This window comes from Ostrea edulis, chromosome 2 (genome assembly GCF_947568905.1).
Source record: "Ostrea edulis chromosome 2, xbOstEdul1.1, whole genome shotgun sequence".
NCBI lineage: Eukaryota > Metazoa > Mollusca > Bivalvia > Ostreida > Ostreidae > Ostrea > Ostrea edulis.
The window spans coordinates 79,196,497-79,331,739 of NC_079165.1; the positions used below are offsets into that span (position 1 = coordinate 79,196,497).

General features: G+C 36.5%; 9 protein-coding genes and 1 pseudogene across 28 annotated transcripts in view; 4 read left to right on the top strand and 6 right to left on the bottom strand.

The window, feature by feature from the left end:
• Positions 1-27,194: 27,194 nt before the first annotated feature.
• Positions 27,195-42,497, bottom strand: LOC130051878 (uncharacterized). Of its 11 annotated transcripts, none has more exons than XM_056154953.1 (6): positions 42,278-42,497; positions 34,023-34,129; positions 31,127-32,569; positions 28,220-28,276; positions 27,888-27,923; positions 27,195-27,743 (listed from the first exon to the last, which is right to left on the bottom strand). In XM_056154953.1, exons 2-5 carry the CDS (start codon positions 34,075-34,077, stop codon positions 27,913-27,915), a joined length of 1,566 nt encoding a protein of 521 aa, XP_056010928.1. In that variant the 5' UTR covers positions 34,078-34,129; positions 42,278-42,497; the 3' UTR covers positions 27,195-27,743; positions 27,888-27,912. The 11 variants fall into 11 exon arrangements, 10 of the variants coding, with proteins under 10 accessions (XP_056010928.1, XP_056010926.1, XP_056010927.1 ...); XM_056154951.1 differs by lacking the exon at positions 42,278-42,497 and adding an exon at positions 36,482-36,683; XM_056154952.1 differs by lacking the exon at positions 42,278-42,497 and adding an exon at positions 36,345-36,500.
• Positions 42,498-45,689: 3,192 nt separating this feature from the next.
• Positions 45,690-48,243, bottom strand: LOC130051880 (uncharacterized). Its single transcript, XM_056154955.1, has 2 exons — positions 48,085-48,243; positions 45,690-46,757 (listed from the first exon to the last, which is right to left on the bottom strand). The coding sequence occupies exons 1-2, from the start codon at positions 48,172-48,174 to the stop codon at positions 45,789-45,791; spliced, it is 1,059 nt and encodes a 352-aa protein (XP_056010930.1). The 5' UTR covers positions 48,175-48,243; the 3' UTR covers positions 45,690-45,788.
• Positions 48,244-52,981: 4,738 nt separating this feature from the next.
• Positions 52,982-54,192, top strand: LOC130051517 (GATA zinc finger domain-containing protein 15-like). Its single transcript, XM_056153486.1, has 2 exons — positions 52,982-53,798; positions 54,065-54,192. The coding sequence occupies exons 1-2, from the start codon at positions 52,982-52,984 to the stop codon at positions 54,190-54,192; spliced, it is 945 nt and encodes a 314-aa protein (XP_056009461.1).
• Positions 54,193-55,027: 835 nt separating this feature from the next.
• Positions 55,028-60,013, bottom strand: LOC130051518 (uncharacterized). Its single transcript, XM_056153487.1, has 5 exons — positions 59,995-60,013; positions 58,398-59,755; positions 58,133-58,220; positions 55,693-55,743; positions 55,028-55,184 (listed from the first exon to the last, which is right to left on the bottom strand). Exons 1-5 carry the CDS (start codon positions 60,011-60,013, stop codon positions 55,165-55,167), a joined length of 1,536 nt encoding a protein of 511 aa, XP_056009462.1. The 3' UTR covers positions 55,028-55,164.
• An 8,576-nt stretch (positions 60,014-68,589) lies between these two features.
• On the top strand, positions 68,590-72,586 carry LOC130051519 (IgGFc-binding protein-like; annotated as a pseudogene).
• Positions 72,587-74,924: 2,338 nt separating this feature from the next.
• LOC130051881 (IgGFc-binding protein-like) lies at positions 74,925-79,592 on the bottom strand. The gene is made up of 5 exons (XM_056154956.1): positions 79,499-79,592; positions 76,837-78,125; positions 76,553-76,640; positions 75,363-75,413; positions 74,925-75,077 (listed from the first exon to the last, which is right to left on the bottom strand). The coding sequence occupies exons 1-5, from the start codon at positions 79,542-79,544 to the stop codon at positions 75,058-75,060; spliced, it is 1,494 nt and encodes a 497-aa protein (XP_056010931.1). The 5' UTR covers positions 79,545-79,592; the 3' UTR covers positions 74,925-75,057.
• Positions 79,593-83,873: 4,281 nt separating this feature from the next.
• On the bottom strand, positions 83,874-89,004 carry LOC130051889 (uncharacterized). Of its 2 annotated transcripts, XM_056155042.1 has the most exons (5): positions 88,920-89,004; positions 87,537-88,834; positions 86,718-86,835; positions 86,394-86,444; positions 83,874-83,972 (listed from the first exon to the last, which is right to left on the bottom strand). In XM_056155042.1, exons 1-5 carry the CDS (start codon positions 88,966-88,968, stop codon positions 83,959-83,961), a joined length of 1,530 nt encoding a protein of 509 aa, XP_056011017.1. In that variant the 5' UTR covers positions 88,969-89,004; the 3' UTR covers positions 83,874-83,958. The 2 variants fall into 2 exon arrangements, with proteins under 2 accessions (XP_056011017.1, XP_056011016.1); XM_056155041.1 differs by having other exon boundaries at positions 83,874-86,444; positions 88,920-88,982.
• Positions 88,264-98,510, top strand: LOC130051892 (BTB/POZ domain-containing protein 6-like). The gene is made up of 3 exons (XM_056155049.1): positions 88,264-88,889; positions 89,801-96,367; positions 96,579-98,510. Exons 2-3 carry the CDS (start codon positions 96,018-96,020, stop codon positions 97,690-97,692), a joined length of 1,464 nt encoding a protein of 487 aa, XP_056011024.1. The 5' UTR covers positions 88,264-88,889; positions 89,801-96,017; the 3' UTR covers positions 97,693-98,510.
• Positions 98,511-98,725: 215 nt separating this feature from the next.
• On the top strand, positions 98,726-121,516 carry LOC130051891 (uncharacterized). Of its 6 annotated transcripts, none has more exons than XM_056155047.1 (2): positions 98,726-98,979; positions 119,936-121,516. In XM_056155047.1, exons 1-2 carry the CDS (start codon positions 98,873-98,875, stop codon positions 121,233-121,235), a joined length of 1,407 nt encoding a protein of 468 aa, XP_056011022.1. In that variant the 5' UTR covers positions 98,726-98,872; the 3' UTR covers positions 121,236-121,516. The 6 variants fall into 6 exon arrangements, with proteins under 6 accessions (XP_056011022.1, XP_056011019.1, XP_056011018.1 ...); XM_056155044.1 differs by lacking the exon at positions 98,726-98,979 and adding an exon at positions 104,772-105,901; XM_056155043.1 differs by lacking the exon at positions 98,726-98,979 and adding an exon at positions 108,786-109,710.
• A 5,144-nt stretch (positions 121,517-126,660) lies between these two features.
• The window catches only part of LOC130051888 (activin receptor type-1-like), a 26,546-nt gene continuing 17,963 nt past the window's right edge, over positions 126,661-135,243 (bottom strand). For all 4 annotated transcript variants that reach the window (XM_056155037.1, XM_056155039.1, XM_056155038.1 and 1 more), the window contains 5 exons: positions 133,328-133,542; positions 132,855-132,954; positions 130,104-130,724; positions 129,507-129,637; positions 126,661-129,332 (listed from right to left, as the gene is read on the bottom strand). In XM_056155037.1, coding sequence (XP_056011012.1) covers positions 129,186-129,332; positions 129,507-129,637; positions 130,104-130,724; positions 132,855-132,954; positions 133,328-133,542 — 1,214 coding nt within the window. In that variant the 3' untranslated portion in view covers positions 126,661-129,185. The remainder of the gene's footprint in view (positions 129,333-129,506; positions 129,638-130,103; positions 130,725-132,854; positions 132,955-133,327; positions 133,543-135,243) is intronic.

The following is a 135,243-nucleotide window of genomic DNA, read 5'->3' on the forward strand; positions in this document are numbered from 1 at the left end:
GTTGAATTGTTCGCTATATTCGCGTGGTTTAAATGTTCAATGCTTTTGATCAAGTAGAAGCGCTGAAAGTCAAAGTTAAACCATATCTGAAAGTTTTCAATACTTAAACCTTTCAATACAAATAATGGATAAATTGCTGTTGTACTGAAAACGATATAATGATATAAATGATAATGATGTAATAACAAAGTTAGCTCAGTTAGTGTAATCTTTCTCAAGACCTTCTGTAGTAATACACAATCATATAAATACAATGAAAATTAAATCAATCAAACGTACAAACCTATCAAACATACTTACGATGTACTGCACACAATGAAAATTTAACACTACAATCATGGCATGGAGACAAGAATCTTTTTCTTTTTTTTACGATAAAGCGTTTGACTTTTTAAAAAAAAAAACCAAAAAACCCACAAGATATTGATGGTAGGTTGTGTATAGAATACGGAGGTTCGTTCCACTAGAGTACTGGAAGGAATTTTTGAACAAAACTAAAAATCTTCATTTGATTGCGATCGTAAACAATAACTTTGAGATGAGTGACAAAAATAGCCAGGACTCATGCCAGCGAAAATGTTATGTAACAACATATATTTGTGAACGTGTACTTGTTAAAATACATGTATAGTCAGCCAACCAAGTTTTACAAGTGATAGTTAGGGGACATCATAGGTCGCCTCAAGTCTCATTATCACGGCTCGCTTTTGGAGTTTTATAATCCGGTTTGAATGAGAAAAAGAAGTGAAACGAAATTCGGATTCGATCTACCCATCCATATCATCATTTGTCACATCTTCATCCAAAAAATCTAATACCAATGCAGAAAGATTCTTAAACATTCATTACGTTGCCTGGTATCAGACGTACAGGTATATATAGTTCTGTTTTTGATGTTTTTGGTATTTATTTTGATTGACCTTGAAAAATAGTACATCATCGTCTAAATTATGTTAAAACATTTAATATTAGAAATAACTATAAGTACGGATTTACATAGCTCTCTGTATTTGATGGTTTGGTCTCAATATTTCGACTTCAAATTGTTTGACGTTGAAAGAAAATATAAATAAAAGAAGAAAAAAAATGTGCTGACCTTGAAAACTAGTACATCATCTTTATCTTAGACTTCTCTCCCTCTGAAATTTTAGTGCGAGGTATTCAATGGTTTGTCAATTGATTGAGTGGATTTGGTATTTTAACCTTGCTCTTACAATAATCTCATTGTCATTGACGGCAATGTAGATTCCGAATTCACATTGGTAGGAATTACCGAATTACTTTTTTCTTTACTTCCACCGTGAGGATCCGGGCTAGAATAGGTCCTCAGTACTCCTTGCTTGTCATAACAGGCGATAACATGGGGTGTTCCATCGAATGAGACCGCAAAAACCGAGGTCCCGTGTTCATAAGCTCAGTGTGTACAATAGAAATGTAACGGCATTCATAAGTTCAATGTGTACACTAGAAATATATACAGTGTAACGACATTCATAAGTTCAATGTGTACAATAGGAATGTACAATGTAATGACATTCATAAGCTCAATGTGTACAATAGATCTAGAAATGTAACGACATTCATAAGCTCAATGTGTACACTAGAAATTCATAAGCTCAGTGTGTACACTAGGAATTCATAAGCTTTTTTTTGTATTTAACTTCATGTTTATACATTTAATTATAGTTCACGAAAGAACTGTCCCCATTACGTGTTGCCTTACACTAAATTGTTTAGTTTGGTACCATTGGTGTTCTAGAAATCGCTTTAAAGGCCAATCTATAACAGAATTCCTGGTGTTGTACAGCCTGTTCGACATATCCATGAAGTATTTTTGATTTTATAGAGGTCATAACAAGTTCACGTCTTTACTATGATCCATGTAATAGAATCCTTTGACAAAAATTTCTACAAGGAAACCTATCCCAGCATTCCTGTGTGGTATAATTCAAATATTAGAGTGAGTATGAAAACACCGTTTATCAAAAGCTGGTATAAAAAAGGTGTAAAACTCATTGGCGATTTCCTAGATCTTTTATCACATAACCCTTTTCAACAAAAATTTGATATCCAAGTTTGTATATTACAATATAACAGTGTATTAAGTGCAATATCAACTCATCTGAAATTGTTTGAAAACAAAGGTTTAATCAATAGATCTTTTACACCTTATATTCCATTATATTATAAACCTTTGATTTTGCAAACTAAATGTACTAAATCTGTTTACAAACAGTTAAATGTAAACCATGACATACCTACTTCTGTTTCAAAGTGGAACTTAGAGCTGGTAGCTTATGGAATAGAAATATGTGTTAAGGATGCTTTTACTGTATGTTTTAAGACTACCAAGGGCTCTACTATACAATGGTTACAATATAGATTACTTCATAGAATTCTGCCTGTCAATTATTGTCTTAAAAAAATCAATGTTGTGTCTTTTGATTGTTGTACCTTTTGTAATGATGAAGTTGAGACAATTCAACATGTTTTCATTGGCTGTGAAAAAATATCTATATTATGGAGCAATCTGAGCATGTACATTTATCAAAGAACTTTCAAAAGAATAGCTTATAATGTACTTAATATTTTATTAGGTGAACTCCCATTGTCGAAAGGCAACAGAATTGTAAATTTCCTTATCCTATATACAAAACAATACATTTTTTCTTGTATGAAAAAAAAATTGCCAAGATTCTTGGAATTATTGTTCTATCTATACAACAAATACAAGGTTGAAAAATATATTGCGTATCAGAATATATATATACAAAAATTTGAAAATACCTGTCATGTATGGAAAACACTTTTTGACAACATAAAAAAATCATAATTTTGCTATTTTAAGCAATATTTTTTTTCTACTTTTGAAGCCACGTGTACTTTTATTTATTTACTCGAGCTCTGTATTGCTATCATTTTTCTCTTACAATTATATTAAAAATGCAAGCACTTACATGAACCAACAAAAGTATGAGTGCGAGTATAAAAGTGTGTGAAAGTGGTTTGAAAAAATGACAAATGTTCCTTTGTCTTATGTCAATATTTGTGAATTAAAAAATCAATAAAATATTTTTTTTAAAAAAAGAAGATAAAATAAAAAAATAAAAAGTTTACGTGAAGCTGCTCTTGTCGTTGACACTTTTAAAATGCATTTCCAGATTTTGATTTTTAAATGCATATTCTACAAATTCAGAATATATATATGAAAAGGTTTTCACAAATGATTGTCATTATTTTCTTCTTTCCTTTTACTGTATGAAAATTTGAAGGGGAATATTTTTGGAATACAAATGCCTGAGTGTTTAACAGACAAATGACTAATTTATATACATTGACGTAAACGGTTTGTTTCATGTGTTTTATTTATTTTGGTGAAATACACAAGGTCTTTTATATCCGCCTGATCATTACCATTCCAATGATTGCCGTCAATACAGACCAGTACACACAAAACGCTATGAGTGGTACGAAGATTTTCGAAGGCGGACGTTTATTTCGACACCAACAAAACAACCCCGGACTGTGACATTTGCCACCAGTCAACAATCTGCCTGGAATTTACCTACTACTCGCAAAATCGTGACAATATCGATTCTTTGATGTTGAACTTGTACAAATATCCTCACGCGTATAAGATTGACAAAACGCAGTTTCAAAAGTGAACGTGTTTTTTATTTGTGTTGTCGTCAGATGTGTTGTTCATACTAGTCTTATTTTTGTCATTGTGGTTTTAGACAACTACACGTGGCGTCACAACATTATTCAATGCGCGGTTGGTTGTTTCTTCTTTTTTCTTTTTTCTTTTTTTTTTTTACATTTCATTAAAATTCACGAAATCGAATATTTGAGAATAACATGTTAAGTTATAGAATTATATTTTCTCTGTTGTGTAAATAAATTATGTTAAACCAAAGCATGCATCACTTGTGTGTTCTTAGATATTGACTTTAGATTTTCTTTACGATTTGAAAAAATAGGATAAAATGAAAAAAAACAACAAAAAAACAAAAAAACTATCACTGCATCAACAACAGTCAATAGCATTGATCTGAATTCGTGGCACTACAATGGTCGACGTCTCAAATATATTCTTAAATATTCTCTGATCGCTGAGATTTTAAACAACAAACAATACAAATCTAAACCACGGGGGCTATTTTCAGCAGATTGTGTATTGTCTCGATTTGAATGTCCACATGCATGTAATTCATTGTTTTTAAATAGTATACTTTATTATACAATATTTAAAATCAAACTAAGATATGCCTGTCCTTTCGAAAACTGTCCGTATGTATAAAAAAAAAAACCACACACACCAAAAAAAAAAAAAACAACAACAAAAAACCGCGTCAAATAAATGTTATAGGCCCTATTAGCTACACGTTTTCTTATTGCTATCAGTTATTTTCTTATTCATTCACCGCATGGAATTTCGCAGTGACAGTTTATCAACCCTATACAGTTATCTCCCTTCCTCTCCGTCGATTTGTTTTAGTGATCTAATTTACAACTACAACCTGTCATTCGATCGAATGCAGTCTGACGTGTGTCATACCTTACTCCGTTTACATGCTTAAGATAGAGGGCTCACAGAGGGTGTGACTGGTCAACAGGGGACTCTTACTCTCCCTAGGCACCTGGTAACCCCCCCTCCTCAGTGTGTCCAGGGGTCCGTGTTTGTCCCACTCTTACTTTTGTGTTCTTGATACGAATGATGATATTGATTACTGGTCGTTATCTTCACTTTTTATGTATCCCCTTCCTAGAAGGAGACATATTGTTTTAGTGTGAAGAATTCTTCTTCTCATACAAAATTTGTCCGGGCCATAACTATTTTTGTCTTTTGACATAGGCCTTTGATATTTGGTATGTGGGTATACCATGATAAGACAGTGTATCATGTGCCATTTTGATGACCTTGACCTTTTCTGTAAAGGTCAAATAATAGAATTGTTTGGCAATTTTGTTGTCTGGATCATAACTTTTTTGACATAGGTCTTTCATATTTGGTATGTTGGTAAGTGTAATTTACTATCATATGGGCACAACACTGTTCCTATTTAAAAGACAATAAAAAAGTAAGGAATTTTTCATATATGTATTTTTATTTTTACTTGTATATTTCTAAACATATTTTCACTTTATCCTGTGCCTAATTATCTCTGACAAGTCTTTGTTTCCATATCTGTCATTACTGATGCTCAGGTGCGTGATGTATTCCGGAATCAGAAACGAAAATAGTCTCTCTTTAGATACCACGTGAATAAACCACGTGATGCGTTACAATCACTACCTTAACATGATCCCAAAAAGATATGGTTTTAAAAAACTATGACAAATTGAAGGGGATACATCAGCTTTAGTGTGCTAAAACAATTCTTCCTAGTCTATTCTTGATTTTGAAGGCAGCACGTTTGGGGGAGGGGATTTGACCGATAAAGAGCGTGATGGTCATAAATTGTTGGTAACATGAATTTGAAAATAAACATGCAAGAAAAAGCATATAAAATACCGGGATTCAAAATAATTAATTTACAAATCACCAACAGGAGATCTTCCCATTCGGTTTTATGATTAAATGTCAGATTAATTAATTGCTCACTGCATCCGAAGATTGATTCAAGTCAATTTTATTGCGTATACGCTTAATTTCTTTGACGAATAGTTTGAGCATTCTGACAAATTGCCGTTTTGTTTTTCTTGCGAACGTCTACATATTCATATTCTGTTCATTGATAGCTAAGATATAACGCTGTTAATTGATAGGTGTTCAGTCATTTAAGTACAATTAGAAATAAGAACACTGAAGTAGATTGATGATCAGTCAAAATAAATATCACAACATCTGTTCCCATTCTAACCTCATAATGCATTTACATAGTAATGAATGAACGGTACTAGATTACCGCATATCTTTGTAATTTTCCAAATCGAGGTAACGTCGCTGCGGTAGTTTGAACTTTGAAGCCCCACCCCATCCCCACTCCTACCCCTACCCCTCCTCTCTAAGTACCTTTTGTCTACAAAAACAGTGGACAAATAAATGTAAGGAGGGCATCAACACAGCTGATGCGTACAAAACATTTTCTTCAATATTTTATTAGTTTAACTGTATGGTCCGGTTTCAGTCGCTAATCGGTAGGTTATTAGTTTAACTGTATGGTCCGGTTTCAGTCGCTAATCGGTATGTTATTAGTTTAACTGTATAGTCCGGTTTCAGTCGCTAATCGGTAGGTCTGGGGTTCGATTATCGTTCCCAGTGCCGCGCAAACTGTCATCATTCGGACAAATCAGATTTATATGTGCAGCACTTATGTACACACGTGTCTTTTCCTCAGTTATGAAACATGTACGTGGGCCGTAGAGCCACTTTCACCGCGTCCAACGGAACATTTGGAGTGTTATAACTAAACTTACGACAAAGCAGATGTATACCTTGCAGATTTTGCAAGAAAAAAAAATCAAAAAATCATCCGAATTCCATCTATTTTGTCGTTGCTTTAAGAAACCCTTAGAATGTCACGTTAAGTTGTACAATTTACACTTTAATCTGTAAATTTTACACTTTAATATGTAACATTTACACTTTAATATGTAACATTTACACTTTAATCTGTTAATTTTACATTTTCATGATAAATAAGAGTTACATCCCTTTGCACAATTTGTAGATCCTCGACACAAATTTATCATAGCTGAATTTGAAGATATCATCAATTCTATTGTTACATCCGTTAATTGAAATATTGCTCTCAATAACTGAATTGTTGCTTGTCTCCAATGAATTCATACGCGTATGTACTTGAATTGGTGATAATTCATAATTGATTCAATTATCGAAAGCAACAATGCCTATTGCGCACATTATCTGAATTGCTCTCTTCATTAATTCAATTATCATGCGCAATAACGAATAATATTTTCGGGACAAGTCTCTGTAATAGTTTTGTTGTGCATATGTCTTCAAATGATTAAATCTTCAATTATTTAGGTCATTGTTGATTTGGCCCTCTATACACTACTTGTATCTAGACTCTAAGAAATATTGTTCTTACAGTTATATGTTAAGGTATACCTACTCTCAAAGATGACGAACAGTGATCAACCTCACAATTCCTATTAAGAATACATAGTTTTAAATGAGAGACGTAAACACCACATAAAGGTGGAATATAAGTTTGGGAAGTTGGTGTGTCCAGGGGTCCGTGTTTGCCAAACTATCTATTTTATATTGCTGATAGGAGTTATGAGATTGATCATTGTTCGTTACCTTCACCTTTCATAAGCTGAAGTCATACTTTTTGTCATAACGTCCAGGTGTTGGTTTCTGTTAATGTCTAAGTTCAGTAAAATATCCAAATATGAAACATCTTTCGCAAATTATATGGTCGTTATAACGATCTAGTTTGCCAATACAACCTATCATTGGGTCAAATGCTATCTGACGTGTTTGATACCGATTTTTAGGCCGTTCCTGACACACTGATTTTGACTATGGATAGCTCCGTTTACCTGATCACGATATACGGCTCACGGCGGATGTAACCGGTCGACAGGGGATGCTTACTCCTCCAAGGCACCTGACCCCACCTCTGGTATATCCAAGGGTCCGTGTTTGCCCAAATCTCTATTTTATATTGCTTATAGGAGTTATGAGATTATCACTGTTCGTTATCTTCGCCTTTCATCTGGAAGATTCTGTGGTGTCTTTTATTTCGAGTTCACTGGAATATATCAATAGACAAATGATTGGAAGTGAATATTGTTAATAGATAAAACTTTGTGGATATATCTGAATGTCGAATAAAAGACCATAGCAAGAGATTCTTATGTAAAAGCTTTTGAATAGATTATGCCTCATACGAATATAAAAACAGGTCAGCTGATAAAGAAGTATAATGAGTGCCCATGGGAATTCCAACAGACTGTTGGAAGATCTGATCACCAAGGACTACGTAGATGTTGTCAATAAGGAACTCCAGCATCATTTGAATATCAACATCAGATTACCTATGCGTAGAATCACAATTGTGTTTAACAAAGTAATTGTTGGGATTGATTGATTGTATATTGTTGAATTGCCCGAGAATTTTTCACTCACATGGAAACGTCGCCATTGCCGGTGAAGGGCTGCATAAATTAGGCTTATGTTCGGCGCTTACGGTCTTTGAGCAGGGAGGGGTCTTTATCGAGCCACACGGAACCTCGGATTTTGCGGTCTCATCCGACAAGCAAGTGATACCGAGGACCCATTCTAACCCGGACATCCACGGGACTAATTGTTCGATTAAAATTCTTTTGTTCATACATTTTTATGATATGGAGATGGCGACCAACACTTTAGATTATAATATTTTCATTGATGTCTGTGGTCTTCAACTCGACATTGATATGTACATACATCGATGCCGTTTTGTTACCCCACAACAATACATCTTTATCATACACATCTTACTTCTCCTGCAGCACCAGAAGAATATTACAATCTTCTATTTCAGGAAAATGAATGGATACCAAAAAGCAAAAACGTAATGGAAGTGGTGTTGTCGTGCGATAGTGATCTCTCTCACAGGCAAGGCGCGACAACCGATCTGTACAGCCAAGGTAATGGTCTCTCCTTCTGGCAACTTGCTACAGATATGTGAATTGTTATTAAAGGTGAATAAATTGTAACTATGAATACATGAATTGTTACTATGGTTACATGAACTGTTACTACGGATATACAAATAATGATATGCAAAATATACAAATGGAGGAAATACGAAACTAAGTTCAGTGGTGAAGACATTCAGATTAAAATCTACATTAGGCCATATTTAAAAGAATAGTTGTTTCCCCTCCCCCGGGTCTGACTTTTGAAACAAACCAGGCAGGCAGGTGTGCTCTTTTTTGAAAATTTGCATTGGAAACACCTATGAAAAAGCAGCTGAGAGCACCGATAGTCATTTTCAATACTGTAGATCAGAAGAAGAGTATGTATTGGTCGAACTTGTTTCTATGTTGGTCACTGGATTGACATGTCTGCTGGCATTTATAATTCATATTCTTGGATATGTTAGTGTGAATGCACTCGGTGGATGCAATATTTTGGTTTACTTTATGAATACCTACATAGAAACATTACATCTTTTCAAAGAAAACATTGAAAACAAAAACATTTATTCTTGACTTAAGTAGAAACAGATGTACTTGATAACATATCAGAAATGTACTTATCAAAAAATAACTTATTTGTTCATGAAAACCTGGCTCGAAAGTCACTCCGTTTGTTAGCTTGTCTGACACAGTGACAGAGACCTCGTCTAACTTATCTATGTTGTGATCATCATCTGCAGTTCAATCATTCAGCACGTCGTACCAGGTACAACTTTTAGAGTAACTATAAAGTCAATTTACCACAATCGGAACCACTTTTGATGTTTGTTTGTATTCTATTCTTACAGTAAATGACAAAGCGATCTTCGTGTCGCCCATCTTTGAAATCTTCCGACAACATTGAAACTTCGAGAGATAAATCCCGGCGACTTCCAAAAATAGCGAAAGTAAAATTTGGAACGGACACGATTTTTGTTCCAGAAATAAAAAAAAAAAACCGCGATTTTTTGGTAACAATTTTTTTTACCCGGCCGGGGGAGGGGAAACAAACATATTTTTATTTTTAGCTTTATCGAGTGAAAGCTCTGTTGCTGAGTGGAATAAATGGTAAATGCATCATATATATACAAAACATGTACTATGCTATGAAAACAAAGATATGCGTTAATGGCATATCGTTCAACTTTTTAAAACTGCAATAAGGAGAAAACCTTTCTCATCTTAAAATGGGGTTTTTTTAAAAAAGGTTTTTTGAAAGACAATAATTTTATTGATTTTATTACAATTACTGAAGGCATTGAAGAATTGTTTTTGTACATGGAGATGCTTACCTCGCTCTATACAGATAACACACATATTTTATTGATTTTATTACAATTACTGAAGGCATTGAAGAATTGTTTTTGTGCATGGGGATGCTGACCTCGCTCTATACAGATAACACACATGCTTACCTCGCTCTATACAGATAACACACATGCTTACCTCGCTCTATACAGATAACACACATGCTTACCTCGCTCTATACAGATAACACACATGCTTACCTCGCTCTATACAGATAACACACATGCTTACCTCGCTCTATACAGATAACACACATGCTTACCTCGCTCTATACAGATAACACACATACTGACCTCGCTCTATACAGATAACACACATGCTTACCTCGCTCTATACAGATAACACACATACTGACCTCGCTCTATACAGATAACACACATGCTAACCTCGCTCTATACAGATAACACAGCTTACCTCGCTCTATACAGATAACACACATGCTGACATCGCTCTATACAGATAACACACATGCTGACCTCGCTCTATACAGATAACACATATGCTGACCTCGCTCTATACAGATAACACACATGCTTACCTCGCTCTATACAGATAACACACATATTTTAGCAGAGTCTGCAAATGATTTACAATTTGCGTTGAATGAATTTTTAGAAATTAGCCACTATGAGTTATGGATACTTCACTAAATATTAATAAAACCAAAAGTGTAATGTTTTCGAAAGGTCGACAATCAAAATTTGTTTTTACTAACAATGGCGTGTCTGTTGAAACAGTTAATGAGTCTTCTTTTTTCAGAATCTTGCTCTCTTTTTTTAAAATTAAAAATAAAGAAACGCCTGTGTGAGCTAGCACAGAAAGCTATGTTTGGAGTTAAAAGAAATTAAGATCATTTGGTTTACCATTTAATTGTCAGTTAAATTTATTCGATAAAGTAGTGGTGTCCGTTTTACTGTATGCACGTGAAATTTGTTGTTAAGAAAACATTGATATTGTTGAACGTGCTCCATTACGTTACTTTTCAAAAAAATCATATATACTTTTAAAACTAATACGCCAAGCTATTATAATGCGGTTTACGGTACCTACAAATTTCAGTACAACGATCTTATCTATCAACAGCAATGTTAAAAACTTGAATAAGATCATTCATGTGTATGTTTCTGACAAAGGAAATGGTAACGAACTGACGGCTCTCTTTTTTGAAAAGTATTTTAGACAGGCGAGGTCTTTCAAACATATGGTTTAAACATGGATCATGGAACTATAATGCCATGTGGATTAGGCTGACTGTTAATCAATTCAAGATATGTTAATGACCACTATATCAAACGATACAGGAATCGCTGTATCGGTTGTTGTATCGCTCAAAAATACCGATTTATATCGATAATTGATACAGCCCTATAATCAAAGGCTACGGGATCAATTTTAACAAAGCTGACACGACGATACTCCAGGGTTTTAAAAGGGAGTGATCTATATAATTTTCAAAATAATGAATACATGTATTAGAAATATCTAACATTTGTTACCAATATAGTCACGAAAATTGTTTATAAAAATTCAAAACAATAAAGCATTACATTCATGTTGAAGTACGCAGATGGAGTATGTTCAAAGAAATGAATGCCATTGTAGTCTATGCACTTGTAATCAAATTGGAGATGAATTTCAGTATATTCTTAAATGTGAAGCATTGTACAAATGACGCATAGTTTGTTTTTTTAAAATATAGAATACTGTTCTCCCCCCAAACTTTTGTGAACTTATATCTTCTAGAGATCCTGTATAAGAAAGCTATGTATGTTTATCTTAAACATCAATCATATAGTCTGTTTCCTGATTGGCTATATGATACTGTCTGTTCCCTGATTGGCTATCTGATATTGTCTGTTTCCTGATTGGCTATATGGTATTGTCTGTTTCCTGAATGGCTATACGATACTGTCTGTTTCCTGATTGGATATATGATATTGTCTGTTCCCTGATTGGCTATATGATATTGTCTGTTCCCTGATTGGCTATATGATATCGTCTGATCGTCTGTTCCCTGATTGGCTATATATTGTCTGTTCCCTGATTGGTTATATGTTACTGTCTGTTCCCTGATTGGCTATATGATATTGTCTGTTCCCTGATTGGTTGTATGATATTGTCTGTTCCCTGATTGGCTATATGATATTGTCTGTTCCCTGATTGGTTGTATGATATTGTCTGTTCCCTGATTGGCTATATGATATTGTCTGTTCCCTGATTGGCTATGTTTGACCAATACTGTACATCATGTACCATTCCATTGTTTGAGAAATAACGCCGCGGTGGCCGAGAGGTTAGAGCGTTCGCCCCGCATGCGGAAGGCCGGGGTTCGAATCCCGGCCGCGACAGACTTTTAAAAGTCGTTAAAACAGGTACTGACAGTTCCATCGCCAAACGCTCGGCATCAGGTGTGGATGTGGTCACGGGTCCTCGGAGATAACCTTAAAAACGGACGACCCGTGTCACAGTAGGTGTGACACGATAAAGAACTCTCACTGCTCAATGGCCGTAAGCGCCGAGCATAGGTCTACATTTGAAGCCCTTCACCGGTCTTGGTGACGTCTCCATATGAGTGAAAAATTCTCGAGCGAGACGTTAAGCGAGATACAATCAATCAATTCATGGTTTGAATGAAATATACTGAACTGTCCAGTGATAATTGTGTTGATAACAATGAACTCATTCCGTGCAAGAGCCATTAGACTTTTACATTCACAATCAAAATGGCACCCCGACGTCTGATGCAAGGAAATAAGAGACGGGAAGATTGCGAAATGTCAGCTGTATTCTTTGGAGAACTTCCGTACGAGCTTCCATGACTCAGGGATAGTGGGAAACAGACTATGAAGCCGTAATTCTGTATTTGTTGAGGACCAAATTATTCTTTTGAAGCCCTACATGTATAAAGATGTCGAAAATCAATTATGATATGTGCCATTTTGGCGTTGCGTTGCAAAAACTGAAAAAATTGAATTCTTTAATATATTCTTGATTGCATGACATTGTCCTTTTTGTTAGCATATAATTACTTGTCATACTGATATTTTACAGTTAACTCATACAGCTAAAATTTTGAAGCAGTAATTATTTATTCAAAATAATTTTTAACGATTAATATCGTTCGAAAGGACTTACAACTACAAAGTTACGCCCTTCAGTTCAAACACACACATAATACAATCCCCCCCCCCCACACATAGGACACACGTTATAATGCTTACGAAACTGTGGTCTTTACTGGGTCAATTTAAATGCTTGGTATGATTACTAGTACAGTATAAACCGGAAGTTCATTTATACGTGTAAAACTCATTTCAAGGAGGTCCTCAAAAAGGGTTAACAAGACATTTCATTGAGACGAAGGATAAAATATGTCCCTATACACAATAAACATGTTGACGAGACACATATAGTGTTAATGAACCAAGAAAAACTAATTCTGGAAAAATCAAAAGAAAAATGGATTGTTTCTCCACACTTTGGTTGTGAAAATCCGCTTTTGATTTGTAGAATTTGACGATTTCTTACAAGGAAATAAAACAATTGTCATAGACATTTCAGTGTTTAACTACAGGATGTCGTATGTTTGAAATAATGTTTTCTTATCAAATTCACGACGATTCATCTCTGACGGAGACATGTATGGATGGTTGTGGTTTATATTTCACCATTGTTACCTTCAATCAAAATTTTTAATCAAGAGATGTGACAAAGAGATTTTTTTTTTTTTTTGTAATTTAATTAGTTTTCAGTTAGCTACATATCTTTCCATATGTATTCAGATGACAAGTTAATTTGAGTGAAATTACTTTGAAAAAAGTCTACATTTTCAATATCCATCCCTCCAGAGACTTGAGGAAGAAGGAACTTGTATCACAGAATTAAAAAGGACGTAACTATTTAATTAAAACTACTTTTAATGAGATATTTACGTGTTCTCTTCATAACCTATAGAAGATCAGACTTATACGTGGCTTCTCCATTTTTACTGATGGCTAGTTAATTCCATTTCTCCTCCTCCCTCCCTGATCTCGCCCGTCCGTTTCGTTTCTGCAATGATGACCCTCTCCAAATCTCTTTGAATCTCCCCTAGTTGCCATATGGTGTCCTCTTTAAGGGGGCATGGGCACGATTTGAGCTGAATATTCTCAAATTCTATTTTTCCATTTTAAATGTTACTATGCTTAACTAAGACATTTCTTATGGTCAGCAAAAATTTGAAGTCCAGTGGCGTAGCTTCCATTGAGGCAACCGAGGCAGCTGCCTCGGTAAAAAAAAAAAAAAAAAAAACACCTTTTACGTTGTTAAAATGTCGATAGCTTCTGGGGGGCGCAGCCCCCCAGACCCCCTGCCTCGGTAATATTTGAACCCAAGCTACGCCTATGAAGTCAATTGTCGAATTACAAGAGATATAAAGAACTCAGAATTTTTAGAACTAACAAATTTTTGTTACGTTGTGCCATGTTTTTGTTTACAAAGGTTATATATACTGGTAAAAGCTTGGTTTAAAGCAGATTTTTTTCAATTTACAAGTTAATTCTGAACACAAACAGTTTCTAGTGTTTGTCACATATCATTTTGTTTTAAACATGATATTTTCTAATAAGCATAATATATGTAAACAAAAACTTGGCACCAGCCTTGTTTACATAACAGAGCATTGTGAGTGCTGTATCTTATTTGTAACTCAAGAACTGATTTTAAAAAATTTCGCTGACCATTAGAAATACATGTACCTTAGTTAAACATTGTAAACATTAAAAATGGGAAATAAAATTTTTAAATTTTCAGTTCAAATCATGTACATACCCCTTTAAAGCCACTTTGTCTTTTCTGCTGACACACCTAACCATGTCAGCATTATTGTTTAACTAAAAGAAATGACGTCTTTCAGCTGGTATTAAACAGGTTAGTTTTCGATACAGTGGGTTTGATTGATTGTTGGTTTGTTTCACGTCCCGTCGAGAATTTTTCACTCATACGGAGACCGCACCACCTGAAGGTTAAACACCACAAATTTAGACCTTTGCTTAGCTCTGGGCCGTAGCAGTGATGGATCGTGCCAATGCCTGCCGTGACGCTGAACCTCCGTTTTTAAGATCATATCCGAAAGACTCGTGATTCTCACTTCTAAGTACTGAAGGTTTGACGAAGGAGCAATCACCATCTATTTTGACACGGCCATGGCACGAGCGGGTCTCCAACTCACGGCCTCCCGGTTACGAAGCGAATGCTCTATCACCGAGCTACCGCGACCAATCGATATATTGGGACAGTGTGATGCCAGAAAATGTTGCAGATCTTCTTTACGGATAATGGACGCTGGAAAACATGTAGCTATTTTTAAGTTTGGTATTTTCTTTTAAATTGTTGGATGTCTCTTGGGGATCCGGGTTAGAATGGGTCCCTAGTACCCCTTGCTTGTTGTAAGAGGCGACTAAATGGGGTGGTCCTTCGGATAAACCCGCAAAAATCGAGGCCCCGTGTCACAGCAGGTGTGGCACGATAAAGATCCGTCCCTGCTCAAAGGTCGCAAGCGCCAAGCATAAGCCTAAATTTTGCAGCCCTTCACCGGCAATGGTGACGTCTCCATATGAGTGGAATATTCTCGAGAGGGACGTTACACAATATACAATTAATCAATCAGCCATACTTTGTTGAGCTGAGAGAAGCTGCTTTTTACAATCTGTACTATACATAAATTTTAAACACAACGTAGTCATGAGCTAATTGTTGGCAGTGGCGGATTTAAGGGGGGAGCGCAGCCGCCGCCCCCCCCCCCCCCCTAAAATTTTCAAATTTAAGGTTAAGAGTGGTATCTTGTTTAGTAAAATGTACTAAACGATAAAAGAAGCAATTAACAATTTCTACCACTCCCGGAGAAATAAATGACAAAATATTTTGATTTCTTGAATTACTTTAATTGGAGAACTTAAAATTTGCGTCATTTTACAAATTTCACCTTCTTAAAATTGATAGAAAATAGTACAAATGACTTAAATAGGGGACATATTTCAAGCCCTACAAAATCTTTAAAATCCTGGAGCTTCCAGGGGCTTCGCCCCTGCCCCCTCCCCCACCAGGGATTCGCCCTGGACCCACTGGGGGCCTCAAGGCGGCCCCCAGACCCCTAATCCGAGATTCCTCTGACTCTTACCCCCGCTTTTATATTTGACATGTGCGGGGGAGAGTCAGAGCGGACTCCATATTGAAAAGTGGGAATTCAGCGACACCAGCTGGTGTCGCTGCTTTACCTACCTCTTACAACTTTATTTCGCGGACCCATCTTCCAAGACGCGATTATTCATTTATCGGAAGATTATTCTACAAATACATCATGATTAATACGATGCTATCGCCGTTTAAACGGCCCTAACACCGACAAATGGAGCATCACTTGAATTAGGTCGCCGCCTCGCCATTTGATTTCTTTGCGCATGACGTCAGCACATATAAACACAAAATTCCATCGTTTAAACGGCGATAGCATCGTATTAATCATGATGTATTTGTAGAATAATCTTCCGATAAATGAATAATCGCGTCTTGGAAGATGGGTCCGCGAAATAAAGTTGTAAGAGGTAGGTAAAGCAGCGACACCAGCTGGTGTCGCTGAATTCCCACTTTTCAATATGGAGTCCGCTCTGACTCTCCCCCGCACATGTCAAATATAAAAGCGGGGGTAAGAGTCAGAGGAATCTCGGATTACCAGACCCCCTGCTTCATAAAGTGGCGCCCCCCGTAACCGCAATTCCTGGATCCGCCCCAGGTTGGTACACTTTACAAACATTTTACATGTAATTTCCCCACAAATATTAGATAATATAAACTAGATTACAAGAGTCAAGGTAATTGTAGAATTTACAATGTGAAATTTTTTGTATTGCATTACATTTGTATGTTGATTCGGTATGTTCCAGTGGACTCGGGGTTCTCCAGGTTTGCTTTGTGCTTGGGTATTTTATAGTGAACAGATATTGGCGGCAAACTGACGGCTCTGCTTTGTTATAGGCGGGGGAGTGGTTGGGGCGGGGTGGTTCCGCCTTCTTTGTATGTCATCAGCTTCTGTGTTTGTGTGGCGGTGTTCCGCTGTCGTCTGCGTCTAGTGTTTGTGTCTCTCGGCTGGTTCGGTACGCGGGGGCTTGTTCTGCGTGTGGACGGTTTTTTAGGCAGGCTGCTGACAAACTAGCTGATGTTAAAAGGGTTTTAACAGTCTCGTTTAAAATCAGCATTTTGATCATTCTATGGTCGTTATATCGATCTAGTTTACCAATACAACCCGTCATTTGGCCAAATGCTGTCTGACGCGTTTCATAATAATTGTTAGACCGTTCATCCATATGAGTGAAACATTCTCATAAACCGTAAACAATTGTAACGTGTCGGACCTTAGCGGTCAGTAGGTCCGTGCTCAGATTACTGAGTTTACTGAAGGTTTGATTAAGCAAAATATACAGATAGTGCGACACCTGCCTGGTGTCTTTGAATCAAGTGACCTATGTGTTTTAATGATGGCACCTGCCTGGTGCCTTATTGCAATTACCCAGTGACAACTGTCTATATACAGTCAGCCGACGCCTGCCTGGCATCTGTTGACAATAAGCATTCAATAATATGCGACACTTGCCTGGTGTCTTACTGTTAGCCAGTTGCCTTTCAACCAGTTGCCTATGCGACACCTGCCTGGTGTCCTAGTGTTAACCAGTTGCCTTTCAACCAGTTGCCTATCCCTTGCAACTGTACCTTTACCAAGTGGCTACACTACCACAGTATATTACCTAGATATACTTACACAGTCTATTCCTAGAAACTAACGTGACGATTCTATTAGACTTTAACAGGGTGCACTGAATATTCATTCAAAGACTGGCACATAACAAATCTCCCAACACATTTGTTGTAATGTCTCATATACTCCACTTTCTTCAATATAGTAAAGTTTCCAACTAATGTATGATAGAATTACGACAAAATGGCCCTCTGTAGACAAGAAAATCTTATCATCTAACTTGATATCATTTATTAATGTTACTTGCTAATTTCTATTGACAATTGACCGATTAATTACAATATTTACAATTATTAAGTATTAATACATAAACAAGTAACGGGAGGTAACTCCTCTAACCATTTCACAATCAATCAATAGACCTTTCTTGGCACGCTGGTTCTGACTATAGATTACTCCGTTTATCTGATCAATATATAGGGCTCACGACGGGTATTAAATGACTGATCGACATGGGATGCTTACTCCTTTGGTATATCCAGGGTTCCGTGTTTGTCCAACTCTCTATTTTGTATTCATTATAGGAAGTATGAGCTTGATCATTGTTCGTTACAGTGTGTATCTTAACCTTTTCATTTGCCTTGTATCTTCTAGAAGGTTTACATAGGCTTGGTCCGCCGACCGATCCAAATCATAGAGTACTTTCATAACGAAAACGACATGTAAAGAAATGCATGTTATAATTAAAATCTTAACGGTTATAATACACTGCTTATAAATGTCTATTCATTCTGTTTTAAAGCGAGATTTGTATCAACCTTTAGGCTTGTTTCCCAACCTCTTATTATAAATATGAAAGGGGAAGATAACGAACAGTGATCAATCGCATAACTTCTATAAGCAGTACAAAATAAAGAGTTGGGCAAACATGGACCCCTGGATACACCAGAAGTGGGATCGGGTGCCTAGGAGGAGTAAGCATCCCCTGGCGACCATTCACCCGCCGTGAGCCCTATATCTTGATCAGGTAAACGGAGGTATCCGTAGTCAAAATCAGTGCATCAAGAGCGGCTTAACAATCGACACGAAACACATCAGACAACATTTGACCCAATGATAGGTTGTATTGGCAAATTAAATCTTGATAACAACCATAGAATTTGCGAAATGCTGACTTTAAACGTGACGGTTGAAACGCCTTCACCATCAACTGGTTTATCAGTAGAGTAGCCTGTCTGCGTTATATACAGATGCATATTGTAAAATTATTATACCCCCCGCAACAAGTTGTGGGGGGTATACTGGAATCGGGTTGTCCGTCTGTCCGTCCGTCCGTCCGTCTGTAGACGCAATGGTTTCCGGGTTCTAAAGCATTATCCTTTCCACCTACCGTCACCATATCATATATATGGACTACCCATGGGATGAAGATGTTCCCTATCGATTTTGGGGTCAAAATGTCAAAGGTCAAGCGCACTGGACATCGAAGTAGCAATATGGTTTCCGAGCTCTAAAGCGTTATCCTTTCCACCTACAGTCACCATATCGTATACATGTATATGGACTACCCATGGGATGAAGATGTTCCCTATCAATTTTGGGGTCAAAAGGTCCAAGGTCAAGCGCATTGGACATCGAAGTAGCAATTAACAACATCCTTTTGGGAGATTGGGATAAGCGGGGGAGTATTCTTAGTGAGCATTGCTCACAGTACCTCTTGTTACTACAAGGTATATAATTATACCCGCACTTCTAAAGAAAGTTCGGGTATACATGTATCGTTGTTATCCTGATCCGTCCGTCTGTCGCACATTCTTCTTCCTCAAGCCTCTCTTTCATTTTGAGCAGTAACCAATTAATCTTTTGGAATATGGTAGGTGGTGTATCGGAATTTTCATTTTCTCCTTAGGTGCAAATGAATGTCAAATTCTCGCGAGGGACATTGAGGAAGATACAATCAATCAATCAATCAAAATGGATATGAAAAAAAAGCATCTTTTGGAAGATAATTGGTGGTGTCCTGTAGATGTGCAACAAGGTTTCTGAATATTCATTTCCACCCTTATACGTCTTATATTTTAAGCAGTAACCAAATAAACCTTTGAAAGAGTATTGTTTGTTGCCCTGTAGATGTGCAATAAGTTATCGGAATTTTCATTTTCATTCGGGAGGGGGGGGGGGGTTGAAATGAAGTTTTAAAAAACTTTTTTCTCGACAAAAAAAACCCTGATTCCCAGAACTCCTCTTGCATTTTACACCGTAGCCAAATTATGTTTTGGAAGGTAACTGATGGTAATTGTTGAACGAGAATCTTTTTAAACTCCAGTGGGTGAACTATTGATGTGCAGTGAGGTTTGGGAATTTTCATTTTCACCCTAGTGGCCAATTGGGGGTTGAAAAACATTTTTCAATAAAAAAAACCTTGTTCCAAGAATTTCTCTTACAGTTCACACAGTAGCCAGAATTTCTCTTACAGTTCACACAGTAGCCAGAATTTCTCTTACAGTTCACACAGTAGCCAGCATTTCTCTTACAGTTCACACAGTAGCCAGAATTTCTCTTACAGTTCACACAGTAGCCAAATCAACTTTTACAAGGTGACTGGTGGTGTGTAGATGTGCAATGAGGTTTCAGAATTTTCATTTTCACCCAGGGCACCAAATGGTGATCGAAAACGTCGTGTTTCTACAAAAACCTGGTTCCCAGAACTCCTCTTACATTTTACGCAGTAATTGAAATATCGTTTGGAAGATGGTTGTTGGTGTCATGTAGATGTGCAAGAAGTTTCTGGAATTTTCATTTTCATCCTGAGGGCCAAATGGGGGTTAAAACATTTTTACAACAAAAACCCACTACTTCTTAGAACTCCTCTTACATATTACGCAACAGCCAAATCTTCTTTTGAAAGGTAATTGGTGGCGTCCTATAGATGTGGAATAAGATTTACAATTTTCATTTTCACCCCGGGGGTCAATTGAGGGTTGAAAAACGAGTTTTCTATAATAAGAAGAAAAAAAACCTGATTCTCGGAATTCCTCTCAGACTTTATGCAGTAGTCAAATCATTTAGTGTGTACATAGAATGGGACGCTTTACCGCCGTATTCTCATTTCGAGATAAAAAGTCTGGCCGACAGAAAATTGTAATTGACGTGCGCAGAACTTAAGAAGGTATGCTACACCAGAGAAATTTGATATGGATGAAAAGTGGAGGATATCTACAACAATAATTTGAAATTCAAAACTTTTAAATTTACTTTATTGAGTCAAAAAATGCAGTTTTAGTTGAAAGCAATCTGAGAAAAATTTAAAACCCCTGCTGGACTCGAACACGCGATCTACAATTCAGCAGTTGACGTGCTAACCTACTAAGCTACTCAACTAGGCGAATAATTATTAATTGAATAGACAAATATTGCTGATATTCATATTTGCATCCATGTTTTAAAAGGAAGTCAGTCATTATGACGATGTAGAGTAACTCCTTAAATGCGTTACACACAATGAGAAAAGAGTGTCACACGAATTATAACTGCGTCATAAATACTTCAACGGTGTACGCTTTCACGGACAGGCGAATTATTCTCGTCACCTCTTGCAGACGAACTCCTGCACGTGACGATCCCCCGCGAAGCTTTTCGTGCAACATCACAAATGCACACAACACCAAATCTTTGCAGTATGCTACTAAGCTACGAAACTTCATATGGTAGAGTGGCATTTGTTTAATCTAAATTGTACATCGTTGTAACATTGTTGTCTACTCACTCTCCATAATGCCATTTTTGTTTGTTTGTATAAATGTATTTATGTATATGATATCCAATGAGCCTGGGGCTCACGGAAATAAAAATCAGAATCAGAAACCAATTTAAACAAAACAGCTGATGCAGCAAAAAGTATAATATTTATCGTAAAAAGTATATAGATAAAATAAGTTTATTCGAATTTTGGTTTGGGCCCACATATCCAATGTATTTTTTATGGTATATGTTTTGCAGTTACTGTCTCTAAAATAAATGACATTGAAGATTAATTGCTAACCTGACCTATCGCAAAACAGATGTACATTTCATTTTTTTATTAGTATCGATTCCTTTCATCGGCAATTAACACCATGATTTATTTTCACTCATTTTAATCATATGATTAGAAATGACACATTATGGTGATTGATTAAGGATTCTACCAATAATTAGTGTCTGTGGGCTGCTGTTAAAGACGAGTCCCATTGTTGTAGGTACACGAGCTGCGAATTAAACGGTACACCTGTTTGAAGAAAATTCAAATTAGCGATACTATTAAGAACTAAAGAAATGAAACATTTTCCTGATGTTTACATCAATTACAAAAAATTAAGTGTATTACAATACACTTCAGTGAGTTGCTAAGACTTGAAAATTTAGATGGATATGTGAATGAGTGGTTCTATCTTCACCTTTCCTTAATTAATATACTGTTATATAGAATAAAGGCGTCTTCATTGAACGATGGACTCGTGACAGATGATGAAATGTGTGACAAAATGATTACACGGTCTGGTGATCTTTATAGTTATGAAGTTACGCTTGATGAATATTAACTCCAGTTTAACAATTAAAATTCAATATTCCATCTTTCATCATGATGTATAAGCCGGAACCTTTAATAAAAGAGAAGAAAGCCGGTCGTATCTCCACCTCCATGTAATCATATATACGTACATCATTTCCTACGTGTGTTACAACAGTAAAGAGACGTCATTTTACAAGTTGAAAAAATCTATATTTTTTCATAATAATCAACATTTATATATCATCTGTATTAATCTGTACTTATTGCATAATCATTTGAGCACCAGGATTTGGTCGTCATTTTTCCCACCACACTTGCACCTAAAGGTGAAAAACACAACCCCAAAAACTTATTGCAGATTGAAAGGACACGACCAATAATCTCCCAAAAGATGATTTGGCTACTGCACAAAATGCATAAAGTTTTTATATAGCAAAACGTCTTATTCAACCCTCAATTAAATCCCAAGGTGAAATTAAAATTCTGAAACCTTATTGCAAATCTATAAGACACCACAAATTATCTTCCAAAATAAGATTTGGATACTGCCTAAAATGTAAGACGAATTCTGTTAATCAGGCTTTATTAAAGGGAAAAAAGTCTTTTTCCAACCCCAATTTGGGCCACAGGGTGAAAAATGAAAATACCTTATTGCACCTCTATAAGTGAACACCAAATACCTTTCAAACGACGGTTTGGCTACAGCGATTTTTTTCCTTTTAAGATAAAACGACGTTTTTCGACCTCCATTTTGGCCATAGGGTAAAAATGAAAATCCCGAAACCTGATTGCACATCTACAGGACACCACCTATGATATTCCAAAAGATTAGTTGGTTACTGTTCAAAATAAAAGAAGTTTGGGGAGGAAAAAGAAAGTGTGACAGACGGACGGACAAGGGTAACAACAATACACCCGAACTTTCTTTAGAAATTGTGGTTATAAAAAGAGTACATGAGCTACATATATATATACATGTACATAGATATGACAGAATTGTCATATACACGTTTCCTCTTCTTTGCTTTTTGTGATACATGACAGACTAACAATATTCCTTTGCATGAAAACATCCTCTAGATTGTTACTGTGTAAAGAAAATTGATATAAAAAACAAATAAAAAGGCTGATAAAAGTTTCCCTTGGTGGACGTCAGTGTAATAGTTTTAAAAAGAAAACTGAAGACGTGTTATTCATATCGATTGTGGCTTTAATTCTTTTACATATAGTCTGTATCTCGTACATGTAGTATAGCATTTATCATTTACTTTTAAAGAGTTTATACCAAGTACTCGTTTGATACCATCTGTTGTCATATCCCCAAATCTATATAAAAACACTGATACGACAATCTTGTCAAATCCAGCTAACAGTCGGAAGATAAATTAAATTATCTGATTTTCTAACTGTAAATTTGTAGTACCTACATATATAGTCTCATTAGCGAAATGTAAAAAGGAAAAATTTGTAAAAGAAAAAAAGTCATTTTTGTACTGCTCGTTACACCCCCCCCCCCCCCCCCCCCCCCCCCCCACACACACACACTTTGTTTCTGTCACAAAGTCTTCTATATCGTTGATTTAGAGAAAGAATAAAAAATTTGATTGGTCTCATTTTACGTCACCTCAACATTTTATTGTGAAAAGTCAGTTAACAGCAGTCATCAATATTATTGATATCACATATTAATAATTTTAATATGATATTAATGATTTTGATATGATAAACGTAGAGCATTGGTCATACCATAGTCCCTTTAAAAAAGTTTACATCTAAAAATGTCTCTCCAAATTGTAAAAAACCAATAACAGAATATCGTTATTAATGGGGAAAACTTGCTGATTATGAGTCATTTCACTTCTTAGAAGAGGGCCCGACCTTTCGTACGCTATACAACTCCCATTGAATTTTCATAACCTGTGCAACGATAACAAATTTGAAAAAAACAAGGTGTTATGCTGTTTAACAAAGTCAGCAACATGACTTTAACATATAAGGTGAAATCCATATGCCTTGGAAAATTTGACTTAGAAAAAAAAAGCGGCTCGCAAGATTTTCATGCGTATTCCTATTTGTCAAAGATCATCAAGTATCGTGCAATAATCATATGAAATAAAATAAAAGCAGCTCATATGTTTCTCGTATGAATTACATGAGAGTATGCTTATACCCTTCAGTATTTTCAAAACTGAAATATATGAGAAACATACTAGCCATTTCCTATATATAGATCTATAAGGCTCACGGCGGGTGTGACCGGTCGACAGGGGATGCTTAATCCTCCTTAGTAGGCACCTGATCCCACCCCTGGTGTGTCCAGGGGGTCCGTGTATGCCCAGCTATCTATTTTGTTACACTGTTCGTTATCTTCACCTTTCATAGATACTTTTATCTGTAGATATTATATTAAACATGATATCTTATCCCGAGAATGTAATATTGAAGTACTTTTAAAAAAAAACCAATTCATTTTATCTCGTTTTGAAAGACATTTCAAATTTAATCCTATAAAAATTGATGAACATATTGTCTTATTGTGTGAATATTCACAATAATACAATATAATTTTTTTCCAAGTTTATTCTGAAACAGACTATGATATTTCACCTATAACGAAGTTGTATACAGGTGTGTTTCACAAGTAAGAAGAGTAATGGAATTCTGAGAAAGATAGACCCCGGAGCAAGACGGATTTGTCTGCAGATAAACCCGGATTTATATACAGATGTATGTGCGGATCCATGATTTTATTTCTTCATGGGTTTCTGAGTGTCATCTGAATGCATATGACCGTATCACCGTATTTTTCCTTGAAAAGACTCTTTTCTATATCGTCTATAAAGCAATCCAAACGCGTCTAACAATGAAATCTGCTCCCTCTTTGATGTAGAAGATAATATGATCAAGTATGTTTCATGAACATAACAGATCTAGAATAAAAATGACGAAATGACAGCTATAATTTATCATTATCGTGAATATGAATATTTCTCATGCCTGTCCTAGGTATGAAATATAATGAAAATACAACCTTACATGACAACAAAACACACACACGTGTAAGTGCGCGAGAACACATAAACGTAAAGTAGTTCCTGCAAGTGACACAAAATAACCTATTCTAATCCAACAGAGAATGAATATGCAACATTTAGCTGGGAACATGTTGCTAAAATCTGCTTACTAAGATATTCTGCTTAATTTCTAATGATATCCATAGCTTAATTGTCATTTGCAACTTTCAATCTAGTTAGATCCGGACTTTAGCGCCATCTGTCCACGTGTAAATATATACATTCCACGTGACCTACTTCGTGGCATTGTTGAAATTATTTTGGAAATGTGTTTTCTGTTTATCTCATTACCTTTTATTTGAATAAATATACTTACTTATATCAAGTGATGGTTTATTTTATGAGTTTAGAGTTTGTCCTTTTTGGACTATTTCCCTTTACCATCGTTCAAATATGGAAATCGTTATCAAATATGGAAACAAGTCAACGTCAGGTCATTTTCAGCTGACTTAAAGGTGATTTTCAGCTGACTTACAGGTCAATGATATATATATTTTACGTTCTTGAAAGTATTTTTATCAAAAAGATATAGAAAAATATAAATATTAGAATGCCTTTCTTTGGTTTGTTAAACGGGAAATAAAGGTCGCTGGTAATGCATTTCTCTCTCAAATGTTTGCGACCCTCATTCCAAGCAGGGGCGGATCCAGGAATTGCAGTTAGGGGGGGGGGGCACTTTATGAGGCAGTGGGTCTAGAACGAAGCCCTCGTGGGGATCCAGGGGCGAAGCCCCCGGAAGCTCCTGGATTTTACAGATTTTATGAGGCTTGAAATATTTCTCCTATTTAGTCATTTGAACTATTTTCTATCATTGTAATAAGGTGAAATTAATAAAATGACCCAAATTTTAAGGGTTTTTGGAAAAAATTAAGTTCTCCCAATAAAGTAATCCAAGGAATCAAAATATTTTGTCATTTATTTCTCCGGGAGTGAAAGAAATTATTGCTTTTTTTTTTTTATCGTTTAGTACATTTTCCTAAACAAGATACCGCGATTTACCTTAAATTTGAAAATTTATGGGGGGGGGGGGGGGGGCTGCGCCCCCTCTAAATCCACCACTGCCAAGTTTAACAAACCAAAGACGCGGGTTATGCATTTTTTTCTCAAATGTTAGCGACCTTTATTCCAACAAACCAAAGAAAATATTTTATCATTTAGATGTACCACATGCCATTGCCATTCTATTCCATTTTTCAGTATTAAGCATGATTAAGGTTTACTTAGAAATTGATTGAAACTTTCGATACAGACGTGTTCATTTAGTAATAAAATCTTATTTCTTTTATCAATGCCGTGCGAACGGACTAAACATGACTCATGAATATGTTATCCTTTAAGTTATTAGCATACATTAAAATTGACTTTTCAACAATGATGGGGAAATCCCCTTCTATATGAAAATAATTAATGTAGAGGACATTAAGAATATCTATGTGGTTTTTCTATTAATACTTGCGAATGCTGTTTATTGAATTCGTTATGCAATGACACTGATATATAGGGTGCACGTATTTTCACTTCTAGATTTCCTGAAATGAGAAAACATCTACAGTGTCGTATTCCACATCGACAGTTTTCATTTAATTAAAGTTATTGATTGACATTTAATTAAAGCTAATTGATTGACAGTACTACAGTTTAGAAGAAATTTATTTAAGTTCTCCATGATAGGTAATTCGGGGATTTCTTTTCTGTGGCCCAATGGCGAATAACTTGGACAAACTAGGACAAACTCGCCGACATCCATCCTACAGTGCTCATTTTCGGAACTCTTCTCGTCAAAGTTCGGCAACTTATGTTTAGCGGGTTTTTCCATCCGACATTTTTCATCTTGTAGCAGGGTTTAGGAGCTCAATACTGAACAGTGAGATAGAAATTATAAACTCTTGGATAAGACATGGTGGGTTTATTTGAAAACATTTAATCTATACAAAATATATGTACAACTCAGAAAAAACACAACATGGTAATAAATAATTGAGTGTATAAAGGCTGAATGTTTTGCTCTCCGTTTTCAGGACTGCAACGTCCAATCAGGCCTATAAGAATTAATATACAGAAAAAAAATGTACACCCTGATTAACAGTAAGACTCAATTAGTGTTTTATTTAAAACTGGTATGTATTTGTCTTGATTCCGTGTTACTTTATGTAATTAGATATTGAAATGTACTCAGAGAGTCGTACACAAACATAGCTGACGAGTGTTTTTGTGTCTCCGGCCACTAATACAGCTGGTCAATTGTCCGATATGTCAGCTCCGGTATCTATATCACATTGAGATGAGTTCCAATCACATTATATTAATAAATGGATTAACTCCATTCGATATGCCAGTCACTATATCAAAATCAAAAATATCTTCATACGAATAAGGAACGTTTTTTTATTATAAGACCGTGTCTTTTAAATGGAAACAACTCTACGAAATCTGTCACCACCTAGAATAAGAACAAAAAGACACGTTTGAAATAACGCAAGCATTGATTGGTAACTCGCTAAGACAAATGTTTTAATCAGCATTGATGATTTATGTTAACAACAACTCATGCATTGTAGCGTTTTTCCTCATTATGACGACTTACCAATTACATAATATGCCCCTGGGCTCTACCGAACACCTGCAAATCGTAATGAAACAACAACCATGAGACTTAGATGAATTTATAAGACGTTATCGTAGGCTTCGTCCTAATATACACAATTTACATATTAGAATAGAACAAATGTATCAACAGAATATTGAATAAAGATATTTTCGATAACAAGTTATGCATACATACATGTATAATCGACAGGAATATAAAACGAAATTTCAATATTTCAATAGTTTGAGTTAACGATTATATTTTTATGATTTGATAAATATATGTATAAAAGTCTTAACACAGTTGAGAGGACTAGCTTCTGACGTTACCGTTGAATGCTGGTGGGTTTTTAAGGAAAGACTCAAAGAGACTCTTCAGATCAGTTCCTGATAATATAAAGAAACTGAACAATTAATTCCCTGAAATGTGCACCGTGACCCTAACATTTTTCAGGGTCAATGATTATGTTTTTGTTTACTATTATCTACTTGTTCTAGATCTACACGTGATTATACTGATGGTAAACACCCGACCTTAAAGTCAATCTACATTTCCAATCGTACACCTTTCACCTGGGTTTACACACGAATGATTCTAGTAAAAAGCGGAATCATTTACTATCAGGATTGAAAGCTTTTGAATTAAGTAAAACAATTCACAACGAAAAAGAGAAAAAACTCGAAAGTCACTTGTGCATCACATTAATTTTCAAGGAATCCCAATCCGGCATAAAAAGCTTTCAATACGCGCCTCCGCTTCCTCGGGAGGCTTGAAAATAGCAACGAGGGGCTAAACTATTAATACATATGTTGCCAGCATTGCTTAACAATAGTTATCAATTTGTCGTGGTGCTTTTTATTGATAATCATGAAATGCTTATTCTGGAAACATAAAAACATCAGTGATTTAACACCCACAGAAAGAGTGAATAAATCAACGTTTGGTCTGATGGGCGTCCCATCGCACACGACCAAGACCGCAGTCAGGCACGTTCAAAGTCAGGGACTAAACCCGAGAGAGAGTTTCGCACCTCGTCCAGGAAAATAACAACAATTTTATGATATGTCTACGTAATATATCTACATCTCTTTCTACACGTGTCGATACTACTATTCGTTTCATCATCCCTCTAAACGTTTCTTGAAATAAACGTTTTTATATTCAACATTAAATTGACTTTGGGACGCATGCTCATGCAAACTTACGTGGTGACAATTCTCGCCATTGTGGAAGTGTATTCCGAAAAAATCCTGATTTCAAGAAAAAAATTCTGAATCTATATACATGTATTAATAACGAAAGATTCCTCAATAAAATTGGTAGAAAAACAGACTTAGTAATCATCAATTTTCAAACTATAAAAATACATTGTATTTCGTAATCTCAAAAAGTAACCTACACTCATTCATTAAATGATAAAATTGAATTGTATAATTTTGTTTCCCCCGTACTAATCCATTTCACGTTATTCTTTACTCTTCTTTTTTTTCTTTCTTTTTTCTTTTTTGGTTTGTTTTCAAATTGACATGCACTGAGCATCAATCATGAATATTAGCAACCGCCTGTAAATCATTTGGACAAAAAACGTCGGTATAAACCCTACCAGAGACATCAAAATGCCTTCAGAATACCAGGAAATACGGCAGAGATACATATATTTTGTTCTTTGGATTAATTGTCTTGATAGTTTGTTTGATATTAGACGTTATACAGCATTGCATTTCCATAAATGATCTATGATTATGCATATGAAATACATGCATTTACGATAATGTATACCTGTAACTAATGCCATCAATACATATTTAACTCGTGAAAATACTTGGAAGAAATCGACAGCCCGGTATGTTTGTCATTTTCAATTATCGCACGAAATCAAGCGAATATTCAATGAATTAAATCCACTGTACGCCAACTCATCTCAAAACAATCTGATAATTGATTAATAATTAGTGTCTCTTGTACATATGACGACATCTTTCAATTTTATTGTTTTATAAGATGTTAAGCATTCCAGCGATGTTTGGATTTAAAAAAAACAACAACAGTTGTAACGATGTAAATTAGGTTACAGTGCACGTGTTTCTGTGTTTTTCCCCTTGTAATAGCATTGAGAAAAGAGGGGGGAAATACAAATGAATGAACATCAAATAAAAGCACTACATAACACGTCAACAACAATGCTTTGGACAATCTACAAACTACAAAAGTATCATAACAAATCATGCATAGTAAATTGTAAGTCCAAACCAAAGAAATAGTTAAGAATTATTCAACCAACATTCTAGTCAAATCTAAAGCATATACATATCTAAAAAGCAACGAAAAGAAGAATACAGATTTTGTTCAGCATGAAACCTACGTATCTCCTACCAACTAGAAAACAGTGACAACCAAGAAAACGAGACAAACACGACTATATAGTGAAACACGATTACAGCGAACATGCTTACAATGAATTCACGCTTACAGTGAAGCTATTTTCATCCCCTGTAGCTTTAAAACATAATAACTTATTGGATATAACGAATTCCGTTTGTAACAAATCAAAATTCATTGTCCTTAGCACTTCGTTGTAAAAGTATTTTGCAGCAATATTTCCTTACACTTATAATAACTGTATTTAACATTCATGCAAAATCCGTTTTATTGAATTATCAGTGTTTTTTAGATAAAAAATTATAGCAAATTTGCAAATAGTACATTTTCAAATCAGGCAGGTTAATTGCCATGTACTCGTTAAAAAGCATCTGTACTACATTCCTCTCCACAATACAAACATTGGTTGTGAAAGATGTGTTTCTTAACACGAAATCGTGTTTAAACAGGAATGTTTCTTTGAAATCTCTGATTTTCATAAATTAGAAACACTCATACTTGAAAATTCAACTTAATTACTGTAACTCAGGAAATTAATGTGTGTCTGTAGATTTACTTTTTGGAAGCATGTAAGATATATTTTTTTTAAAAGATCATATGTGAAAAAAAATAATTGAGTAGACTAGGAAAAATAATTTAAAATATCTACAACTTTCCAGATTTACTGAATGAATTACGTCACAGAAGTTAAACGAATCAGAGGATAAAGCAATTCAATAACTACAGATATAGGAATGTATATTTCACAAGTACCATGCAGCAAGCAACGTAAATATACAATAAAGAAGCAAAAAGCGGAGTCATCACAGACTACAATAACATGGTTAACAATATGTTCATCTCGTTGCATTACTAACCGGAAGAAGAGGACGTTCCGGTCATAGTGCCTGTCTGTCCTTGTCCAACTGCCGAGGGAATAGCAGACTGTGATGGGATACCCGTGTTCCCAGACGGAGCGGCGGCAGGTGACGCCCCGCCACCCTGCTGCACAGTGTTTGTGTAATTAGAAGACACTTCAGATATATATTTTTCAATTATTGCGTCGTTTGCGCCTTCTTCGAACAATTTTTCTGCGATAACGTTTCCATTTTCGTCTTTTATTGTGATAAGCGTGTGACTTATTTCGGCGCCAGGTGGTATAGATTCTCCATTAGCTAAAGTACCAGTTTCTCCCGCTGTTGAAGTGCCAAATCTGTCTAAAGCTTGTTGATTTGTAAGATGTCCATCAAAACTATGTTCGGAGCCTGATGAGCTAACACTGTTGGGCTGAATCGTCTGCGGTAATGATGAAGCAGGCTCGGAATTTGAATCGGTCAATCCTGGAGCTGGCGGAAGTGCACGTATGATGTTTGCGGACGACATTGGCAGAGAGTTGTCTGGAAGTTGCCATGAGTTAGAACCTGGATGTGCCCGAAGTGGATCGATCGGTTGCGTTGCTTGTTGTGTTGCACTCTGTTGCACTTGTGGCAAAAATCCCGCCATTTGTTCTGATTGTTGTTGTTGCTGTTGTTGCTGCCCTTGCAGTGCCATATTTAATGCTTGTTGTCTTCTCATAAGAGACTGCTGTAATTGCATTCGTTGACGCTGTAAATCTGAAAACTGTTGCTGCTGCTGCTGTTGTTGCTGCTGTTGTTGCTGCTGCTGTTGTTGTTGCTGCTGTTGTTGTTGTTGTTGTTGCTGCTGTTGCTGGAGTGATGCAGAGTTATCTGTTGAACCAGTAAGAGGGGGGTTTGGCACGGCTTGTGTAAATGGTGATAAGTTGGGGTCAAACTGCGGTGATCCAGGCACACGGCGCTGCGAATTTCTGCGAGCAAATAGATCTACAGGAAACTGGGGAATATTTCGCATTTGCTGAAATGTGGAGAACTCGTTTCGCAATGCATTTACATCGTTTCTGTTTGCTGACGAGGTAGCAGGTCTGAGAAATCTATTTCGATTTTGTTGTGCAAACGTGTTTGGGAAACGATTGCTTCGAGAGTTGGAATCTGGTGCTTGTTGGAACGCACCAAATGGAGGTCTGACGAAATTCTCAGATGGCCTATTATTGGTGGGACTTCTTGGTCTGTTATTAGTATTACTGTTTATTCTATCTGAAGTTCGGCGTCCAGGGATGGCCATATCGTTTCTGTCATTATTCCAAAATGGTGGGCGCTGGTTGATTACATTCCCTAATGTACCAGAGCCAGGGGGAAAGGGGAATCTTCGAAAACCTCTCGGTAGGGGTGGGGGTGGAGGAAATCTTGGGAATGGGGGTCTATTCCTAAACATAAATCTTCTATCTCTAAATCTTGCGACCTGGGCTGCAAAGAAAAAAAATTGACATTAGAAAATGTCTGCTCTGAGATTGAATGTGGAGGTGACTTGGTTTTTAGCATGGAATTCTAAGAGAGATATATTCATAAATGTTCTTTGAGATGTTAAACAAAACATTTCCTCGTCTGGGACATTGTTTCGTGATTCACACAGCAACTGATCAATGTTCTGAGTCCTGTTTTACAGCTTGAGTTATGTCTAGCACGGATAAAACACATTAACAAAATGAAAAGAGTCACTGATTTTAAAATAAGAATTCATATTGATTATGGATAGCTTTGATAATTTTTGGTAAAATTCCATAAAAACTACATTATTATTTGTCACCCGTATATACACTGTGTGTGTGCATATATATATATATATATATATATATATATATATATATATATATATATATATAAATTGTATATGAAGTTTAAGTATATGAAGTTTAATAGTGAGATCTCATCTATGTTTCGTCAAAACGTGAAATTACGAAACGATTACACATCGTCATAATGGCGGACTTCCTTAAAGAAACGAGAGAATAGATATGGGTAATATATCCCTTGTTCTTTTAAATTTTATTTCATTGACAGCTAGCTTAGTGAGTTAATTTGGGAGACTGCAGATTTGGTGATTTTGAGTTCCAGTCTTGTAGGAATTTTATTTTTTCTCCAAGTGACTTTCTACTAATTCTCTTTTTTCAGCAATTCAAATAGATTTTATTTAAAGCTTTCAATTTAGAAATTTTATTCTCCACTTTTCATCCATAATTGTTTTCTCTATAGTGTCTTATCCATCCTTAAAAAAGATGTTTGAGGTGGTTCATGCCGAGATTGACATTTGTAAATGTCATACTGGATTTACGGAAAGGAAAAGTTCATCACTATGAAATAAAACTGTCAGTACTATTTTGAGCCAAATCCTGGTAAATTTATATTTCTCCATATGGGACCCAATTTGACTTGGAACCAAAAATACTTTTAGCCATTTATATAAATGTTTTTCTTTCTTAAAATGCAGATTTATGGCAAATTTACAGAAATGACAATAGATGTATACGTCCTTATTTTCGAAAAGTTTCAACATAAATGTAAACATTTTTTGACCAATTAGAAAGTGGTTTTTTTGAACCAAGATCTTAAGAGCTTTTAGAGAGAAATGGCTCCTGGTCTCAGATCTATTTCATCTTATCACGGGTCACTTGGAAATTTGGATAGCCTAAATACGACATACACAATAAAAAGACTGGGATATTCATATTACTGTGTAACAAAATATCAAACGTAATAATGAGAAAGCAAATCAGTGGATATGACCAATCAAATAGTGATCACCTCGCTATAACTACAGGTGTGTCATTAATGGCTTCTTCCAGGGTTTATATCTTATCTGGATCTATATTTTAAAAAGTCTTACTAGGAAAACAAACAGTAGCGTGGGTATTGTACTCACCATTTGTATAAATAATCCCCTCCAATAAGAACAAACAGAGCGGCAACAGATACATTGTCTTTGATTATGAAGTGAAATAAATTAGCAGCTATCCTTCTAAACGTAGCCTGCAAGTAGAAAACACAGACGGAAATTACAAACTGTCGATTGAAGCAACATATGCTATATCACTGTGATTAAAATTCCATTCTATGTCATCAGGAATGAAATCAAGCATGGAGGGGAACTGACGGAAGTTACCTTTGTAGCAAGGAAACCCAACTCTGTCAGCAGTTTTCAAATAAACAAGCTAAAATTTAGAATCCCATATTCCTGTACTTTATGATTTAACAGAAAGTTTCGTTGTTTTTTAGATGTTAACAAACACGAAGTTGTATAAATTCTGTGCAATATTTCATCTCCAATTACGTTTTATGTAAATGGATTTCTAATGCAAAACAGACCTAAGAAAAATACCTTAATTATCAAGCCTGATTATGTGCCAGTGATTGTGGTTTTATTAAATGCTATATATAGTCATAATTAATGACCATAATGCAATTGCCAACACACTTCAACATTGTTATTATCATGTGTGTAGAACATTTAAGAAAAAAGTAAAGTTTATATCTTATTTGACTCAGGGGTCAATGCTGTGTTTCGACGACAAATCAAGTAACTAAGGATTTAGAATTACTGTTCAAAAGTGTTAGTTTGGTTCTTTATCACAAAGATTCATCTATATACAATACCGATATCTACTAATATCACAAAAATTCATCTACACACAATACCGATATCTACTAATATTACAAAGATTCATCTACACACAATACCGATATCTACTAATATTACAAAGATTCATCTACACACAATACCGATATCTACTAATATCACAAAGATTCATCTACACACAATACCGATATCTACTAATATCACAAAGATTCATCTACACACAATACCGATATCTACTAATATCACAAAGATTTATCTACACACAATACCGATATCTACTAATATCACAAAGATTCATCTACACACAATACCGATATCTACTAATATTACAAAGATTCATCTACACACAATACCGATACACATACCCACATTTACTACAGAAACGATTCTTCCCATTAGTACATGTATGACGTTACGGTGAGGCCGCTCGCACCTTCATGTTTAGAGTGAAGATGTGAAAGCACGAGGATGACAAAGTTAAAAGTGCTCAATTACGAGGGCGATGGAAAGAAACGTGAAGGCGAAGGAGCGAATTTCTCCATCTTTGCCTTTTCACAATCAGAAGTTGTTGGTAAACAAGCGTGAAACCATAAAAATGGCGTTTATCTTATTTCCAGCCCTTAAAAGATTGTAAATACTTTTAAGTGTATCCACACACGGATATGCAAATCTCAATTTCTTGCTACATTATTTTCTTGCTGAAATTCACTTGATAACAATAAAGCTGTCGTGTTTACAGGGTTAGTTCATTACCGTATATAAACATGTACACATACATATCGCCAAGACATCAACTTGATTTATATGAACATGAACGCATTTTCTTCCTGCAAAAATTGTGCTTTATTTCAAAACTGTTTATATATATAGCAGTTATCTTATTTCGGTATTAGTGTAATCAATCAAGTTATCTCTGACATGTGTATATCAAAAGTTCCTCAGACGAGAACGCGAAGGACGAATCAGCGAAAGTATGAAGTTGCGAAGACGAAAGTACGAAGTTGCGAAAGAGCAAAGTTGCGAAAGTGGAGGAGCTATGTCAGTTTCGCACTTCACTGTACTAGAAGGAGTGAGTGACCGGATCTGAACACTATACATCCATTGGAGGAACAATATAAATGTCATAAATACCAGAGATTCTTCCGCCAATAACATGATGATATCGATAGTATAACCCTACATCCGGATGAAATTCGGATACATCTTCTATTTAACTGTTCCGTGGGGGTCTAAAGGCGAGGGGGCATACAGAGAATCGACAGTCCCCATCTAACTCTTTACTTTTCTATCCTAAGAGATGGATGATCAAACATGTACACGTTGTGAGACCGATATCAAATTCTAGTGACCTCCTGTATTCATCTCGCCCTGAATTTTTCTCTCAATCTCTTCCAATTTTCTCTATCTCTCCCTCTATCTTTCTGTCCATCTATCTATCTTTTTCTCCATCTCCCTCTTTCTTTCTATCCCTTTATCGCTATTGATTTTAAGAAAGCAAAGCTCAAAAGGGAACAGATTTATATAATGAATATGATTGTATATTAGAGAAATCCATTATAATTGATTGGTATAACAACATCAAAGTAAATAAAAAAATCTCATCTATACCAGTTTTTGGAAAGATTGAGCAGTTTGAAATCCACGATGTAAGAAAACAATCCAAAGTGTGTACCAAACATTCACAGTGTATACCAAACAATTCACAGTGTATACCAAACATTCACAGTGTATACCAAACAACTCACGCTGTAACAATCCGACGAGAGTTGTTGACCTTCCACCTTCCGGTGCAACGCAAATAAACAATTCCAACAAAAATCAACTGAACCGATTAACAGAACACATCCTCTTTGATATCACATCACTTAACACTTTAAGAAGAAGGTACTTTTGAATCTGAATGTCTTAATTCAAGGATTTAGAACGGAACGTGTTACAGCGTTTTCTATTGGTCAATGTAGGCGTCAAGGTAAGGGCAGGGTCCAGGTTTAATCGGGCAGATATAAAGACTTCCTACAGACATCCATTATTAGTGCCCTATTCATTCAGTCGTTAAACAAACATCCGTCTATGCTCTGTACCTACCTACAAGTAAAAAACTATGTTGTGTGTACTATTCTCAATGTGTACTAATATACCCTTCTATAAGTCAAAAACTACAAGATATGGAAAAGATTTCCCAGAAAAACTCAATTTATCCAGTATGGATTTAATTCCTGGAAAGAGGTATGATCGGAATGATCAAATCTGGAGAGACATATTTATATGTATTAATTCGCAGAAAAAGGTATTATAGACAAAGACTTGGACAAGAGTTCACCGAAAGTTCGTATGGTTAAAGAAATTTAATGTATCATGACAGCTAAAACTAAGGTGTCTATTTAGTAAGGTGATTTCACGGAGCCACAGCTATCCTACCTGGTACACAATGAATGTCAATAGGTTAGAAAGAACAAATCGATTATTTAATGCCAAGATCCCCAATCAGTATGCAATCGACATTTTTTTGGTAAAAAGAGACAATGCCTTTATGTGATGTAATGACATCAACGATAAGGGCTGGGATAGAAACCTCCCCGCAATATTGTCGTCACATGGACCATGTTGTCGTCCCACGCCCTCGTATTTATCATAAACATACGCATTTTCACATCGAGAAAGAATACCTTTGTAACAAACAAATATATAAAACAATGCGGTGAAAGTAGGCAACTATTGAAGGTCTGGTAATATGTATTCTATAATTAGTCGGATCTAGTAATGTCTGTAATATATTCTATTTAAAGGGAGGGTAAATGAGATACTTCACGGAGAGATTTGATTGTCCTCTTGGACAAACTAGTGATTTACATTTTGATACACATATTGCTCCACTATAATCTTAAACTCATTTTGATACATATTTTGGAAGTATTCTTGTTAAATACGACAATTCGTTGTTTGATTTAATTTCTATTATATCGTTATTTTATGTTGGCATTGTAACAACTTGAAAACAAGGGTTTCTGGAAATAGTTGCCGTACGCGCTCTTTGTACGCCATATAGAATTCCTGCATCATCATTGATTTCATTTCATTTAAATCTATTGTGACACGAATGTCCACAAACGTTTGTCATAGCAATACATCGTCTTAAAAAACTATGATGAACGCCAACAGCATGAAGTTTTGTTGATATACGCCGCAGTTGTTCAAACTTCTCAACCCATTTACATAGATAGGAACTCAACTTTATGACTTAATCTTCTCCACTCAACTGATTAGATACGCGAGATCATGTTCTGCATATAATCAATTTTTAAATCTAGGTAGGCCACTCACAAACAAGTTGATGATACAGAGGGTTTAACGGTCTCGTTTAAAGTCAGCATTACGCAAATTCTATTCTTTATTTTCAAATACAACTCGTCGCTAGATCGAATGTTGTCTGACGTCTTTCATAACAATTGTTAGGATGTTCTGTACATGCAACTTTGACTATGATTTACACCGTTGACGGTTGCCTGATCACAATATAGGGTTCATGACGGGCGTGATCGGTCAAAAGGGGATACATACTCCTAAGCACCCGATTGCAAAGGACTCCGCGTTTACCCTACTCTAAATTCTGGATTCTTCATAGGGTGTATGTGATTGATCGCTGTTCGTTATCTTCTCTTTTTCTTTATCAATATTAGTGAACAAAATATTTCTATCATGCACGCTTATTTTAGATAAATTACTTATTGCACATAGACAATAAGATTAATTTATAATTTACACTACATGGAAATAACAAAGTAGAATCTACTAAGTCAAAGCAAGGTTACACCTTGGGCGCTAAGTAATGATCATCTGGATTGTCAGACGTTCGTCAGACAATGTACAAATGTCAAATCTCCAACTCTGCAAGTATAGCTTCAGTCACAGTGGATGAGACAACGCTTAGTTTGATTGATAGCCAAAAAATGATCGGAGTACTAATCAATTATAAAGTCAATCAATCAAATATGCATTAGCATTTGGGAGCGAGGTATTCTGTAGTTGTATAATTTTTGGAATATGCATTGTTTTACACTTGGTGTTGTCTTGCAAGGTTAGTAACATAACAAAGGTACGACTGAAAGTACACATACACTATCATCATGATTTTAACATAATGTCGACAGGCGTTAGAACTTTATTGGCGGTACTCCGAATTCATGTAGCCCAGTATGGAGCAAGCAACAGAGAAATAAATGTTTCTTTGTATTTTTCAAAGAAAAATGAAACATGCTTGTTCTGATAAATTTCTTTGACCTTTTTAGGTATAATTTGACCTTGCTGATTCAATATTATACACGTACACTGTAGTTCCTGTCTACATATCGTAATAGATTTTAAGAGGTAAACAAGCACCCACTTGTAGAAAACCCCTTTCGATATAACGTGCAGGTTGTTATTTGACCAAAAGGGTTATAATGCACAAACTAAAGTTTCAAGTGACCCCAATATATACACGACTATTTCACAGATAAGAACAGGAGTGGAAGAGGGTTTCTCGATGTTATGTTAGGTTTTACGTAATGAAAGCAACTTTGATTTTTTTTCCTGTTTTTGTTTGATATGTTTGAAATTCATACGTACAGTTACACAAAAGTCACACTCATGGTAAACGTTCAGGGCAATTGACCAGTAAGGGATAATTTGATGCACCAAAGCATAGACCTAATTTTTTAAAAGTTTCGTCCAAAGATGCCCGACTTTCTCTTCCAATGCCGAGACATAGGAACTTTGTTAAGGTGGCTCACTACACCCAGAAATAGTTTCTCAAATCAGTACGAATTGATTTAATTATACCCAAGAGATATGATGATATACAAGAAGTATATATGCCAAAAAGGCAAAAAAATATACAAATTTGGATAAAAACATGATTTTCATAAAAATTATTTCATTACATATGAACAAAAGACTGGGGAATTTGAACTCGAGATCTGCGGTTCATCAGCCCAAATGCTTTAACCACTGAGCTACGATGATAGGCAAACAAATCGATCGATACATATAATTTCACAAAACATTTAAATCGCCATCTTATGACGTGGTCTCATACAGAGTATAAGTTTTAGTGTAGTGAGCTACCTTAACGCCGCAAGTCCCGCGCGGTTGGGTTTCAATTTCCGATTACCCGGACAAGAAGCGAGCGCTCTACCAATTGAGCTACCGCGTTCAGATCATTAGAATGTATTTCACAAGTTGAAATCCGTACTAGTTTCAAACAGTAGATTTGAAGTGCCTTGTGAAACCATATGAACTCGTAAACCGACCCGTATCGTCATGGTTCATGTACAGACCTGTGTGGATCTGGGTTAGAATAGGTCCTCAGTACCCCTACTTGTCGTAAGAGGCAACTAAATGGGATGGTCCTTCGGATGAGACCGCAAAAATCGAGGTGTGGCACGATATTTTAAAGATCCCTCCCTGTTCCAAGGTCGTAAGCACCGAGCTTAGGCCTAAATCTAGCAGCCCTTCGCCGACATTGATGACGTCTCTGTACAAGTAAACTTTCTTGAGAGGGACGCTAAACAGTATAAAACCAAACCTGAGAAATGAATAACGTTTCATCACCCCGTTCAAATAAGAGCTCTAGATAGAAAATAGTGTAAAATTACAAGAATGCACCCATGAATAGAGGGCATACATGTACTTTAATTAATGGCACCGCCAAAAATTCAACTGCAAAGCACAGGTGGATCCTAATGCTGATCCGGAAAATAGACAATGATACGGTCGGAATGATGCATTGTTTCAATGTAACTCTGTGGCGGATCTAGAGAGAGTACTGTGGTTGCACCCATCCCCCCACGTTAGCGGAACAACCTTCAATATAAAAAGTCATTTTGTTGCGATTTTAGGGTTTTATAGTCTCCTTTATGTGGCGGAAAGGTAGCAACCACCCTTTGAAAATAAATTTTCTCGATCCGCCCGGACCCTTCTACTCATAAGAAAATATCAGTTATATCTGTGAAAACCATGTAACTGCAATTGAAATCATTTGAAGGATTTGGCATTGTAATTTATATTATTATATAGCTAATAAATAGTCTAATATAAAATCTGCGTAAAATCTAGAGAATGTTAGCGTTCAATATCCTGAGAATTTATTGACGTTACCGTAACGACGTAAACAAGCAAAAATGGCAGACGACGGTCCTCCGAATTTGACAGAGCCGGTATTTGATATTTACTTAAGCATTATGTTTTACTGTACATAAATTATGATGTCCCCATTTACAAAATCAGTTTGCTTCATGTATTAATGACGGGTTAAATATTGAACAGTTAAGAAATGCATGCTGTTATTGCACACTGGCAATATTGATGAATTCTCGTCTATTTTGGAGTAGTTTGAGTGAAAATGGATATAACTTAACAACCAAATACTTTAGCTATATAATAAAAGGGTTATTGAACTTATATAGGTGAATATTGGCACTCGTTGGCTGTCAAAATGCACTCGCAAGCTCGTGCATTTTCACAGCCAACTCGTGCCAATATTCACCGATATAAGTTCAATAACCCTATATTATTCGGTTACTTTAAAAAGTGATTACACACCTCGATAAAGGTCAATATCTTCCTCACTGTAAATTTAACTGCACCCCTCGATAAAGGTCAATATCTTCCTCACTGTAAATTTAACTGCACCCCTCGATAAAGGTCAATATCTTCCTCACTGTAAATTTAACTGCACCCCTCGATAAAGGTCAATATCTTCCTCACTGTAAATTTAACTGCACCCCTCGATAAAGGTCAGTATCTTCCTCACTGTAAATTCAACTGCACCCCTCGATAAAGGTCAATATCTTCCTCACTGTAAATTTAACTGTACCCCTCGATAAAGGTCAATATCTTCCTCACTGTAAATTCAACTGCACCCCTCGATAAAGGTCAATATCTTCCTCACTGTAAATTTAACTGCACCCCTCAATAAAGGTCAATATCTTCCTCACTGTAAATTCAACTGCACCCCTCGATAAAGGTCAATATCTTCCTCACTGTAAATTTAACTGCACCCCTCAATAAAGGTCAATATCTTCCTCACTGTAAATTCAACTGCACCCCTCGATAAAGGTCAATATCTTCCTCACTGTAAATTTAACTGCACCCCTCGATAAAGGTCAGTATCTTCCTCACTGTAAATTTGAATCTACATGTATGTTTTACTTGCAGAAATCTATAAAAGAAATTTTCATTTCGGCAAGCAACGATTTCTCTTGTCCTTTTGACCTGCCTTTCATTTGAAATTATATAAAAGTCAGAGAAATATATCATCTTCATGAAAAGGATTTAGATGAATTTGGATAAATTCTGTAATGCTATTTTCAGTATCCTTTAGACGCAATATTTTTCCTATTGTGTATAGTTCTTCTATTCAAAATTATGATGCCCTTTAAAAAGAAACTGGAACAGTTACATATCTAATTAGAAAATTCATTTATTATAAATTACAAAATAACTGATAATAGAAACGAATATAGAATAATACATGATCATGAAAATAATATTATATCTCTAACCTGTGAACCTGTTTAATTAATTCCGCTGCAAAAGATATCCCCGTTGTTTAGTTGTTCACAAGTAAACCACATTTTTGCATCATACAATTAGTTCCAATTACCGAGGAAAATTTTGGCAATTAATCGCAAGTCGAAGCATGAAAACAGCCTCGGAATAGATCATCTATTGACTGCACTGCAGAAAGGTGTGATTATAGGTTGATAGAGCGCACAGGACAATGGGTCATGTTTGGTTCTTCCTTCAGGCGACAGGCCTTGTCTATAGAGCCCGTGTCGTAGTAACCATCACAAATATGGAGAAACCAGGACCAGTAACATAGACAGTAAACTTATCGATATGATTGATTGAATGATAGTATGCTTGTAAAATATGTCCCACTACAGAACCCTCCTTTTCATTATTTGTTTTACGTGTAGGTTATTTGTCGTCATATGAAGCAGGTCAATTATTTCAATATCGTTCCTCTCACCCGTTGCCAACATTATATTGGAGTCGTAAAATTATTTAATATCTTATAATTTGAGTACACACATTTTTCTCTTTCGCATAAAATACCTGCTGAAATAAAGTAGCTTCTAAAGGCAAAGAAATGTAACTCTAAAAGTCGTTTTCATGTCTAAGTGATTTACTAGTCATATTTCCAAAACATTGTCCTTTTCTTCGTTTATTATAATTTTTTCAATATATTTCTATCGATAACAGGTTTTTTTTAAATGCAATGTTAAATATCAGCAAATTCTGAGATTGTTCATGACAATTAGTCTCTTTTGAATGTGAAAGGTCTATTGGACATGTGGTTGCTTCCGTGTGAAAGGTTTGTTGGGCGTGTGGTTGCTTCAATGTCAATGGTTTGTTGGGTGTGTGGCTGCTTCAATATGAAAAGTTTGTTGGGCGTGTGGTTGCTTCAATATGAAAGGTTTGTTAGGCGTGTGGTTGCTTCAATGTGAAAAGTTTGTTGGGCGTGTGGTGGCTTTAATATGAAAGGTCTGTTAGGCGTGTGGTTGCTTCAATGTGAAAGGTTTGCTGGGCGTGTGGTTGCTTCAATATGAAAGGTTTGTTAGGCGTGTGGTTGCTTCAATATGAAATATTTGTTGGGCGTGTGGTTGCTTCAATATGAAAGGTTTGTTAGACGTGTGATTGCTTCAATATGAAAGATTTGTTGGGCGTGTGGTTGCTTCAATATGAAAGGTTTGTTAGGCGTGCGGTTGCTTCAATGTGAAAGATTTGTTGGGCGTGTGGTTGCTTCAATATGAAAGGTTTGTTGGGCGTGTGGTTGCTTCAATGGCAATGGTTTGTTGGGCGTGTGGTTGCTTCAATATGAAAGGTTTGTTGGGCGTGTGGTCGTTTCAATGTCAATGGTTTGTTGGGCGTGTGGTTGCTTCAATATTAAAGGTTTGTTGGGCGTGTGGTCGTTTCAATGTCAATGGTTTGTTGGGTGTGTGGTTGCCTTTAATCTTTGTTCAGCTTTTACCTCAGTTTGCATTGAGAGCACTTCAAACTTTACTTTGGTTACAAATGTTAAATTTACATGCAGATGTTGTGCCAGGTTGTTTCTTCTTTTCCTTTGTTTTGGTTTTTTGGGGGTTGTTTTGGTTTTTGGGGGGTTGTTTTGGTTTTTGGGGGGTTGTCATGGTTTTTTGGGGGTTGTTTTGGTGTTTTGGGGGTTGTTTTGGTTTTTTTGGGGTTGTTTTGGTTTCCTTTTTAATTATTGTTTTGGTATTGTTGTTCTGCAGCCTATTAAAGAATTTTCACTAATAGAGACTTCATCAACTGTGGATGAAGTGCCATAAAATTTGACCTGGTACTCAAGGTCATAGCAGCGAGGTTCTCTATCGTGCCAAGGCCTATTTAAGTATGACCTTGAGTTTCATAACCAACCCTAGATTTATGAAATTTCCCCTTCAGCTGAAGTCTCAATATGAATGAAATATTCTCGAAGGAACGTTTGGATTTGAACAGTTTGTTATCATGTAAACATAATAAGAGTTAGACAACAGCGGAGCTTAAATAAGCTTCTCCTTTAAGGTGGTGTGCCTGTTTGTTGGTTAAAAAATACGTTCCGTCGAGATTTTCTCACTCATATTAAGACGTCATCAGCTGCAGGTGAAGTACCAAGAAATTAAACCTATAATTAGCGGCACGGGACCTCCGTTTTTAAAGTCATATCCAAAAGTCCCTTGATTTTCACTATCATATGACGAGCGTTTGGCAAAAGAGCACTCACTACCTATATTTACGTCTTATGCTTGACGTCCGGGACCATGGCACGAGCGGCGCTCGAACTCACGACCGCCCGGTACCGTCACGGAGTACAACGTACCATCCACATAATGATGTAAGTAAGAAATTACAATGTATAAGATGACAAAGGTTTTATCCAGGAGAACTCGTACCCAGACTCTGTAAGGGTTTTTGTAGAGGTTTGGCATCCATTGTAGGTACTGTAACTCGCATGTATTCGTCCCATTCTCTGGTATATCAAACGTGTTTAAAACTGAAGCATAATTTTAAAGAATTTCGTCTTTTGAAAGAGAACATGGAAATTATGTAGAATTACTATGAAAGGTGCAGATAACGAACAGCGATCAATCTCATAAATCCCATAAACTATACAAAATAGATAGTTGGGCAAACATGGACCCTGGATTCACCAGAGGTGGGATCAGGTGCCTACAAGTAGTAACCATCCCCTGTCGATCGATCACACACGCCGTAAGCCCTATATCTTGATCAGGTAAACGAATTTATCCGTAGTCAAAATCAGTGTGCCACGAACGGTCTAACAATCGGTATGAAACACGTCAGACAGCACTTGACCCAATGATAGTTTGTATTGGCAAACTAGATCGTTATAACAACCATAGAATTTGCGAAATGCTGACTTTAAACGATAATGTTGAAACCCTATTACCATCAATTTGTTTGTCAGTAGCTTGTCTCGATTTAAAAACTGACCATACGCAGAACAAGCTCTTGCGTATCGAATCAGTTGAGAGATATATGGAATAAAAGCCAAGTTCGTTTAAAGAGTTACTCTTCATCGTCATAATGGCTGCCTTCCTTTTAAAACATGTATGAAAATCTAAATACATATCAGCAATATTTGTCAATTTGAAATGTATCGCCTAGCTGAGTAGCTCAGAAGGTTAGCACGTCTGTTACGTAGCCGGTGATGATTTGGGATCACATTTCACCTCAAATCGTCGCCCTCCTGAATTGTCGCCCGCCAATATTTCATTAACTTTTTTTTAAGGATAGATTACTCAGAAGTTATTTTATTGTATCCCCTCTTACATGGGGGTACAGAGGTTTCACTTGCTCTGTTTGTCTGCACTCATACATGTATATATTACATTCCATTATGAAATATACTTGTAGTCATTTATCATAAAATATAAAACCAGACAGCACTTTTCAAGACAAAAATCTGAAACATATTTTTATTTATCATACGTATGATTAATACATGCGATATGAAGTATTTCGTAATATACCCTCACTTTTTCCTGCTCATATAAATTCGATCACGTTTGTTCTGTTAACAATTTCCCGGCACAGATACCCCAGGTAAAACCATGGATTTCCGTTTCCTTTCGGGGTATATAACTGAAGTTCAGTCTGTGGTTTAAGTGCTTTTCGACCCCGATTTGAATACATTGCAAAAAGCACCTGCTGATCAGAATTCATCAGGTGCTGATCTAGGAAATATAACAATGCTTTACGATACAATTCTTCGAATTTGATGAAAATATTTTTTGTACCTATAAACATCCCACCGCCTACCCACACCTTGTTATGTCGAAATATCTCATATGGATTAATTTCCATATGTCGACGAAACATTAGATTAACTGATATCCGTCCTGGATCTTGATCATTCGGAATTTTTAATTCGAAAAATTGTTCGCTTCCGACTAAATCTCTAAAATATCCCACGTCCAACCACGCGTAGTACGGTGTGTTGTATATATTCTTCCGCGCTGCATCCGCTACGACTGTAAATTTTGTATGCTGTGCTGCAGCATACAATGCATTGACAGTGTTGGGATGGTATGCTGGATATCCAGGCTGTTTATATACTCTCTGTATCCTGTCCACCAGCCCGAAGGACCAAATCGACTTCCTTTCCTCATAGAAAATTTCTGTTTGGTAATTCAATTTTCCTTCAGATCTCAGTTTCTTCATCAAATCTACGAATTCTTTACTGTCTGTGTAAACTACAAGGGGATTCATTAAATACTGGAAACTTTTCATCCAGGAGAAATATGTATTTTTGGTGAATAGAGCACTTGACCCTTTTTTAAAGGTTCCGATGTTCCAATAAGCTGTCACAATCGTTAGGTTTGATGACGATATTTTTCCGTAAATCCAATCGCCGCTAATTCTAGAAAATATCCACGAAAGAAAATTTTGCAGACTTATATTATTCGGATGGGTTGATGTTATACGCAGATAAATCGATTTTGGTATGTCCCATGCCTGAAAGAAAAACATAAGAGATTATAAGATTTATAGACATTTAACTTGTTTCAAATGAAAAACGTGATTGGTGTAGTATAACCGATCGAGATCGAGAGAGAGATGATCTTGTAATAATCGAGTGTCATTATAACCACGTCCATCGGTATCTGAACATAATCAACAATATTATATGGGGTAAGTGACTTGTACCATAGTTTACTATTATTCATTATATTTTATCATAGCTTTCGGAAGCGGGGTCGCCTGTTTACAATATGATGTCAATAGTTATGTCTTTACATTACACTTTGTACACCATATATTTCTATCATAATGACTGTCTATCACCGAAAAATGTACATGTTTATTTATTGTTTTTAAAGTGCATATAAATGTTTGGACTGTTGGTTTTGATATTTTTATTTAACATTTACACATTCTCCGACTTTTAGTACCGGTAATGGCTTTTAAGAATTGAAATTAAAAAATTCATATAAAATTCTAAGAACACATATTCGTGCATTTTTCTGTTTAAGAATTTAGCAATATATTCAACTGACGATGGTGGTTACTCTTTTGAAAATCCTATTTGATATCCTGCATTCTAATACATATTTTGACTAAATTGGCTGGAAAAACATTTACATGTATATACAATTTTTTTTTTTTAAATGTTGAAACATACATGTAAGAGAGAATTTTTTTTTAAGAATTGTAAGACGCGAAACCATAAAAGAAACACAAGTCTGATTCACTCTGTCCGCTAAACAAGTTTATCTCTCAAACGCGTTCTTATCACGTGACTGGGACTTTTATAAAACTCTTTATAAATGATACCGTATATTTCTACGTACACGTGTTTCTCGACTTGAGGAGAATATGGAAACAGAAAGTCTTTGGGACGAGACAATTGACGATATCATCTTGTATCAAAGTTTAAGTGAGATTGAGTGCGAATATCTATAATGCATTTGGAGAACTTAGTCTGAGTGAGTTATCCGTGTTTGATATGTGCAATTTTGATCTGGAGGAACTTCATACAGTGGACAGTGATGTTTTTTTTTCTTTCGAGAATGTGGGCTGGATTTGAAGAAAAGTGTGGGTTATGTACAGATAACCCACACTTTTAACAAAAGAAAGCACGCCAAACTATGGTACAATAAAGACATTTGAAAGAATAATACTGACACATGTACAAAACAACAACAAAACAAATAAATAAGTGGATAATGAATATGAAAATGTCCACTTCTTAATTAATATTTCAATTTGATCGTAGGTTTTCTCTCAATACACGAAAAATGCCGACATATTTTATTACTATATCTACAAAATCAGTACTTACTGACAAGTTAGTCCAGATAGATATCATCAAAAGAAATACCATGAAAACAAAGAAGAATAAAAGAACACCCCAATGTCTAAACCTCGGCATGATAATAACGTGAGCATGTGCGCCTTTTTAAAGGTAGAACACGTACATCACCCCTACTAACGTTATTGTTATTTAAATTTACACCACGTGGGTTTTTTTACCCATTAAAAGGCATTATCCTGTTATTCACTTCGCGAATCAAATCAGTTTGACGTTGTTGACGTTGACGTCAATTTCATCCCTGTGCATGTTTATCCCAATCCTAAACATTTTATAGGGATTTTGGCCCTCTTTTACTTCTGATATACTTAATGTTATACTTAATGTACCTCACTTGTTATATTACTTTTACATTTTATATCCATCTTAAGTACTTGCCTTTATTCCGTAAATATATATACATCATATGGGAAAACAGCAATGTTATTCGTACATGTATGTAATTTGTAAAGCTGGGTTTTGGGTAAACCCATTATTGACCACTGATTTCTGGTCGCTATTTTTCACAGTAATGTTATTTAAACTTTTGGTTCTGTATTAATGTTTTGTATCCGTTGAATACTTCTCACGAAGGAATAGACTTGAGAATAGTGACTACTGTTGCCTTGGACGAAAACCTGACTTGATGCGCTAATTAAGGCCAATTTCATTTTGTATTAAATCCGCATAATTCCTCGATACGGAATAACGTAACATATTTACATAATAGCACTGATAAAAGTTTTTCAATTCTATAAAACATGGATGTACTTAATTCTTACGTAGAAGTAAAACACGCACTTGTTGCGCGGATCAAAGCCAATTTTATTTTGTATTAAATTCGCCTAAATGCTTGATATGAACATACGGAATAATGTAATATTTACTGATATCAACGATTTATTCCGTTAAAGTTATTCAATACAATTAAACATGGATGTACTTAATTTCATGTAGAAGTAAAACACGCATTTGTTGCGCGGATCAAAACCAGTTTTATTTTATATTAAATTCGTCTACATCCTTGATATGAATATACGGAATAAAGTAACATTTACATAGTACAGATTTATTCCGTAAAAGTTATTCAATATGATAAAACACGGATGTACTTAATTCTTCTGTAGAAGTAAAACACACACTTTACTATGAATAGTGCTTGTGTGTATACGGAATAAATGTAAGTTAATATTATAAAACTCTTTCATTTGTATTTTTCTTCATCTTTCTTGCGCTCTCCCTTTAAAATTAGAGTTGTGAAGGAAATAAATTCCGAGGTTTTGAGTACATTTAAAGAGCTTGCGTCGCTATTTACTCCTGTTATTTGCTTCGCTTTGCACAAAAACGTGCTATTTTCTTGATTTGGTGCCAAGACAACACTAGACTAGCCACACAAACACCGCTTGGTAATCAATACAAATAAAGCATCAATCTAATTAAAATAAAATATTAATTGGATCCAAAGTCTCAAATTTTAATTACATTTTTGGGGCTTTGAATATCTGAGAGAGAGAGAGAGAGGGTGAGGGGAAAAAATGCAATGCATATTTTAAGGGAGGTAATATAATACAAAAAAGTAGATAACAAGTAAAACGCAGTTTTGGGGTATACGCCACCCTTGTCGTATATGTGTGGCCTTACTCTACAGCGTATATTAAATTTTGATTTAACATGCAACTAGAGAGTAATTTTGATGATACTGACATTCAAATGTACCATAATAAAAGGAATTTTTAAGTTGTAAGCGAAGAAACCAGCACTTGACGAAGGAATTAAAAACAAACACCGTAGTTTAATTACTGGTATTTGTTGGGTATAGGTAATTGTAAGCTGATAAGCAGATTGCATGCCCTGGAGTAGATACATTACAATTTTGACATCCTGTATTCGAAGCGTTGAACATATACACACAGGGTCTTCTCCCCTGTGTGTTGTTTTAAGAACACGTGCAGCAGAGACCAACAGGTGTACATGTACATATAAACGATGTTCGATTGAAATGAGAAAACAAAAATCTTTCTTTTAATATAATATAAAATTTACATTTTTTTAATTCTTAAAACATACAAAATAATATTTTGTTATTAATAATTTTTTTTAACCAATTCTCGAAGTCTACACAAACGCCATTAATACAGACAGAACATATTAATCTTGCACTCGTATACGGTTATTTGTGGATCTATTTGTATTATTTTTTCACTGTAAAAAACTATTAGGACACAGCTCCTAATCCTTATCATTAAATGTAGCATAAAATACTATTAAAAAACCAAATTAAATGCTGGGGGGTTTTTTTTGTTGGTTTTTTTTTATTTTTATTTTTTTTGATTTTTTTGGGGGGGGGGGGGGTTGGTTGGGGTTGGGGGGGTTAGAATAAAAAAAAAATTGGAGGTGTATTAAATATGCTAAATCCTAAGTATATCTGGTTTTAGTAGGTCCCTGATTTTATTTTTCATTTTTTCTAAAATGATTTTTTTAATATACCGGTATGTAATGCGAGATAGCTGTCCATAAGCAAGCCGTACTCATTTTCTGCCGACGAATAAAATAGCTATCGTACAGTTAGTTTGTCCTAACAGGTAAATAACGGTACTTCACACCGCGGCGTTGTAAATCTGCCCCGCGATGAAATCCCGCGGAGGGATAGCGCGGGAAGGATTAACATACCGCGGGGGGAGCGCGGTCTAATATGGGATTCGCGATGGCCGAACTGTATGTCTCTGGTGTTCGTCGACCTATTGGGCTAAAAGTTTGTATGTAGATTACAAGTGACCCTCTGGCGGATCCAGGAATTTCATAACGGGGGGGGGGGGGGCAGTAGAAGGTTGGGGTTGCCTTGAAGCTTTGCACTGATGGGGGTGCAGGAAGCTAACGAAATTGTGCCAATAAGAGAGTGGGTTCTTTTTCATTTAGATAATGAACATATAACGTCTACATACGTATAGTTTGCTCTTTTGTGGGCGTTTGTAATAACGAATCAGAGGGGGGGGGGGGGGGTCCGGCGCGCCGGCGCTGGATCCGCCTTTGCATGCCTCCCAAAAATGAGAATTCTGCAATGAAAGCTTAAAGCACCGCGAGCTGTGCACAATTTTCAGCAACTCTGCAATATCTCAGGTGTTTATGAACCGATTTGTGTGTTACGTGTGTCCCTGGCATGTGCTTCCCGTAACATGAAAGATCTTGATCGCGAGCTCAAAGCGCCAAGAGCTGTGATCATAGCGAACTATTTCCGACTGTCACTCAGATGTTTGTGAACCGATTGAGCTGAAATTATGCATGTAGGTTATATGGGACTAAGCGCATAGGTTTCATTTATTTGTTTGTTTGTGCATTTACTTTTTTTACAGAGAGAGAGAGAGAGAGAGAGAGAGAGAGAGAGAGATTAGTTTCACGCAAAGCTAGTGCAATTAAACAGTACGGTAAAAAATTTCGCATTAAAAGCAGTAACAAAAACAATGATTTGAGCTACTCATGTTTTAAGCAGACGAACATTTTTAAAGGTAAAAAGAAATTGTCAAGTCAAAAACGTAATAAAAAGTAATACATTTTGTATTACCAGACATATTGTCTGGTAATACTTTACCATAGCCAGAACGAGCCTTTTCTCTTGGGTGTTGTCACACAAACCCTATTAATTTGCATAATATCCGACGTAATTTCTCAAACTCATATCAACCAAGAGAGCAATGAATGTTCTTTACCAATATGTAACGTTCTTTGAAAACTGTTGATCCAAACGGGAGTTCTTGTTTGTTTTTTGTTTTGTTTTTTGTTTTTGGGGTTTTTTTTTTGGTTGTTGTTTGGTTTGGTTTTTTTTAAAATAAATCATATCCCCGGCCAATATCTGCCCGTCAAAACCACAAATTTCGCCTTTGTCTCAGTCGGTTAGTCGATGGGTCGGGTATGTTGTTCACGATATCTCAAGATCGACTTGAGTGAAATCAACCAAATATGGTAGGGAGGTAATAATTAACCCAAAGTTACATCCCGTTAAATCAAATTTCAAGTTGGCTAACTGGCGCATGCGCAATGAAAAAATATATCACGAACGATTGAAATGAAACCAACCATTTGATAGGATGATGCATGTGACATACAATCTGATTAGAATAAGATCTTTGATCCGCTATGTTATTGTTATGTCGCTATGTAGCGACATAACAATAACGGAACTAATCAAAGATCTTATCTTAATCAGATTGATGTGACATATAACTTGAAGTTACATCCCACCCAGTCAAACTTCAATTCGGCCGTCTGGCGCATGTGCAATAAAGACATGGTGATATCTTATGCACAAATTAAAAGGAACCAACCACGTTTGAATTTTGCAGTAGCCATTGATTAATTATTTTGTCTGGCAATAGATTTGAATGACTTATTGTCTTGTTGTTTGTTTGTGAATGCGTGAGAGCGCACTGAGCTGTCATCCTGGTGAGAAGTGTGATGCGATAAATGCAATGTATCATCAACAACACCACCACTACCACCACCACAATTGCCACCATTATTATTTATCGTTGTCGTCGTCGTCATCTTCATCATCAACAACAACAAAAAACACAAGCAGTCAGGGGTTTTTTTATTAGTCATTATCCATAGCGATTTGAACAGTTTTCAATATGATAGATAGATAGATAAGATAGATAGAGAAAAAGAGAGCGCGCGCAACGAGATAGATATATATAAAGAGCGCGCGAAACGAGGTAAACAAAAAATATTGAAAAATAAAGAGGAAGGGTGGGTGTTTCTCAATGTTTTTACGAGTGTCCAAACGGCGACTAACAGACGTAATTTAATATAATATGGGGTCACTAACAAATCTGCGGTGTACAAAACCTATTAACCCCATGATCAGCAGAATGACCCTACAACAAAAGGCAAAATGATTCATAGTCGGACATATCCTCTCTATCTCTCAATAGTAACAACACCACTACCAAACCAAAACAACAACAAATACGACTCTCTCAATAGTAACAACACCACTACCAACCAAAATAACAACAAATACGACTCTCTCAATAGTAACAACACCACTACCAACCAAAACAACAACAAATACGACTCTCTCAATAGTAACAACACCACTACCAACCAAAACAACAACAAATACGACTCTCTCAATAGTAACAACACCACTACCAACCAAAACAACAACAAATACGACTCTCTCAATAGTAGCAACACCACTACCAACCAAAACAACAACAAATACGACTCTCTCAATAGTAACAACACCACTACCAACCAAAACAACAACAACAAACACGACTCTCTCAATAGTAACAACACCACTACCAACCAAAACTACAACAAATACGACTCTCTCAATAGTAACAACACCACTACAAACCAAAACAACAACAAATACGACTCTCTCAATAGTAACAACACCACTACCAACCAAAACTACAACAAATACGACTCTCTCAATAGTAACAACACCACTACCAACCAAAACAACAACAAATACGACTCTCTCAATAGTAACAACACCACTACCAACCAAAACTACAACAAATACGACTCTCTCAATAGTAACAACATCACTACCAACCAAAACAACAACAACAACAACAAATACGACTCTCTCAATAGTAACAACACCACTACCAACCAAAACAACAACAAATACGACTCTCTCAATAGTAACAACACCACTACCAACCAAAACAACAACAAATACGACTCTCTCAATAGTAACAACACCACTTCCAACCAAAACAACAACAAATATGACTCTTTCAATAATAACAACACCACTACCAACTAAAACAACAACAAATACAACTCTCTCAATAGTAACAACACCACTACCAACCAAACCAACAACAAATACGACTCTTTCAATAGTAACAACACCACTACCAACCAAAACAACAACAAATACGACTCTCTCAATAGTAACAACACCACTACCAACCAAAACAACAACAAATACTGTGATGATAATCAATCTTTTTAGAAAATATATACAATAGAACAAGTAAAAGCCGAAGTAAATGTCTTGTTCATAGGTCCAGAGAACCTTTTGCGGTCATACTGGTAGTTGGATCACAGAAGAAGAAGAAAGAGGAGAGGAAAAGGAATTAACAAAGAAGTTTCCAAATAGTTGCAGCAAGGGGGACGAAAATTCCAGGTGTGGGTCAATGACCAAATCGGCGCCGGCGATTTGGAACAGGCGACTATTTGAGGTGTTACATAAGAAACCCCAAATCGGTGCCCATCCCAAATTGTCGCCGGTGTAACACACGTCGAGTGCTGAACTGTAGATCGCGGGGTCGAGTCCAGAAGGGGTTTTAATTTTTTCAGGTTGCTTTCTACTAAAACTGCATTTCATGACTAAATAAAGTAAATTTGAAAATATCTAATTTCAAAATATTATTGTACATATCCTCCACTTTTCATCCATATCAAATTTCTCTTGTGTAGCATATTTGCTTAAATACAGTTGATATAACGAGCCTTACACACAAAGGCAATGTTCTTACGAACTTTCTTAGTTAGACCCAATCCGTATTGGATTCATCATGTAATCTCTCATCCCTCTTGATTTACTAAACACAGAGTTTTATTGCCAGTTGAACAATCGCGGCTCGTTGACTTTCGGACCATTTGAAATAAGTAAGTGATCAAGTAATCATTTTCAACTATATTGAGATACATGTAACCAGTAATGACATGTTCAGCTGGACCACAGTTCATGTTCTCTAACTTCGCCAGAAGCCGTATTTGTTAAATGGAACCACACTTTACTTCGTTAGAAGTCAGTGGACCGGGGCGCGGAATTACACACTCAGTTGTCGCAACTTAAACCCCTCGATGATTCGGAAAATATTTTTCAAAAACATCTTTTTTCATTGAGGGCTTTCCTCTGACAATTTCCACTTAAAGGTACATGTTTCTTAAGACTAGATATAGACCAGTCTGATGAGGATTTATTTTCACACTGTCAAATACAATGCAGTTCATACTTTCATGAACTTCGCAAACATAATTCAATTATCGTCATTTTTTCATTGCATCAAATGCACTGATATATTTCACTTGTTTAAGATGTCCTCTTCATCCAATTACACTACTAGCTGAAAATAAATCAATGGCAGATCGAGTCTTTACGTCATGTATAAGCAGCGAAGTGAATTAAGAATAGATAAAGATTTTTTTTTAAAGAAACTGAATCGCAGATATAATTGTAATATCTGACTAAAGACAATTAGATTAGTCTATAAAATTGGTTTTACAGTAAGAAAGGTGAAAATAACAAACTGTGATCAATCTCATTCCTATAAGCAACACAAAATGGAATGTTGGACAAACACAGACCCCTGGATATACCAGAGGTGGGATCAAGTGTCTAGGAGGAATAAGCATCCCCTGTCGACCGGTCACACCCGCCGTGAGCACATATTTTGATCAGGTAGTCGGAGTTATCCGTAATCAAAATAAGAGTGTCATGGACGTTCTAACAATCGGTATGACAGAAGTCTTGAATTGTAGTATGCCAAACTCTTCCTTACTAATTTCTTCGCTTGGGCAATATAATTCTCTTTTCAATAAGAAGTCTGAAATTCTAGTATGACAAACGCTTACTAATTTCTTCGCCCATGCAGTCTTCATCTATCCTCCCGTCGCCGTCGTTATCTGAAACAGACATGTTTATTGGTTAATCAGAATATTAACATTCTTCTCCATTGCTACATTCGAGGAAATCCTCGATAAGATTATAAAGATAATGCAATTAAACCTACAACAGAACTATCTATTGCTTAAGGTAGTGATTGCATGGGTTATTGAATTTAAATCTTCTTTCTTTTTTTTTTTCTTTTTCTTTTTTCTTTTTTTTTTGATTTTTGATTTTTACGTATTTTGTAGTTGATAATATCTGTAACTCATTATGAAAGTATCATATATGGTTTTCACGAAAATTTTGACGCCATGGTTGTCATAGTAACCCCTCTTGTCGACTTTCCGTAATAAATGGTACGGGTATTTCAGATGGTGTTTAAAAATGATACAAAAGGGGTAAGTGATACAAATTTTATATCAAATTTAAGTTAAAGCCTTAAAAGATATATAATTTGTATTAATATGTCCCTTTATTTTCCTATGAAGTAGAAGCAGGGCTGCTTATGAGCAATTTCGCAATTTTTAGAAGGCAATTATTCACCAAATCAGAATTATTTGCACCCCCTGAGAAATTAATGACCAATGAATTTTTTTTCTAATATGTTTTAACATATGTTAGTAGGAATTTTTCCTGAAAGTATCAATGTTAGTTTTCAAGTTTACTATGGCGCTATAATCACTATTGTTACCCCTCCTTACATAAATGCTGTGGTGATAATTTCAATAAATATGTATCTTACATTAACGGCAAACTGACAACTCAACTGTATGACAAACGGAATGATTTCAGCTTCTCCATCGTCAACTTCCCATATTTATGTAGCAATATTCCATTATCACCTGCATATGGTGTTTATATATCTCAACTGATTCGATATGCAAGATCTTGTTCTGTGTATAGTAAGTTTTTAAATCGAGGTAAGCTACTGACAAACAAGTTGATGGTACCGGGATTTCAACAGTCTCGATTGAAGTCAGCATTTCGCAAATTCTATGGTCGTTATAACGATCTACTTCGTCAGTACAATCTCGCATTGGGTCAAATGCTGTCTGACGTGTTTCATAACGATCGTTAAGCCGTTCTTGGCACACTGCTTTTGACTGCGGATAACTCCGTTTACCTGATCAAGATATAGGGCTCACGGCGGGTGTGACCGGTCGACAGGGAATGCTTACTCCTCCTAGGCACCTGATCCCACCTCTGGTGTGTCCAGGGGTCCGTATTTGCCCAACTATCTATTTTGTATTGCTTATAGGAGTTATGAAATTGATCACTATTCGTTATCTTCACCTTACATGCATTTATTTTAACTCGTATTAAAACTATAAAAATGTTTTGATGTTATTATTGAATTTATTCCATATAGAATGATAGTACTTTTGCTTTGGAGATATTTTTATTACTTTCTGTTTAAAATTACTGTATATTCATGCTCTGGAAGTGTATGTTACAAACGCGGGAAGTATATCTCATCCGATGTAAACTGTGTATTGTGACGTCATGGAGATAATTAAAACATAAGGGATTTTTCATTTGTATTGTATTTTCTTTGTATATTTCTAAATATATTTTCACTTTATCCTGTGTCTGGTTATAGCTAACAAGTCTTTGTTTCCATCGTCTGTCATTATTACTGATGCTTAAGCGCTTCACGTATTCCGGAATCGAAAACGAAAATAGTTTCTTTTTAGATACTACATGAATACACCACGTGATGCCTTGCAATCACAACCTTAATCAATCTACTACCGTATAGCGGGTTTATTCTGCGGGTCTAAAATTTGGCTGAAAGGTATGCTAATAATTTTAGCGGAATAAATTTTGGCGTAGAGGGAAGAGTTGTCTCTCTTTCAAATTCTGAAGTCGCAATTGGGTGCATATTTGGCGAGTGAAATTTTGGCGCAAAGCTACATGTATCTAACAGCTAAAATAAGACAAAATCATAACCCCACGGAAAACCGCAAAACGGTATATAAATTGACATTACATATTTTTTCTGTTTTCAACTTTAATCAGCAGAGAAAGGTACACAAAATGAGCAGGGGTGAAACAGTTCATCTCGTGACGTACTAATTACCCAATCAAGCGACGAACTGTTTCCCGGTCACGTGAGAAACTATTGCCCGATTTTTCATGTCTACTCGGGAAACAATCAAAACTATTGTACCGAGGTACGAGTCATTACCATGGGACAATAGTTTTAACTGTTTCCCGAGTAGGCACGAAATAATTGTATTCTACATAGATTTCATTTCCTTATCTGTCGAGTTCGAAAAAAACCACCAATCTTTGAAACCCCACATGAATTGCTTCAAATTACAATGCACACCAGAAATCATAATCCGTTACCTTTTCCGACAGATGACAAATCTTGGTGGCTCTACTTATGTCACAGTATATTACCTTTCCCGTCGCAGTGCTCTTCATCTACCTCTCCATCACAATCATTGTCGATTCCATCCCCTCTTATCATCGATGAGGCGTCATATCCCTTCATTATAAAGATCAGAGATAATAATCATGATTAAAACGTTAAATTTTGATGATAAGACATTGCTGGTGCAGTGTAGTGGTTGGTTTGCTTCTAAACGCCATTATCATTGAAGTGATTAATTCTTCCACCTGATTGATAACACCAGGTGTGAAATAGTAATGTAGAAAGCCTCACAGAATTCAAAGGTGCCACCAATAATCCGATGGGAAATCCATAAGATTCCTTACTGGCTCTGCCGAATAGGATTCCCCCTATGGCGATGTTAGGGTTGGTATGGGTGACGGTGTGAGTCCCTACGGTAATATTGATGTACCCTCCCACAAGATGGATTCCAGGAATGTGTACGTATTTCTGGTTGTGGGGTAATCGATGTCCGTCAAGTAGTAGACCACCTTTGTGTTTGGCGTCAGTGACAAACATGAAATAGTTTTGATACTGTCCTAGGGAATATTTGGGAGTAGTGAAGGTATAATCTCTCGCGTATTGCTCAATGGGTGGAACAGTGATCAGGGAAGGGTCGGAGTTTTCGTGGCTGGTCTCCGTCACTGAGAACTCGTACAAGGCGATTGGTTTACTGGCGACCACGTGAGAATACAGAAACGAACTGTACATCTTCTGTACGTGACTTCCAGCATGGGGGATTATAAAGTGATCAGAGAAAATGGTGCCGTTAATTTTACCAGTGATATTGACTTCAGTGTTGTCTTGACTGGCTACGAAACGGAAAAGATCTCCCACGTTTCTTTCAGGAATTGGTACAGTGACAAAGTTTTTGCCCCACGCTCTAACGGGCAGTAACATCTCAGCCAAGTGATCACGCGTAGTTCCAGTATTGCCAACAATTGTTTTTTTATTCCCGCTGATGACACCTACGGGATAATCAGAAATGACGTGACTTCCGGTGAGATCTCCAACAGAACTAATCTGAAAGGTATCATATCTATTCATGGTGACATTAATCCACTGGTTTCTGTGATAAGTGTGATGTCTGTAAGAAACACTGACATTTCTGTGACTTGGAAGTTTAATGGCGACATGAGTGTTGTTTTCTGTAGCAATAACGGCAAAGACACAATAATGATATGATGGCGCGTAAGATATGGTGTAATATTCTGACCCTAGGACGTCAGTAGGCAGAGCAAGGTATCCATCGTCCGAATGAACTTCTCTGTTAACCCCGTACACAACTATTTCCTCATCTGCCGTTATCTCTATAGCCTTGTGAGACATCTCAGTGTGATCTAACCGGAAGTCAGGGCTGACCGCTAGTTGATGTACCACTCCACGGATAACTACAAACCTTTGGTTGACGTAGGGTTTTAAAGTACCAGGTGAAGTCACGTGAACATGAACCGGTGTGTTGCTGGCTGTGGTGATGAATATCACAGGACCAATATCTTGATGCTTACTTGCCACGTTGTCTAGAAAGGCAATGAGGAAGTGTGTCCCTCTGCTATCTAGGGCACCTGAATAAAATCCGACGGGATATGTATTGATGGTCGTTTTATCGTACGAAATTATATGATTTATATCTAAATTTGATATAAAATGAACGTTACTTGATTATACTTTAATGGTTGATCCACCGATTGCAGTTCGGTAATATCTATGCAAGGCAGATTACCCTACGATTTTAAAGAACTTCTTGGGGTTTTTATTAACACCCTCAATGGATCAGGACCCCATTGCTCAGACGTTAGATATAACTAATAGTCTCATAGCGTTAGCTTTTGTGCGACTAGATTCGTCATATGCTCAACTCTGTGCTAACCAAAGATACGATTCGGCATGCAGCCTACGGTGCACACGAGAACTGGATAATCTTAGGTATGCCTGATGATTTTACTAATTTTTTCGCAAAATTCTCGACGATTAGATATATGACCAGGACTGGGTTGCTCACAACCTTGGTGAAATTTGATGACTGGCCAAGCTAATCACTGATTACATTTACTATCCAAGATAGTGTAATATGGAAAGTGGTAAATATTTTAAATGTCTACAAAATACAATTTTCATGGGTACATTTCATTCATGGCTACGATATTATACTTCATGTATTCCCAAAACAACATGTACCTATCACCATGTTCAGTACTGAATAAACAGTGATAAACGGTTCATTTTCTAGATATTATCATCCATAGGCCCTATCTTTATGTGATATACATGTATACAAATATTGAGTTAATTCCTAAATATAATTTTCGACATAAAAATCAGTCCACATTTCCTTGTCTTCTTGCGATATATTTAATGTATGGAAACTCACTAATGTATGTAATCAATAAAAAGAAAGGGAAGTGTCTAGTATACCGGTCCCCAAAAGCACGCGACTGTGCATGAACAGTTATTTCCCTTGCCGTTGCTTAACGGAATGTAAACACGCCGCCATTTGCATTAATTTCGCCTCGGATGCCGAGCAATGAAAATCGTGCGATAAAAATAAAAGCCCAACAGCGTTTGAGTATACTAAGCGGGGGCTTTGGGGCGGCAGCCCCCAACAAACCAAATATACAGTAGTTTAAAATTGCCTACCTTACAACATAAAATCATCTAAGCTGTTGTTTGCAATAATCAGATCGAGATGTTGAAGAACTCTCATCGGTCGTTGTTTGGCAATCAAGAGTTCCTTTCGCTTTAATGAAGGTTGGGTACGAATATCGAGTGGTCATATACAGATTTAACGAGTTCTAGAAATTTAAGGAATTGATCTTGGCAGTCTGTAAGATATTTTTTTCGGATGCAGTTCTGACTAAAATAAGTATCGTACAGAGATTTAGTTAACTGTGCCGCTGACTGGTAATGACTTTTTTAATGCACGCCAAGTAGATTCTATAGTATTGGTGTGTGTGTCCCTGTATTGGGATCTACAAAGTTTACAGAATGATTTACTTTTGAATTTTCGAACCCTTCTTTATCAAGAATAACATAAGCTTTCCAGCAATCGCTGATTATAGTTGTACCGGGCTGCATGTTGGCTTTTATTATTTCAAGCAGAGTTTCTCGTGTTCTATCTACCACTGTTGTAAAAAAAAAAAAAAATTTTTTAAAAAAAAGCGTCTTTTCATCTCCCTTTCAATGCCACCAAAAAACCCAGACACCGTCAACTTTCCGTCCCTTATGAAATTTACTTTTACCAAATTTACTTTCACCAATTTCAACAAATTTTCCCACTTCTCCTATTTTTTTTTCTGAATTCTTCTCTAAAATGCAGGTACACACTTCTCTGGAATAATTATACCAATCAACAACAGTTTGACTTGCAATTTCAAGTTCGTTTCTCACGAAAGTTTTACCCAGAAATATGTTATTAACAGAACCTTTTCCAGCGTTAATTTGTACTTTTTAAACCAACTACCAGTCCCGATGGAAAAAGTTTTGTTGCAGATTTTGTTAGAACATCTGCATACAAATCCGTCGCTTGAATATGACGAATCCTTTCTTAATCCAAATTTCCCGTTGTCACAGCTGCCACAGATTTTGCCGTCCAAATTTATCAAAATAGATAAAGGTAATCCTATTAATTAGTGAATCAACTTTCTTACATCAACACAAATGGAAAAAAATCTTTCAGTTTTAGGGGCATTTCATAGCAAATCAGCTGTTCAGTTTGTTTACATCAACACCTGCGAGTGACGTCGTATCATACGAATATTCATGAGAATTACGTATACAAAGCGCACGTGACCATTTTGCTGAACAGATTCCATTTATTTTGGAACAAAAAATGTACGTCTTCTTGCATTATTTTTCATTTCAGATTTTAAAAACTGATTTAAAAAACAGATTTTAAATTTAATTTTTAAGAAGGAATTAGAATGTGGGCTTATTTTTGTGATTTAGCGATTTTACTGATCGCTTACGCGATCGTATATATATATATATATATATATATATGTATGTATGTATGTATGTATACATGTATACATGTATATATATATATATATATTTATAGGTTATAGACTTTGTATGGGAAAGTATGAGGACCGAGTTTTTTGGCGCGTAGACGGAACGAGCTTGCGAGGTCCGTTCGCGACAAAAAACGAGGTCGTCATATTTCCCATACAAAGTGTATAACCTTTTTATTATATACTTTCAATTTCATTTAGAAACTAACAATAATTTTATTTTTAACAATAACTTTATCGGTTTAACTGAGTAAAAGATGAAAAACACGAAAAATTTGAAAATTAACGGCGTAGAAATTTGATTGTGACGTAATGTTTGCGGGCCGGAATGTTTCCGGGCATATATCGTGTGATATATGCCCGCAAACTTTTAAAGAAAAAAGAAGAGATGAAATTGAAAGTATATAATAAATATATATATTTATTTATTTAAACTAAACCTCCTTCGGCGGCACACATTTTAGCGCCATATTTTGGGGACCAGTATACTAGAAGTGTTCCTAAAGAAAGTACATCGGTTACTTTTTGAGTATACATGCAAACATGGAGGAAACCCTGATAAATAATGGCTTGACTATTGGGAATCGAATATATTACAAACAATGCACCAATTTTTTTAAAAATTATTTGTATTAATGAATTATATTCTACAACTGTAAAATAGATAAATACATTGTCCTATCAACATCAAGAATAAAAATGCATCATACATTATGGATAGAATGTAGAGGATAATGACAAAGAATCTTTCACGGAGCAAAGTTTTCAAAAGATTAGAAGACAGAGTCCCTAGAATAATAAAATGATAGTCATAGATTATTTACAAGCCATGGGCTTGAAATGGTGCCTTACATGACTTCTATCGCTGTTGTTTACAAATATTAGTTACTAGAAGTAAAACTTAAACATTGACGAAGTTGTGCGGAATCGAGTGAACTGTAAGAGACGTTCATTCAACCTTTGTTTACTATCGGCACTTTCCCCCACCTATAAATGTCTATTTGTAATAAATAAGCTCAAATACAAGGGGGAAACACGAACTGGTAAAATGACTAAAACAGTACAAGAAGCCATTAAAAACTCTGCAAAGAATAAAAGTGATTGTTATACCCCTATAAAACAGTTCCTATGTAACGCCTTACCAAAAAAAGTCCAACATTTCGACTGTTCTGGCGACTGTTGGACCGGGAACTGTTAAAATCGACTGTTAAAAAAGACTGTTGACCGATGACGTCATATGGCGCTAACTCGAGTTATCTTTTCGTGCCGTTTGGATAAAAAGAAATGGCGAATGCACATTTTGCGACAGCAACGGAAGATGAAATTCATTTAATTCTTCAAGGTAGGGACAACAAGAACATAGAAAAATTATTTGTTCATTTTCTAGAATCAATTGTATAAGATGAAGTTTACTTATTTTTATTTTATTCGTGTTAAAGCTATAGGCAAGTCACATGATTCTTGGGTCTGCTGATTTGTTTACGTAGGCTAATGGCGAGGTTCACTGATTTGACTGGTGATGAAATACAGAATTTAGTTGATGAAAAGCAGAGCAGATGCATGAAAAATATAATTATCAATTAAGATGTTAGGTATATTTTCTTTTAAACTAGTGGAATCGGTGATAATTGTACGCAATCACACTGTCCCGTTGTAAGTCAACAAACCAGATCGTGCACCTAGTAAAACAACCTTAAAAATGAGGGTGTATAACAAAACAGTTATTAACTGGGTCCTCGGACAACAGCTGTTTTGTTTGACCCTCGAACGGATTGTCCTCGAACCCAGTCAATAACTGTACACTATGACACAACAGTTTGTTGGTTGATTGCGAGACGCTCGGGAAATTTTCACTCATATGTAGACATCACCATTGCTGGCGAAGAGCTGCAAGGCCTATGCTCGGCGCTTACGGCCTTAAAACAAGGGGTGATCGTTATCGTGCCACATCTGCTGTGACACGTGGCCTCAGTTTTTGCGGTCTTATCCGAAAGACTGCAAAATTTAGTCGCCTCTTACGACCCGCAAGGGGTACTGAGAACCAATTCTAACCCAGATCCCCACGAGGCAATTATAAGTAAATTTCGATATATTGATTTGGTTGCAGAAGAGGCGATGTTTTATCCAACATGTAGAAAAAGATTCACCGAGTTTGATCATTAAAACGAGTCAGAAACTAAAAATGATATAATTCTTGAGCATCAAGGACACGCATTTGACTTTATCCGAATATATGGAGATGGATATTGTGTAGAATAACATGGTTGAGAGTATGACAGTACTCAAATATCCCAAATAACATTGATTACAGAAAATGAAACCTGAAATCAAACAAAAAGAAAATTTGGTAGCTAAATTGTATTTTTGAAAACTCCCAAAGGGCGGACTTATATATTCTGCATTTGTTGTTACTCATCAAGCAATTTAGTCTACATTTGCGTTAGCGCTTTCAAGTCAAAAAATCTGCTATGGTAATCAAAAGGTTGATTTTTGACTGCCAAAAAAATGGACATGCAATAACCTATCATGACCCCTCTCCATAATCTCTGAATACATGCGTATAGCATATCTCATTTCATTTCTCTCTCATATCGTATCAGACAACCAATCTTTTTATCAAGGGCAAACACCTCACGTTTGAGCTGACAATGCACCATCTGACAAGAAGTACTGTGTTAATTACACTATTAAATATGTTAGATCACAGTAGAAGTTACTCAAAGACGCTAGAGCTTGACACTGCTATTTGCAATCTATGTTAATGCTGCCTGCAAAGATGTTTTTTTTTTTTACAAATAACTCAGTAATTCATATATACACCTTGCCTTAATGTCAAACAACTTGATATATAAACAAGGGGTTACGTTTTCTTTAAAGCAAAATGCATGTTTACAAATGTACATATTGTGTTTGTAAAATTCTCCATTTTTTAACAATACTTAAATAACAAATTTCACGTTTTGTCCTAAAATTTGAAAAGGTCTCTGCATCAATGTCAAATAATATGATTCACGGTTAAAGGATTGCATACTTTAGAAATAATTATTTTCAAAGGTCCATGATATCTATATAGGATCTGATGAAATTTTCCATTAAAAAATAAATTTAGCCTCAAACCCTGTAAATGTCCCCATATATATATATGTCAAACAACTTTATATATAATCAAAGGGTTACACAAGTTGTTTGCAAATACCAATGACATCTACATCGGATCTGAAGAGTTTTTCCAGTTTTCGGCTATCATTTTTACAATTTTCATTTTTTTTTTTTTTTTGCCCTAAAACTCGTAAACGCCCATGGTCTGTAATATTTCAAATATCAGAAAATAGACTCATCTTACAGTGTGCCAGGGGAAGAAGAATGAACATCCGCCAGAGGAAATTCATGACTGGAATAGATCTATCGGGTTTATACGCAATTAGATAAGATAAGATGTGTGACACTACCAGGACAATTGGAATGCACACTTGTTGAAAGAATTTGAGGTTTATATACTACAAAATGTTTATGATTAATTTCCTACATCTTATTCCTGCTAGAAATCCGTAGTAGCAAGATATAAGAAAGGTGAATCTGATAACCTGTCTTTTAATTTGCAATTGCATAATAATGAAATAATGATTTTAGCGTATTTTCCTTTCATAAAGACATTAGCTCATTAATAGATTAGAGCATTTTGAAACTTGATGTAATCATTTTGTAAGAATGATATATGCTTAGTCACTAGTAGCAGACATAAATTTTCATAGCAAGGCTAACACGAAAATTTCTAGAATATAAATACCGTAAACAGTGTTTCTCTATCTTGCTTTTAACGTGAAAGGTGACTATAACGAACAGTGATCAATCTCATAATTCCCATAAGCAATACAAAATAAATAGTTGGGCAAACACGAACCCCTGGACACACCAGAGGTGGGATCAGGTGCCTAGGAGGAGTAAGCGTCCCCGGTCGACCGGCCATACCCTCCTCAAGCGCCACATCCTCACCAGGCAAACGTAGGTTTTTATGGAATAACAAATCATCTTAGTTCCACCCAACAGCAAACCGTATTGGACAAAGTAGTCCAGGAAAGGAGAATGTTATTAGATTAAGAAAGGAAGATCCCTGGTATACAACATTAATCCTATTTCAATTATAAATGTGTTGAAAGACATTTTCGGAAATAACAGTCATTTGCTTTTGATTATTCTGTTAAAATTCGTACAATCCACAATTTGTACCTGCTTTATTGGGTGTCACTTACAGAATTTGGGATTTTATATGTGAATTGATTAGTTTGATGTTCATTTATATGTGAAACCATCTCCGTTGAATAATGATGTATTATACTTAACATCACTAAGAGACAGTGGAACGAACAGCACTATTAGTCAACATGATCATCACAATAAGGCGTGTCTTATTGAGATGTTAGATTTGTCTGTGAAGCAATTGCCCGTATATTCATAAGTTAAATTCTTGCGAGGCAGAATTTATTCCAAAGCTGCTACTTTACATGAATTTCCTCACTCCACCTAAGTGTAAAAGGGGTACCTGACTATAGACAGTGAAAGATATTGTTAGAATGTTAGTACTCTAGTGCTTGTAATGGCAGCTTGCACTGTATGCTTCCTAGGAGGCTGAGAAAGTTTTAGATTGATATAAGGTCTGCCGTGGTAATGATGTACATTGATTATTGTAAAGCGCTTTGAGCAGCATACGCTGGATAGGGCGCTATATAAAACCAATCATTATTAAACCAATCACTATTATTATTATTACATAAGGATAAATAAAAATCGCATACCGTGGCCTTCACCTCGACAATTAGATATATCGAGGATGTTTTATTTATTAACAATTATCATTTATATGTCGATTTCATAGATCGTAGTGTATTCAAATTAAAATACACCAGAATCGTCCGTATCTGCTTCCTTCTTATGTCTATTATTGAACATAGATGTTAATGGCAAACTAAGATGTGAACTTTATAACAATCGGAATAATTACAGCTTCTTTATTTTCTCTCAACTGATTCGATACGCAAGAGCTTGTTCTGCTTATGATCAGTTTAAATCGAGACAGGCTACTGACAAACAAGTAGATGTTTCAAGGGTTTCAGCAGTCTCGTCTAACGTTAGTATTTTGCAAATTTTATGGTCGTTATAATGATGATAATCTAATTTACCTAATTTAATTGACAGTAAAGTGCTGTCTGAGATGATTCATATCAATTGAGATTCTTTGCACATTGTTTTTTACTATGGATTACTCCGTGTTTTAACGAACCATTAAATAAAATCTTAGTGCAATGAGCTACCTTAAAAATTAATTAGACTTATGCTTATTTTGTATTGAATGCAAAGCGATGTTAACGTTCCTGTGGCTAGTCGTATCAGTTTCACGGATAAAGCGTGGGGTGTTGAAGCGGACATGAAGTGTTATGTAACAGATATACATATACTCATTACCGTTTTTTCACAATGAGTAACATGTACTCTAAATTACTAAAATTTGCTCTGGTATTCAGCATTTCTTTTTTAGGAAACATGTCGTCTTAGCAACAGCGTAAAATGGGGTTCGATTTCTTGAAATGAACACCCCCCTATATGCATTCGAACTCAGCTTTCACAAGAATTCTCCTGAATCAAGGTTCAGCACTAACATAATATCTTAAAATCCGGAACATTCCTAATTCCATTCCGTTGTTTTCCTTAATGGACGATTCACAAATTCCAAGGCATTTTTTTACACAACAATTGTGCATGGCACTTACATTCTACAACTACTAGGGGCATATTTTTCGTATTTGTGCAGTTACAACTGCCGCTGCAGCTGGCTACTCGGAACTCCAAATTCACAATATGGGTCGTTGGCACTCCAACGCTTTTCACAAAAGTATATCCGAATTCCGGACTTAAACTGTGATTTGTGGTTTGCCTTGTTATGATTCTTCATCAATTAGAGTCTGTGGCTCTAATTATTGTTATCAGTCGTGTTTTGTCTGAGATAATGCAGGAAGACAGGGGCTTCCAACTTTAACATTAGTGTCTGTCATATGTTTCCCTGAGTGCGTCACTTTATGTACATTCTTCATCATGTGCTATGCTACAACAATGTCGTCGGACCGGGGCTTATGAATCCTACATGTTCATCTCTGCGATATCACGTTGTTTTGCATATAGCACACCGATAACTTTGCTACTCGTTTACTATGCATACTGTATCAATGTTTTAGTACAAGACCTGTAAATATACATTATTGGTATATTAGATTGTTTTTGGGTTTGTTTGATGGGGCGGTAGCAAGCCATCCAGTGCGAATTTGTACCATTTGTCTGTCTGCCATGTTACGATAGAGAATCACCCCCATATGGATGTACTTTTGTTTTGGGAAGTATGTGGTAGTCTAATTTGTAGTAGTATGTAGTAGTCTATTTTGTAGTATGCTTAAGGCAATGACATCATGATTGTAGCTGGTTTCCTGTACGTTTTACATGTGTATTATTGTCAATGCTACATGTAATTGAAATCCGTTACTTTATGACTTTTGTACTCTTGACCTTCCATAAGTTACAGGTGTAACTGTCTCAAATTCCATCTAGTCAAAAGTCTTGTCACTTTGTACTTACAAGTTTTACCCTTGATGTGATTTACCATAAAAGGTGAAGATAACGAACAGTGATCAATTTTATAAATCGCATAAGCAATACAAAATAGAGAGTTGGGCAAACACGGACCCCTGGACACACCAGAGATGGGATCAGGTGACTAGGAGTAAGCATCTCCTGTCGACCGGTCACACCCGTCGTGAAACCTATATCAGGTTAATGGAGTTATCCGTAGTCAAAATTGTGTGCCAAGAACGGCCTAACAATCGATATCAAACACGTCAGACAGAATTTGACCCAATCATAGGTTGTATTGGTAAACTAGATCGTTATAACGACCATAGAATTTGCGAAATACTGACTTTTGGAACCCAATAGCCAATATTGTCGCCTTCACTATTTTGATGATTCTGTGTGTATATACGTTTACATTTTGTTATTTATTGAATTAATAAATGACAATTTTGTTCATATTCATCATGTGTTCACTTGTGGTTAGCTAGGAGGCACAAACGCCTGAAAAACATAAAACGGTTTGTTTTTTTCAAAAGAAAGATCAAATTAGAAATATTGTCGGCGTCTTTATCTTAGCAATGATGGTATTTTACATCTTTTCGTGTTAGCCTTGTTATGCAAATTCATGTTTACTACCAATGACTATGCATTATTCTTACAAAATGATTACATCAGGTTTCAAAATGCTTTCATTTGATAGTGCGGCAATTAAAAAACAAGGGAGATATCCGTATTCTTTACATCTTCTTACTACGGATTTATGTTTAAAAGAATCATTTTATACTACGTGAACTACGAATCCCTGCAAAGTCAGTGCACTCCTACATAGTGGTGACCCTTCTAATAGTGTCATCTTATCTTGCAACAATATAATTGTGAATACATGCGATATATTTATTCCAGTCATGAATTCGCCGTGAAGGGTGCTCATCCTACTTCCCCTGGCACACTGTAAGATGTGTTTTTCTGATATTTGAAATATTACGTAAATTCTGAAGCACAGGCACTATTACAGTGGTAGAGTGTCAATAGAAAATTGTACAGTTACATCTTTTGAACCTCAATCCAACGTTATTGTCTTTTTCTACAATGATTTTATACACATTTTTCATTATGCATCATCATATATCCACTGATTGTATTGGACCGAATTTTACAGAAAAGTTTTAAAATCTTTGGGCATCCCTAGAAAAGTTATGGTTATCCTGTGCACCGTAGGATACTAGTAGTACGACGCATCCTTAGTTAACGTAGAGTTCAAAGTATGATAAATCAAATCTCAAAAACGTTATTAGTAATATTTTATATTGAACAAACGTCTCTCATCTAGGTACTGATGCATTGTAGATATTGTGTGAAAGGTGAAGATCAATCTCAAAAATCCTATCTGGAATACAAAGCAAAGTTTTGGGCAAACACGAACGCGGGATATACAAGAGATAGGATCAGGTGTCTAGAAAGAGTAAGTATCCCCTGCCTGTCCACCAGTCACGTGCACCATGAGCCTTGATCAGGTAAATTGAATAATCCATAGTCAAAATCAATGTACCAAGAACAGCTTAACAATCTGTATGAAAAAAAGTCACACAGCATTTAACTCAAAAATATATTTTATCGGCAAACTAGATCATTATAATGACCATAGAATTTGAGACATGCTGACTTCAAACTAGACTGTTGAAACCCATGTAACATCAACTTGTTTGTCAGTAGCCTGTCGTGATTTAAAAACATATACGCAGAACAAGCTCTTGCTTATCGAATCAGAAATAAACACCATATGCAGATGATAATGGAATATTGTGACAAAGATATAGATTTGGGAAGATGACGATGGATAAGCTAAAAATTATTGTTAATAGAGTTGCCTGATCGAGATGTGGGGCTCACGGTGGATGTGACCGGTCGACAAGGGGTGCTTACTCCTCCTTGGCACCTGGTCCCACTTCTGGTGTATTCAGGAGTCCGTGTTTGCACAGCTATTTATTTGTATTGTTTATAAGAGTTATGAGATTGATCACTGTTCGTTATCTTCACCTTTCATAAAACGTCGTCGATATATCTAAATTTGAAGTTGAAGACCACAGCAATTTTTTCTTCTCATAGAAGCTTTGAAATAAACTCTTATAAGAATATAACTACAGGTCACCTAACAAAGGAGCACAATTCGTGCCCATCAGAATTCCGGAAGACTGTTGGAAGACCTGAAGACTACGAAAATATTGTTATTAAGGAATACCAACATATTTTTTATTTCAACTTCAGAGTACGTGTGCCTGGAATTAGAGTGGTGTTTAACGAAGTAATTCTGTGTGTTGTTAAAACAACAAAGCGTCATTCTAAACTCGTAGTGTAATCTACCATATATAAATATTACCTTACTTCAATCGGTGGAAAAACGACTGAAGTGATATCAAGCAACGTTCACTTGACATTGAATAGAAATCAGATAATATCGTACGATAAAACAACCATCAATATATATCCTGTCGGATTTTATTCAGGTACCCTAGATAGCAGAGGGACACACTTCCTCATTGCCTTCCTAGATAACAAGGCTACTGTGATTCAAGATATTGGTCCTGAGATATTCATCACCACGGCCAGCAACACAACGGTTCATGTCCACGTGACTTCACCCGCTACTTTAAAACCCTACGTCAACCAAAGGTTTGTAGTTATCCGTGGAGTGGTACATCAACTAACGGTCAGCCCTGACTTCCGGTTAGATCACACTAAGATGTCTCACAAGGCTATAGAGACAACAGCAAATGAGGACATAGTTGTGTACGGGTTAACAGAGAAGTTAATTCGAATGGTGGATACCTTGCTCTGCCTACTGACGTCCTAGGGTCAGAATATTACACCATATCTTATGCTCATCATATTACTATTGTCTTTACTGTTATAGCTACCAAAACAACACTCATGTCGTCATTAAATTTCCAAATCACAAGAATGTCAGTGTTACTTACAGAACTTATCGCAGAAACCAGTGGATTAAAGTCACCATGAATAGATATGACACCTTTCAGATTAGTTCTGTTGGTGATCTCACCGGAAGTTACGTCATTTCTGATAATTCCATAAATGTCATCAGCGGAAACAAAAAAGCAATCGCTGGGATTTCGCGTGATCACTTGAATGAGATGTTACTACCCGTTAGAGCGTGGGGCAAAAACTTTGTCACTGTACCAATTCCTTAGAGATCCGAGGGAGATCTTTTCCGTTTCGTTGTTAGTCAAGATAACACTGAAGTCAATATCACTGGTAAAATTGACGGCACCATTTTCTCTGATCACTTTATAATCCGTCATACTGGAAGTCACGCACAGAAGATGTACAGTTCGTTTATGTATTTTCAGGTGGTTGCCAGTAAACCAATCGCCTTGTACGAGTTTTCAGTGACCCAGAGCAAACACGAAAACTCCGACCCTTCCCTGATAACCCATTTAGCAATACGCGACAGACTATACCTTAACTACTTCCAAATATTCCTTAGGACAGTATCAAAACTACATGTTTGTTATGAACCCTAGCATCACCATAGATGGAATCCTATTCGGCAAAGCTAATCGGGAATCTTATGGATTTCCCATCGGATTATTAGTGGCACCTATTAATTCTATGAGGTTTTCCAAGTTACTTTTTCACACTTGGTCATATCAATCAGGTGACAAATATATATCACTCCAACTCTCATCACCTTTAGAAGTGAAGTATCCACTGCTTTGGATAAAATCCACGATCATTATAACCATTCTGCATTTCTGTCACTTTAATCATGATTATCCTCTCTGATCTTTATATTGAAGGGATGGCAAACCCAACCTATGACGAGATGGGATAGAATTGATATGATTGTGATGGAGAAGTAGATGTAAAACTTATACGGTAGCAATTTTGATGCACCAGACAAATAATGTCTCTTCAGTGATGCTCAACCAAAATGTTTGAAATCCGAAATAACAATGAAGTTTTAGAGCTAAATATAGCCAAAAACAGCGTGCCAAAAAAGTGGAGTCAAATTCGTCTAAGGATAAGAGCTATGCATGATGGAGATAATCCTTAATTTTAAAATAATTTTCTCAATTTTATAACAGCAATTAAATATACATCCGTATTTTCAAGCTAGTAACGAAGTACTTAGCTACTGGGCTGTAGAGACCCTCGGGGACTAACAGCCCACCAACAGAGGCCTCGATCCAGGGGTCATAATGATGAAGAGGACTGTGACGGAAAGGGTAATATACTGTGACCTAAGTAGAGCCACCAAGATTGTGTCCTCTGTCGGAATCTTCTTTCTTTTTTTTTTTTTGATCACGCAAAAGCAAAGGCGAGTGTGTTCAAACCGCTGCACGTTACAAAATCGTGACAGGGTAGTGGCTGATGTTTGGTGGGAGGCCTGATTCTGATAGAATATCGCTGGGACTTTGTGTCCATGTACGGACGGGGTTTCGTCCTGGGACGACGGCGGTTGTCGTCGTGAACGGCGGATGCCTTTGCCGAATAGGTGCCAAACAATCAGAGAAGATCCATGCTAAGCTTCGGAACGAAGCTTAACTGAGCGTAGGAAGTGTAGCGAACAGTATGTAGGGAATTTCTACTGCTTCGCTAGCGAGCTACATGTACACTGATTTTGACTATGGACAACTCCCGTTTACCTGATCATGATATAGGGCTCACGGCGGGTGTGACCGGTCGACAGGGGATGCTTACTCCTCCTAGGCACCTGGTCCCACCTCTGGTGTGTCCAAGGGTTCTTGTTTGCCCAACTATCTATTTTGTATTGCTTGTAGGAGTTATGAGATTGATCACTGTTCATTATCTTCACCTTTCCTAAAAACCGTTTTATATTTTTAAACCTCGTATCACACAGCAAGAACGCTTAATTTGTGTATAGGAAAGACGTACGTGCCCAGAAGGGAAATAACAAGATAGGAGAAGAGCCATTCCTGGCCCACTCTTCAAAAATACTAATATTACATATAGTTATAGGGTATACCTAATCCTAACAGGAAATTTTTAAAAAAAAATTCTTGTTATCCCCGTAATTTGTTTGTCTAGCAACACATCAAACATTGCAACCATAATTTGAATTTGAGGTCTATTTCAACAACATTTATTCATTAAAATAATAAAAAGGTTCCATATTTTTAGCTACCACACAATAAAAATTAATTCGCTGAAAACTTCAAAAACGTTAACCTTTCTTATAACTTCCGAAGAAAAAAGGTTTGAGACTTTATTTTGATTTTTGCACATTATTTACCCAGAGTAAAATCAAAGAGTATTACAATTATGGAAACGATTCATTTTTTATCTATACAAGTTTCTCTTTCTGACACCAGCTAAGACAATGATCTTGATTTTCTAAATAATGACAACTGTGGAAACTTATTTTATAAAATGTGATAAAGCAAATCTAGGACTGCGCGTATTCTTGCTCTAATAGTCATAAAATATCATTACAGACTTGTTATTTGTTTTCCTTTTTAAATAGGGATAAAACATCTTGTATTATTGATGTAAGGTATAGTATAACCTTTTCATTTTGTTATTTAAACTTTAAAGCTTTTAGAAATGAACACTTCATATCATAGGGCTGTGTGATTTTACCCCTATGTATTTGCCTAACAAGAATATTCCTACCAAAACCAGTTGTTGTTTTTTTTGTTTTTTTTTTGCATCAAAAAATGACACAGGGTCATTATTCTCCACCATCCACAGGGAGAAAAATGACCCCAAGGCCATAATTTCTACAAAAACGTGGGACATTTTTCTACGTAGAATATTGAACAGGGGGTCAAATTTCTAAGTAGAAAAATGACCCCGGTCAATACACCGGCGCATACGGCCTTTGCTCAGGGAGAACTCTTGATCGTGCCACACCTGCTGTGACACGGGACCTCGGGTTTTACGATCTCATCCGAAGGACCGATCCATTTAGTCGCCTCTTGTGACAAGCAAGGGGTACTGAGGACCTACTATAACCGGATCCCCACGGGCCCCTGTTTGGACAAGCATCATACATCCCATTGTCGGAAATTGCGAAGGAATCATTTCTCGATGATTTGGAAAATATTTTTTCCCAGAAAAGCTTCATTAAGGGTTTTCCTTTGAAAATTTCCACTAAAAGGTACTTATTTCCCAAGAAAGTATATGTACATATAGATCAATCCGATAATGATTTATTTTCATATTCTCAAATATAATACGGGTCATACGTTCATGACATTTCTAAACAAAATATTACAATTATTGTCAATTTTAACTGTATTATATAGCAGCTGTATAAAATTTCCTCTTCATCCAACCAGACTACTAGCTGAAAATAGATTAATGCAATGTGTAGTTGGAGTTTTTCGTTTTTGCATTAAACCTTCAGATTCTGTATTCGCGCCATGTATAAATAGCAAAGTGAATTACGAACAGATACAGTTTTTTGAAAGAAACTGAATCGCTAATATCATTGTAATATCTGCCTCAGACTGAAGACAAGTTGATGAATATTTTAAGATTGAGCAATACAAGTTGATGAATATTTTAAGATTGAGCAATATAATTCTCTTTCCAACAAGAAGTCTGAAATTCTAGTATGACAAACGCTTACTAATTTCTTCGCCCATGCAGTCTTCATCTATCCTCCCGTCGCCGTCGCTATCTGAAACAGACATGTTTATTGGTGAGTCTTCTATTTCAAAAATGCGATCAGAACACCAAAATTGTTCTCCATTGCTGCAATTAGGAAATTTTCGATAAGATTGTAAAGACAATGCAATTAAACCTACAACAGAAATATCTATTACCTAATCTACTATATAAATTGATACTACATATCTTTTCTCTTTTCCAACTTTAATCAACAGAGAAGGGTACGCAAAATGAGCAGGGGTGAAACAGTTCATCACGTGACCGACTATTACCCGATCACGTGACGAACTGTTTCCCGGTCACATGATGAACTGTTTCCTGGTCTTGTGATCAAATGCTTCCCGGTCACGTGAGAAACTATTGCCCGATTGGTAGATTATGTAATAAAACAGTTATTTCATACCTACTCGAGAAACAGTCAAAACTATGTTCCGAGGTACGAGCACTACCTCGGGACCAGAAAAATATTTAGAAAAATTGTCAAAAAAATTCAGAACTATATTTTTTAAATTTCGCACCACAAATCACCGCCTTCCAGCAGAGACTGGCAGATGGATTGGTATTCCATATAATGAAAGATTTTGTGTTTTGTGTAATGAATCGAAAATTGCAGACGAAATCCATTATACATCAGAATGCAGTGCTTTGTCAAATATTAGAAAAGAAGACCTACACAGTAGGTACTAGACAAGACCTAATGTTATTAAATTTCATGAAATTATGTCAACCAGTAAGGTTAAAACACTTTTAAAACTCTGTATGTTTATCTAAAAAATCTATGAGTTAGTTTATCCTCCTTAATATATTTTGTAAATACGTTTTCAATACATGTATATTGTATATTTGTACATACTCTGACCATATTCTTACTCAAATGTGGTTTAAGTGAATAAATGAACTTGAACTTGACAATAGTTTTCACTGTGTCCCGAGTAGGCATGAAATAGGTGTATACTACATAGATTTCATTTCCTTACCTGTTCAATAGAACACGTAACACCCCCATTACTTTGTTCGAATGAAAACAATCTTTGAAATAATCCCAAATGGATTGCTTGTAATTAAATTATTCAACAGAAATCATAATCCGTTACCTTTTCCAACAGAGGACACAATCTTGGTGGCTCTACTTATGTCACAGTATATTACCTTTCCCGTCGCAGTGCTCTTCATCTACCTCTCCATCACAGTCATTGTCAATTTCATCCCCTATCGTCATCGCATGGGTTCGACATCCCTTCATTATGAAGACCAGAAAGAATAATTAAAACAACAAAAACACTGGTTAGTTATAATTTGATTAGATATTGCTGGTGGGTAATTTTTCGGTACAGTTATTGCTTTGCTTCTAAAGGTCATGAGAGTTGGAGTGATATATTTTTGTCACTTGATTGATATGACCAAGTGTGAAAAAGTAATCTAGAAAACCTCACAGAATTAATAGGTGCCATTAATAATCCGATGGGAAATCCATAAGATTCCCGATTGGCTTTGCCGAATAGGATTGCCCCTATCGTGGTACTAGGGTTACTGTGGCTAACGGTATGAGTCCCTTCAGCAATACTGATGTACCCTCCCACCAGATGGGTTCCAGGAATGTGTACGTATTTCTGTTCGTGGGGTAATCGATGTCCGTCAAGTAGTAGACCACCTTTGTGTTTGGCGTCAGTGACAAACATGAAGTAGTTTTGATACTGTCCTAAGGAATATTTGGGAGTAGTGAAGGTATAGTCTGTCGCGTATTGTTCAATGGGTGGGACAGTGATCAGGGAAGGGTCGGAGTTTTCGTGTCTGTTCTGGGTCACTGAAAACTCGTACAAGGCAATTGGTTTACTGGCGACCACGTGGGAATACAGAAACGAACTGTACATCTTCTGTGCGTGACTTCCAGCATGGCGGATAATAAAATGTTCAGAGAAAAGGGTGCCGTTGATTTTACCAGTGATATTGACTTCAGTGTTGTCTTGACTGGCTACGAACCGGAAAATATCTCCCACGTTTCTTTCAGGAATTGGTACAGTGACAAAGTTTTTGCCCCAAGCTCGAATGGGTAGTAACATCTCAGTCAAGTGGTCACGCGAATTTCCAGTATTGCCAACAATTGTTTTTTTATTCCCGCTGATGACACCTACGGGATAATCAGAAATGACGTGACTTCCGGTGAGATCTCCAACAGAACTAATCTGAAAGGTATCATATCTATTCATGGTGACATTAATCCACTGGTTTCTGTGATAAGTGTGATGTCTGTAAGAAACACTGACATTTCTGTGACTTGGAAGTTTTATTGCGACATGAGTGTTGTTTTCTGTAGCAATAACGGCAAAGACACAATAATGATATGATGGAGCATAAGATATGGTGTAATATTCTGACCCTAGGACGTCAGTAGGCAGAGCAAGATATCCATCATCCGAATGAACTTCTCTGTTAACCCCGTACACAACTATGTCCTTATTGGCTGTTATCTCTATAGCCTTGTGAGACATCTCAGTGTGATTTAACCGGAAGTCAGGGCTGACCGTTAGTTGATGTACTATTCCACGGCTAACCACAAAACTTTGATTGACATGAGGATTAGAAGTACCGGGTGAGGTCACGTGGACATGAACCGGTGTGTTGCTAGCCGTGGTGATGAAGATCTCAGGACTGATATCTTGACGCTTAGTGAAGTTATCTAGGAAGGCAATGAGGAAGTGTGTCCCTCTGCTATCTAGGGCACCTGAATAAAATCCGACAGCATATGTATTGATTGTCGTTTTATCGTACGATATTATATGATTTTTATTCAATATAGAATGAACGTTGCTTGATTATACTTCAGTCACTTATCCACCGATGGCGGTAACATCAACATAAGGCAAATTACAATTTAATAGAAATCCTTTGGGTTTTTTTAACTACACACGAAACATCCATGATGCATCAGGACGCAGATGCACAAACGTTTGTTAGATATAACTGTTTGTTTCATGGCGTTCGACTTGATCTCTGTGTTAATTAAAAATGCGTAGTATTATTTGCCATGTCGTTTACGGTGCACAGATATATGCCCAACGATTTTACAATTTTTCTGTGAAATTCGGCCCGATATAATTGGCTGCAATAATGTAGCCCTATCCGATTTTTTTTTTATTCTGCCGTTTTCGGGATAGGGCTATATTTCCATAGGATCTCCGTAATGGTGCAAAATAATGTTATGAATAACCGATAATAAGCTCCATGTATTAGTCCCAAATGTTGTTTACACCAATAGGAGTACCAACTTTGTGCTTGGGTGTGTCTAAATAAGGCGTTTTTGATTAAATATAATGTATAGCATGCAAAATTCTTTGTCTGCTCTGACATGCTTGTTATAGCGAGATCTCGTAGGAGGATATACTAAAAAAAAACATAAACATTGACAATCTGCGCGAAAATGTAGTTATTCCAACCATTCCGACAAAGAAAGAAAAATCATATGGTTGCAGAAATAATTTACACTCTGCTGTTCGTTTTTTAACTTGAAATTAAATCTAAACCTTTTTAATACCGACGAAATAACTTTCGCCTCCGTACTTGTCCATTGATGTAAATACTACCTTATATGGCATATGCAAATAACTTGTCAATCGGAAGTTGAAACTTCAGTACATCAAACATGTCGCACAAATATGAATCGAGAAATTGGAATATATCGAAATTGATGAAAATGGTAGAATAGAGCCTCATAAATCTTAAGTTACGGGTTGTAAAATATATTGACTAAGAAACATAGAATAGCATTTTATTTACATAAAGAAAGTCAGCAAATGTTTAAAATGATCAAAAATGTCCTGGGAGTGAATCACTCCCGCATTTGCACCATTACAGATATCTTAAGAAATTGTTGCCCTCTCCCAAAACAAAAATCGGAGAGGGCTACATTATTGCAGCTAGATATAATCAGTGGATAAATGACGATGTGTATGAAATCATTGTAGAAAAATACAATAAAGGTGAACTGAGGTTTAAAAGATGTAACTGTACAATTTTTTATTGACACTCTACCACCGTAATGGTGCCTGTGCTTCAGAATTTACGTAATATTTCAAATATCAGAAAAACTCATCTTACAGTTTGCCAGGGGAAGTAGGATGAGCACCCTCCACAGCGAATTCATGACTGGAATAAATATATCGCGTGAATTCAAAATTATATTGTTGCAAGATAAGATGGCAGTATCAGAAGGGTCACCACTGTGTAGGAGTGCACTGACTTTGCAGGGATTCGTAGTTCACGTAGTACAAAATGATTCTTTTAAAAGTAAATCCGTAGTAAGAAGATGTAAAGAATACGAATATTATTCATGAAAGGTGGAGATAACGAACAATGATCAATCTCATAATTCATATAAGCAATACTAAATAGTGAGTTGGACAAACACGGACCCCTGGATATACCAGAGTTGGGATCAGGTGCCTAGGAGGAGTAAGCATCCCCATGTGTTTTGATTGCCGCAATGGGGTTTTAAGGTATTTTCCCTTTCATAAAGACAATTATATTACCAAATGAAAGCATTTTAAAACCTGATGTATTCATCTTGTAAGAATACATGCATAGTTATTAGTAGTAAAGATAAATAAGTTCTAGAATATAATTACCGCTAAAATAAAGAAGATGACAGTGTTTTTTCTCTCTTTGTTTTTTGAAAACGATCTTGATGGAATAGCAAATCAATTAAGTTCAATCCCCATAGCAACAAGTATTGGACAAAGTGGTTGGAAAACAGATCTAGGAAAGAGACTGCTGTACCTCTAGTATACATCACAAATCCTAATCCATTATAAACGTGTAAAAAGGCACTTTCGAAAATGTGGTTTGCTTTTGATAAGTCTATGGCAAAATGTGTACAATCAACAATTTGTACATGCTGTATCGGGTGTCCATCCACTAGCAATTTAAGGAATTGTTTTTCATGTATCGTAATAGATTATTTTGTATATGGGGCTATCCAGCTGATTGATGATGCTTCATACTTAATATTCCTAGGAGGGAGTTGAACCAACAACATTATAAGTAAAAAAAAAAAAGAAAGATGACAATAAAGAATATGTTTGTTTATGTCTAAAAATTGTTTCTTGAGCATCTGCCCAAGACCAAAATAAAGTCACTGCTGCTGCAGTAATCACAAACGACGTTTTCTCTGCACAACTTTCAAATGAAGCAACAATTTATACCGCCGAAGCAAAGGCTATTCAGCTTGCGTTTGAATACGTAAAAACTTCTAATGACAAACATTTTACTATATTATCAGACTCCCTAAGTATCATGTCTTCAGTCAATAAACAACATGAATATTGATCATCCATATATTTTAGATATCTTACACCGGTACTATCTTTTAACTAAACAAGGTAAAATGATTTAGTTCTGCTGGATCCCAAGTCACATTGGTATCCATGGCAACACCAAAGCAGACAAAGCGGCCAAAAATGCACTTCAAAGTGACATTGTACGCTTCAAAATTCCATACACTGATTTTAAATATTTCATAAAACTAAATGTTAATTCTCTTTGGCAAATCTATTGGGATTTCTGTGACACAAGTGAACTTTATTCTATTTAAAACAAAGTAAACAAATCGTGTAACATCGTAATGAAACGTCAAGACGAAGTGATTATTTTAAGAATACGCATCGGACATTCCAAATTGACCCATTCGTACCTACTAAACAGAGAACCTCAGCCTGAATGCATATCTTGTGACTATCCATTAACTATACATCACATTCTTTTAGAATGAAGTGATTTTACGCCCATACAAAATAATCTTTTTAATAGTGTACAAACAATGAAAGAACTATTTACAAATATTGACAATCATTATATTATACAATATTTACAAGAATGCGACGTTTACAGAAAACTTTGAAAACTTTTATAATACAGCTGTTTATATACACAAATTGATTTTACTTTCCTAACCTCTTTATATATTTTTAACTTTTATGTCCGTCAGATGGGAAGTACAAAATATACCATATATATTCTTGCTACATATGACAATAGGCATTGATCGATGAGCAATTGCCCTAGTCATCCCAACCTACATCATTTATTTGATTGTCCAAATATCTTTGAAATGGTTGAGATTCCAACCCCGTAAAGGAAATATATTCTTGTTGAATGCACTGACCACAAGGTTTTGTTCATCGTTTCCCTACCCCATTTGCACCTCAAGGTGAAAAAGAAAATTCCGAACACTTATTGCACATATAAAGAACAACACCAATCATCTTCCAAATGATTATTTGGCTACTACATAAAATGTAAGAGTTCTTGGAACCAAGTTTTTCTATAGACAAAATGTTTTTCAACCTACAATTAATACTCAGGTGAAAATGAAGATTCCGAAATTTATTGCACATCTATAGGATACCATTAATTACATTTGTACCCTCCAAAGATGATTTGTCTACTGTGTAAAATGTACGAGAAGTTATAGGAACCAAGGCTTTTTTGTCATAGAAACATCGCTTCTTTTTTTTTTTTTTACCCCATTTAGCCCCTAGGATGAAAATTCTGAAAACGTATTGCATATCTACAGGACACCATCAGTCGTCTTCCAAAAGATTAGCTGGCTACTACGTAAAATGTAAGAGGAGTTCTGGGAACCAGGTCTCCATAGAAAATCGTCGTTTTTCTACTTCCATTTAGACCCCATGGAAAATAGAAATTCCGAAACCTTATTGCACATCTACAGGACACCACCAATTATCTTCCAAAAGATGATTTGGCTATTACGTAAAATATATGTGGAGTTCTGTGAACCAGGTTTTTCTAAAAAAGGAAAAACTTTTTGATCATTCTCACCCATATTGAGACATCATCTGCTGTATGTGAAGTAACACACATTTAGACCTATGCTTAACGCCGAGGGACGTAGTAGTGATGGTTTTTTAACATGTCAACGTCTGGTGCGACACGGGACCTCTGTTTTAAAGTCATATCCGAAAGTCCCGTAACTATCAATTCTAAATGACGAGCATTTGTCGAAGGAGCAATGAAAGGTGAAGATAACGAACAGTGATCAATTTCATAACTCCTACAAGCAATACAAAATAGAGAGTTGGGCAAACACGGACCCTGGGACACACCAGAGGTAGGACCAGGAGCCTAGGAGAGTAAACATCCCCTATCGACCGGTCACACCCGCCATGAGCCCTATATCCTGATCAGGTAAACGGGAGTTATCCGTAGTCAAACTCAGTGTGCCAACAATGGCCTAACAATCGGTATGAAACACGTCAGACAGCATTTGACCCAATGATAGGCTGTATTGACAAACTAGATCGTTATAACGACCATAGAATTTGCGAGATGCTGATTCCAATCGAGACTGTTGAAACCCCTATACCATCAACTTGTTTGTCAGTAGCTTACCTCGATTTAAAAACTTACTATACTTAGAACAAGCTCTTGCATATCGAATCAGTTGAGATATATAAACACCATAATGAGGTGATAATTGATTATTGCTACATATATATGAGAAGTTGACGATGGAGAAGCTGAAATCATCCCGTTTGTTATACAGTTGAGTTTTCAGTTTGCCGTTAATGTCTACTTTCAATCAAATATCTAAGCAATATGTTTACGTCTTAGGTTTGACGCGGTCATGACACGAGCTGTGATCCAACTTCCGACCTCTCGGTTACGAAGCAAACGCTCTACCACTGAGTTTTTAATGGTAGGTACAGTTTTATAGGGCATTTCAAAAAGAATTCCTTGGTAGTGCCTCTCAGTTGACAGACGAAGTTTGCAACCTTGTTGTTATATATAGAGTGGGTTACGAATTTTTATAAAACGTTTATTTTAGGTAATTTTTCGGATCGATGGTATAGGTTAGATTACAAATATGTTATAAAAAGATGATTTATGGGGGGGGGAAGTCGAAAAGGCTCGGGGGTCTATATCGGGGGGGGGGGGGGGTTCTTGTCCTCAAGCACCTTTGATTATACTCACCAAATGTTTCATTCACACACTTTAGTGAATTCAATAAATTATTAATAAAAACATAATACAAAAAACCAGACAGTACACTTCCTTGCCGTACACCTTGCTTGGTTTCGAACGAATGGGACATGTGATCACTTACAGCTACTATACTTTCATTGTCACAAAGACAGTCTTCTGTGATTTTCTATATTTTACTCTTTAGATCCATTTTATGAAGTTTTACCGTATGACCTTTCTCCAAACTGTGTCGTGTGAAATTGTAGTCTAAAATGTTATATTTACAGGAATGCCATGATCATTGTAATGCCAATTACAATTTACATAACTGAGATTAAATCTTGCAGTAATGTAATTCAGATCCTTCTAAATGTTTACCTGTTGGGGGAGGTTAGTTTTGTTAGTTATGATATTTGATGCCCTATCCTATAGTGTTTATTCACGCAGTTTCAGAAAGTACAACAAAAGGTGTTTCAAAATAACAATAATCTAATCATGTTTCTTAGAACTTTATTTTTATAGTAGAAACAGCCATACACACACAGCCAAGGTATTTTATAGTGTTCATCCTTCACTTTCTAGCCAATGATTGCTGAAAAAGAGAAAAATAGTTAATACATTTCCAATGTCCTTACACTTATAATAACGATTCTTGGCTTTTATGACCAGATAATACCCATCCAGAAATGTTTCTGTGACATCAGTGTTAGCATTACATTTCATTATCAAACACTTGCCAATTTTTATTCGCGATCGAGAAATGTTTACGAAGTTTGCCTCACAATGGCGAATATTTCTTGCCGCGAACCAGTCCTATTTAAAATTTCTCTTATTTGTTTAATGTAATGCCGGTCGCGAAAATTAGTCACCGATAACCAATTTATCATACGTAAACTGCGAAATAAAGTCTTCGCGAACTTAAGTTAGATTACAATATGATTAATTGTCATAGGTTTGGACAGTTTCAGGATTGAACATTTTAGTTTGCTAATATAATGAACATTTAAGCTTGCACATCGTAGTCACTTGGGAATAGTGCAGTTTCCCTGTATTTTAATAATCTGTTATCCACAACACTAAAAGTCTCATTTACCCCCCATTGTAATTTATCCTGATGATTACGTAAATACTGAATGGCATGTCATTAATTTATAATTATTGTTTTACCTGGATGGAAGTTAGAATGAAATAGGTGGGAAAAGATGTACAACAGGCAATACAGTATCTTCGCAAACCAAGCTTGGATTTTTCGAAAAGAACTTTTAAGTCTGGGATTTTGCTCAAATTTTGACTGCTCAAATAAAACAAAACTCAAACTTGAGATTAAGATTATTGTTTCGATAGATCCAACCCTGGTGTCCAATTCAAGGAGTGAATAAAATCAATCTAATCGGGCACTTGGCTTGCAAACATGGTGTCACTGTACCATGTATCCGTAAACATACATTCATGTTTTGTTCAAAGCAAATGTCTCCCCAGTTCCCAAAATTGAAATTGCACCAAATTACACCCCCTCTCCTTAATGTATTATATATTATGGAGGAGAGAGCATGAGCAGGAACATAAACATTATGAACTGCACTTTGTGAATGGATGAAAAAGATGCAGAAAAGATTCAACTTCGATACGACCAATAGCATTGCTGTATATGATACAAAATTAATGACTGTTATGCTGAAGTACCAGTTGGAAAGGGAATACACCCTTGAACATGAAAAACGCTATAAAACACTCCTCTTTGATCCACTGTAAAGTGTAGGAAAATATCAGATCCCTGGGTCAGAACAATGTGAACATCAATAAATGATAATGAAGTATTGTGTAAAATGTTAAGGATATCAGATAAGCCATATAGGAGAAGTGTTCACAAGCTATTTTACATCCTCTCCCCCTCTGAGATTCACTATGACTTTTTTGTCCTCCTGTCCTGACAATATCCACATCTACAATGCAGGATTGTGCAAAGTTTCAAGTATCTCCGATAAGCCATACAGCAGGATAAGTCTTCACAAAATTGTGTGGCAGACAGACAGACAGACAGAAAGTACAAATACAATATGTCTCTCCCCAGAAGAGGGGAATATACAAATGTAATTAATCGTTGTAAAGAGGATACCAATATAGATTCCATAAACAATGCATACAAGTGACTTAAATATATGAATAATAATAGAAAATAGTAATGATGTATGGAGTACAAATATACACATAGAACTTGTAATTTCCATACCACGACTGGCTTGTATGGTTTAACAGAAGCTGGGGGGACCATGATATGTAGGCATTCTTACCAATTTTTGACAATGAAATTACAACATGAATATTTCCTCGCCATAAAGAAGTAGAAGGGCCGCTATAATGATAGTATCCTCATTACATAGCCAATCTGCCCCCCCCCCCTTTTTTGAGCTGGCAAAATGAATAAAATCCATGTAAGGGGAAGCCTCACTATGAAACTCTGAAGGGGAAGAGCCACTTTAATTGTCAACAGAGTAAGAATAACTATACAGTCATTCCTCAGGGGAAGTCTTATGATGGGGCAGGGGGTCGACTCGGTATATAGCACCAGTAATTTTTTCACAACACATTACATGTATGCCAATTAAATAAATCTGAAAATGGAGAAAGGTAGATAAAATTGTCAAGACTACCTTATGTAGCGTGTAAAATTAAAGATTTGTCACGTAATGCGGAGTCGGCTTGTCACGTGATGTACGATTTTTCTAAGTGTGTAAGATTAGATGGTTGGCTAGTTGTATATTGTTTAACGCCCCACTTTCACTCATATGCCGGTAAAGGGTTGCAGGCCTGTGCTCGGCGTTTGTGGCATTTCTTTATCGTTGCACCCCTGCTGTGACACGGGAGCTCGTTTTTATGGTCTCAAAGGAAGGACCGCCCCATTTAGTGGTCTCTTACAACAAGCAAGGGGTACTGAGGACCTATTCTAACCCTGATCCCCACAGGATATGATTTATTTGGACCTAGAAGAAGAATGCTTTGATAGTATACTCACGAAACTCTTGACCACTACAGTCTTCATCTATCCTCCCATCTCCATCGTTATCTGTAAACCAGAAATCGTAGTGGTTTCAAATACAATGTACAATTATACCATGAATTTGTTTATTTAGCGGGTGTAAAATCCATGAGAACATTGGTGTGATACTTGTTGTTGCGGAATGCTGACAGCATTGCCCAGGCAAACACAAAATGTAAATGCTCGCCAAATATGCAAAATTGTTTGTAGATGATAAGTTTTTCAATACTAACTTGGCATAACCTGAGAGATATTTCATACCATCATTAAAGCTAAAAAGATATATTTTTCGGTTTTTACCTTTTCCGTCGCAGTCTTCCTCGTCAGTACTTCCATCACAATCATTGTCCACCTCATCTCCTTTCCTCATTTGCGGGGCATCACAAGTTGGGGTCGGGCTTGTAGTAGCAGGAAGATGCTAAAACAAATGTCACTGCCGTCAAATACCATCACAGTTGTCGTAAAATAACCACACTGTCGTAAATACAATTACAAATGTCGTGAAACAAAATCACACGTGCCGTCAAACACAAACACTTGTTCTTTAGGTAAAACCATACTACCCGCCAATACAAATCACTATGACTGTAGAGTACATATGTTGAATGATTGAACCGGTTTAGGTATGATTTTGATTACGACGTACATAGAATGGATAATCTTACCGTTTACCCTAATAATAACTACGATGCGCATGTGGTGGATAATTTTACCGGTTGTTGGTAAGGGTAGGAAGATAATGCATGCTAATAAGGTTCGATTTTGAGCAAACATTGACACACATTCTCGTGATAGGAATTAACGCTCCAGATAAAGTTCAATAAATGATATGCATTGTCATGAGAAGATAAAAAAAAAAAAAACGATTTGTGATTAATCTCACAATTCGTTGTTAAGAATTCAAAATTGAATTAGGCCAAACACGGACTCCTGGAAACACCAGATGTGGGACCTAGTGCCCAAGAGAAGCAATCATCCCCTGTCGACTGGTCACACCCGCCGTGAGCACTATCTCTTGATAAGGCGAACGGATTAATCCGCTGTCAAAACCAGTGTAAAAAGAACTGGCACAAAACACGCAGACAGCATTATACAAAACAAAGCATACAAAACACCTACATTTACAGGATTAATTGGCTTGACAAGAAAGCCAATCGGAAATCCATACGATTCCACATGAGCTCTACCGAATAGGATCCCTCCAATGGTGATATTGGGGTTGGTGTGGGTGACAGTGTGGGTTCCGACGGTAATATTGACGTACCCCCCTACCATATGGGTTCCCGGGATATGCACGTACTTCTGATTGTGGGGCAGTGGGTGTCCGTCAAGAAGTAGACCTCCTTTTTGATGGCTTTTTATGACAAACATGAACTGATTTAAGTACTGTCCATTTGAGTACTCCGGCGTGGTAAATGTGTAGTCATTGCCGTACTGCTCAATGGGAGGAACAGTGATCATTGAGGGGTCGATGTTTTCCTTGCTGAAGGCTTGGGTCTTGGAGAACTGATACACGGCAATTGGTTCGTTGGCCTTGACATGAGAATACAGGGAGGAACTGTATGATTTTTGTACGTAGTCTCCAGCGTGGGGAATGGTGAAGTTATCATGGAAGATCGTACCATTCAGTCTACCTGTGACGTTTATCTGTGTGTTGTCTTTGCTGGCCACAAATCGGAACTCATCACCCACTGTTCTCTCTGGAATTGGTACTGTTGCGAAATTTTTCCCCCATGCTTGTACCGGCATCAACATCTCCGTCAGATGATCACGTGATCCGCCAGTATGACCCACTATTGTTTTTTTATTTCCACTTATGACTCCCACAGGATGACTTGAAATCACATGACTTCCTGTTAGATCACCCACTGAACTGATTTGAAATGTTTGGAATTTGTCCATTGTGACGTTTATCCAGTCATTTTTGTTATAAACGTGGTTATTGTACGTGACCTTTACCCAGTCGTGATTTGGGAGCTGAATTGACACTTGGGTACCGTTCGCTATGGAGATAACGGCGAACACACAATAATAATAGGCTGGGGTGTGGGAGATTGTGTAATACTCTGTACCCAGGACGTCTGTAGGCAGGGCCAGGTAGACATCGTCAGAAGCCGTCTCTCTGTTTACACCGTAAACGGTGATCTCAGCATCTGCAGTTATTCTGATGGCTTTATGGACCAACTCTGTGTGGTTCAACCGGAAGTGGGGATCAACTGCCACTTTATGGACAACTCCACGGGTCACCACGAAGGACTGTCGTATGCTGGGGTTTTTGGAGCCCGGTGAAGTGACGTGCACGTGCACAGGGGCATGGCTGGCGGTGGTGACAAATAGTTCTGGACTAATGTCATTCCTATGAGCGAGATTATCTAAAAATGCCACAACAAACTTTGTTCCCCTGTTATCCAGCGCACCTGCAAGTTAAAGTGGGAAAATTTCAGGATAAAAGCAACATCGTGTCAATATAAGGTGAGACTAAGAAGCGTGTGTATTTCTTACAGTACGCCAGAGACAAGAGAGATAGACCAAACCACAGAGAGCCCTTCATTGTATGGAAAACTGCGATAAGAACACGTGAACACGTACAAGGATTTATACTACTTTAGAGATCAGTTAGGTTCACAACGCTCGCCAGGATTTTATCGTGATTTCATCAAAGATTACGATGGAATAAGCATAATGAAATGTCCACCGTTTTTATTTTCAGAATCAAAACTTTTACACAGTTTACATGAACATAGTTTTCATTAAGAAAAAAAAATCAAACAAGATATAAACAGTAGATATATTGTTATATTGCTCCTTCGATCTGTTCTAAATTACATGTATATTATATTATATACATGTAGGAGCGGATCCAGAAACATGTTCAAAGGGGGAATTGCGACTCAATATTGCAGTACCCCCACCCCCAATTGCGGAGGGTAGGGTTTGAAGACTCCAAAACGGTAAAAAATAAAATGGCTTGTTTTGTTATACATTGTTCAACCAAAGTAAGGGTTGGTGTTGCAACTCCATACCCCCTATAGATCCGCCACTATTATGAAGGCATGGATTGGTCAATTGTATTTGATGATAGGTATACGCTATGGTCATTATGCTATACATCTATCTACACTTATTTTATCATGAACTTAATACATGTATCTAATATTTCTAGTGTAACTTTTGAATTTAGCCGGAGCATTTTCATTCAACAAAATATTCAATGCAGACTATCTGTTTACTTGATATACGATTCCAAAAGCCTATGGCTTCGGGCAACAGATCCGTTTGCGGGTCAAATAAAACAGCTGTATTCCTCGGACCCATTCAGTACATGGATGCTAGTTCATGTATAGTAATGCACGATAATATTTTCTGGATTAATTTCTTTTTAGATTACTATCACAATAAAAGTAAGAAATGCTGAAATCAAACGGATCCCAACAGACAGATCGCTGGACGGACTGACACAGAGGCTGTCTATCAAACGGATGCTGACACACAGACTGTCCATCAAACGGATGGCAACAACAGACAGATGGACGGACTGACACACACACTGTCTATCAAACGGATGACAACTGCCACCTGGACGGACTGACACACAAACTGTCTATCAAAGTCCGGTACATTTACGTAGGTTTGAGAATTCTGTGGATGGTATGTACTATAACGGTAGCCTTATCAAGTGAATCAATCCCTCTGTCTACCTTGACATCTATTTATAGCGAGTTCAATCGACACACTTACAACACCAGTGAAAGCGATTTGAAACTTTTACAAATTTTTAATTCTACATAATTAGTCACAAATATATAAACATACAATGATACAGAAGTACACAACACAGATCTAAAGTTCTACTCAACTTGTTTATAATGATCAGCGTCTCTGTGAATCAGTTCAGGAATCCTCGCACACACGTTAAACATACAGACTGCAGATCAGATGCGCGATCCTAGCTAGATGATCGGGCCAGGCACTTCCACGGACCAGCGGATTACGAAGTGTTTCCATTTTAGCGAGACTACTGCCATCTTCTTCTCCAGACACAACACTACTTCTGCAGACGATCACGCGCTCTACCCGCCACGCCATCCGATCACACACAAAGCTTTCCAAGTGACGTCACAGATACACCAGATTATCGTAACACCTCATCCCTTAAAGAAACGTTTGCGTGTATATGAAAACTTTTACACAATAACAAATGCACATAGCATTAATTCCCATAACATTCAACAAAATCACATCAAAAATCATAACATATCACTCTACAGGTACTCTCGACAATGCATCTGCAATGATATTTTCTCTACCTTTGATATGCCTAATGACAATGTTATGTTCTTGCAACTCTAAACTCCACCTCATTAATCTCTGATTCTTGTTTCTCATTTTGTGTACAAAGGTAAGAGGATTATGGTCAGTAAATAAAACAACTGGAAGTACAGATGAATATAAATAGACGTCAAAATGTTGCAGTGCCAATAAAATAGACAAACACTCTTTTTCTATGGTAGAGTAGTTTCTTTGACATTTTGAGAACTTTTTAGAAAAATAAGCAACAGGATGGCAAACAAAATTTTCATCTTCCTGTAATAACATAACACCACATCCTACATCACTAGCATCAATTTGCATCACAAATTCTTTATCAAAATTGGGAGATGAAAGAACTGGAGAGACCATGAGAATGGCTTTTATTTGTTCAAAGGCCTGTTGGCATATTTCATTCCATTTAAACTGACTATTCTTTTTTAAAAGACATGTCAATGGATTTGCAATGATTAAGAAGTTTGGACAGAACTTCCTATAGTATCCAGCCATTCTCAGGAACCTCATGAGTTCTCTCTTACATTGTGGTTCAGGGAAATGTGTAATCGCATCAACCTTAGCAAGGACAGGCTTCACATGGTCATTACCAACAATATGGCCCAAATACTCGACAACTGCATGACAAATTTCACTTTTAACGAAACTAATAGTCAAGTTTGCATCTGATAATTTCACAAACAAGGCCCTAATATGTGACAAATGTTCTTCAGAAGTATTGCTATGCACTATCACATCATCAATATAAGCCTCACAATGATCTAAGTTACCAAACAAATGATTGATCATCCTTTGAAAGGTTGCAGGTGCATTCTTCATCACAAATGGCATCACCTTATATATTAGTAAAAACCATCTGAAGTGGCAGAAGCAGAAATTTCTTTCGTTCTCTCTGTTAGGGGAACCTGCCAATGCTCTTTGAGAAGGTCAAACTTACTCACATACTTTGCACATCCTATCTTATCGATGCAGTCTTCAATCCTTGGAATGGAATACGAGTCTGTTTTAGTAAGTGTATTGACCCTACGAAAGTCTGTAAAAATCCGACATAAACCATCTGGTTTTGGAACAAGACAAGGAGAGCTCCAAGGGCTATTACTATGCTCAATGATATCATGTTCCATCATATATGCCAGTTCTGCACGACAGTGTTCTTGTTTCAAGGGGTTCATTCTGTAGGGATGTTGTTTTATGGGAGATACATCTCCAACATCTACATCATGGTATACAAGAGTCGTTTTAGTAGGAACATCTGTGAATAAATATGAAAATTCCTGTATAAGAGACATGAGCTCTTCTTTCTCTTTATCGTCCAAATGACCAAGTTTACACTCTATGTCAGACAAAACGTCTGAGTTTTTCAATCTCGGAGTAGACATATGTTGGTCTTGATTTGGTGTAGTGACCTCCGTTCCAGTAGTGGCGACTGATTCTGCTTTGGGATGATTTGCTTCATTTCTGTCATATCGTTTATCATGTTAATGTCGCAGAGCTGTTTACTCTTGCGCAGACCAGGGGTTTTGATAATGTAATTCAATTCATTGACCTTTTGGTCAACTTCAAATGGACCAAAGTATTTGGCGCGCAATGGCTGACCTGGAATAGGTAGCAAAACAAGGACCTTGTCTCCTGGATTAAATGTTCTGGTCTTGGTACGTTTGTCATACCACGTTTTCATTTTTTCTTGACTAGCCTTAAGGTTTTCTCTTGCTAGTTCCCAGGTTTTGGGATATTCTTGGATATCTTTGAATTTTGCGACATAGTCTACTATATTGGGCTGACTTTCTTCACCTAACCATTTAACTTTTAGCAACTTCAATGGTCCTCGCACAGTGTGACCATAAACAAGTTCAAAAGGACTAAAACCAAGCAATTCCTGCTTTGCATCTCTTACAGCAAATAAAAGAAAGGGGATTCCATGATCCCTTTTTCATTTCACAAACAATAGGGTCGCATCATATTTTTCAAAATTTTATGAAACCTCTCCAGGGCCCCCTGTGACTCTGGATGATAAGCACTAGATGTATGATGCCTAACCACTAACTCCTGCATGACTTGTTTAAAGACCTTTGAAGTAAAGTTGGAACCTTGATCAGATTGTACTGATTCGGGTAAACCAAAATTTGTGAAGAACTTAGTCAAGGCATTGACAATTGTTTTTGCTTTAATATTGGGAAGCGTGTTGATGCACACATAATTGTGAACAGGTACTGATTACCTGTCTTGGTTTTTGGGTAAAGGACCTACACATTCTATAACGACCTTGGGAAATGGCTCATCAAAAGCATGGATAGGCTTCAAAGGAGCGTGAGGGATTTCTTGATTAGGTTTCCCTATGACTTGGCACACGTGGCAAGACTTAGAGTAGTCCACTATATCCCTTCTTATATTTGGCCAGAAGAAGTGAGCCAAAACTTTATGGTAGGTTTTCTTGACACCCAAGTGACCCGACATTGGTGTGTCATGGGCGAGACCTATGACTGTTTTACGGTATGCCCTAGGTACTACAATCTGATGGTGAATCTGCCACTCATCTTCTACTAAAGCGTCTGGGGGACGCCATTTTCTCATGAGAACACCCTGGTTTTTATAATAACAAACAGGGACCTTATCTGTTTCCTCTGGAGACAAAACCTTTTCATTAAGTCCTTGCAATTCAACATCCGACTCTTGTTCGGATATCAACTTATCTCTAGTAAGAGGAGTGTTGTCTAACATTTCCCGTAAACCAAACACGTCGTTTTCAGACTGAGACTGTTGGTTCTCAGAAGAATAACTTTCTGCCTTTAACAGATCTGACAAAAATGTCTCATTGAGACCTAAAGAAAAGTCATCTCCTATATCTAACTTCTGACTTACCGTCTGTTCAGCATACCCAAGTTTCTTAGCCATAGCCCTTATCAATGCACAAGAAGGAAACAATTCTTTAATCTCTTCATCCAAAATAAGACTAACTTTTCACAAATAATCGGGTCAGGTACAAACTTACCTCCCGCTAAATCAGTTCCTAACAAAAGAGAAACCCCCTTAACTGGTAAAGTAGGTCTGACCCCTACCACTACATGCCCAGAGACTAAATCTGACTTCAAGTGTACCTCATGAAGAGGAACTTTAACAAGTCCTAACTCTACACCCTGAATCAACGCCTCAGAACCAGTATGTGTCTTCTCAGACAGTGACAGCACGCCCTCTAATAACAAAGATTGAGAAGCACCTGTATCCCTCAATACTCTAATAGGGTGAAAGTCACTACCATTTACAGACACTAAACCTTTAAATACAAAAGGTCTAAATTCCTCTCCAAGAACATCATGCTCTGGCTTTGGCTTAGCATTGTCAAACCTACTACAGGCAAACTTACCTGTCACAGATGTAAGGGCACTAGGACTAGGCTGGGTGACAGTATTAACAGGCCTTTTCTTCTGTAATGCCCAACATTCTGACTTAATGTGACCCTTCTTTTTACAATAATTACATGTTGGAATATGCTTGAATGTTTCAGTATTCTTGAAGTCATTACCTTTCATCTCCGGGTAACCTAAATTAGAACGAATTCCTTGTGTACTATCTGGCCCTCCTCGAGAACCATCAGAGTTGATCATTTTCTGTTGATTATTGGGTTTTACAAAAGACACCCTATGAGTAAGTGCATAGTCATCTGCTGCAGTCGCAGCTTGTTCTAGATTTTCAACTTTCTGTTCATCTAAGTATGTTCTAATTTCAGGATGAAGGCAGTTTTTGAATTCATCAACCAAAATAATTTGTTTCAACCTTTCAAAGTCTGAACCAACATTTCTAGAAGTGCACCATCTATCAAACGTATTTTGCTTTTCCCTTGCAAATTCAACATGAGTTTGTTCATTTGGTTTTTTGAAATTCCTAAATTTCTGTCTATAGGCTTCAGGTACAAGTTCATACGCCTTAAAGACATTTTTCTTAATCACATCATAATTTGTACTTTGATAAAGTGACAATGCTCCATAGACTTCTCTAGCTTTGCCGACAAATGCACTCTGTAATAAAAGTTGCCAGAATTCTGTTGGCCATTTTAAATTCTCTGCAATTTCCTCAAAATGTATGAAATACTTATCCACATCCTTCTCCTGAAAATTAGGAACACGTTCTTTGTCACATCAAAGTCAGATTTTGATCTAGCCCTAATTTCAGCCTCTACATCATATTTCAACTTTTGAGTGTCAAATTCCAATTGTTTAAGTTGTAACTCATGTTCTCGATCATGTGCATTTTTCTCTCTTTCAAATTCACGTCTTTCTCTCTCCTGTTCAATTTCTAATTTCTTTAATTCTAATTCATACTCAAAATTTCTTTTTTTTCTATTTCAACATGTTGAAAATCTACAACCAGTGACATTGCTCTTTCATCCAAAATTTCCTGTTCAACCAAATATTGTACAACAGCATTTCTGATTTCTATTTTCCGTGCACTACGATTCACATTTAACACTCAAACAGTTAATCTTTTTTCAAAGTTTCAAGTACCCGCGCTTGCGGCGTTTCCAGAAAAGTATCCAAGTTAAAAACCATCTTAACTGGTGTGTTCAGAATTAAATCAACTTCCCAAGTATATTTTTCTTGTGATCAAAATATACGAGATATCGCTTTTGAAAATTACCCATCAAGTGCTAAAAGTTAGATTATCCCGGACGAGCCCCCAATTTGTAACGTGCGCCAAATACACAAATCTATTTATAGCCAGTTCAATTGACACACTTACAACAACACCAGTGAAAACGATTTGAAACTTTTACAAATTTTAATTCTTTGAACATCGGGAGGCCTCGGGTGCCAGGATAGGAGTGCAGTTAGGGCAGGAGTTGTCTTTCTTTGGATTCATGCTAAGCGTTTGGTAAAAGAATGTGTGTTGCTAGAATATCCATTGTAACACTGAAATAGAGGAAAACGTTTTATCTAAGCACAATTATAACGCTCAAAAGATGAAAAATAAAACAAGAAAAACATTTGTGGTGGCTAGATTAGCATGTTGGAATTGAAATATTGAGTCTATACTAGAATTTGCCCAAATGAAAATTGAGAGCTTTTTAAAATACAATATGGACAGTGATACTAGTAAAAGTTGTCCCTCATATTGAGAGGAAAGTCATGGATCGCTACAGCTGACAAAATCTTAGGTAAATTATTGTCATTAATAAATGTATCTAGAATGAAACACATCTGGAGAATCCAATAGACTAGGTAAAGTTTATATAATTTCAATGAATTTTTTTTTTAATTCGGGACTGTATCGTGACACGTAGATATGCGTGTCTTAATTTGTCTAACACCAAGGTATAACAGAATTTTCTCAAGACTTATTTTTTTAAAGTCAGATTTAAATAGTTTTATGGCGGATGACGGAACTTCTTCCGATAAGGACTGGCAGTCCTTCCGATCTGTAACCGACTGCAACAAATACATGCTGACCAATGAAATTAATTGTGATGTCACGTTCTTGGTTGGGAGAAATCGACAACGCATGTCCGCCCACAAGTATGTACTGGCGAGTCGCAGCTGTGTGTTCTTTGCCATGTTCTATGGGCCTGTAGCTGAAACGGAAAATGAAATCGAAATTCCTGACATAGAACCAGATAGTTTTTCTTCTTTACTACGGTAAGTCAAAACTGACGTTATATCTAGCTGCAGTTTGTAGTAATGAAATCTAACATCATTCAAAATAGTTTCCTCGCAATTCTCGTCAACCGAAAGGAAACTTTTTCTTACAAAAGTTATAATACATGCATTTTCGGCATACTTAGTAATGGATTTTCAATGACAGTAAACATTATCAACCCGAGCCTTGATTTTACTTATCCTTTTGTAGTTTTCTATATCATGAGGACCTCGCTATTCAAACAAGCAGCGCTCCAAATTTACTGTATACAGCAAACAAATACGGTATCATGAAAATTGTGAAAAAATGCAAGAAGTGTCTGGAAGAGAGCATGTCCGTAGCCAACATATGTACAATCATGGAAAGTGCTCACACATTTAACGACTCCGAACTTCTACGGAAGTGTCGAGAGTTCTTCTACAACGAACCCGTAAAATGCATCCAATCAGAATCATTCTTGGACTTGTGTTCGGAGTGTGTAGATCACGTCATATCCTCTGATGAGCTTGCGGTAGAAGAACGCTTGATATTTGAGCGAGTTCTTGAATGGGCTGATGCTGAATGCGTTCGGAAAGACTTGGAGGTAAATGATTCGAACAGACGCCATGTTATGGGTAAAGTCCTCAATCACATCAGGTTCCCTATCATGGATTCACAATACTTTGCAGAAAAGGTCGCCTGTCGAGAAATATTGTCCAAATCTGAACGTCTTGCAATATTTACAATCATTTGCAGCGGTCATAGATCTTTAAGCGAATCGAATTTCAAATCAATTAAGAGAAAGGGGAGATATGTTAGATCTGCCTCTACCAAGCCAAATCCCCGGATGTTACAAAGCACCAGACACAGAGTCACCTTGCGATTTGTGCGTGAAGGACACGTCAGTCTAAAAAACGAAAATCTGTGGTATGTCGGACAGAAAGCGGACAAAATAGATTTCTTTTCCTCCAAAACAATCTATGTCCATGGAATAGTGATGTACGGCTGTGGAATAGAGGGAACGGAGTACAGTGCGAGTGCGTCCATACTAAGAACAGGTTTACCGTTCCTGTCCAACGAACTCTCGCATGTGAGTATCATAATCCCCGTCACGATCCCGTATAAAACGTTCAACGTCTACTTCCCAGAGCCCGTCCACATCGTGCCTAATGTGAAGTACACGATTGCAGTGACGCTGCAGGGTCCACGGAGCTACTGGGGAGAGGGTGGGGAAGAATCGGTCACCTGTGACGGTGTCCAGATCAACTTTCACAAATCCTCAGGGGAAACAAATGGAACGGATGTTGATCATGGTCAAATCCCCGGCTTCATCTTCAGTAAATGATTCTTGATCCAAGAATGACGTTTTCTACGAGAGCAATTTTCCCCATCTATGAGCACCTTTCAAACATAGACATATATGCAAGGCATACGACGTACACTGCGTGCATTATAGTATGGCTGGTTGGTTGTATATTGTTTAACGTCCAGATCAAAAAATAATTCATTCATATGGAGACGTCACCATTCCCGATGAAGGGCTACAAAATTTAGACCTGTGCTCGGCGCTTGCGGTCTTTTAGCAGGGGGATCTCTATCGTGCCACACCTGCTGTGACACGGGCCTAGGTTCTTCGGGTCTCATCCGAAGGGCCATCGCATGTAGTCGTCTCTTACGACAAGCAAGGGGTTATGAGGACCTTATTTTAACCCGGATCCCCTCGGTATTTTATACGATGGTATATTATACTATAGTCTATTATATGACAGCTTTACTCTATGTCAACTTTGCTTTATTTCACAACTTTCTCTGTGAAATTTTCCTGATCATATCGATATGTACAGAATTCCTCTTGTTATAATCCAATAACCAAACGTGCATTGTTAATTACGATAAATTTTATCATTCTATAAAATAAGAATCGGCATTATGTGCACGCTGAGCCTCATTTTGTAAAATCAAATCTGTTAGACAGGGCACCCAGTTTGCAATCGGAGATTTATGATTTTATCAATATCTATTATTTAGCATATTGATACTCATTCCTGTCGTAAACTGTAGACGTAATTTGTCAGTTCTTGAAAGTTGTTTGCAGTGTTTAAAGGGACATGTGTGTGACATTGTTATTATAAATCTGAATAAAATTACCGATATTTTCTTTCATTTATTTTAAGACATTTTAAAATACAAATTATGTTACTCGATTCCGTGTTCCGCCAGCATTCATTGTAATTTTCAAAATTTACAACCATTTCTTGAAATTTGATCGAGCCATTTGGTACTGAACATTTAAAACAGTCGGGGTCGCTGTATACGTGAAATATTAATTACGGGTGATCAGTAATAGATAAGCCGTACTATTTCTTACTTTGACGGTCACTCCGGAAGAGTAATTTTCTGAGCAATCATTAACTATAAAAGTGGAGTACACCGTGGTATGTTAAGGTGGTCCGTTTCCATTCAACCCGAATCAAAAGGACGACGTTTTACTCAAATCTCTATTGTGATTTGCATGCTTTCTGTTTATGGTTCGGTTTTATACTGTCGATCTGGGCCCTCTTCACAATCTGTTAAACTGCGAAATTTTGGAATACATGTTTTACCAACATGGACATTCTGATCAGAGCAACAGGTAAGGTGAAAAGAGTCAGTATAATTGACTTAATATTATTTACAAGTACGAAATTGTCCAGGCAATTATTGTGATAGAGGAGGGGGGTTAAGAAAAATAGTCGCATGGCATCTATTTCACCCTCCTCTCGGTATGACAGTGGTGCCTTTCACAAACATGATAAGGAGACTTTCCACACTTCACACATTGAAGAGTTCTAATGCGTAGTGTATATGTATTCATTATAAGCTTTATGGTTCGCCGACAGATTTACTTCATGTTTACACATAAAGTGGAACATTTCTTCTTGTCAAACTGAGGCGCAGACTGGAATATGTTTTTTGTACTTTTCTGTGCTTAGAATAATCTCTACTTAGATGAGTTTTAATCAGGGTCATTTGTTTCGGTTTCTTTGATTGCTAAAAAGTGTTATTAAATAAGATTTTCTATTATAGCTCCATTCATTGTCGATAAGAATGGTAGCAATGGCCTTGGTATGGTATTGGAGGTTTACAATGACCTCGATATGGATAGTTACAATGACCTCGGTATGAATAGTTACAATGACCTCGGTAGGAATAGTTACAATGACCTCGGTATGGATAGTTACAATGACCTCGGTATGAATAGTTACAATGACCTTGGTATGAATAGTTACAATGACCCCGGTATGAATAGTTACAATGACCCCGGTATGGATAGTTACAATGACCCCGGTATGAATAGTTACAATGACCTCGGTATGGATAATTACAATGACCTCGGTATGAATAGTTACAATGACCTCGATATGAATAATTACAATGACCTCGGTATGAAGAGTTACAATGACCCCGGTATGGATAGTTACGATGACCCCGGTATGAATAGTTACAATGACCCCGGTATGGATAGTTACAATGACCTCGGTATGAATAGTTACAATGACCTCGGTATGAATAATTACAATGACCCCGGTATGGATAGTTACAATGACCTCGGTATGAATAGTTACAATGACCCCGGTATGGATAGTTACAATGACCTCGGTATAGATAGTTACAATGACCTCGGTATGAATAATTACAATGACCTCGGTATGAATAGTTACAATGACCCCGGTATGAATAGTTACAATAACCCCGGTATGAATAGTTACAATGACCCCAGTATGGATAGTTACAATGACCTCGGTATGAATAATTACAATGACCTCGGTATGAATAGTCACAATGAACCCGGTATAGATAGTTACAATGACCTCGGTATGAATAGTTACAATGACCCCGGTATGGATAGTTACAATGACTTCGGTATGAATAATTACAATGACCTCGGTATGAATAGTTACAATGACCTCGGTATGGATAGTTACAATGACCTCGGTATTGATAGTTACAATGACCTCGGTATAAATAGTTACAATGACCTCGGTATGAATAGTTACAATGACCTCGGTATGAATAGTTACAATGACCTCGGTATGAATAGTTACAATGACCCCGGTATGGATAATTACAATGACCTCGGTATGAATAGTTACAATGACCCCGGTATGAATATATATATAGTTACAATGACCTCGGTATGAATAGTTACAATGACCTCGGTATGAATAGTTACAATGACCTCGGTATGAATAGTTACAATGACCCCGGTATGGATAGTTACAATGACCTCGGTATAGATAGTTACAATGACCTCGGTATGAATAATTACAATGACCTCGGTATGAATAGTTACAATGACCCCGGTATGAATAGTTACAATGACCCCGGTATGAATAGTTACAATGACCCCAGTATGGATAGTTACAATGACCTCGGTATGAATAATTACAATGACCTCGGTATGAATAGTCACAATGAACCCGGTATAGATAGTTACAATGACCTCGGTATGAATAGTTACAATGACCCCGGTATGGATAGTTACAATGACTTCGGTATGAATAATTACAATGACCTCGGTATGAATAGTTACAATGACCTCGGTATGGATAGTTACAATGACCTCGGTATTGATAGTTACAATGACCTCGGTATAAATAGTTACAATGACCTCGGTATGAATAGTTACAATGACCTCGGTATGAATAGTTACAATGACCTCGGTATGAATAGTTACAATGACCCCGGTATGGATAATTACAATGACCTCGGTATGAATAGTTACAATGACCCTGGTATGAATATATATATAGTTACAATGACCTCGGTATGAATAGTTACAATGACCTCGGTATGAATAGTTACAATGACCTCGGTATGAATAGTTACAATGACCTCGGTAGGAATAGTTACAATAACATCGGTATGAATAGTTACAATGACCTTGGTATGGATAGTTACAATGACCTCGGTATGAGTGGTTACAATGACCCCGGTATGGATAATTACAATGACCTCGATATGAATAGTTACAATGACCCCGGTATGGATAGTTACAATGACCTCGGTATGGATAGTTACAATGACCCCGGTATGGATAGTTACAATGACCTCGGTGTGGATAGTTACAATGACCCCAGTATGGATAGTTACAGTGAACTCGGTATGGATAGTTACAATGACCTCGGTATGAATAGTTACAATGACCCCGGTATGGATAGTTACAATGACCTCGGTATGAATAGTTACAATGACCCCGGTATGGATAGTTACAATGACCCCGGTATGGATAGTTATAGTGATCCCGGTATGGATAGTTACAATGACCCCGGTATGGATAGTTACAGTGATCCCGGTATGGAGGGTTAATTGCTAAATTTATAATTATAGGGGAATTCGTTTCTAGTCCTGAAGAGCCCTAATTCATGGCTACTCAATCGAACCCCTTTGTTTGGTCTCAAATTCTAAGCATTTCGACATATTGCGTCGCCGTGTCTAGTATATGAGTGCAATATAATACACAACAATTTACATGTACATATCGTACGTAATACGTCAGCATGGACGGGGAAATTTTATCACGTGAGCAAGAATTTGATAAAGAAGTACTGAAAAATCGCGTGTTTTGATTTTTCTGTATGGCGGTTTATTTCTTAATTTATTCAAATGTAAAATATTGTTGTGCGAAGCACAAAGAGCTATTCAAATAATGCGTACCGAGTATCAATTAATATTTCACATGAACATGTAATGAACTTAGCATTAAACTGTCAATTAAAAATGGTAATAAACTTAGATACTATAATAGGGTTCATAAGTTCATTGAAACGTGTCTATTTCATATAGATCAAAGTCTAGTCTATTTTTCTTTATTGTTCTATTTTCAAAGGGGGGGGGTGTTGTTTTTATTCTTTTTTTTTTTTTAAGGTATACTACTAGAACCAAAGTATATTTTATCCTGAATTAGCAGATCATTAAAATCTTGGTATGGTTTTTTTTTAATCTGAAGGAATTATTTTAGCGATAATCTTTTAATTAGATATGGTTCATTAAAGCTTGCATGAATGCCAGTGAAATAATTAATTCTTCAAAATTGAAAATGTAAAAAATAAATGGCACGGAACCAAATCACGACATACAGAGGAAAGCTGCTACTAAAGATTTCACTGAAGTACAGGCCAACAGATCGGTTTGTAAATGTTTCCTCTTCTCATTTCTCAAACAACCTTATAAAAGTTCAAGGTCACTCAATAACCCTTCTTTACTAAATATATGGATCTGTAAAATTTGACCTTGGTGTCAGGAAAGTTGTGGTGCATTTGTTGTAATTCGAATACCTTATCTAAGAATGATTTTAATCACAATGTTTTATAATTGTTTAGGTAATGTTGATATCATTTTGTTCACCACTACCACACCGCTTTGATGCCATTTGACATTTCCCTGATTTTGTTGAAATCGATGTTTTCTCTGATTTATACAAAAGATGTGGTATTTCCACTCCTCACTTCATCAATTATGTAGATAAGATACAAACTATTCCACGTTAACAACCCGAATAAAATATTAGCAGTGAATAATTGTTATTCTAATCGACGTTCAGAGCTACTATCATTCCAGACACATTGTGTTTGTTTGTGTGGAGAACCGTGTGAAAATAACACTCATGAATTACCAAATCACTCACGGATTGGCTGCCTGATCTCAGTAAAAGTCAGTTCTGACGACCATGCAATGTCATTCTTCTAGTGTGAATGGTCACTAAGAACAGAATGTAAAACTTGTTTCATTGAAATTTATGAGATGTCTCGCCCAAAAAACAAGCGAAATGACACACTGTGATTGGAACGATTGTATGTATATGTCTGCTTTTTTTTTTTTTTTTTTTTTTTTTTTTACCATTTTACCTTCTTAAAATCCCCTGAGGGGTGGTGTCGGGCTTCTGACCCCTTTCCTCGAATTTGACGTACACCTTTAGCAGGTGACATGTCGTGTTACAAGAATACGGTTTAGTCTCGAGCCTTTTCGTCATTTTCAGTGTATCCATCCTGTCATTGATTCGGTAGATATCGTTCTTATCATATAATCTGTCGAAATTCAGAGAGAGAGTCCCCATCCCATGGAGTATCACGTCCCTATGAATGATTAGACGCCTGATTATTGGTGCTCAATAAATCAAAAATCCTTTCTTAATCGCAGTATCCCCGGGTATTTTAAAGAGATTGGTTGCTCTGATCCTTTAAAAAATGACTTTTTAAACAGAATACTTATAGTGAATATTTATTTTCTTTGCTTCGAAAACAAAACTGATATATTTATACTTTGTTTGATGTTAGTTTTACTTTCGTTACGTGAGCAAAACATTAATTGTAGTTTGTTTTGAAAGGGGAAGATAATGGTAAATTTTGTTTGAGACAGGGATTTGCTGAAGTACTCTGTTGAGGCCAGCATGACCTGCATGCCAGTTATCAGTATACTGTTTGATAACCCATCAGTGTAAAAGGTTTGAATGAAACTTCCGATCATCGAAAGTCTGTAGTCAGTCAAACTTGGCAGATAGCATCAATTCTTCACAATTGCAAATACATTCAGAATATATTTAATCAATTAATCGACTACTGTTTTTTATAAACAGACTGGTTAAATTTTGAAAGTGCTCCGTTTGTATGCATGGTAATTTTGTCAATAATGGTCGATATAATGTATTATGCATTATGATTGATATGATGCAAAGAACATTGGAAAAACTCGATGTTTTCCATAAATTACCATTTAATGCCGGGGCGCTGATTGCCTTTGATATTAAGTTACAAACACTTGTATACTTAATTCCTTTCCAAATAAAGTTGTTGACCAAATTTGCCTAGTGTTTAGGACGAGCTTGTACTAATATTTGTTTTTATTTCAGTAGTACAAAATATTCACACTCTATGATCACATCTCCATGTACAACACCCGCTTTTAGAAAAAAAGGTAGCGTTCCATTGCGATGCATTTTCTAAGAAAAGTTCTATATAAATTACTGTCATTTTGTATTTACTAACACCCAGTAAAATCAAACTTTCTTTTGCGAGGAGAATTTTGTGCGAAAGTCAACGATAAGGGAGACGAAGAAATCGGGAACGGTGTCAGAATTGAAACAAATGCCGACTTAATCCCATTTCAGAGTTATATTTTCAAATTCGTCCTTGAAAACAATATTTCAGATTAAAGCCTTTTGCTTTAAGAGTGAAGAGGAGTGCTTCCCTGGGAGGCACGATATCATTCTACGTTCTTCCTATTTTCACTGAAGGACTGGGAAAATTGCACTTCAAACGACAAAAATAGAACTGCAATAAAACAAAACCTTCATTTAAGATTGTACCTGAGTTAGTTTTTGTTTTGTCATTCCCCTCGACAGATTTTGAGATCTTTATTCTAAATTGTTCTTTTTTTTTTTTTTTTTTTTTTTTTTTTTTTAAGATCTCTTTCAGATTTGGGATAAATGAAGTTCCCCAGATAATGCCCTTCGTCTTCTAAAAACATTGCGTACCGCGAAGAGTACGTCTTCAATATTTTATGACAAGAAAGCCTTTTTTCAATTTTCCAAACCACCCTTTCAGTACCGTATGAATGACAAGTTTAGATATACATAATGCTTATATCAATTTCATTACAGATGGCCAACTCTCCTCTGTAATTCATACCAATATTTACATAACTCTTATGTAAGTCCAAGATTAAAAAAAAGATTGTTAAAAGGGAGGCGTTCTTTGCGAGGACTAGATATAGACTTGCTAATTAGACTGTAAATTTCTTTAGAGGCGCACTCGATGACATATACCTTTATACATTGTAACAATTTATCGCTGGGACTTTTTTTTGTCTGTACTTACTTTTGGTTGTTAATTATGAGATTGGCAAAGGGTAGGGCATTTTCGATTATTTTTCAGCTAGGCAGCACTGACAAAACTCTTTTATCTTGATAGTGCTTGTACACTAGCTAGCAACCCGTTCCCCACTGCGAGGCCTACCCCGCTCTCGATGTGGCGGTGATAGTGCCAAGTGAGAAATCGTAGGCTAATTTATGTTGCATTGATTTGGCAGAAGTAAAAGTATCTTTCCTGTAGTACACAAAGATTGTCACAAACAGAGAAATTTATTTGCAGAGAATCGACATTACAAAGAGACTTATCAAAGAGTGCAGAAAAGGTTTAAAAATCTGTCTGTGTCAATTCAAGCCTGCTTTTTAACTAGGATTACTCTATTGCACGAGAGAGGATTCAGGTTTTAATATGTGGGCTTAAAACGAATTCTAAACGGATTTTTTCTAATCATTTATGAAAAGATAAGACAATCAATGACAGACTCTCCGCTCATCGACTTGTTCAGCGGGACGGGGTCTGGTCATTGCCAGCGCGTCAGTGTGTGAGACGACAATGAGCGCATCGCACGCAGTTATAATGAGCTGTATCATAGTAATTGTTCGTTAATAATCAGTACATTGATAGTATGAAGGAACGGAACTTACTCATGTGCTCCTTTCAAGAACTGTCACTTCCGGATATCACTCCTACCAGAGGACCGGAAGCGAGGTAACATCACAACAGTGGCTAACTCACATTCTTTGGTTGCCACGTTACGGTTTTGTATTATTCTCACAGTATTTGATTTAGAAGTGCTACCTCTTTGTATAATATGTTAAAAAATTAATATTGATAGCTTTTTAAAAGAAAGTTATTGTTCATAAATTCCAAAGTTTACGAGAAGTATTCGAATTTAGAAAACGTAATGTATTCGATGTGCGTAGATCTATAATGTATACCGCCAATGCTGACCATGAAACAGAGAGAAATTAACATTGAATATCATTTTTATCAAAAAGAGACCCGCTTCTAAATTCTATTTTAATATTACCCATATAGCATGTAAATGGCAGCTGGGCTCATTCAAACTATTTTAGTAAACCCGTTCTCGTAAAAATGTATTCTATATATATTCATTTTAAAAATTACTTTGATGTGTTTTTCTTTGCGACACTTAACTCAATTGATTCTTCTTAATGCAAGTAGAAAATGTGCATTAAATGTACTGACTTTGTATTGATTTTCAAAATATGGATTAAAATGGTATTGAGATTTAGAATTGATTGGACTCGCAGGATTCGAAAATTGATGTGAATTTGTTCACTATGTGAATTCACTCCACAAACATTTATAGGCTTATGTCTGCAATCCTCGTTTAACATGTAATTAATTGATAATGTCGCGATTGACGAAATCCATTTACGTGAATGATAATGTGTTTGTATTATTACACCTGTCGTAAAACACGGGACGGGTTTTTGTCTGGGTATTTTACTATTTAAAGTTGTCAGAATGCAGCGCACGAGATATTTTAAAAGCACGTTTTACATGACCTTTATCTTTTGTCAATACTAAATACATGATTCAAAATGGCAAAATATATTTTATCTTTATTAATTATCGTGAAAGTGCCAACTTTTTCTCAGAAAGCCTGTTGGTTTCCCTGTGACATGTTAGTTTTTCTTTCATTACACCAACACTGGAATTCCTTTATGATGTCGTTGGCATTCCATTGTCAACTTAAAACTTCAAAAACTGAAAAAACAAATTCTGTGTCCTCTTTTACGGATTTTCACAACAGTTTTGTAACCTATCGTTTGACCTAGCAGTAATTGGAATTTCCGTCATTTTGTTAACGATTTGCAGCGCTAAACATTTCAGATCATGCTACCTCCCAGTAGCGTGTATGAAATTGGTCATATTTGTAAACAAATTAATTGGTATAAACCTAATGTAAAGTCATGTTGCTTAGTTTAGACTGGCCACTTTATAGAGCAATGTTTCCCTCAACTCTTATTCCGCGGAGTATTTTGTCATAAGCTGGCGGGTTTACACGAATACATTTCCTTTTTGCAACATCCATTCTACCACTTATTCTGTACAGTTAGCGAGGCCATCAAAATGTCATTGACATTATTTTCCACGGGTTCAATCTTGGTCCAAAGAATGTACATGCATTGCACGCATTGGTTTCAAATTTACCTGTTTATCAAGGTGTGATATTGGCTTGTAGAAAACCTTCCGCGTCCCCACACTGTGAACGGCCGTTTGGAAGTCGTCGGTAAAAGGTAAAATATCCGTGGGTGAAGGTTGCAGAAGGGTAGGGGATATTTAGACTGGAACACCTAGAGAGTCTATAGGTACAAGGTTCTTACATTGTTATGTCCCTTGTAGTCGGAGATTCAGCTCCACGAGCATACAGTTTTTGGTCTCGTCGTTTGTCTGTCTGTTTGTCCACAAAAACGGTAACCTTGGACATAATTTTTTAATTGATGGTGATAAGGCTTTAACAAGACCTTTTATTTTGGTACCATAACTACTTTGCTGTCAGCGGGGGCATCAGTGTTTCACAAACACATCTTGTTTCTATACGTTTTTGGACGCGTTTATAGAAATTCAATATGTCTTTACTTCATAATATAACCAAGTAGATTTTGGGTATTTTTGTATTTTTTTGGTATTTTTGCATTTTAAATATATTTTGTATTTCGATATTTTGCTGGAAGGTTAATTGAACTACCCTTTCTGGTACTTCTTCGTGTTTTGAGGTTTAATGTAGCAATATTGAATAGAGATCATTTCCTAACAGTTCCTTTTCATTTCGAGTGCCCCGTTATAAACATGTAGATCACAAACAGCAATCTCTGTTAACACTACATACAATTCTGTCATCTGCATGCTAGAGCATTCACTGGTAACAAAGGAGTTTGAAAGCTTTCTCAGTAATATCGTCAATTGTTTATAGCATGAGCTGCTTTACAAAACATTTTCTATCAATTCCTATGTTACAGGGTTGAACACAGGAAGTGCAAGCTCTTGAAGCAAATTGTCCCTGCTGATTTAATTTTGTGTGCACTTATCTAATGTATTGTGTCACTATTGATATTTCTTGCCGTTGCTATTGTTCTATAAAAAGGGGCCCCCCGCATGTAAAATTATGCCATGTAAATATTAATATGGAAATTAGTTTCCAATACAAAATGCCAGTCATTTTTTAAACTATAAACAGATTTATAATTTCTTTTCTCTTCTTTTTAACGTGTATTGATCAACTCCTTCGGGATTTAAAGTAATGCATGCAGGAAAGTTGTTTAATCCGCTAGTTTGACCGAATTCTTTAGTTATGTTTGAAAAGATGGTTATTTTCCCATGCCGTTGGTATTTTTATGAAGTTCAGTCAATTTAGGTCTTATATTTGCTTGTGATGTGAATCCGAAAATGAATATCTTTATATTAAAATATTTTATACCGTGTTATATTAAAATCAGGACAAAACTTGTTTTACTTTCCTCTGATTCAACAGTATGTAAAACTGGATAGATTTTGATAAGCCCATTCAGAACATTTTTTTGATATGAAATGAACCGAAGACAAATTCTTTAATAAGCAGACAGTGGAAGGTAATTAATGGCTATATCCGTTAATACCTGAGAGCGATGAGGAGACTATATAGAATGTCAGACCGGGACGTCTAGTATTGTCTGCCGTCGGAGCCAGTCAAAAGGGGAACTCAGGCAGGGAGCGTTTGATTACCAGTGCGGCGTGCCGGATGTGGAACCACTGAATAGACCGTAATCCAACGCATCCCAATTTACTCCATTTCAATATTGGACATTATTTACGCTGTGACTAAGTGTGCTACACTTATAAGTCGTTATTACATCCTTTGGACCTACTTTATACGTTCTCTTTGTGTTTCAGCGTCTTCGACTTTCACATTTAATCCATAATCATATTTGAATAGTCGTAGACTTTCGCAATTTCTATTGTATTGAGGATTCGTGTTTGACAGTTACGTGAGAAGACATGATAAAAAGAAAGGAAAACATTTCAGGAGTAGTGGTTGTGGACAATGAACGGACGGGAATTACCGATTACTAAAGAATTTACCTGCCACATGTGTGTTAATAATTTACTCACAAGAAGTTTAAACACAGCAACACTGCTACTGAAGTGTACGGACAAGCCATTGTTTGAAGAAAGCTCAGAACGTTGTGACATTTTGTTTTAAAGAAAACTGTCTTGTTTAGCATGTTCTAGCTTATTTTGCACGAATGGTTGTTGCAAGACTTGTATAAGGATTCGGCTGAGAAGAGAATGTACTTGTCCAGTTGCAGTCACCAGACTCGTCAAGTGGACGTTTACGACAACAGGAACCTGAAAATGGTCAGTGGATACGACCTGTTGGACAAATTGTCTCGCCGGAGAATGTACGCCCGCTCTAATGTCCGGGAGAAATCGTCCCTCTCCGATCACTATGACCAGCAGGACCTCGTTATCAGCCTGGATGACGTAGGCATCGAAGTGGAAGGACTTGGGTAGGTCGGAGTTCCAGATTTATATTTCATTCCATGCTCTATGACGTTATGACCTCTAACTATCTATCTTAATTTTCTACTCGCAAGACATCAATGTCCCGCATTTTTTTTTTATTTAGATGCAATTAGCAATTAATGAACATCATTTGTTGAAGAATCACAAGCATTAATGGAAATAAAATATATACAGTAAAGTTTAACATTAGGTAGAGTTTGCTAGTAATTGGAAAGTATAACCATTTACTCTTTGGGAACGGTTTCTGTTTGATAGAAGAGTGATTTTTCAAAATGGCTTTTGTTACAGACGAAAAATGGCGTCTAGAGAAATTGGCAATGGAATATTTTAGATTGATGTTTATATATATATATATGGTCTCTCATTCCTTGTTTGGTGCCAATGGTCTTTCATTCCTTGTCTGGTGCTAATGATCTCTCATTCCTTGTCTGGTGCTAATGGTCTCTCATTCCTTGTTTGGTGCTAATAGTCTCTCACTCCTTGTCTGGTGTTAATGGTCTCTCACTCCTTGTCTGGTGTTAATGGTCTCTCATTCCTTGTCTGGTGCTAATGGTCTCTCATTCCTTGTCTGGTGCTAATGGTCTTTCATTCCTTGTCTGGTGTTAATGGTCTCTTATTCCTTGTATGGTGCTAATGGTCTCTGATTCCTTGTCTGGTGCTAATGGTCTCTGATTCCTTGTATGGTGTTAATGGTCTCTCATTCCTTGTCTGGTGCTAATGGTCTCTCATTCCTTGTCTGGTTCCAAGGACCTGTCATTCCAGACCCTTGTTAGATTTTACGAGCGGGTCAATCCTTGCTTGCTTCATTAGGGCTACTGACCAATCATTCCTTGTGTGGTTTTACTGCCCTGTTATTTTTGTCTGGTTCTACTGATCAATCATTCCTTGTCTGGTTCTACTGATCAATCATTCCTTGTCTGGTTCTACTGCCCTGTTATCCTTGACTGGTTTTACTGACCAATCATTCCTTGTCTGGTTCCACTGACCTATCATTCCTTGTTGGGTTCTATGGAGAAATACAACCTTCTCTGGTTTCAATGGCAAGGGAAACCGTGTCTGGCTTCATGGACTTGTCAATCGATGTATGGTTCCAAGAAAAGTTCATCCTTGTCAGGTTCCATGGGCTTGTGAATCATTGTCTGGTTCCATGGGCCTGTCAATTTTTGTCTGGTTCCACGGATCTGTCATTTTTTGGTCTGGTTCCACAGATCAGTCAATTTTTGTCTGGTTCCACGGATCTGTCATTTTTTTTGTCTGGTTCCACGGGTCAGTCATTTTTTGTCTGGTTCCACGGATCAGTCATTTTTTGTCTGGTTCCACGGATCTGTCACTTTTTGTCTGGTTCCACGGATCTGTCAATTTTTGTCTGGTTCTACGGATCAGTCATTTTTTGTCTGGTTCCACGGACCTTTCAATTTTGTCTGATTCTATGGACCTGTCGGGGTCCGGGTTAGACTAGGTCCTCAGTATCCCTTGCTTGTCGTAAGAGGCGACTAAATGGGGCGGTCCTTTGGATGAGACCTTAAAAACCGAGGTCCCGTGTCACAGCAGGTGTGGCATGATAAAGACCCCTCCCTGCTCAATGGCCATAAGCGCCGAGCATAGACCTAAATTTTGCAACCCTTCACCGGCAATGATGATGTCTCCATATGAGTGAAATATTCTCTAGAGGGACTTTAAACAATATCCAATCATTACAATCCATGGACCTGTCAATTTTGTCTAGTTCTACGGGCCGGTCAAATTTCCTCTGGTTTCAATGATCTTTGAAATTTTATGTTTCCGCTAACCTCAACCACTGTCTGGTTTCATGAACCGATCGATCATTGGCTGTCTCCACGGGCCTGCCAATCCTGCCCTGGTTCCATGAGCCAGTCAGTCATTGTCTGGGACCACGGACAAGACCTGTAATATGTTTTGTTTCAGGAACACCGAAACGATTTGCCTTTCCTGTATACTGGGTCTAGCAGTTAGAGCGTCCGCCCCGCATGCGGGAGGCCGAAGTTCAAATCCCGGCCGCGACAGACCTAAGTCGTTAAAACAGGTAGTGACAGTTCCATCGTCATACACTCGGCATCAGGTGTGAATGTCACGGGTCCTCGGAGATCACCTTAAAAACGGATGTCACGTGTCACGGTAGGTGTGGCACGCCAAAGAACCCTGACTGCTCAATGGCCGTAAGCTCCGAGCAAAGGCCTAAATTTGAAGCCCTTCATCAGTCTTGGTGACGTCTCTATGAGTGAAAAATTCTCGAGTGAGACGTTAACGAAGATACAATCTGTATACTGTGCCCATAATGCTTTTTTTTTTTCATTTTCGTAATTTCCTGCAATGTACAGAATGTTGTAGACAGCATGTCAACAGAAATATGTGTCTCTTGTTTCCTCTCGCGCTGTATGTTGATTGATTGTTTAACGTCCCTCTCGAGGATATTTCACTCATATGGAGACGTCACCACTGCCGGTGAAGGGCTGCAAAATTTAGGTCTATGCTCGGCGCTTATGGCCATTGAGCAGGGAGGGATCTTTATCGTGCCACATATGTTGTGACACAGGACCTCGGTTTTTGCGGTCTCATCCGAAAGACCGCCCCATTTAGTCGCCTCTTACGACAAGCAAGGGGTACTGAGGATCTATTCTAACCCGGATCCCCACGTGAGGCGCGCTGTATGTAATCGATTATGATCAAAATGTTTAATGCACGATGTAACTAGTTAATAATATCATTAATTCGTCTGAATTATCCTGGAATATATTGTAAAGAGATTTCAAGATCCCTACTTTTATCTCGCGACAATGATGCATCAAACAATTTGAAAATGAGGATTATGTTAAGTTGAAAATGAGGATTGTCTTAAGTTGAAAATGAGGGTTGTCTTAAGTTGAAATGAGCGTTGACTTAAGTTGAAGAAACGAAAGATGCAAAATAATGGCTTTTTTTTTGGTCTCAGTTATCAATATGAATAATTCGTCGTCAGAGACTGGTGCATATCTTCTCTACAAACTTGTTAAAACACGGAATGAATGTTTGTTTTTCTGGTGACGTACAAATTCTTCTAGAGACAGTGTGTTGTCAGTCATCCAGGTTGTAAGTAATATCTGTTTGATATAAGGTCGCGGAACTTGTTTGGTAGTCTTACTGATTCTTATCGACTCAATCATTGCAGGTCATTGTCAACTGTCATAAAACTCACGTGTCTTGTCCAACCGAGAACAATTAGTCCAACGTTTCTGGTTTGCGTTTTCCCAGTCTTACTTTGTCCACGGGGTTTTTAATTTCGTATCAATTTTTCAAATATACGCCAGCGATAAGATTTCTCAAGGATTAAGGTAGAATGTTTGTGGATGAAAGATAAAGGCAGAAATTTTTAATTTTTTCATAAACAAGGCAATATGCGGGGAAAAAATAAGCTTTGGTGTAATCAGACAAGTTTGATATATCTATGTTCTATCTACATGTATAATTGTTTTGCGTTAAATTTGGGATAAATATAACGATGATGAAGCTGGTTACTGATAACATAAGTCGGGGACGCCTAACTATAATCAATACTTCCGAAGACTTCTGTCAAAGAAATGTGTCAGACTTAGGTACTTTTGATCGGAGAAGGCATTATTTAAAAACAAATAAATCAAATACCTTCCCTAACAATGAATATCGAAGTCTTAAGTTTTTTTACAAGCGATATTTCAAATTCAAAACTGATTAGTAATATATTGCAATGCAAATCCCTCGAGTTCGGAAATCAGTTGGATCCTAGATGTATCTGTAGCAACGCGAAATGTACGAAGGGCTCAAAATGTGATAAAACCAATTCGATATACATAACCTGTAATTTTATTTCGCGTAAATATTAACGCGAAATGTGATTAAACGAATTCCTTACATTATCCATTATTTCATTTCGCCTCGTTATCAACGCGAACTGTACATCGTAATAAAATGTAAGAACAGAAGTTTTACAGAAAGGTATATGATATTATTTCTTATACTAGTCTATTGCCAATCTGTAGTTGAAGTAAAAGGACTTGTAGTTCCGTTAAAAATCACTATCATTGATTTTTACCTTCAAATTGATGAAAGATATCTGATAACAATCAATGCTTCCTAAATCAAATATACCTGCCTGATCATAAATATTCGTTTCAAAAATATCTATTAAGCATTTTGAGATCTTCTCAAACTGTCACAATGCACAAAGTGGGTTTTTTTTCCCAACAATTTATGAAAGATTCGGAAGTCTTTTATCGCACATAATTCAGCAGCTCATATTAAGAATCTGAAGCGATTTTTGACTGAACTGCTGCTCATACCTTATAAATATGTTGACTATAGAATAGATCGATCCCATATTAATTGATACGCAATCATTATGCCTCATATAAAGTATAAGATTCTATCAAGAAATTTTGTGATCATTTTACTTGACAAATAACTGCTCTGGGAGGTAGATATGACATTTCCCTGGAATAAGTCTCATATCCCATCTCTTCGGAACCCCTCTAGTATTCCCCTTTCTGATTAGATCTATCGTTGACAAGCATCATGACGTCACGATCAAACCTTGGTGTATTTGGTATGATTATGTTGGCGGCATGTGAAACAATGACTCGGCTGTTGACCGTTGGTCAGGGCTCTTCTTGGGTGATTAGAGAATTATTTTATGTATATATAGTATCGGCAGTTGCGTTTTTACTTTTACGTGATTACATGTACATTTCGCGTTATATTTTGCATCATCATATTTCGCGCTATTACATTTCGCTTTGAAATGGGTCAACGCTTAGTGCTATAATTCAGTTTCTTACATTTTACATTGTTATATTACCGAAACTGAATGTACTTAGATTTAAATGTGACGTATGTGTCATTTCTATACCTTATCAACGCTTTATTCAAAAATGCCGTTCTGAATTTTTTAAATTTTTTTGTCCTGTAATTTACAAATTTCCCATAACATGTAATTTTGATGATTATGTGTCTTTCACGAATTATTCTGAATGTTCTGTGACGAGTATAAAAACACACACAAAAAAAGGACCGAACATCCATTAAACTGTTAAATGACACATTACTAGGAACTCTCAATTACCAAACATTAGCGCCTTTGACTATGAAGTTCCGCAAAAGTTGAATTTGATGTGTAATAAAATGCATGAGGAAATTTATCTCGTTTTTGTTGGAGTGATAAGTGAAAAATATGGCATCTTTGGAGATCTCGGTAAATACCAGAAGTTAATTTGTGTAACATTATAGAATTCTCCCATTGGAACATTTATCGCCGATCGATAAGTCGTGTTTGAACTTTAATTTGAATGTTTGTTATTGAGATGCTATCGTTTAGAATTTGAAGAGGTTTGTAATCTTTGTGTATTATTTACTTTTCACAAGTCGATTTCTAGAGATAACTCTGTGGGTTCTTGTCTTGGTCAATTAGCGGCCCCATGCCGGGGAAACATCTTCAGTGCATGTCACAGGGAGATCAGAGTGATTTTAGAGGTGTAGAGAGTTGTCAGTCCGATTTGACGGAGTGATTTGTTACTGAGGACATCTGTCGTCTAAGATAGATCTAGATATCACCGAGGTAAGATGTGAATTATCGTCTGTAGCTGTTATATTTATAATCTGGATGATGGCAGTTGTTCAGCTGACCACAGCTTTAAAGTTTGCTCACTCATGTACATCCTCTCTGTAAATACAGATAAAATAGAGGACTAAAGATCATTTATTCCATAACTCAAAAATGCTTATTCAAAATTTCAACGCATCACTAATAATATGAACATGTACTCTTAGAGTCAATGGTTAGATTTTTTTAAAATTATTATTGATGTGTACTTTTGAAGGCGGATTCATAGAGTTCAGTCACTTATTCTTTGTAAATATATACTAGTACACGCTTACAAATGATATAACAACTTTCTGAATCATTGTCTATGTTGTTATTAGTAATGAGCAAAATCATATTCATTATGGTGTTTTAACTGATAATCAAAGATGAAAACTGATTTCTATTTTATCTTATTGTTTTAAATATATATCTTTAATCTGTAAAAATTTTGCGTTTTCGACTTAAAGACTCCGGCTATTTTAAACCAAACTGGACTCAAAGCATATTCAAAGTAGAGCTGAAGCACAATTTGTTTAAGTGAATCTAATCTATCCCCTTTCTAAGGGAGATAATTAGAAAATAGTGAAAACAGCGACACCACTAAAAATTCTTTTTCATTAGAATCGCCATGCTTCGTTTCAAAACATTGCATCTGTTGATTCAATTTCAGCAATATAATTTCCAAATCATTCATGACTCAAAAGTTCCAGAGGGAGGGGTTAGGGTTACAGTATAGTTCAGCTTATAGAAAACATTTCCACAATCTTCCACACACTATTAGAGGAGAGTATAGTATATATGTCATATTTGTAAAGCATGGTAGGTACACACATGTACCAGTGTTTTCAAATTGTAGATATCATGAATTGGTTTGGTTTGGTTTGTTTTTGTTTTTAAATTTTACGTTTGCACGTTTACATGTAGAATTAGTTCAGCAGATTTCTCTACTTGCTCGTGATGTATTGAATGTGTTCAATAGATAACGCATGTCAAATCTGAAAGTTTTTGTCTTGGTTTAAAATTCGAAACATATGTACTAGTTGTATGTCTAGAAGGAGACTTTTATTCTTTGTTTCGCTTTACCTATTTAAAATTCATTTAAAAAATAACATGATTCCATTCCAAAAGTCAATATATCCATTCATATGTTACGTAATATTTGATATCATTCTGTCCTATCAAGTTTCCAACGTTTCATTTGGCACCCAATCTTTTTTTAACACCGAGCATTTAGAGTTAAACCAGGGGGACTACATTGTCGAGTGCGAATTACAACATAAGGATTACTAGCCACGCCTTTTGAAACTCTCTTTCCCTCTTTTCTCTTCATTTGATGTTACTTGGATTCCAATTTCAGGATTCAGTCAGCCCACATTACCCCCGGTGGAGGTCCTTTATCGTTGGGTCTAAGGACCGAAATTTCAGGTTACATAACGGTATCCGTGTAAGAAGTTCTGAACAAGAAATAAGATTTAACCCGATCATGTCAACTTGTCAGATATAGTCGGCACCCAATAAAAATCCCTCCACACAATTTCTTTTAATTTTACTGAATGTTCCTTAATTTATGATATATAGATAGTTTGTAATTGTGGGATAATATCATTTTCATGGATTCCAGCTGATCCCTTGTTTACACTAGGGACTCTGGCGGAGCTTAGGGTCCATTGAAGCCCCGATTCTTCTCCAAAGATCGAGCTTCCTCTGACACAAAGATCTAAGCGAGATATCAGTAGTTTAAATAACACCCAAAATATTTATCAAATATACAAAGTCCTTTAAATTTTTCCTCTTTACACATCCGAGTTGTTTTGACATATGATTTAATACCTTTGTGAAAGCTGTCCCCTCCAGAGTGGGGCACGCCGTATAATTGCTGCCGCTTTGTGAAGATTTCAGTCTCTCAATTAAGTCTATTTACCCGAACCTCTCTACACAACTCGAGACTTGCAGGTCTCCATCTGTTGTATATCTCCCCATGTCCTGTGGAGGGTCCTTCTGAAGAGGAATTAAAACATGTCGGCGGAGCGTAAGATGTTAGATCTCTTCCCCGTGTCCCTGTCTATGGAGGATAAACTGCTGTTGATGCGGTAGGTACTGACTCACAGCTGATTAGAACGATAATGTCAACATGGTCTCCATTCCTGGGAGTGGGGATAATGATTTTTTTTTTTCTGACAAGTATCATTTTTCTATGATATTTTTATTTATTGATAAAACTCTGCATTGTGATTTCTTTAAATTACACATAATGTCATAATGACAATTTATGTTGAGGAATAAAAACATATGTCCGAGGGGGAATGCATTCGGGTTTCGAGTCTCGAGAATAAAAATTAAGTGAATGACTTTGAGAACTTCATTCATATTTGAGAACAGATAGAAAAGGGGGGGGGGCTTTTTTCTGTTTGTTGGTAAGTTTATCTTTTCAGAATTTTTTAATGTAACACTTTTATAAAACTGAACAAACACCAGCATTGACTCTCCCTCGCACTTGTCTCTTCGTAATTGTTTACAGTACATGTAAATGGATCGCACTTAATTACCGGTCATTTCTGTATTTTTCAAAATGTTGTTGACGAGAATATTGTAAGGATTCCTGTTTGCCAGGAAGACGTTAAATGGATCAACACAAAATTAAATAAAAACCAAAACCTTCTTTTCTTTTCAAAAATCCATGATAAACTGGACCCACTTCCGGTTTGCCGCGCGCAGTTAGAGTAGGAGCAATTTTATTTTGCGCGACGCCAGGGGCTTTCAGATAAGGGGTAGTACATCCTGTGTCGATTATAAATTGTCTGCAAAAGAGAAGTGGAATTTTGTAATTGAAATTTTGTTTCATAATTATTTTGTTTTGTGGTAACATTGCTGGTGTTTTGATTTTCTGAGTCCATTTATCGGACGTTAGGCTGTCGTCCAATTTCCTTTGTTAGCAAACTTCCGGTGCAGAATCGTTAGACTCCTGGCCTCCGTCAAAGGGACACGTAACGATCAACAGAAATTAATTCATTCTCGGTCAGCACCGTGTTAAAAAGGCTATCAGAGACTGCAACACTAAAAAAAACACACAACATGGCATAAATGATAAAATCTTTGTGTGTTTAGAACATCGATTTTTCTTTTATTGAGTTCATTAAATTCGTCGGGCTAGATTGCTACATTGCAATCACTAATGGCGCAAAACGTAAACACAGTTAAGTTGTAAATCACTTTTCAGAACTTGTCACTAAAATCACATGAAAGGTGAAAATGAGTGGATTAGGAAATTAACTCCTCCAATCACTCTACTGTTAAGTCTATAGAATTCTTATTTTGAAGTTGTATCGACAGTCAATGTGCTGTAAGCGTTTCTATAACTTCAATACTCCTGGACTGTTCAGGTTGAAGAAACCAAATGTATCCCATTCTTTTCTCCATCCTTACACTCCAAATGTTTTAATTTTCAGAGGCGTCAGTGTTGCTTTACGCCTTGCATTTGTCCCTTAGAAACCGTGAAGATTTTCGTATTCCGTATATATCTCGCCACAAAAGTTGCATTAGAACGGATCATCGAATCTAAAAACACGTCGCAACGATCGGTTGAATCTATATTTGTAATATATTTTGATGAGAGTTAGGTACCAAATGATGGCGATGTTTCAGCGCACCTGTCGTTTAACTTTATGTGAGTATACAGTGCACTTGATGGCCGCCCATTTCCCGTCTAGGAAACCCCTGCTGAGCATTTATTATTAAGTGGCAATATGAAATAAAATTTTGGTGTGTACTACGTGAAAATCTTTTGACCTTTCATACAAAATAAACATTAAATACTTTATATATTCAATATCTGTTATCGATCTACATATATATGAATATTTTGCATTTGTTTTCTGATCATTTAAACACAGAAGTGTTCCCGGAGTAGCTACTCCCCGAAGATTTATGGGCCGTCCTGCGAGCTCTGGATTAATTTGTTTGTCGTCAGTGAATTGAGAGTTTACTTTCAATGTTTGACCATACGTTTGGTGACAGAAGTACTTTGATTTCCGAATATTTTCTATTACATTTTGGAGTTATATACACCAAAAAAGATGAGACATAAAGAGTGTTTTAGGTTGTCTTCTGAATCGGATTTCAAACTGCCTAGGTTAGTTTGTGTATAAATGTGATAAATAGTTTGCAGTAAAAGTTTGCCAGACAAATTGTTATTCTTCTCCCGAATCAACAGTAAAATTGTTTTAAGCACGATCGATTCCGGTATTGATTTCTCTGTTTAAACTCTTTTGTTTGTCAAATGTGTTTTGGGCGTGTGGGGAAATAAATTTTTGGGTAGGTCAACTAGCTCTTACGATACTCTATAAATGGATGTGTATTTCTATGTATGGATACGTTAAATAAGTGCACAGGCAGACTTATTTCTGAAATTCATTTTAAATATAAGAAAATAAAGATGTTTATCAGCTGTTAAATGGAATCTTCAAAGGTGGCTTTTATTCTTTCCCATTTTACGGTTGGTGAACATCGGATGATTAGGTACACCTGCTGAACTAAGTAAGTTCAGTCCTCTCGTCAAGTGAAATTTTCGGGCAATGTTTAGCATTTGTTTATCGTTGTAGACTGATGGAGCGGCCCAGCATTGACCATCGACGATCGCGGACAGTACCCTGGTTTGAGGACAACAGATCCTCATACCAACACCACGCCGAGTACCTCAAAAAGCTCTCCACTCTCCGAGAGGAGCTCATTCTCCAAGAACAGACACACCTTGCTAACGCACTCGACAGACTACGCATGCGTCAGTACAATAAAGACAACGCTCTAGCGAGAAGCAAATCTAAGGATTTTTTGCCAGACTCACGGCGTTCTCTAATGACCACTATAGAACATTTCCAGAGAATGAGACCAAAGAAATCCCCTCCTCATATATCGCCGTTAGAGGGTAAGCAGATTCTGGAGCCGCAGACTTACAAACCAGTGAAAAGTCCTCAGTTATCAGAAAAAGGACTAATGTCACAAAGGTCCTTGGACGACAGTATCCGGACGAACCTTCAAAGAATCCCACAGACCACGGTCCAGCCGACTTCCAGCATTCCGAACATCGGACGCAAATCCATCACGAAGAGCAAGGAACTGGTGCTAGACGGCTCTCCTATACACAAACGCCGTCTGATGCCTTCACGAGAGGAAAAAGACGCACAGGACTTCAATCCGTTCAAGGCTGTTTACAAGGGTAATAAAGGAACCCGCCTACGCCGTCTCGTGAGACCGGATGAGGACGAACTGGACTTGAGAGCTCAAGCAATTAATTTTGAATCTTTAAGTGATAAAGACAAGATAAATCTGGACAAGTTGAAGGAGTTCTACTGTATTTACTATCTTCCTACGAACACACCAACGAACGCTTCAGACGACGAAGAGTCCATGGAATTTCCAGAAGATAACTTTGTGCAGGAACCTGTCGATTTTCATCATGACAAAAAGAAACGTTTGACTCTATTGGAAAGTAGACCTAAAGTTTTCCAGGAAGACGGACTGGAGATTTCTCCGAGGAAACCTCAAGGTGAACAAAGTAATGGAATTCCCGGTGGTTTGATTCTGAACGGCCAGGGTATTCGGGACCAGGAAGTGACGCAACAGGCTGAAAGTGAATCCTTTACTATATACGGTGACAAGAAATGTTCAGTTCCGCCCCGGAAACAGATCATTGTGGACATGCCCTCTATTGTGTTTAACAATGCTACTCCGGAAAATGAAAATGTCTCGGTTTCGGAACGGAAGCGCCGCTCGATGTTACAGAAGACGTTCAAACAGAACGAGATTCGACAACGGGAACTTCGAAATCTCTTTGACGACGTACGAGAATTGAACAAACGTAGTGATGAACTGACCGAGTCAATTAAGTCGAGCTCGGATTAAATCAGAGCGTTCGCCAAATTTTCATTTCTGCAGTTTTTATTCATGCCAGAGGTATCCCCATAATTCACTTCTGATTGTCAGGTCCTTAGTTCTCGGTAGTCATGACACGTCTAGTCATTCTTGAAACACGTTACTTCAAAGGTTTTATTTATGATTACTTTCTCTATATACTGTTAAATGAAAGTTGCCTAGGGTTTAAAAACCTCATGTGATTGAATTATATTGCAGTACATCTATAAAAATTGTCAAGAAACTCAATGAAATAAATGAAATGAAATGAACACTTAAAACTTCAAATCACTTGGATGGCGGACTTTGTAGAGACGGGCAGCAGCAGAGAAGTACAGGATGTTTAAATGTATACTTGATTTCCGTGGGGGGGGGGGGGGGGGGGGGGCTAAGCTGGTTTAGTCCGCGGGGGCTAAGCTGGTTTAGTCGCCGAATTTTATAATTATTGTGTGTCCATAATTACTTTTGGCAACAAAACAGACTTGGGCTCCTGCGACTGGCAGATTCTTATGATTTACTAACCTGTAGGTATAGGATTCTCACGATAGTCCACAAATTATACAATAATGAAAAGTTCACGGAACTCAGGAAAACTATGATGATACTTATCGTCAACAAAGGAATCCAAGGTCACGGGGCGGGGGGTCCACAACCCAGTCCGGGGTACTCGTACGGGGCGGGGGTTCAACAACCCAGTCAGGGGTACTCGCACGGGGCGGGGGGTCCACAACCCAGTCCGCGGTACTCGTATCTGAATTGAACCCTAGGGAGACGGGACTGGCTAGCAATCTCTTCATTCGACAATCCCCTAGTTTATGTAGCAACGCGAAATTGAATAGACATTACGGAAGTTCCGAGTTCCCCATCAGTTATTTCCCTTTATCGAACTCTTCCGTAAATTATGACGTAAAATATGATGACAATGGGTACATTTGCTAATTACTATCGTTGTATTATTTCTTAAAAGATGATATCCAGAGTTTCTGAGACCATCCTATCTCAGGGGAAAGGCAACTTTAGTGAGTTTATGAATATTGGATAACAAAATGGTTCAAACAAATATTGTTAATTGCCATCTTTCTTTGATAAAAGGGTCACTCGTGTAGAAGAGGAAACGAATAATGATTTGATAGCCAATTTGATGATCTTATTCAAACAAATTATGCTTGATATGGCCATAATATGCATACCAGTGATTGATATAAACAAAAGTTACGCTTTTATTACATTAATCGTACGTAATCGTTATGTGCAGTGCCAGTCTATGATATAATGTATACAGTGTGTACCCACCATACGTCATAAAATGCGAAAGAGTTCGACAAAGGGAAATAACTTTTGGGGAACTCGGAACTTCCGTATTGTAATGAAACTTAATTTAACATTTTGGGTTATATTATTTTGCGTCGATACTAACGAGAAATGCGATACATGTAAAACTTATACGGTACCAATTTTGATGCACCAGATGCGCATTTCGACAAATAATGTCTCTTCAGTGATGCTCAACCGAAATGTTTGAAATCCGAAATAACTATGAAGTTTTAGAGCTAAATATAGCCAAAAACAGCGTGCCAAAAAAGTGGAGCCAAATTCGTCCAAGGATAAGAGCTATGCATGAGGGAGATAATCCTTAATTTTGAAATGAATTTCTAAATTTTGTAACAGCAATTAGATATACATCCTGTGTATCCTTTTTAAAATCTATTTGGAAACCAATTATTGAATTTTATCAAATATGCTTTACTGTTAAACATTTTTTAAAATAAACATTGTATTTTCTACTACAAATATTTTTTGTTTTTAATTTTTTAAATTGTAACATCTCCCTTCTACATAAAACAACAGATGTTTACCTTTTGAAATCTTTCAACACTTTTACAGGAAGAATTGTTTTCAATAGATTATCGCATTTTATGAGTACAGTATTGAATTTCATGTTGATTTCAATGCGAAATGTATTATTACTAGACCTCGAAGGTGTTATGGCAACAGCTATATGGAAATAACGGCCGCTATTGCTACAGTTGCAAATGTTCTTGTAATTGTAATAGAGGTTTTTTCTTTTTGATCGCCATCATGATGATGGTCGTTAGTGTAATAGGGTGAATATGAGTTTTATTGTTTACAAGATTCTCATTTAATCAGCATTCTAAAGAACAAGTGTGTGGAACGTATTCACAATGTTCATTTCGACATGCATTGTGCACATTCTATGCAACAACGTGTATATTTTTACAGGTGAGATATGAACACAATTATATAGTTATTTACAATGACTTACAGTACCAAGTACTTGGAGTGGACTCTTACAAAAATGTGGACTTCCCCCGGATTATTGAATAACTTGCTCCTGATGAGTCTACATTTGACGAGATACCACGACTCATTTTTTTTAACTGCCCCCACCTTATCCGTTCCTGTACCTCAAAAGATATTTCTTATTAGAAGTGGTGGGGTTTTTTTTAATTTCATTTCAAACACCCACGTTTCACGCCAATTAAAATTCCGAGAGTGGTCGGGGTCACCTTGGATTTCATTGGACTTCCGTATTTATTTCAAAAAAGTTTCATTGTCGACTATTGAAAGTGTTACTCTAGCGACTGTGCTACAGTATGTACATACTGTAATTTACAAGAGATTGGAGATGAATTTCATTATGTACTCAACTGTGATGCAATACAAGAACAAAGAATGAAATTTTTATCATCTAAACAAATAAAAATTAGAAATATATTTACTTTTAAATACATCATGTCTAATAATAAATACTGGGGTGTTGTTTTTTTTTTTTAAAAACTCCGTACTTTCATTAAGAAAATAAATAAAATGTGCTCCCCTACCTAGAATGCCCATACTTCACATTAATAATAACACGGTTTTTTTTTAACTTGATAAATGCTTTATTACACACATGTATTATTTACCAAATGTATATATAACAGCTTTTTGTCTTTATATCTCTGCATGTATCATTGCATAATGGCGATGAGATCCAATAAAACTGAATTGAATATAGAGACTGCATCCCACAGTCTCTATCGTCCTGACAACAGCTATGAACAATCGTAATCATTACAATAATTGTGGAATAGTCAAATGAATGAAGATATATATATATATATATATATATATATATATACATAACTAATAATTTGGAGATACCTTCTACTGAATTACTGCGCTCATTAAATACATGTGCTGTATCTCCAAATGAATCAATGCGCGCAATAATTCAACTGATTGTGTTCAAGTTTTTTGTATGATGTGCACTTTCACAATAAAGTTTGTCCAGATCCTTCACATAAAATCCTTTTAAATGATGATTAATTCCGTTGAACACATTTGTAATTGATTTACTGAGGTAAATAATTCAGTATTATATGTATTCAATATCATGAATTCTATGAAGGCGCCCAATAATTCTATTAGAGATGGAGCAACAATTCAATAGAAAAGGCATTTTTCAATTATGGGAATTTTGAATTATTGCGCATTAATAGAATTAAAGTAATCATCAATTCTATTAGCATTTATTCAGCATTGAAGATATTTTCAATGAGTTGAGTAACGTTTGCCCCTTCATACCCGGGTAACTAGCGAAGAAGCCGGAAAGGCGATTTAAAGTTCGGTCCTAATTAATCCCCAGGATGCAAATATTAAAATTTCGAAACCTTATCCCACATCCACCTGTAGGACACCAATCATATTTCAAAATATGATTTAGCTACTAATTACAATGCGAGAGTTCTTAGAACGTGGGGTTTTTGTAGTAAAAAAATTCGTTTTTCAGCCCCCCCCCCCCCGATAAAAATGAAAACTCCGAAACTTTAGTGCACATCCACAGGACACCATCAATTCTATTCCAATATATGATTGAGCTACTGCTTAAAGTATGAGGAGAGTCCCGGGTTAGAAAATGTTGTTTTTCGGCTCCAATTGGCCTCTTAGATTAAAATGAAAATCCTGAAACCTTATTGCACGTGTAGAGGGCACCACCAATCATATTCTTAAAGATGATTTGGCCGGTGCTTTATAATATACGAGGGTTTGAGAGAAAGATGCGAGAGACGAGCGGACCGGGAAAACAACAATATATCAGGACTTTCTTTAAAAGTGGAGGTAAAATTATCACTAATCCATCGATCCTACTAAACAGACAACCCTAGAGAACTCTGGATATCTTTATTACTTCAAGTGTGTAGACCGTTCGACTACATTTACTTTTGATGATAGTGTGAATAATCAAAACTAATTTCCATCCACCTATACCCCGTTTTATTAAAGATATGTACTTTTATTTCGCCGCGCTCTTTAATTTCTGTAACCTTCTGTATTCATCGCAATTTGTCAAGAAGCTAAATTTTCATTTGTCCAAAATAAACATTTTTCTCCAAATGAATAAAACAGGTTATAAATGGATGAAAATTCATTAGTATGATATAGCAATAACCAATGTAGTGGAAACAGTCTACATACTTGTAATAATAATAAAAAAAAAATCCCCAGGGTTCTTTTAAGAGTTCTCCATTTAGTAGGACCCTTAATCCATGGTACAAAGTCGGTGACCTTGTGGTAGCGTTTTGTCGTTCTACAACAGCCCTGCCGATAGTCTGGCGCATGCCTGACCCAATTTCCGCTGCGTTGTTGGGTCAGGCCAATCGGAACTCCTCGAATGTCTCGCACACTCGACATAGATGTTGAGTGCGCGAGACATTCGAGGAGTTCCGATTGGGGTCAGGCATGCGCCAGACTACCCCGCCGATAAAACAGCGCCACCTATAAAAAAAAACAAAAAACCTATAACGCTGGGCTGTCGGCTAGCCTAGGTATGGCGGCTGATTTGTGTCATTTTACACTTTCTGGTCTTTTTTGTTATTTCGAAGCGAAAAGACAACAAAACGATATTTAGCGACTTTTCGTCCCGAAATAATGAAAAGACGACAAAATGATAATATCTGCTGCTTTTCACCTCAAAATAACTAAAAGACAACACATTGCAAGATGGCACAAATCAGCCACCATACCTAGCAGCTAAGCTTAGCCGCTACGATCTTGAACGCAGCCCCGTACACCAACCGCTAAATGGCAGTCCATCAACCATGTTAATATATCTATCTGTCTTTGGCGTTTTTGTGACCCACCTTGTGAACATACTCTTCGACAGCCGAGTCGATGCGTCTTGATGATCAAGACAACAGCAACATCCGAAGAAGTTTGGTGGTTCATCGGACTTCTCGTAATAAAATACAAGTGTTAATGGGTACAAGCCTTTCTTTAATTTTGATTGTAAATTGTGATGAACACATTGTTTTGTCCACCACAGAACACGATCTCAATTTCCTACGGATTGTTCAGAATTTTTACTATTGATTTTATAAAAAGAATTCAAATATATAGACAATAAACTAACAGAAAAATTCAAACAAGTTTATTACAAATTCATTTCAAGTTACAACAAAGACCAAAATATTTCGTTTTGTGTAGTTCATATACTTGTAACAGGAGGCCCCTAAGCCACAACGCTCATCCGGGTCATCTAAATGAATATGAAACTCCGCTTGAACATTCCTCCGATGACTTTTAATTTGAGACCGACATTGTACATCACTTTGACAACTCTTAAAGCATGTAAACTACTGCCCCAGCATTGGTCCCTCGGCCATATCAGACCAGGCTGAACCCACTACACGGCACTTCTGTCATTCCGGTTCCATCCTCAGTCTTTCAACTTAGAAACCTCATGAATTTTCACACTCCTATATCATCCGTGTCAACGAAAAAAGTGGAGGCTGCTGGAATGACATGGGCTGTGCTAAAGAGGATCACTCAGAACCGTATACGTTGGAAGAGTGTGGTTGTGACCCTATGTTCCCCAAGGAACCCAGAGAATTAAGTCAAATATATAATCCCTGCTGGAAGGGGAGATATATTCCTTCCGTTAGTTAAGCCTGAATCCATATGAAGTGTTTGTTTACATGGAGTGGACGATAGACACAATATGATCAGAAAAGCTCATAAGAAACTTTGCTGAGTTACACAATTTGATCAGAAGAGCTGATCAGAATCTCAGGTTTAGCTGAGCTACAAACACGAGAAATTTATTACACATGAATAATGAAGATATAATTCACTCAGATCTCATTAACAGAATGAAATTCATGCAGATTGAGCAAGTGTAGCATTTCGTTTAATGAGTTGGTGCTCACTGACAATTCACCTTCTATTCTCAAACATCACTGATGACTAATACTGTTTCTTTTCAAGTTCAATAAAATTCAGCAGAAAATGATGAACATGTTTTGAAGAATTCTGAAAATTATATATGAATGCCTACAAAACAATGAAATTGTGAATAAAATTTTGAAGACGACACTTGGTATTGAAGAATGAAAAAAGGGAACCCAATTTAGCAATACTGTACATGAATAACGCCAAACTTCTAAATGTTAAAAAATAACCTGAAGATGAGATTTCAATCTATCAAACTCGGGACAAAAATATTGTAGGCAGGCACTTGTCTAGAATCTAGTGAGAAGTCAAACATTATACAGATTTGTAATATTGTAGAACTACAACCTTTAACAGACGGAACAATATACAGGCAGTTTATAATATCAATGGCATCAAATTGTCAACAACTCTTACAATTTGTTACAAATTCAACTTGCACTCACAGAAAAAAAGGCTCACTCAGACAAGCTATCATTCAACAATAAGAGACAAATTTTCATTTGAAATATTCAAGAACAACACAATTTTTTATGCATTACAATAAATAAGATATTTACAGTTGATGAGATTCATGAATACAATGTATATGGAAATGTTCTTTTTATAAAAACGACATTGAGCCTCTCAAATAATTTTTACTTTAGAAACAAATATTTCTCCTTTCTTTAACCTATCAAAGGACAGGCAAATTCAAACTAAAAACAAAAAAAATTTGTAAAAGGACGAATATCTACCGAAATAGAACCTTTGTTAAAAATGTCTCAACTGAATCCCCATGAACTTCATGTGATGAGCTTGATACAGGATATAAACTTACAATTTGAGAAGAGATTTTCTATACAATAAAATGAAATATAAATGTTATCAGAATGCTTCACAATATTTTTCTCTAACAACAACAAATGCATGTACCTGACAATATATGGGTGTAACTGACTAGTTTTTGTACACAACTTGCAAAGAATCAATAATTTGCAAAGAAATACATGTATTCCATGCAAAATTCAACCTTAATCTTTGGCTCCATTACAATAGGCCAGACAGCAGAAATCAGTTTACTGCATGTACGTCTATAATACGCAGTCAAATACACATCCACTTACACACATTATCTTCTTTTCACTTTCACATGTATGATAAATACACCATGCAAAATATCTCAGACAGAGAAAATGAATTAAGCAGACAATGACATAAAAGCTTGTATTTAGTGACTCCTGGAATGTAAAATTCACAATATCTGGCTGGCCAAAATTCAACACTTCTGTACACATTAAATAATTCACATATAAACAAAGAAATCTCCTAAATGTCACTCAAGTTTTTAATTTAAAAAAAAATCCTTCTTTAACACTTGCGTTTTACTTTAAAAATAAATTTTTTTCAAGTATTGTACTTGTAAAATTCATTAAATTTATAGATCTATATCAAAATCTTTTTCTATATGCATGTAAATAATTTTCATTCAACAATGCTTAAATTTTTTCATTACTCTTAAAAATCACTAACAACAAATATATGCAACCTCTGTAAACAAGCAAGATATCTACTGTCTTTCATGCCTGGTTTGCTAAACGTATGAACAGCAGATTTGCAACGACTCATCAATCTCTGATGCAGGGACTTGCTGTAAAGAGAAAAGATTGGATGCAGCAACAGGGTGTGTCTAATAAGATCTTGGTTACACAACACTCCCGTATGATGCCCTCAACATTTGTTGGTGTCCTTGACCTTTTTGCACTGAGGTTGATTGAGCAGCTGATTAATTGTCTTTTTAATCCTAAGACTAGTGAGTCTGGCTTTTGGGTTATTAGTCCAGCATTCCTGAATCAGTCTGCTCATCTGATGCAAGATCTGCAAGCACAAGCACAGGCAAGATGCAATATTGATTCCATGTTATGTATTTATTTCCTATATATTGTATTAAATACTGTGCTTGACACTAATCTTCTTTCCAGGACTTTAACAGGGAAATCTAGAATCATGTAGGCAGTAGCTCAAACAAGCATGAAGGGAGAGAACTCTTACCGTATCAGATGACCACCTATTAGGAATGGCTGGTCGTTGTTGGTCAATGACGACAACCTTTTTCATATCGTCAAATGATGGATCAGAGGGTACCACATCCCAGAATGGAGGTTTATAGTCATCAACCATACCTGTAAAACAGCCAAGTGGATTACACTCAGTAACTTACTAGTGTCACGATCTATTGTTTGATGCCATGAAAGTTGTCCTAGTTAGGTTATATCAATAAGAATCACATACTGTAGTGGAATTTTTAGAGAAACACAAATTTAGCAATTTTTCCATAAGAATAGGTACATATATTTAGTGAGAGCTAATTTTAGCGACTTTATATTTCCAGGAAAGGAAATTATTACCTTTAATATGGAATAAATTGTTAAGGATATTTAATTTTAGCAATCTCACCACTCTCACTAATAATGCCAAAATTAAATCCTTGCTAAAAATTCTGCTTATACGGTATTACAAATATCATACAATTTTCAAAGTTCTTGATCGTCCAATGAAGTTAATAAATCTCTGTTTGCAGTCAACAAAATTAGAGACCATTTGGTTAATCTGTCAAATAAGAATGAAGTTTTACAATCCTATTCTCACCTTCTGTGACACACCTCCTGGCAACCTCCCACATCACTAGACCAAATGCGTACACATCCACTTGTTTGAATGCCTCAAAGTATTCTGGGTTAAGGGTCTCGTCCAGAAGCTCGGGGGCCATGTACCGCTTGGTGCCCACCTTGTTATTGCGACCTAAGTCTATCTTGTTATTCTCCTGTGTGTGTGTCACAGCAAGCCCAAGATCCCCAATACAGCACAAGCCATTGCTCTTCACCAATATATTCTTGGATTTGATGTCTCTATGGGCAATAGCTGCTTTCCCCTGGTTTCCTACGATTTCCGTATGAAGGTGAACGAGACCAGCCGCAGCGGAATGACACAGGCGTAACATTTCCTCCCAGTCCAGAGTTGTAGACTGCAGGTAATCATACAACGAGCCATTCTCATGGTAATGCATGATCAACCACAACTGAGTACACGAATTCCGACTCGTCATGTCTGAAGCATAGTATCCCAGAATTCCCTCATGTCGGAGTAGACAGGTATTGTAAATCTCTGTTTCTCGTAACCAGCTGGCTTCATCTCTGGATGAGAAAATTTTCACTGCTAAATTCTCATCGTGGTATCTCCCTCGCCAAACAGACCCGTAACGGCCTTTGCCTGTGTAACACAATAAACAGAGATTTACTTGTAACAGTTATTCCTCTTGTCATTCACATGAGTTTCACTACTAACAACACCTACATCAATGGTACATCTGTACAATGTATGAAATGGGCATAATCTGATCCTCTAAAATGAATTTCAATTTATGAAATCAAATATTTCTTATTTTTTAATTTCTTAAAATAAAGTTTGTTTTGATGATGGCTGTATGCACAAATTTATCATATTTTTATTTTTGGAAAATCACTGGTAATCTTATTCAACTTTTTCTGGATATCTTAAATTTTGATATAAAAAAAGAAAGAAAAAAGAGCACATTTCAAGATGATTTCCATTCCATAAAAATACAACAACTTTGTGACCAAGACGACTTGTACTGCTACTCCATATCTAGTTTTAAAAGATCCATCAATGGTACTACATTATTCTTCTTCACAAAGTTGTTCTGTTTTCGAAATTAAAAAGAAATACTTTTTAAAAAATCTGCTAATAAACGACAACAAATGATGAAATGTACATAACTGGTGATAAAGATATTCGTGGTTTTGTCACATAAGAGTTAAAGTTTTAAAAATACATATTTTAAATCTTCCTCTCAGTTTTGACATCCTGTCTCACTTTTATTTATTTCTCTCATACAAAACAATATGTTGAAAAAGAATTATTAAAGTCATTGCAATGTATCTTTTTTAATAAGTTGCAGTACACATTATGGATATCTAAAACTTTTAATTTTATCATATGCTGATGACACAGTTGTTTTGGCTGAATCTGCTGAAGATTTACAGCACGCGTTGAATGATTTTAAAGTGTACTGAACGCAGTGGAAATTGATTGTTAATGTGGAAAAAACTAAAATTTTGATTTTCTCAAAGGGCCCTATGTTGAAGAAATGTTTTTTATTATAATGGAAGTATTATTGAGAATGTGAGAGAATTCAAATATCTAGGCATTGTATTTTCCAGGTCAGGTTCTTTTTGCAAAGCTAAAAAACATCTATGCGAACAAGCCCAGAAAGCTATGTATGGAGTTATAAGAAAAATCAGACAATTTAATTGACCAGTTAAGTGCCTACTTGATCTGTTTGACAAAGTCGTTTTACCTGTTTTAATATACGGGTGTGAGATTTGGGGATATGAAAACTTGCAAATTATAGAAGTTCTTTATCTAAAATTTTTGAAACATGTTTTTCGTTTAAAAAGCTCCACTCCGTCATTTATGGTATACAGTGAAACGGGACGTTTCCCTGTTTATATTAATGTGTATACTAGAATGATTTCTTATTGGGCCAAATTAATATTTAGTCATGAACACAAGATAGTAAATATTCTTTACAAATATTTATATACACAGTATCATAATGGCACATTTAAAAATCCATGGTTTGAATGTATTCATAAAATTTTGAACATATGTGGACTTTCTAATATATGGTATGAACAAGGCACTGTGAATGAAAAATGGACAACAAACGCTGTAAAACAAAGTCTTATGGATCAGTTTGTCAAGACTTGGTCAAGTAATGTTTTTAGCTCTTCAAAGGGTACAATGCACAGAATTGTTAAAACAAGTTTTGGTCCGGAAACTAATCTTGAAATCTACATAAGAAACTCAGTAGCATCTTTTTGAAATTTCATACCAAGAACCATCGCCTCCCAGTAAAGACTGGCCGATGGTTTATTATAAAATATAACAAAAGGTTATGTGTTTTGTGTAATGAAACAAAAATTGCAGATGAATATCATTTTGTATTAGAGTGTAGTGCTTTATCCAGTATAAGAAAAGAATGCCTACATAGAAAATATTGTACGAGACCAAATGTAATGAAATTTGATGAAATCATGTCAACGAATAATGTTAAAAACCTGTGCATGTTTATAAAGATATACGGATTAGTCTGTTCTCCTAACACTTAACTTCAAATTTTTGTACATATTTATGTATATATTTCTTTTTGTTTATTAATTTGCATACCTATATATATACATTCCTCTGACGTTATTTGTCTTGATACATGAAATTTTTGCATTGTACCTCATGTACCATTTCCATTGTGGTTTGAGCGAATAAATGAATGAATATCAATTTCTAATGCATTCAATGAGCGAGTCCCATAAGTCTTACCAATACATTCTATGAGTGAGATGCTTCTTGCCACGGTCGCCTGAACCAGAAACGGTAGACCGGATCCACTCCCCGATGTACATGACTCATCAATCAGCTCCTACAATCCATACACCAGATTTATTTACATTTACTTACTCACTTTTTTTCATTCTTGAAAAGTCATGCTATTTCAATGACTAACAAAATATTGTGGCCAATTATGTTTTACAGCAGTACCATTTGTATATCCACTTGAACCTGTTAGAGGAAACACTGACTTAAAGGCTGTGTCATAGAGTACAAAGAGAGGCTTCAGATTTAAATAAAAATACCAAATGCATACAATGAACCCAGGCAATACTCTTCAAGTGTATATGAGGTCTCTAGATCAAATTCTAAACATCTCAACACAACACCTGCAATTACTTGCAGGGATTTAAAAAAAACTGTTTCCCCTTTGACTAGCCACTAGATTGAGTAATCTCCCTTACCTGCAGCGTGCTATCTCCGACCTGTGTGACCCTAATTCCTCCATACTCTTGGGGCAAAAGTTCCTCCCTTACCCGCAGGTTTTCCCGACTCTCGGGACGCTGCTTCTGAAGGTGCCGGAAAACGAAGAACACTATGATTACAGCTATGATCAGCACTCCGATTGGAACCAGCACCGCCATTAACATGGACATGTTAAAGGTCATCTCCTCGACAACTACAACATCACGTATTACATCAAAAAATCTGTGCCATTCTATTGATGTATCACAAAATAAAAGTTTCAAGAACAAAAATTAATGCAGAGTACCCATTCATGATGCATTCTAAAATGCTCTATATAAGAAGTCTGTTCGACTATAAACAAAGTCCTGGAAAATCTTTTGCATGAAATTAATTACACAAAATAATTCTATATCAACTGTAAGCTTTTAGAGTAGTGTATGAAATTTTTAATACTATTTAACTTTTTATAATGTACAGTTGAACCTCTTTATGTAGAAATGGACAGGACTTTAAAAAAAACTTCAAGATGCACAGGAGTTCGAGATCTCCAAAGTTGAACTTCAACACATCAATTTGATCCATTTGTCTTCAGCACAAACAATTTCACAGTCTATTTCATAATGTTTCAATAGTGTAGATGAAGTTTCTTTAATGGAAAAATAAAAGCAATAAAACTATTTGAATCAATATCTTTATTATCTTATATCAATTCCATCCATCACCAGATTTTATGTCGAGTCATCTTGATTTTGCCATAGAGCGGCCATTATGAATCAAATCAGGATATTAGTCACATATGCTCTATAAATCAAGAACTGAACCAGCAGAATAAGTTCTTATGCTTTATTGCAGGGAAATGTTTTATGCATGCACATGTCACATATTACAACAATCAAATTTTCAATAACACAGAAAAACAAAATAAGAAGCAAACTCCTCAGCATGGGCTGTCAGGAGTGGGCCCAATATAGGCACATTCTGATGTCATGTAGACTTAAAGCAAAGCAGAACTACTTGTTCAGTGTCTTTTGAAATCAAGCTGTTTCCGTTTTCTAGCACTAGGGACCTCCATTGACATGCATATCTGGTTTGTCTTGAAACGCGGTATGAAGTGAGGGAAGAAAGCCCATGCAGACCCGGTTATATAGGCAAACTTACGCCTTCATTGTTATATTTCTTGAATTAATTTTTACTTTTCTGTATTTATTTCATTAAAATGCTAATTTGTCAGTGCATGCATTATCGAATCCATTACCGACTGCAAGGACTGGGAATTTGGATTTCTTGCAATAAATAGTCTATGCATGCTGAATCAGTGAGCATACCGATGCTGGCAATCAATTAGCATGATGTCATCAATGTGCAAGGTCAGGTGAGGTTAATGAACAAAACACCTTGATGTTGTTTATCTAACAATAATTTAATTCTTATCGTATCCTTGTCTCTGATTGGTCAAATTCCAATTGAGGAACGCAAGTTATTTTTGTATAACCTGGTTTGGTATGGGGACACACCCTCTTGACAACCAGAAGCTGGAACTATTTTTTTTCTCTCTCTCTAAATTTACATCGCAGCATTGTTTTCAGTCTTCTATGGAATAGAAAGTCAACATGTACAATAAGATACTTCGATTTGATACAAATATTGTTTTCTCGTTGTCAATATTAGCATCTACTTGTACGCATATCACTGTTGTAAAACATCTTTCTCTGTATGTATGGCCAAATAATAGATTAAAACAATGATATTATATTCGAATTAATGATTTGCCAAGTAAGCATTACTCTGTTAATTTTGAAATACATTTCTCACTGGGGGAAAGGGGGTGGGGGGTTGTTTCATTGCTTGATCCGTCTTTCAACAAAGCAAACAAAAATTCATACGTCACATTTTATCACATGACGTCAGACAT

Excerpts from the sequence above, each read along its gene's own strand:
- LOC130051518 (XM_056153487.1), bottom strand. Across the intron at positions 58,221-58,397 it reads TGGTGGCACCTTTGAATTCT|GGATATGACGCCTCATCGAT; the intron begins GTGAGGCTTTCT and ends TTTATAATGAAG. Across the intron at positions 55,185-55,692 it reads CTGCATGGGCGAAGAAATTA|CTAGTAGTGTAATTGGATGA; the intron begins GTAAGCGTTTGT and ends ATTTATTTTCAG.
- LOC130051881 (XM_056154956.1), bottom strand. The coding sequence starts at position 79,544 with ATGAATTCGCTGTGGAGGGTGCTCATCCTACTTCCCCTGGCAAACT. Across the intron at positions 78,126-79,498 it reads CCTACTTCCCCTGGCAAACT|GTGCCCTAGATAGCAGAGGG; the intron begins GTAAGATGAGTT and ends GATTTTATTCAG. Across the intron at positions 75,414-76,552 it reads AGAGCACTGCGACGGGAAAG|ATAGCGACGGCGACGGGAGG; the intron begins GTAATATACTGT and ends TGTCTGTTTCAG.
- LOC130051878 (XM_056154950.1), bottom strand. The coding sequence starts at position 34,077 with ATGTATCTGTTGCCGCTCTGTTTGTTCTTATTGGAGGGGATTATTTAT. Across the intron at positions 32,570-34,022 it reads GGGGATTATTTATACAAATG|CCCAGGTCGCAAGATTTAGA; the intron begins GTGAGTACAATA and ends TTTTCTTTGCAG. Across the intron at positions 28,277-31,126 it reads CGGAACGTCCTCTTCTTCCG|GAACTGATCTGAAGAGTCTC; the intron begins GTTAGTAATGCA and ends TTATATTATCAG.
- LOC130051892 (XM_056155049.1), top strand. The coding sequence starts at position 96,018 with ATGCGTGTCTTAATTTGTCTAACACCAAGGTATAACAGAATTTTCTCA. Across the intron at positions 96,368-96,578 it reads AGTTTTTCTTCTTTACTACG|TTTTCTATATCATGAGGACC; the intron begins GTAAGTCAAAAC and ends ATCCTTTTGTAG.
- LOC130051889 (XM_056155041.1), bottom strand. The coding sequence starts at position 88,968 with ATGAAGGGCTCTCTGTGGTTTGGTCTATCTCTCTTGTCTCTGGCGTAC. Across the intron at positions 86,836-87,536 it reads AGCCAATTAATCCTGTAAAT|CATCTTCCTGCTACTACAAG; the intron begins GTAGGTGTTTTG and ends CATTTGTTTTAG. Across the intron at positions 86,445-86,717 it reads GGAAGACTGCGACGGAAAAG|ATAACGATGGAGATGGGAGG; the intron begins GTAAAAACCGAA and ends TCTGGTTTACAG.
- LOC130051891 (XM_056155043.1), top strand. The coding sequence starts at position 109,490 with ATGTACTTGTCCAGTTGCAGTCACCAGACTCGTCAAGTGGACGTTTAC. Across the intron at positions 109,711-119,935 it reads ATCGAAGTGGAAGGACTTGG|ACTGATGGAGCGGCCCAGCA; the intron begins GTAGGTCGGAGT and ends TTATCGTTGTAG.
- LOC130051880 (XM_056154955.1), bottom strand. The coding sequence starts at position 48,174 with ATGCCGAGGTTTAGACATTGGGGTGTTCTTTTATTCTTCTTTGTTTTC. Across the intron at positions 46,758-48,084 it reads CTATCTGGACTAACTTGTCA|GCATGGGACATACCAAAATC; the intron begins GTAAGTACTGAT and ends TTTTTCTTTCAG.
- LOC130051517 (XM_056153486.1), top strand. The coding sequence starts at position 52,982 with ATGATTCATAGTCGGACATATCCTCTCTATCTCTCAATAGTAACAACA. Across the intron at positions 53,799-54,064 it reads CAAATACGACTCTCTCAATA|AAAATATATACAATAGAACA; the intron begins GTAACAACACCA and ends CAATCTTTTTAG.